Source organism: Triticum urartu, chromosome 2A (assembly GCF_056163025.1).
Source record: "Triticum urartu cultivar PI428250 chromosome 2A, HENAU_Tu73, whole genome shotgun sequence".
Lineage (NCBI taxonomy): Eukaryota > Viridiplantae > Streptophyta > Magnoliopsida > Poales > Poaceae > Triticum > Triticum urartu.
In genome coordinates this window covers 234,538,517-234,682,695 of record NC_141874.1, presented here as the reverse complement: position 1 = coordinate 234,682,695, position 144,179 = coordinate 234,538,517, and the positions used below count along the sequence as shown (strand labels likewise).

At 48.1% G+C, this 144,179-nt stretch overlaps 1 pseudogene; it reads right to left on the bottom strand.

Moving 5' to 3' along the window:
* Positions 1-39,902: 39,902 nt before the first annotated feature.
* LOC147984677 (uncharacterized) lies at positions 39,903-116,934 on the bottom strand (annotated as a pseudogene).
* Between the last annotated feature and the right edge of the window lie 27,245 nt (positions 116,935-144,179).

Sequence of the window (144,179 nt, the reverse complement as noted above, 5' to 3'; positions counted from 1 at the left end):
CCAACTGGGCACCACTACTGATCGTCGGGAAAGGAAACATAGTAACGCTGAGAGTCCTCGTCGAACTCCCACTTCAACTCGTACGCGTCACCTGGAGCGGAATCACCTGGACCTGCATCTGGTATAGTAGTAATCTGTGAGCCACAGGGAATCAGCAATCTCGCATCCTCGCGATCAAGACTATTTAAGCTTATGGGTAAGGCAAGGTAAAATATGAGTGGAGCTGCAGCAAGCGACTAGCAAGTATGGTGGCTAACTTATTCGCAAAGGAGAGCGAGAAGAGGAGGCAAAGCACGAGCGCATAACTAAAGAGGGAAATCCTGCGGTAAACATTACTCCAACACCGTGTCCACTTCCCGGACTCCGCCGAGAAGAGGCCATCACGGCAACACACTCAGTTGATTCATTTTAATTAATTAAGGTTCCAATTATCTACAACCGGACATTAACAAATTCCCGTCTGCCCATAACCGCGGCCACGGCTTTCAAAAGTTCAATCCCTATAGGGGAGTCCCAACTTAGCCCATGACAAGCTCTCACGGTCAACGAAGGAATAGACCTCCTCCCAAGATATTCCGGTCAGACTCGGTATCTCGGTAACTCAAGACACTTCGACAGGTTAAAACAAGACCAGCAACACCGCCCGAATGTGCCGACAAATCCCGATAGGAGCTGCACATATCTCTTTCCCAGGGCACACTCAGATGAGCCAGACGTCGGGTAAGCCAGCCCAGAGTTGCCCCTGGTAGCCTCGGACATCGCTCAGTGGGACCAACACTCAGAGGAGCACTGGCCCGGGGGGGTTAAAATAAGATGACCCTTGAGTCTGCAGAACCCAAGGGAAAGAAAAGGGCTAGGTGGCAAATGGTAAGACCAATGTTGGACATTGCTGGAAAAGCTTTAATCAAGGTGAACTATCAAGGGGTTCCCATTATAACCCAACCGCGTAAGGAACGCAAAATCCGGGAACATAACACCGATATGACGGAAACTAGGGTGGCAAGAGTGGAACAAAACACTAGGTGAGAGGCCGAGCCTTCCACCCTTTACCAAGTATATAGATGCATTAAGATAACATGGCAATATAATGATATCCCAACAAGTAAATAAATGTTCCAACAAGGAACGGCCTCCAATCTTCACCTGCAACTAGCAACGCTATAAGAGGGGCTGAGCAAAGCGGTAACATAGCCAACCAACGGTTTGCTAGGACAATGGTAGGTTAGAGGTTTGACATGGCAATTTAGGAGGCTTGCAATCAAGTGGTAGGCATCGTAGCAATGGCATAGCAAAGAACGAGCAATCTAGCATAGCAAAGATAGTAGTGATTTCGAGGGTATGATCATCTTGCCTGCACAGTTGTCAGAGTTGACTGGATCCTCAAAAGCAAACTCAACGGGCTCCTCGTTAGCGAACTCGTCTCCCGGCTCTACCCAAACAAGACAAACAAGCAACAAGGATACAATCAACCACGTGCAAGCTCAAACAATAAGATGCAATGATGACATGCTATGCGGGATGCAATGCGGGATGCAAAATGCAAGATATGACAGGAAATGCATGAACCTGGCCTCAACTTGGAAAACAAAGTGTGCCACTGGAAAGATGAGATGGAATCGCTTGAAAATGATATAAATATCATTGGAATCGGAGTTACGGTTTAGAAATGGCAAGCGTTTTAAGAATGACACCGGTCTACAATTTACAGCAAGTAGGCATCTAAATGCAATGAAACGAACATGCTACAGCCACCAAACATGACAAAAAAATACATGGTAGGGATGCACACAAGATTCTTAACAGAAGACTAGCACTGAGCCACGGCTAATTCATCCATTATGAGGTTCAAACAAGCATGGCAAAAACGCAAATGCAAAACAGATTCCAGACTTAGTGAAATTAACACTTGTCTGAAATTTCAGATCACGAAGCCCTCTTCGGAGCAGCAAAACAACATGATACATGAATTGATTATGACAAGGAAGAACATGGCATGGAGCTACTCAACAAGCTTAACAAAATACCCAAAGTGACCTGGGGCCAAAAGGGTTCACAAAATATACTAACAAGCCCACGAACATAGCTAAAACGCAATCAGTTTGCAGACTTAGTGAAAACTGAGACATGCTGAAATATAACTCACGAAGGCCTGTAAACGAGCACTACGGTGCAACTCATGGCAAGGCAAGCATACATCCATTAAGAAGGCACAAAATGCTAGCTAGACATGGCAAGAACAATGGCATAGCATGCACGTATCAACTACAATAGCATCGGCAAAATCGCAAACAAGTTGACGATCTTCCCAGATTCACCATGAAGCAAAAGTAGAGCTCGACTGACTCAAGCTAGGCTGCTCCATAATTGCAAACAAAGACAGGGATGGATATAGCATAACAAGATTAACAAAACTCCTTTACTGATCGTCCTAAAAAGAGGCACGGATCACTAGGAAACAACATGAACATATGGCATCATGAACTAAATAATCCCAGACTTAGTGAAAACTACCAAGTCCCTGAAAACAGATTTACTGGGTGCCTCACTTTGCAAGCTTGCACAAGTCACCACACACATCACAAAAATGCATGGGTTGCACCTCTGGAAAGAAGACAAAATCCTTAACAAAACATATGAAGGACTCATAGGCATATCATGCACACAATAATCATAGCAAAAATGACAAAAGTCTAAGATGAACTAGCAGATCTGACAATTAACTCACGAAGCCTCCTTCTAGAAGCATTTAGGGCATCAAGATGAACTCAAATGAAAATGATGCAATGGAATGAAATGATGTACTCATCGAGGCGAACATTTTGATATGCTACACGCCCAAATCGGAGCTAAGGATGCAAAGTTACGGGACCTCGAACAGGAGCATATGGAATAAAAATATCCGGGACTTGGCAAAAAAAACAACCTCTGGATCTGGATCTAGGGTTCGCACGGAAACCGAGGCGCAGCGCTGCACTGTTCACGGGAGGTGGGTCCGAGGTCGCCGGCGTTGGGGTCTCGCCGGAGAGGAGGGAGCTCGCTGGACCGGACGCGGGCGGCGGCCGGGGAGGACGTCGCCAGCGGGGAAGGACGCCGCGGTGGCGCGGCTTGCGGCTCCGGCCACCGGAGTCGAAGGACGGGGCAGCGCGGGACTTGAGGCTCCGGCCACCGGAGTTGCGGGCGGCGGCCGAGGCCAGTAATGGCGCGTGGCGGCGCCGGCGGCCGGCCGTGAGCGAGAGGCGGCGCGGAGCTGGGAGGAGGCGGCGGGGCGACGTGGGCTCGCTGGGGCCCGAATCGGGCTCCGCGGGCCGGCGGCGGTGGGAGGCGACGAGTGCCACGTGTTGGCGCGCGATTGGCACGGGGCGGCGGTGACGATTTCGTCCGCTAGGAGGCGGACATGTCCGGCGGCGGAGGGATGAATTTTTAGGGTTTCGGGGAGAGGGGAGATCCGAAAACGAAGGGGTCTTTAAATAGGCATAGAGGGAGCTAGGAGAGTCCAAATGAGGTGCGGTTTTCGGCCACGCGATCGTGATCGAATGCTCTAGGTGATGGAGCAGAGTTTGGTGGGTTTTGGGCCAAATTGGAGGGGTGTTGGGCTGCAACACACACGAGGCCTTTTCAGTCCCTCGGTTAACCGTTGGAGTACCAAACGAAGTCCAAATGGCACGAAACTTGATAGGCGGTCTACCGATAGTAAACCAAGGCCGCTTGGCAAGTCTCGGTCCAATCCGGAAATGTTTAATCCCCACACACGAAAGAAATCTAGAAATGGCCACCGGAGGAGAACGGAGCGCCGGAATGCAAAACGGACAACGGGGAAAATGCTCGAATGCATGAGACGAACACGTATGCAAATGCAATGCACATCATGACATGATATGAGATGCATGACAACGATAACAACACATGGAGACAAAGACCCGAACCCGAGAAAATAAATATAACTTAACGCCGGAAACGGCAAGAGTTGGAGTACAAATAGGGAAGGTTACATCCGGGGTGTTACAATATTTTAAAGTAAAATAAGCAACATATCATACATAAGCCTTGTTTCATGATACATGATTAGACAACATAGATACACTGCTGTTTGTGACTGCTGACTCTGTTCAATTGGAGGTGCTTAAGTCTGTTCTAAACTCTTTCTCCCTGGCAACTGGATTGCAGATCAACTACCACAAATCATCAATGTACCCAATCAATGTGGATGCCACTAATGCCAATGCTCTTGCTGCACAGTTTGGGTGCCAATTAGGGGTTATGCCATTCACATATTTGGGTTTGCCAGTGGGCACAACTAGGCCCAAAATTGTGGATCTGCTTCCACTAGTTGATTGTATGGAAAGAAGATTAACTGCTAGTTCATGGTTTCTGCCCGAAGGTAGCAGGCTGCAGCTAGTAAACTCTGTTATCTCTTCATTGCCAATCTTTTTCCTTTGTAGTTTATCAATACCACAAGGGATTTTAAAACAGCTGGAAAGAATTCAAAGACAATGCCTCTGGAGAAAATATGGTCAGGAGAAGGGGAATTCTCTGGCTGCTTGGCCTTTGGTCTGTAGGCCCAAACTTAAGGGTGGGCTTGGCATTCTCAACCTGGGTCTACAAAATGAAGCTTTGTTAATGAAATTCCTCAGTAAATTTTATAACAAAGTAGATGTGCCATCGGTTCATTTGATCCGGGATAGTTACTATTATCAGAGAGGTCCTCATGACACTGTTTTGTGTGGCTCCTTTTGATGGAGGGACATCTGTAAACTAATGGATAAATTCAGGGCTATTTCTTCAGTCACTGTTGGAAGAGGGGACTCTTTGCGTTTTTGGTTTGATTCTTGGGAAATAGATAACTCATGCATCCCACTCCAAGATAGATTCCCCAGGATTTTTTCCTTCTGCTTACAAAAGAACTCCTCTGTTATGGATGTGTTGCAGACTGGTGAGTTGCAGAGCATGTTCTCCTTGCCCTTATCTGAATTGGCCTATAGGGAGTTCAATCATCTGTCAAGAATTATGACTGGGATTTCCCTTGATGTTGCTTCTAATGATTCCTGGCAATGGAAATATGGGAAGAAAGCTGGGTTTATAGCAAAGAAATACTATGACTTTGTTCATGAGCCAATTCCTGCCAACCCTCTTCTCAGTTGGATATGGAAATCCTGTTGTACTATGCCAATTAAAATGTTTGCCTGGCTTGTCATTATGGACAGAGTAAACACCAAGGATATGATTCAGCGCAGGAAGTGGAAGATTAATGATGGGCCTGAATGTGTACTTTGTCCCACAGGAGCACTTGAAGACAGGAATCATTTATTTTTCCAGTGCAACTTCAGCACGAGAGTGTGGAACTATCTACAAATTACATGGCTCAACAGTCAAGATATGGTGGAGATTGCGCATCATGCTAGGAGGGATTTCAACAAGCCTTTCTTCTCTGAGGTGGTCTTCCTCACTTGGTGGAATATATGGAAAGTCAGGAATGACAAAGTCTTCAGGTATCTCAGACCTACTTTCAGGTAGTGGAGGAATGGCTTTGTCCAAGACATCTCTCTCTTGGCTCACAGAATCAAGTCAAAACACAGAGATGCTTTGATCAAATGGATTGATTTCCTGCCTCCTTGAGGGGCCCTGGATTTGTAATCTTTTTCTTCTTTTCTAGTTAGATCTTTCTTTCGCTGTCTAGAATAGTTTGTACAGTGTTCTTTTTTCCTTCCTTTCCTACTCAGTTCCTTTTCTTAAGGAACTCTTTGTTGTACTTGCTATTTTAAGTTTTAATAAATTGCTGTGGGGTGTAAGCCCTGCAGTTCTTACGGTCGAAAAAAACATAGATACATTCATTCAAAAATGATGTCCTTCAAACATTGGCCCTCTGCAATGTTGGATCCTTTCAGGACATCATTGAAATACCGCTCCAGTGTGCGGTGCTCTTTGCCAGAGTGCGGTCCCTCGGTTGCAAGCTTGACGGCGTCCATCTTCGCCCAGTGCACCTTGACACGGGCGAAGGCCATCCGCGCACCTTCAATGCAGACCGACCGCTTCACAGCATCAAGCCGAGGGCAGGTGCCGACCAGCCGCTTCACGAGACCGAAGTAGCTACTGGGCATGTGTTCGGCGGTCCAAAGACTGATTATCAAATCCCTCATGGCCAATTCACCCACCCTATGCAGTTCGGTCCATTACTTCAGCTGATCGATGAGGGGCACAGGATGCTCTAGCGCAAGGTACTGCGACTAGAATAGCTTCACTGTTGAGCTCCCCTCTTCGGCCCGGAAGAACTCCGCGGCATCAGCAACACTCCGGGGCAAGTCCGCAAACACTCCTGGAGAACTCTAAATCTGGGTTAGCAAAATGTACCTTTTCCTCACAAATTTGCTTTGCATGTTAAAGGCCTTACCCGCCGCAATTTGCTTTGCCTCTTGGATCTCCTGGACAGCATTTTGGGCTTCAGCCCGGGCTTCTTGTACACTTTGGAGTGCCTTTGCAAGTTTAGAATTTTGCTCCAAACTCTTACGCTCTAAGGACTCGCATTTTCCTATGGCATCCTTGAGCCCTTGCTGGACTTCCTCCACCCGCGATTCATTTCTAAGGCGGGAGGCCCATTCCTCCTCCGCCTCCTTCTTGGCCTTGGTTGGCGCATCAGGGCCTCGACCTCAGACGTGTCAGCTGCAAACATAATTATGAAACTCATTGAGATACCACATCATAGCTGACATCATTTCAGACATGTTTCAGTATTACATACCTTGCTTTTCTTCTAACTTTCTCCTTAGCTCGGGAGCTTCGGCAGCATGGGCAGCTGACGCCTGTTTCATAGCCTGTTTGTTCAAACGATATGCACGCTAACCTCCTGCGTGAGTCATTAGATCCTTTGTTTGGTTTTTCATTCTGAACACTGAACGGAGTCTCACGGGCTACTATTTATACACATGCATTCTTTTTATAGAGCTAAAAAACATTGGAAAGCACATACCTCAAAGCCTCTTAAAAGGCTAGTGTAGGCTTCGCTCAATCCACTTTTCATGGATTGAACCTTTTCAATCACCGTACCAGGGTACGATGTTCTTCCACAATGGTGGCGCTCTGAAGCGCTCTCACCAGAGTGTCCGGCGCCTCCCCATTGACAGAGGTCGCCGGTGTAGTAGGCGTGCCACCTTCTCACAAAGAGGGCCGCTCATCTATTTCCGGAACCGTGTGGGTTTCCGGAGCAACATTTGGTTGGGGGCCAAACTGGACATGGCCCCCGTCTCTAGTCTCCACGGGGGTTGATTCCCCCATGTTCTCGGTAGCTGAGGTGTCACCCTTCGGCACCGTCTTGGCAGCCTCTAGCACCTCTCCTTGTTTTGGAAGGGTCCTTTGGGACGACACCTCAGTGTTGTCCACTGTAGTGGGGGAGGAAACTGGTGGAGGTGAATCGCTCTCCATCATGTTCGGACCCAGCGAATTCCCAAAAGAGGAAGATCGCTGGGGGGGACAAGAATCGAACTGCAGCATGCAATTTAAGCGTGTTATAACTATAAGCCAGAAAAGCCGGACATATATATACCTTTGAGTACTTACGATGCGGCCAGGGGCTTCCTCTAGATCAACTGAGGCTGCCCTTTTCTTCTTCTCCCCCTTAGGGGGGGTTGCTCTCTTCCTCCTCCACTTCCTCAGGGGAAGAGAGGGTTCCCGTGTCCTTGGACGCTATGTCCAAAGCACGCTTACGGCGCAGGCCACTCTTGGCCTCCTTACCCTTCTCCTTGGTTTTCTTTTACGGCGCCTGGTACGGCACCGGGACCAGCATCCTCGTCAACAAGGGAATAGCCGAGTCTTCAGGCAACAGAGTAGGACAGTGAATCCGTTCCGCTTTCTTTTCCAGCCTTGGAAAAGAAAATGGAGAGTTTCGTGTGCTCCTTCGACTCGCAAAGTAAGGTTATCAAAGAACTTATAGGGGTCGCAGCGTGGGTGCTGCCGCAGCCGACGTCTTCGGTTGTCTCCGTCCATGATTTCTGGGTCTTGAAGAGCAACTTCCACATGTCTTCGTGCTTCGTGCCAAAGAACCACTTCAGGGTCTAGGGACTGGTCGGGTTGAACTTCCACATGGGCTCTTGACACGCTTAACAGGGGAGAATCCGGCGGAAGAGCATCACCTGGATCACGCTGGCGAGGCTGGTGTTTTTATCTACCATGCTCTTGATATGCTTCTGCAACATCGTTACCTCGTCAGACGACGCCCAGTCCAGGCACTTGTTGAGCCAGGATGCCAGCCGCATTGTGGGTCAGGACTTGAACTCCGTAGGAGCAGCCCATGTGGAGTCACGGGACTCTGTGACATAGAACCACCCCTGCTGCCATCCCTTCACAGTCTCCACAAAGGTGCCCCGGGGCCAAGTGACGTTGGGCAGTTTGCTCACCGTAGCGCCACCGCAATCCGCGTGTTGGCCGTCCACCACTTTCAGCTTCACATTGAAGACCTTGAGCCATAGGTCGAAGTGGGGAATGCGGAGGAATGCCTCGCATACGATGATAAATGCCGAAATGTTGAGGAAAGAATTTGGGGCTAGATCATGGAAATCTAGCCCGTGGTACAACATGAGGCCGCAGACGGAAGGATGAAGGGGAAACCCCAGTCCGTGAAGAAAATGAGGGATAAGCACTACCCTCTTGTCGGGCTTTGGAGTGGGGATGATCTGCTTTTTGGCTGGAAGCCAGTGGGCGATCTCCTTGGCTAGGTACCCCACTTCCCGGAGTTCCTTGATGTTTTTCTCCATGAGGAGGAAGCCAACCACTTGCCCTGCGCTCCAGATCCGGACATGGTTGGAGTACTTTCTGGGAATGGAGAGGATTGAAGCTTGGGCGATGGATCTTGAGGGCAGATGGGCTGAGGAAGGGGGGCGTGGGGTAAAAGGGGGAATCTTATCTCCTTATAAAGGCAGTGAATATCATGCGTCCCCCACGAGCCTTGAAGCTTGCCTATTTCCAAGGTGTCATGCGAAAAGGCATGGTTGGGTTTCCCAAACTTGTATTGATGTGAATCTCGTAATAAGGGAGCACAATCTCTGCTTTGACCAGACGTGTCATCGGTGGTTGCGTCTTGAAACGCGAAACGGGAGGCCAAAAATGGTTTCAAATAATAAAATGGCTGGATGTAACGTCTCACCAGTGAAATCTTCAGAAGACAGAACTTATATGTATTATGCCCTTGTGATTCAGAGGTATGACTGTTGTACAGAGTCGGATATAGTACTGGCGATCAACTATTTGAAATATTCGGAGGAGGAACCCGCCTTGCAATGCCGAAGACAATCTATGCGCCAGACACATCGTCATTGAAGACTGGTTCAGGTTACTGAGGGAGTCCAGGATTATGGGGTCCTCGGGCGTCCGGGCTATGTGATATGGCCCGGACTAATGGGCCGTGGAGATACAAGATGGAAGACTATCCCCCATGTCTGGATGTGGCTCTCCTTGGCATGGAAGGCAAGCTTGGCGTACGTATATGAAGATTCCTTTTCTGTAAATCGACTTTGTACAAACCCTAGCCCCCTCTAGTGTCTTTATAAACCAAAGGGTTTAGTCCGTAGAGGCAATTACAATCATAATCATATAGGCTAGACATCTAGGGTTTAGCCATTACGATCTCATGGTAGATCAACTCTTGTAACCCCTATACTCATCAAAGTCAATCAAGCGGGAAGTAGGGTATCACCTCCATCAAGAGGGCCCGAACCTGGGTAAACATCGTGACCCCTGTCTCCTGTTACTTTCGATCCTTCGACGCACAGTTCGGGACCCCCTACCCGAGATCTTCCGGTTTTGACTTCGACACCTCCTCCTCCCATCCTTTATATACGAGGGAAGGGGCACCCCATAGACACACAAGTTGATCTTTAGCCGTGTGCGGTGCCCCCCTCCATAGTTTTCCACCTTGGTCACATTGTCATAGTGCTTAGGCAAAGCCTTGCGTCGATAACTTCATCATCACCGTCAACACGCCATCATGCTGACACAACTCACCCTCAGCCTCAACTGTATCAAGAGTATGAGGGACGTCACTGAGCTGAACGTGTGCAGATCGCGGAGGTGCCGTGTGTTCGGTACTTGATCGGTTGGATCGTGAAGACATTCGACCACATCAACTGTGTTACTAAACGCTTCCGCTTTCAGTCTACGAGGGTACATAGACACACTCTCCCCTCTTGTTGCTATGCATCTCCTAGATAGATCTTTCATGATTGTAGGAATTTTTTTGAAATACTGCGTTCCCCAACACTTAATACACTAGATGCATGCTGGATAGCGGTTGATGTGTGGAGTAATAGTAGTAGATGCAGGAAGGAGTTTGTCTACTAATCTTGGACGTGATGCCTACATAATGATCATTGCCTGGATATCGTCATAATTATTTGAAGTTCTACCAATTGCCCAACGGTAATTTGTTTACCCACCATATGCTATTTTCTTCGAGAGAAGCCACTAGTGAAATCTACGGTCCCCGGGTCTATTGTTTATCATATTTGCTTTGAGATCTATTTTTATTTTCTTTTGCTTTCAGATCTATTAATCCAAAAACCCAAAAATACCTTGCTGCATTTTTTTATTTTGTGTTTTCACGAGATGTATTTATCTAAAATCGTATAAACCAATCTATCTTTTACCCGAGAGGGATTGACAACCCCTCTTACGCGTCGGGTTGCAAGTATTTGTTCTTTGTGTGTAGGCACCATTCACATAGTTTTGCTTGGTTCTCCTACTGGTTCGATAACCTTGGTTTCATCACTGAGGGAAATACCTACTGTAGTTGTGCTGTATCATCCCTTCCTCTTCACGGAAATACGCGGAAATGAGCCATCAAGAAAGGAGTTCTGGTGCCATTTCCTAGGAGACATCATCAACATAGATCAGCTTCCTAATCACAAATCTCATCTCCTTGCAGTTTACATTATTTGCCATTTGCCTCTGGTTTTCATCTCCCCCACTTCACAAAAATTTGTCGTTTTATTCGCCCTCTTTTCATTTGTCGTTTTCTCGTCAGAACTATCTTCTGCTTGAACTTGTCACCATAAGTGATTTTGGTACGGCAGAAACAGTTGATGGCCTAACTCCTAAAATTGGACGAGCTGTCAATCTGGATGCTAAAACCTTTTTTGGGTCAAGGTAATGTTATGGGAAAATAACATATCCAAGAATTTTTCAATTGTGTTGGAAATTTGACTCTTGATGACGCTCCCATACTTAAAAGAACTAAATCTTATGCGGAGGCTATTTCGGCACTAGTTCTGAAACTTGAAAATAGATTTATCCGTACCCATCCTACCTTGCAAAGATTGTTTTATGAGCTACCCATTATTAAGAATTTCAAAGCTAAAAAGTTGGCTACCCTTGTTCTTATGAATGAATTTGATTACATAATTCGAGAAGCCAGGGAAATTTTTGTTTTTTATGGTATGAACACTGAAAAATCGGTGATAGATGAGATCCTTTATAATAGAGATTATATGTTGAGACACTTGCCTGGAAATAATCAAATTTTCGATGAGAATCTTAAAAAGGAAATCCCCATTTTAGATATAATTCAACAAGTTTTCTATGATGTTAATCAACACTATTCTTGGATTGTTGCCGGAAATCAAAGGGGTATGTTGATAAGAAACTTGATAATGCTAAAGTTTCTATGGATAAAGTATTTCAAGTTATTTTTGCAAAATCTCCTGACAAAAACACATCTAAGGAAAATAAAACCAAAGATGATAATACTTAGATATATGCATTATGCATAGCTAGGGGCACAAAACAATAACGCTTGTTGGGAGGCAACCCAATGAATAAAATTTATTTTTCTTTTTTCTCTTTCTTGTATTGAGTGTTTTCACAATTATGCTACTGCTATGATTGTGTATTTCATGTTTTAATTAGTGTTTGGGCCAAGCAAAGCCTTTCGGATCATGTTGGGTGATAGTCGATTTGATCTTGTTGAAAAACAAAAACTTTTGTGACCAGTAAAACAATTTTAAAATGCAGAAAAGCTTGATAAAATTCTGAAATTTTTACAAAAGATTGATATACAAATTGCCTACGTTGTCCTATTTTTCAGAATTTTGGGAGCTACATAAGTATTCTAAGTTTACAGGTTGCTACAGACTATTCTGTTTTTGATAGATTTTGTTTTCTTTGTGTTGTGTGCTTATTTTGATGAATCTATGTTTTGTATTGGAGGGTATGAGCCATGGTAAAGTTAGAATACAGTGGATGTAATGCAAAAATAAAATATGAATGGGTTTGAAACAGTAGTTAGAGTAGTGATTTGCTTTGTTATACTAACGAATCTCACGAAGGTTTTGTTGAGTTTTGTGTGATTGAAGTTTACAAGTTTTGGGTGAGATCACGATGGATGAAGGAATAAGGAGTAAGAAGAGCCTAAGATTGGGGGTGACCCATGGCACCCCAAGTTATTATCCAAAGAGGAACAAGCAACTACGCTTGGGGATTCCCCGAGTGGCATCCCCTCTTTCTTCTAACGACCATCAGTATTTTACTTGGAGCTATATTTTTATTCGTCACATAACATGAGTTTAGCTTGGAGCGTCTTGTATCATATGAGTCTTTGCTTGTTTTGATTTTTAGCTTGTCACTAGTATCCTTGCTGGACACACCTATTTGTTAGAATTTCTCTTTGTGCTTCACTCAAATTTTTTGAGTTGTGGAATTGCTCTAGTGCTTCACTTATATCTTTTTAGCATGGTGTGCTTTAATATTTTTGAAGAAATGCTCTCATTCTTCAATCAGATTTATTTGTGATTTAGAAATTTTTTAAGAAATCCTCTCAGGAGGAGAAATTTTTTATGCTCATGTTCTTCACATAAATTTGTTTGAGCTTATCAAAAGCAGCATATGAAATTACCCCCAAAGTGATAGATATTGAAGAGGGATATAATAAAAACTTTCATGAAGATCATTGTAAAAAATAAATTTGATTCTTTCTAATAGTTTTGTGATATGATGATAGTGATATGTGAGTCGTGTTGGTGAGTAATTATGCTTTAGTAAGAATATTACTGTTAAGGTTTGTGATTCCCTATGCAAGCCGAAAGTCAATAGTTATGCAATGAAATTACATCCTACTTCTGGTGCATTATTCGGTGTTACTTATCCCTAATGCTCGCTTATGTGATTTTTCGTTTGATGGTTGGATGCTTCTCAATCTTTTTGTTGGCCTTCACTTGTACTAAGTAGGAATACTACTTGTGCATACAAAATCCTTAAACCCAGTTTTGCCATATGAGTCCACCATACCTAACTATATGTAGTATTCCCATGCCGTTCTAAGCAAACTTGTATGTGCCATCTCTATTTTTCAAAATAAATTCCTTTTTGTGTGCTCGTACCGCTCATGAAATGGTAGGGGGTGGCTGATATTTTTCCATGCTAGATGTGTTATTCTCAAGATGAGTGTTTATTCACTTGTCATTGCATGAGAGTACGACAAAGGTATTAGGGATGCCAGTCCCAAAATGAAAAATGAATTTACTTTATGTTGTCAAATAATAAATTCCTTGGAAAGTGTTGGTATGGACGACACCCGTGGATACGGCTAGCCACGCAATGTGGAAGTATGGTGGAAAAAGGAATATACTTTATTTTCTGTTTGGGAACCGCCTATAATATATCTAGCATGGAAAGTATTGGGAACCATTCGATCATTTTTGTTGACAGGAAAAGCATGCCACCCCAACAAAAATGTATCTCTATTTTTTCGCTTTGAGCTCTGGCACCTCTACAAATCCCTACTTCCCTCTGTGAAGGGCCTTTCTATTTACTTTAGGTAATTTTTATTTTTATTTGACTCTCCATCTTCTCTTATCAAGCACCAATTAAGGGGCACTATGATCGTACCTGAGCATTGGATGAGTCCAAACGCAGCAACACTTTTTGGAGAATTTTTCTAGACCAGAAGATGCCTGTTGGGCCAAAGAAGTACCAGAGGGGCTCCGAGGGGAGCACAACCCACCTGGGCATGCCTGGGGGCCCAGGCACGCCCTGGTGGGTTGTGCCCACCTCGGCCGCCTCCCGCACCGCCTCTTTGCTCTATAAATACCCTGAAAATCCAAAAACCATAGGGGGGCGATGAAACACAATTCCAGCCGCCGCAAGTTCCGGAACCACCGGATCCAATCAAGACACCATCACGGAGGGATTCATCATCCTCATTGGTGCCTCTCCGATGATGCATGAGTACTTCATTGTAGACCTACGGGTCCGCCGTTAGTAGCTAGATGGCTTCCTCTCTCTCTTTTGATTCTCAATACAATGGTCTCTTGGAGATGTATTTGATGTAACTCTTTTTGCAGTGTGTTTGTTGGGATCCGATGAACTTTGAGTTTATGATCAGATCTATTTTATCAATGAAAGTTATTTGAGTTTTGATCTCTTATATGCATGATTACTTATAGCCTCGTATTTCTTCTTTGAATTTTTGGTTTAGTTAGGCCGACTAGATTGATTTTTATTGCCATGGGAAGAGGTGCTTTGTGATGGGTTTGGTCGTGCGGTGTTCTTTCCCAGTGACAGAAGGGGCAGCAAGACATGTATTGATCGTTGCCATTAAGGATAACAAGATGGGGTCTATTCCTACATGAATAGATCTTTTCTACATCATGCCATCGTTCTTATTGCATTACACCATTTCTCCATGAACTTAATACACTAGATGCATGCTGGATAGCAGTCGATGTGTGGAGTAATAGTAGTAGATGCAGGCAGGAGTCGGTCTACTAATCTTGGACGTGATGCCTATATAACTATCATTGCCTGGATATCATAATAATTATTTGAAGTTCTATCAATTTCCTAACAGTAATTTGTTTACCCGTCGTATGCTATTTTTCTCGAGAGAAGCCACTAGTGAAATCTACGGCCCCCGGGTATATTCTTTATCATATTTGCTTTGAGATCTATTTTTATTTGCTTTTGCTTTCATATCTATTATTCCAAAAACCAAAAAATACCTTGCTGAATTTTTTTTGTTATTTATTTTATTTCGCATTTCGGCGAGATCTATTTATCCAAAATCATACAAACCAATCTATCTTTTTCCCGAGAGGGATTGACAACCCCTCTTACGCGTGGGTTTCAAGCATTTGTTCTTTGGGTGCAGGTACCGTTTACATAGTGTTGCTTGGTTCTCCTACTGGTTCGATAACCTTGGTTTCATCACTGAGGGAAATACCAACTGTAGATGTGCTGCATCATCCCTTCATCTTCGGGGAAATACTCACGCGGACACGAGCCATCACCCGACCACCCACCGTAACCGGGAACTCCCCGATATTCTCCTCCCCCTCGCTTCTACCATGACTATTTTGATCATGGACGGCACAAAAATGTCATGCAGGTGCGTCCCTGGCCCGCCCAGGACGACAAGCCCATTTTATGTATTGATTTTTTGTCATAGAAGTGTGAGCCTACCACATCTATGATGATAAGTGGTTTTGTCACAATTATCATCGTAGAAGTGTCATAACCATGATAAAAATGTTTTTGTTTGGGCCAAAATGTCACGGATGTCTCTTTTTTTGTAGTGTGGCTGTTCCACATGTCCAATTTCATCATTCCCCTTCAGGGAAGGCTGTAGCTATAAATAGCCACCCGCTCCAACATTGCCCATTGGCTGCTCCGCTTAAGATTTCTGAGAAGATTGATTGAGCATCCCCTCTCCGAGTGATTTGAGTTTAAGATCCATTGAGAGAAAAATCAAGAGCCCGAACTTAGACAGTGGTTGAGCATCACAGTAGTTCCGAGTGATAGTTCTTATAGCTATTACTCTTGAGAGCTGCACAATCTCTAGACGAATAGGTGTCGGCTAGAGCGTTGAAGAGTTGTTATCTTCACCGAGCAAGATCTTCAGCAACCAAGAGTGATTGTGGTTCGCAAAGATCGATCAAAGGCTTGGAGATCGCCGACAAGTATCTACCACGAGTGAAATCAACTAGAGTCTGACCAGCTCCGAGTTGAAGGAGAATAGGGCGAAGAGAGTTTATCATCTGTGTTAAATCACAACCCCTCCAACCAGACATAGTCCTTTGGCAGAAGGGCGAACCGGTCTACCAATTCTCTTTGTCGCCATCGAGCACCACTGGTTCAATCTACCTTACTACATTACATTCAGTAGTTTATTTTTGTGCTCGGTGATGGTGGTTTATCTAATCTGTTTATGATCTTTGCATATCACTCGTGTCAATCATTTCTGTCGTTCCCATCTGTTATGTTTCGTTGCTTATCCTAATGCATTCTCATCATTTAGTGTAATCTTTTCAGTATCATTCATTTCCATTTGTACTTGTCATATCAGGAGTGTTGTCCCCATGCCATGTTTCATTCACCTCGTCATAGTTATCTCTCGCATGTTTCCCTCATAGTTCATACCTTGTGCTCTCTCATGATTAATGTATATGTTTGCATATTGCATTACGTACCATTTTTATTGTCAAACCTGTGGTAGCCTATGCTCGATCTACTATTGCTCGCTATCTCGATGGAAATGATCCTCAATATTGAGTTTGATTACGTCCTTTTCTATCAAACCTTATTTCCGCTGCTATGTTTGGGTTTGATTCAAAACATTCACAAGAATTTTGAATCTCCCCCTCTGGTCGCTATACTCTTGGTCCTAACAATCATGAATAAATTCAACAATATAACTATCACATAAATCATTCTTTTCATGATCCATGTGCATAAATTTTTATTACTCTCCACTTAAGCAAATTTCTTCTCATCGATAATAGTGGGAGCAAATTCAATGAAATAACTATCATATGATACTTGATTTGTATACTCAATTTGAGCATTAAAATCATGATGAGAAGTTTCATGGATATCATTACTCTTTATAGCATACATATCATCACAATAATCATCGTAGATAACAAGTTTTTATCATAGTCAACTGAAACCTCTTCCAAAATAGTGGATTCATCATTAAATAAAGTTATGACCTCTCCAAATCCACTTACATAATTACTAAAATAAGATTCGACACCCTCCAAAATAGTAGGATCATTAGTACCTAGAGTTGACACTCTTCCAAACCCACTTTCATCCACATAATTATCATAAATAGGAGGCATTCTTTCATCATAATAAATTTTCTCATCAAAACTTGGGGACTAAAAATATCATCTTCATCAAACATAGAATCCCCAAGCTTATGGCTTTGCATATCATTAACAGCATGGATATTCAAACCGTACTAACAACACTGCAATCATGCTCGTCATTCAAAGATTTTATGCCAAACATTTTATTGAATTCTTCTTCTATCAATTGAGCACAATTTTCCTTTCGATCATTTTCACGAAAGACATTAGAAAGATGAATAATAGGTGCCAACCTCAATTCCATTTGTTGGTTTTCTTTTTAAAACCAAACTAGTGATAAAACAAGAAACTAAAATATTCAATTGCAAGATCTAAAGATATACCTTCAAGCACTCAACTCCCCGGCAACGACGCCAGAAAATTCTTCCTACTACTTCTTAAGCTTGCGTTGGTTTTTCCCTTGAAGAGGAAAGGGTGGTGCAGCAAAGTAGAGATAAGTATTTCCCTCAGTTGAGAACAAAGGTATCAATCTAGTAGGAGGAATGCACAAGTCACCAATGGTTGCACCTACACAAACAAACAAATACTTGCACCCAACAGATAAAGGGGTTGTCAATCCCTTCCCGGTTATTTGCAAGGATGAGATCTGATAGTGATAGATATTAAAGATAAGTAATAGTGCTAAATAAGATAAAAGTAAATGAATTGCAACAAGGTATTTTTGTGTTTTTGATTTTATAGATATGAAAATAATATGATAAAAGATAGACCCAAGGGCCATAGTTTTCACTAGAGGCTTCTCTCTTGAAAGAAAGCATACGATGGGTAAACAAATTACTGTTGAGCAATTGATAGAGAAGTGCATAGTTATGACGATATCTAAGGCAATGATCATGTATATATGCATAACATTTGTGACAACTAGAATGACCCCTGCCTTCATCTACTACTATTACTCCACACATCGACCGCGATCCAGCATGCATCTTGTGTATTAAGTTAACAAGAACGGAGTAATACCTTAAGCAAGATGACATGATGCAGAGGGATAGATGCAATCAATATGAACAAACCCTATCTTTTTATCCTTAATGGCGACAATACAAATATGTATCATGTCCCTTTCTGTCATTGGGAATAAGCATCGCAAGATTGAAGCCATTACATAGTACCTCTCCCATTGCAAGAAAAATCAATCTAATTGGCCGAACCAAATCAATAGATCGGATAGAAATACAAAGCTATCTTAATCATGCATAAACGTGTTCAGAGAAGACTCAAATAATATTCATAGATATTCTGATCATAAACCCAGAATTCATCGGATCTCAACGAATGCACTGCAAAATAATATTACATCAAATAGATCTCCAAGAACATCGAGGAGAACAATGTATTGAAGATCAAAGAGAGAGAAGAAGTCATCTAGCTACTAGCTATGGATCTGTAGGTCTATAGTAAACTACTCAAACATCATCGAAAGGGCAACAAGGTTGATGTAGAAGCCCTCCGTGGTCAAATCCTCCTCCAACAAAGTACCATAAAAGGACTCCAGATGGGATCTCACGAAGATAGAAACTTGTGGCGACGGAGAAGTATTTTTTGGTGTGCCCTCTGGTCTATGGGGAATATTTGGGTAATTGTAGAAGAAGAATTAGGGTTAGAGGAGACACGGGCGGCCACAAGCTTGGCCACCCCTAGGGCGCCCCCCTTAGCTTGTCGTTGCCTCGCGGCCCATCTGGCCTCCTCCCGAAGCTTGCAGGGTGTCTTGTGGTCCAAGAAAAATCATCATAAAGTTTCATTCCATTTGGACTCCCTTTAGTATTGATTTTCTATAAAGGCAAAAACAAGGAAAAAATAGCAATCTGCACTTGGCGCTAGGTTAATAGGGTAGTCCAAAAAATGATATAAAATAGTGTAATAATGCATATAAAACATCCTAGATTGGTAATATAATAGCATGGAACAATAAAAAATTGTAGATACATTGGAGACGTATCACCTTCCCCTTTGTTTCATCTGCCCGAAAACTGCCTAAAGCCGGGAAAACGTGTAGCACTACGTTAGGTCACCCCCAGCACAACATATTGCCATGTCATGCATTGCTTTATATTTACTATTCCTTCTCCCTATTCTCTCCAGTAGACACCGAGACCGACACTGGTCCTGAGTTCAACTACACCCCTGACGTCCAACCACTCTCAATAGAGCTTCCAGGCAAGCAAAACCCCCTTGATCATTCCTATATTACCCATTATTTCTCTCTCATGCTTGCATTAGATTTGGCTACTATTGTTCGATAGCTCCTATTATGATGCATAGCCTTCTTTCATAACTTGCTGTTGTTAATTTACCTGATTTCCTATATGCTTAGTATAGGTTGGTTAGTGATCCATCAGTTACCCCTCACCCTTGTCCTTGTTGTCCCGCTTTGTTACCGATGACTCGATCAACGCGATCGATGTGCAGAGACCGATACATCACCACACACACACCCCCTTAGTTGTATGACTTTGCTGAGCTAATATCGAGTGCCGAGGGTGATACCTCCTACCTCACTCCTGATGATAGCTCTGTAGTGTAGTGACTCTATCATGCAACTCCTCAAGCTTGAATCCTTCTAGGGTGATTCCTCGAAGGTCACCATGGCGGTTACATCAAGTGGGAATCCATTGAGGGTGATTCCGTGGATTTCCCCCTTGATGTTATGGACACATGGTTACCTTGACTTTACCTCAAAACCATGTTGAAGTTGGGTCGGCCCCGAAGGGGTACCCGCGAGAGTTACTGAAGTCGGGTTGACCTGGGGGGTACCCCAAGATAATTATGAGGCACGACCGGGCAGGCAGACCGCCCTAGAGATGGATGAGCCTGACATGTGTCGTAAGTCCTTGAGACGGGGCGATGAGATCACTAATCGTCTCCGCGCGCTCCCAAGTCACTAACAGGTTTGCATATGTGATCTGAGTAGGCCTCTGGCCTTTTCGCACTAACCACCACGCGGGAATAATTGTGGGCACTCAGTGTCGTAAGATTCTCCGAAAGCTCTTCGGAGGTCAGCACTTGAGCGGCGCGCACCCGGTTGTATGGTAACTGCATGCACTTGTATAAGGAGGTGGGTCTGGTCCAGGCCGCGTACACAGCGCGCAAGAGTGCAAAGGGCGATGGGCCCAAGACCCCTGAGCACTTAGGATGTAGACCGGCGTGATGGCCTCTCTGTCGAGCCTCGGTAGGACTATGGTGTTTCAATGAGCCGAGGTCGGGGATGACCCAAAAAAGTGTGTCCGGTAAAAATGAATCGAGCGTGTTGGGTAAGTTGGTGCACCCTTGTAGGGAAGTATATCAAATAGTCATGTCCATGGCAACGGATGCTCAGAGTTGTATCCTGATCTATTACAACTAGAACTAGATACTGGAGACACTAAATGGATATCATGGCTCTGGGATCGCTTTCTCGTAGGGAGTCAAGGAAGGATCTCTAGGCGTTACTAAAATATACTTGTTACTTTATAATATACTAATCTTCACTCTTCTACTTCTGCAAGACGCTCGAAGATGCTAGTCTTCGAAAGGCTAGGTCTTCCCCTCTATTCTGGCATTTCCGCAGTCTAGTCCAAAGATATAGCCCTATTCCTTTGATACGGATGCATACTTAGTATAGATCTGATGTAAGTCTTGTGAGTACTTTGGATGAGTATGCATGGTTGATTTGCTACTTCTTTCCCCATCTACCCGTTTGCTGCAATCATATGACAGAGCCCAGGAGCCAGTTGATCCCATCGATGAGTACTACTACCTTGATGGAGCCTACTACTATGTGGAGACCGCCGATGACCAGGAGTAGTTAGGAGGCTCCCAGGCAGGAGGCATGTGCCTTTTTGATCCAGTCATCGATGTTTTGCTAGCCTTTTTAAGGCAGACTTGTTTACTTATGTCTGCACTCAGATATTGTTGCTTCCGCTGACGCTTGTGTATTCGAGCCCACGAGGCCTCTGGCTTGTAATATAAAGTTGTATGACTTTAATTTGTGTTTACAGTTGTGTTTTGATATCTTCGCGTGAGCCTTTGATCTTAATCGTGTGCATTTACGTGTATGATTAGTGCACAATTAAGTTGGGCATCACAATTGTTCCTTAAATAAGCATATATAATTTGTTCATTCATGTTTATCGTGGCTTGATTATGGTGCTATTTGATTCAATTTCTCTATAAGAATTGTATCTGTGGAAATAATACGGGTTGTTGCCATTCCTGGACATGCCAAAATATAGTGTCGCGAGATATCCGCGGCCACCTATGGGACCAGGTGGCCCCTTGCTGGTTCGGCAGGGGACGGCGTGTTGCATAAAGAGCAGACCAGCGTGCGACAGCATGGCAAAGAGCACACAAGCAATTTACCCAGGTTCGGGCCGCCGCGAGGCGTAAGACCCTACTCCTGCTTTGGTGGATTGGTGGTGGAAATGGACGTGGTGGTGCGTGGTACACTTGCCTGCAAGACCTGCCTCAGGCTACGGTGACCACAAGCGTATGGTGGCTTGGGTTTGTCAAGTTTACAAACCTCTAACCCCCTCATACAATTGCCATGGGCCTCCTCTTATATATTAAGGGGTCACCATAGTGGCAATGCAGTCATTACCCACTAATATGATAGCAAACAGTGCTATCATACCTAACTCTGTGGGCTGACAGGGTGCATTCAATGCACCGCTCAGTGTCACATCACTAGTTGCCCAGCAAGGCCTGCCGGGCTTATCTCGCCAGCTCCAGATCTGTTCTCTTGACACGTTGCTGGACGGGTGTCACCTGTGGGTTTCTTCTATAGGAGATGGCTGCCATGTGGCAAATACTGCCACTTAATCACCTTGCGGCTTGACACCACTGATTGACGACGTGGGTCGTACTTGCGTGGTTGGCGGGGTGGTTCAGGCCCCGTAAGCCCCGGCAGGTGCTGCCAGGGAGTCTTGGTTGCTTTCTTCTAGTGGTGGCTTGGCCCCTTGCCGGGCGAGGGAGGCCCTTCTCTTGTCGGTATCCTGTTCCTTTGGCTCGCTCTCAATCTCTCTAAGATGCATGTTGGTTCTTCACGTCTCTTGGCTCTTCGATCTCTGCTTAAGCTGGTGCTCCAATCTTGATCTTGTGCATGTGCATAGTTGGGCAACATACCCGGGGTCTGTTGCACCGACAGAAGCCCCTGGGCCTGCCCTGATCGTGCTGCGGAGCGTTGGCGGGGTAGGGCCTAATAAGTGCACATGCAGGGCTGCTGAAGGGGTTGGCCCCTTTGAAGTTTTCCGTTGCTGCTTCATTCGTCTTGATCTTGGGGGGCGGTTTCCAATTTCCACGCGTGCGGTGCGCGGTGTCGTGGAAAACATGGAACATGGCCCGTGGATTCTTCTCGCCTGCGGCGGCTGCACCTAGGAGGAGAGGGACAAGAAAGGGCATCACGGAGCACTTATCTTTTTTCAATCTTAAATCTACAGGCGATCGCCAAATTTTAATTCAAATAATGTAATCTCTCGAGTCCATCTTTGTATTCTGTAATGCTTGTACTTGCAACTGCATACGAGTGAAAAATATGAATCTTGTTGGGAACTCGTGCATGTGTATGTCCATGCAGAGGCAAAGTGCCTCTTTAACAGAATAAATGAGTTTTCCCTGGCAGGATATCCTGCGGGCACCCTCTTCGTCTGTCGGGGAACAGACAGAGGGGCCAGCCCCCCGCCAACTCTTTTTTCCCAAAGGCCACAGCGACTACCCTGACCGAAGCAGCATTCAAGTCATGGATGGGAGCACCTAAGTTTCAAAGAGGGGGCGAGGTTTTCTTATGCAAAGTTGTAGCTTTACAGAATACTAACGGACAACAGGTGAACTTATCTATTTGGCTTGTCTAGGATCCCCGTGCCGTGCAATCTTCTTCTCCGTTGTTGAAGCCAGGTTCACGACAAGAACCTGCAACACTATGTGGATGAGAATGAATGCAGGATGCAATCCTATCTATATGCATATGCAAATGCTCATGAAAGTGCTTATGCAATGATCTGGGTGTGCTTGTGCATGCATGCAATCTCAGTTGGGCCCCCCTATAGCGCTTCTTTATTTTCTCTTGCACGGGGTCAGCGCCCCGGCTCGTACAAGGGGTTACATGCAACTTCGGCACTACCATGTACAGTGGGTGGATGCCAGGCAGGGCCCGGCAGCCTCTGCGCCTTACGGGTAGAACTTATGGAGATGCTCAATGGTCCATGTGTTTTGTAATGTTGTGCCATCTCCGGTCTCCAGACGGACTGCGCCGGGTCTGGAGACTCGTACTACCCGGTAAGGACCTTCTCACTTCGCTGATAACTTGTGTGTACCCTAGGTGGACTGAACGCGCCTAAGGACAATGTCACCTTCCTCAAGACACCGGGCACGAACCCTAAAGCTGTGATAGCGACGCAGGCCTTGCTGATAGCATGCAACACGCGTAGCGGCCCAGAGACGGTTCTCCTCGAGTAACACAACATCGTCACGCCGGTGCTGATCTTGCGCTACTTCATCGTAGGCAAGCACCCATGGAGACCCATAAATGAGTTCTATGGGGATAACTGCTTCTGCCTCGTAGACCAGGGAGAAGGGAGTCTACTTGGTAGCTCGATTAGGTGTCGTTCTGAGGGACCAGAGAACTACCTGCAGCTCCTCGATCCACCTCCTGGCGTGCTTCTGTAGCGTATTGAAAGTCCTTGTCTTGAGTCCACGAAGCACTTCAGTGTTCGCCCTCTCAGCTTGTCCATTGCTCCGGGGTTGTGCTATAGAGGCAAATGAGATATTGCATCCGAGGGTTTGAACATATTGCATGAAGGCGTGGCTCGTGAATTGGGTGTCGTTATCAGTGTGATCCTTACCGGAACTCCGAAATGACACACCAATTCTTTCAAGAACTTGATAGCTAACTGAGCAGTCACCTTCCTCACGGCAGTCACTTCCGGCCACTTTGTAAACTTGTCGATGGCAACGAACAAGAATTCAAAGCCCCTGATTGCTCGGGGGAAGGGGCCTAGGATATCGAGCCCCCAGACCGAAAATGGCCATGACAGAGGGATTATCTGAAGAGCTTGGGCAGGCAGGTGTGTTTTCTTGGAATGGAACTGACAGGCTTCACATGTCGTGACGATCTCAACCGTGTCTTGGAGGGCTGTGGGCCAATAGAATCCTTGCTGGAATGCTTTCCCAACTAATGCCCTTGATCCAATGTGTGAGCCGCACATTCCTTTGTGAATCTCAGCCAGCAGTTCCTTTCCGCCCTCCCAGCAGACACACTTCAATTTCACACCATTGGGCCTCCTTCTGTACAGAGTGTCATCGACAAACTGATACATACTGGCCCTCCGGGCTACTTTCTCAGCTTCATCTGGGTCGCCTGGGAGTTCTCTGGTTTGGAGGAAGCGGACGATGTGCCTTGCCCAAGTTGGAGCCCGAGGCTCGGCAACGAGCACTAATGGCGCCTCCTCGGCTGCGGGAGCACCAGCCTCATTCGCGGGGTCCATAGGCCCTGCTGGAGGGGGTGGTCCGGCGGGCTGTGAGGAGTTGTTTCCGGCAGGGTCTTCGCCGGGAGCGGGTGGCTTGATCGGGAGAGGCTTACCGTAGTCCAACTTTCTCCTTTTCCGGGCCATTGTGGTTGGTGATACGGAGGGTTGAGAGAGGTGGAGAACTAAAGTTCCTGGTTCCATAGGAAGCTTATGTGCAGCACACTTTAACAGGTGATCAGCTATGTTGTTTTCCGCATGGGGTACATGCTCTGTTTGCGAGCCGTCAAAGCACTCCTCTAACCTCCTTACTTCCTCAACGTATGCTCCCATCAATGGGCTTTGGTAATCCTTGCTGACTTCCTCATCACTAACTGTGAATCTCCTCGAATGTTCAGCTTCTTGATTCCCAATTCTGCCGTAATCCTGAGCCTGGCAAGGAGCCCTTCATACTCAGTTGTATTGTTGGTGGCTTCTTCCTGGGCAAAGTGCATTTGGATGACGTACTCCAGGTGCTCCCCAGAGGGGGCAACAAGAAGCACGCCAACTCCTGCACCTTGTAGGGAAAAAGCAACATCAAAATACATAATCCATTCTTGGGTGATTCCTTACTGGGGAGAGCTGTTTCTGTTGCTTCCTCATCATGGGTTGGCGTCCATTCTGCAATAAACTCTGTTAGCGCCCTGCTTTGAATGGTTGAAGTGCTCTCAAACTTCAAACCAAAACTGGATAACTCCAAAGCCCACTCCACGATTCTGTTAGTAGCCTTAGGGTTTCGGAGTATCCTCTACAATGAAAAATGAGTAACAATCGTGATCTCATGGGCTTGGAAGTAGTGGCATAGTTTCCTTGAGGCCATGACGAGGCCAAAGATCAACTTTTAAACACCAGAGTACCTCGATCTAGCCCCTTGCAATAAGGAGCTGACGAAGTACACTGGGCGCTGCACCACTTTCTTCCTTGCCGCGTCCTTGGGGTTGCACTCGTTGGCGTGCTCACTACTGTTCTGATCCTCTTCTGACTCTGCCGCGGTCTGGTCGCTCTCTGCTTCATCCACTTCTCGCTGTGCTACCAAGGCGACACTGACCACTTGTTTGGTTGCTACCAAGTAAAGCACTAACGGCTCTTGAGGTTTGGGTGCAACCAAGGTATGAACAGATGACAGGTAAGCCTTCAACTCTTGCAAGGCTATATCTGATTTCGGGGTCCACTTCATAGGCCATGCCTTCTTCAAAATTTTAAGGAACGGCAGGGCACGGTCGACAGACTTGGAAATGAATATGCTTAGCGCGGCGATGCATCCCGTCAAGCGCCTCACATCTTTAACTGTCCTTGGCGCTTGGATCTGCTCAATGGCCTTGATCTTGTCGGGGTTAGCTTCGATCCCCTGATGGGACACGAAGAATCCAAGTAGCTTTCCGGAGGGAACACCAAATGCGCACTTCTCCGAGTTAAGCTTCAGGTTGATCTTGCACAAATTAGCAAATGTCTCCTCCAAATCCTGGATAAGGGTGTCCTTATCCTTGGTTTTTACCACAATGTCATCCATATATGCTTCTATATTTCTGTGTAGTTGTGGCTCAAAACTAATCTGGACTGCTCTTGCAAAAGTAGACCCGGCACTCTTCAATCCGAAAGGCATGCGGACAAAATGGTATGTACCACATGGAGTGATGAATGATGTTTTCTCCTCATCTTCTTTGGACATGAAGATTTGGTGATATCCGGAGTATGCATCCAAAAAGGAGAGCAGATCGCACCCTGAAGTAGAATCCACAATCTGATCGATGTGCGGCAAGGGGAATGGGTCCTTTGGGGAAGCCTTATTGAGATATGTGAAATCAATGCAAAGCCTCCATTTCCCATACGCCTTCCGAACTACCATTGGGTTTGCCAACCATGTAGGGTGCAGTACTCCTCTGACTAGATGGTTGCCAGGAAAACACATCGATATTCGCTCGCAGGAAGGCAACAAGCACGCTTTCCTATTTGTCATCAAGGGTGGCATTGATGGTGAAAGTACCATCAACACCAGCCAGCCCTGCCGGGACCTTCTTCACTTGGGGTGCTACAACCTTGGATCTCTTGCTCTTGGAACACTCCGGCACATCGTCAACGGACACTGTGCACTCGGAGGGGGCATGCTTCCCGGACTCCTTGTCAGAGGTCCTACAATCCCTCTTCTTTCCTTTTCTTTCCTTGGCGGGGACCGTTGCTGCTGCAGCCTCTGCTGCGACGGCATCCTGATACATCATGTCCACACAAATAATCGCATCCTTCTCATCTGATGGGATGGTGATGACCCCCAACGGCCCAAGCATCTTCAAGGTGTTGTAAGCATAATGGGATGCTTCCATGAACTTGGCCAAGGCCGGTTGTCCCATAATCCCATTATACGGCAGGGGGAGCTCAACCACATCAAACACAATCTTCTCAGTCCTATAGTTCAGCTCTCCCCCAAACGTCACTGGCAATGTAATTTTTCCCTTGGGACGGCTCCTACGGGGATTGACTCCTTGAAACGTGTCGGTAACCTCTAGCTCTTCCTCTCCTATCTGAAGCTTGTTAATGACTGTTGGGGAAATCAGATTCAACCCGGCCCCGCCATCCACTAACATCTTTGTGACCTTGAGGTTGCGAATTGCTAGGGAAACCAACAGCGGCAAACACCCTATCGCAGTGGTGCGGAACCATTTGAGCGGCTTCCGGTCCCCTAGCGCTGGCTCCACAACATTGACTTCTCGTGCCCATCGCTTGAGCTGGCGATGGGAGGAGTGCAAGGATGCACCCCCATCAATGCATAAGGCATCAGTGACCCTCTGAAATTCCTGCTCGCTGGTTTCCTCTTCATTCCCTCCATCACTCAAATCATCATAGGTTTCCTTCTCTTGGCCCTTGGCTGGTTTTCCTTGGTTCCGAAAGGGTTTGCCGGGACAGTTTGCTTCACTGCCTTGGCCATTCCGCCAGCAACAGTCTGACCTTTCTCCATATCACGCTTATCGTAATCTGCTCTCTGTCTCTTGACAAGCTGCTCAACTTGATAACATACATGGAGGTCGTGGCCCTTGGTCCAGTGGATCTTGCAGTACGGCCCTTCACCTTTCCTGGCTTTCTCTGTGGCAGTGGCTTCCCGGCAGGCAGTGCACGCGGCAACTTCCTTGCTGGGGGCCTTAGCTTGGCCTACTTACCGGTACTAGGCGTGCAAGAACCTTCCATAGTCATCACTGTCTTATCTCTTGGCTTCTTGTTGCGCTTCTTGCCCTTTCTTTGACTGGTTGATTCATCTTCCTCCTCTGAATCAACATTGATGCAATCCTCCTCTCCGGGCAACTTTCTTCCTTCCACCATCCGAGCACACTTATCCACTAGTGTGTACAGCTCCTTCATAGTCTTGGGCAACCGCACATTCATCTTAGAACGAATGCGACGGTTGCGCACATTGGAGTGGAAGGCTGCTATAATAACTGTAGGATGGATGATCAAAATATTCCTGTGGACTTTACTGAATCTTTTTAAATACTTACGGCGAGTTTCTCCTTCTTCCTGTTGGACAAGTTATAGGTCGCTGGGCCTGCCGGGCTCCTGGTGGCCACCGGTGAAGGCACCGATCAACTCTGGCACAGGTCTACCCATGATGAAATGGAGTTCTCCGGCAGGTGCATAAGCCAAGATCTCGCATTGGACTTTAGAGCCAACGGGAAGTAGTTGGCGAAAACCTTCTCGTCTCTTCCCCCGGCCGCCTGAACAGCAATGGTGTAGATGCTCAGGAACTCTGCCGGGTTCAGTCTCCCATCGTACTTCTCGGGTATCTCCGACTTGAACGTGCAGACGGACGACCAACAGACTTGTCGTAGCTCGCGCGTAAAGGCAGGGCAGCTGACCTCGAAAGGTAGGAACCCACCAACACCGAATGCAGGCTCGTCAATGTTGAGGCCGCCGCACCCGTCGGTCTGGCGGGGGTCGTCGAGAGGCCGTCCCATGACGACGCACGTGTCTCCCCGCCACCTATCTTCCGGGGTCCGTCATTGGCTCGGACGTGCTCGAGGGTCAGAAGAGGCCATCGAGACATCGTCGGGATCTGGATCTTGCTGCGCCCGTGCCTGCTTCCGTGGTGGGGACTACACAGTAGGGATAGCCCCCTCCATTCGGTCGGCAGTACGAGCAGTTGTCATCACTTGGGGAGGTCATGGTGGGCCAGCGCGTCGCGAGCCCCCAGCCTCAGCGAAACCTAGCATACTCTAGATGGTGGCACGACATTCATCCATTTGCTCGGCTGCTGGCGGGGACCTTAGTAGCAGCCCGTTGGTGGGAGGAAGGGATGTAAGTGGAGTCACCCTCCCATCCATACCTTGCGGAGCTTGACCATGGAAACGTTGTTGAAGCTATTTTCCTCCGACGCCTTCAGCCCCCATGCCTGCCGCAAGGGGAGTGGCGACGGAGCCACCTGCTCCTGCCACGCCCCCAGCGGCGCTCATGGCCTCACTTGTCCCCGCATCCCCCGCGACATCTGAGGCCACGGGCGGTAGAGCCTTCGAGGTGGATGGCTGGGCCGAAGGGCCGGACTTCTTCTTCTTGGGTGCCATGGTCGATGGCGTCATCGAAGATGAAGATGGCGACAAAGATGACGTGATGCGCGTGCTTTCAGGTTCGCACAAGAGAGCCCCCTACCTAGCGCCAAAGATGTTGCGGGATATCCGCGGCCACCTATGGGACCGAGCAGCCCCATGCTGGTTCGGCGGGGGACGTCACGTTGCACAAAGAGCAAACCAGCGCACGGAAGCACGGTGCAGAGCACACAAGCAATTTACCCAGGTTCGGGCCGCCGCGAGGCATAAGACCCTACTCTTGCTTTGGTGGATTGATGGTGGAAATCAACATGGTGGTGCGTGGTACACTTTCCCGGCAAGACCTGCCTCAGGGCTACGGTGACCACAAGCGTATGGTGGCTTGGGTTTGTCAAGTTTCCAGCCCTCTAACCCCCTCCTATGATTGCCATGGGCCTCCTTTTATAGATTAAGGGGTCACCACAGTGGCAAAATAGTCATTACCCACTGATATGATAGCAAACATTGCTATCACACCTAACTCTGTGGGCTGACAGGGTGCATTAAATGCACCGCTTAGTGTCACATCATTAGTTGCCTGGCAAGGCCTGCCGGGCTTATCTCGCCAGCTCCACATATGTTCTCTTGACACGTCGCTGGACGGGTGTCACCTATGGGTTTCTTCTGTAGAAGATGGCTGCCATGTGGAAAATGCTGTCACTTAATCACCTTGCAGCTTGACACCGCACTGATTGACGATGTGGGTCGTACTTGCATGGTTGGCAGGGTGATTCAGGCCCCGCAAGCCCCGGCAGGCGCTACCGGGGAGTCTTGGTTGCTTGCTTCTGGTGGTGGCCTGGCCCCTTGCCGGGCTCGCGTGCCCGGCGAGGGAGGCCCTTCTCTTGCCAATATCATGTTCCTTTGCCTCGATCTCGATCTCTCTAAGCTGCATGTTGGTTCTTCAAGTCTCTTGGCTCTTCGATCTCTGGCTTAAGCTGGTGCTCCAATCTTGATCTTGTGCATGTGCATAGTTGGGCAACATACCCGGGGTCTGTTGCACCGACATATAGCAACCTCTACCGCGTAGTCAGATGCTTCATATAATTAATGGTACAATATTTGTAAGCGAGATAAAGACTTCTCATGTATTTGCAACTACATCACCAATATAGTATAGCCATGTTTAACTGTTTTCATCCAGTGATAAATATAGAGCTTCACTATGAGACTTCTGATTTTGGAGCCACATTGTACTAGCAAGAGATGTGTGCTTCTGTGCAACAACCCAGAATTGGTCATGACGCATTCTTTTAAAACAATTGATGTATGAGAAGTTATTTTGAATGTCCATCACTTCTTCCCTTGTGTTTTGTGCATGTGTTGCAATGTTGCAATAAAGAGTAGTTTATGCTCCCCTAAACAAAGAGTAGTTTATGCATATGGGATTATATTGATTCCCAGATCTATAGTTTTGGTTCCTCAATATGGGATTATATTTATTCCCAGATCTATTTTATATCATGAGTTGATGATTTATTCCCTAATATATGCGATAATTTGGGATGCACGGCCGGGCAGGCAGAACTCCCTAGAGAGGGATGGGCCTGGCCTGTGCTGTAAGTCCTCGAGACGGGGCGACGAGAACATTGATCGTCTCCGCACGCTCCCAAGTCACTAACGGGTTTGGATATGTGATCTGAGTAGGCCTCTGGCCTTTTCACACTAACCACCACGCAGGAATAATTATGGGCACTCGGCGTTGTACGATTCTTCGAAAGCTCTTCGGGGGTCAGCAATTGAGTGGGGTGCACCCGGTTGTGTGGTAACTGCCTGCGCTTGTATAAGGAGGTGAGTCTACTCCAGGCCGCATACGCAACGCGCGAGAGTGCAAATGGCGATGGGCCCAAGACCCCTGAGCGCTTAGGATGTAACCGGCATGCTGGCCTCTCTGTCAAGCCTAGGTAGGACTATGGTGTGTGATCAGCTGAGGTCGGGCATGACCCAAAAAAGTGTGTCCGGCAAAAGTTAATCGAGCTTGTTGGGTAAGTTGGTTCACCCCTGCAGGGAAGTATATCTATTCAAATAGCCTTGTCCACAGTAACGGACGCTCGGAGTTGTATCCTCATCTATTACAACTAGAACTAGACACTGGAGACAGTAAATGGTTATGATGGCTCCGGGATCGTTTTCTCGTAGCGAGTCGAGGAAGGATCTCTAGGCGTTACTAAAATATACTTGTTACTTTATAATATACTAATCTTCACTCTTCTACTGCTGCAAGATGCTAGTCTTCGATAGGCTAGGCCGTCCCCTCTATTTTGGCATTTCTGCAGTCTAGTCCAAAGATATAGCCCCATTCCTTTGATACAAATGCATACTTAGTATAGATCTGATGCAAGTCTTATGAGTTCTTTGGATGAGTCCTCACGGTTGCTTTGCTACTTCTTTCCCCATCTACCCGTTTGCTGCAATCAGATGACAGAGCCCAAGAGCCAGCTGATCCCACTGATGACTACTACTACCCTAACGGAGCCTACTACTACGTGGAGACCTCCGATGACCAGGAGTAGTTCGGAGGCTCCCAGACAGGAGGCCTATGCCTTTTTGATCCAGTCATCGATGTTTTGCTAGCCTTCTTAAGGCAGACTTGTTTACTTGTGTCTGTACTCAGATATTGTTGCTTCCGCTGACGATTGTGTGTTCGAGCCCTCGAGGCCCCTGACTTGTAATATAAAGCCTTATGACTTTAATTTGTGTTTACAGTTGTGTTGTGATATCTTCGCGTGAGTCTGTGATCTTGATCATGTGCATTTACGTGTATGATTAGTGCACAATTAAGTCGGGGCATCACAATCGTTCCTTAAATAAGCAGATCTAATTTGTGCATTCATGTTTATCGTGGCTTGATTTCGGTGTTATTTGAGTCAATTTCTCTATAAGAATTATATCTATGGAAATAATCAAGGGTGTTGCCATTCCTGGACATGCCAAAATATAGGAACCTCTACCGCATAGTGAGATGCTTCGTATTGTTAATGGTACAATATTTGTAAGCGAGATGAAGATTTCTCATGTATTTGCAACTACATCATCAATATAGTATACCTATGTTTAACTTTTTTCATTCAGTAATAAATTTAGAGCTTCACTATCAGACTTCTGATTTTGGAGCAACATTGTACTATGAAGAGATGTGTGCTTATGTGAAACAACCCAGAATTGGTCATGACGCATTCTTTTAAAACAATTGATGTACGAGAAGTTATTTTGAATATCCATCGCTTCTTCCCATGTGTTTTGTTCATGTGTTGCAATGTTGCAATAAAGAGTAGTTTATGCCCCCCTAAAAAGAGTAGTTTATGCATATGGGATTATATTGATTCCCAGATCTATAGTTTTGGTTCCTCAATATGGGATTACATTTATTCCTAGATCTATTTTAGATCATGAGTTGATGATTTATTCCCTAATATATGCGATAATTTGGGATCAAACCAAATCTCTCCTTCTCCGTTTAAACAAACTATCTGTTTTTCTTAGAAATATCTATTTTGAGTAAACTTATTTTTATCAGTCTTTTCGCCAAGCTATGAATTTTCCGCACCATGCGAGTTGCTCAATGGAGGGACTGGATAGGAAGGGGAGCAGGGTGGTAGAGAGGGGAGCAGGGTGGTGGGGGCGACAACATCAGGTCGGTTGTTGCCGAGCCTTGGTGGAAAATCCTGTCGGCAAGGGGGGTAGTGCGATGATGTGGAACTCACGAGCATATTGAGGAAGGGTGTCTATCTGGGAGGGGTTTTGCTGGGGTGACCGGTAGCGAATGATCCGTGGAGGCCATCGACGGAGGGTTTAGCGCTCCTTTGGTGAGGCACGCTTGGTACAGGATATTTTAGGAGCACAAATATCGATCAGTTTCAAGCCAAAGTTTCTCGAGCCAGCATCACTAAGATAACACACTTGTCGTTCAAACATCAGTAGAGGATTAATTTTGGACAATGAAGGTTGGACAAAATTTGTGTTCCATGCATAAGTTTTCACAATTGTTAATTTGAATTTGCTAATTTGAATCCTTGTCCAAACTGCAAGCGGCATATTAAGAGAAACAAGGATTCCATCTGATACGTCTCCAACGTATCTATAATTTTTTATTGTTCCATGCTATTATATTATCATTCTTTAATGTTTTACATTCACTTTATAGCAACATTATATCATTTTTTAGGACTAACCTATTGACATAGTGCCGAGTGCCAGTTGCTGTTTTTTGCCTGTTTTTATTTCGCAGAATATCAGTACCAAACGAGGTCCAGGTGCCACGAAACTTTTTGGAGATTTTTTTTCTACCCAGAAGCAAGCTTAGGAGCCAAGGAAGTATCTGAGGGGAGGCCCGTGGGGCCCACAACCCACCAGGGCGTGCCAGAGGCCCCTAGCGCGCCCAAGTGGGTGGTGGGGCCCATGGGAGTCCTCTCCGCCACCTCTCAGCTCTATGAATACCCAAATATTCCAAAAACACAATTCCATAGGGGAGTCAACGAAACACAATTCCAGCCATAGCAAGTTCCAGAACCACGAGATCCAATCTAGAGCCCTATTCCGGCCCCCTGTCAGAGGGGAACACGATCACAGAGGGGTTCATCATCCTCATTGGTGCTCCTCTGATGATTTTTGAGTAGTTCATCATAGACTTACAGATCCATGGGCAGTAGCTAGATGTCTTCTTCTCTCTTTTTGATTCTCAATACAATGTTCTCCTCGATGTTCTTGGAGATCTATTTGAGGTAATGACTTTTTGCGGTGTGTTTGTTGGGATCCGATGAATTGCGAGTTTATGATCAGATCTATCTTTGAATATTATTTGAGTCTTCTTTGATCTCTTATATGCATGATTTTTATACCCTCATATTTCTTCTCCAAAACTTGTTTGGCCAACTAGATTGATTTTTTCTCGCAATAGGAAGAGGTGCTTTGTGATGGGTTCGATCTTGCGGTGCTCAATGTTAGTGACGGAAGGAGAAGTGACACGCATGTATCATTGCCATTAAGGATAAGAAGATGGGGTCTATTCCAACATGAATAGATCTTGCCTACATCATGTCATCGTTCTTATTGCATTACTCTGTTTCTCCATGAACTTAATACACTAAATGCATGCTGGATAGCGGTCGATGTGTGTAGTAATAGTAGTAGATGCAGAATCATTTCGGTCTATTAATCTTGGATGTGATTCCTATATACACGATCACTGCCTTGGATATCATCATAATTATTTGCTCTTTTATCAATTTCCCAACAATGATTTGTTCACCCACTGTATGATATTTTCTTGAGAAGCCACTAGTGAAATCTACCCCCGCCGGGTCTATCTTTTATCATATTGTTTTCAGATCTGTTATTCCAAAAACCCAAACTTACATTGCTGAACTTTTTCTTTATTTATTTTATTTTGTGTTTTTGCAAGATCTATTTATCCAATCTACCACGATTTTAGTTATCTCAATTCCTAGGAGGGGTTGACAACCCCTCTTACGCGTTGGGTTGCAAGTATGCTTGGTTCTCCTACTGGATTGGTAACCCTGGTTTCACAGCTGAGGGAAATACTTACCGTTGATGTGATGCATCATCCTCTCCTCTTTAGGGAAATACCAACGCAGATACAAGCAATAAGGAAGAATTTCTGGCGCCATTGCCGGGGAACAATCATCAACATCTATCAAGTACCCAATCACAAATCTCATCTCCTTGCAATTAGTTTATTTTCCATTTGCCTCTCATTTCCATCTCCCCCACTTTTGAAATGTTTTTGCAAAAATCCAAAAATATTTTTCGTTTGCCTTTTTCTTGTTCGATCTTTTGTTCGCTTGTGTTGCCATGTGCCTTCTATTCGCTTGCATATTTGCTTTCTAAAAATCTATAGATATGGATCCTCATCCACTTGCTAATCTTTTTAAAATATCCAATTATGATGAACCAATTTCTAGTGAATTGAGTTCACTAGATTATCATTATGAAGTTTTTCTTGAGATTCATGAATCTAAAAATTGTGATGAAGTGTTAAAAGTAGAAATTTATAAAGTGATTCATGATATATCCTTGAATGAAAAGCATGATTGTAATGATGTTACTGTAAATTCTACTAATGTCAGTTGTCCTAATAATATGCAAAACCCTAAGCTCGGGGATGCTAATTTTGTTATGTCCACTACTTATTGCAATGATCAAGATTGGGTGATAATGATTCTTATGATCTTGAAATTTTATTTGAGCCTTATGATGAATATGTCATTGATAATAATGTTTGCAATAATATTAGTGGGTTTGGAAGAGTGTGAACTTTAGGTAAAAATAATCCCACATATTTGGAGAGTGTTCATCTTATGAAATTTTTTATGAAAGTGGGTTTGGAGAGGTCATGACTTTAGTTGATGTTAATCCCACTATCTTGGAAGATTATAAAACTATGCATGTGGATCTTGAAGAGAAAATTTTATATGGTAGCTATATCGTTGAATTTGATTATGATTCTACATGAAATTATTTTGAGAGAGGAAAATATGGTTGTATAAATTTTCATGTTACAAAATTACCTCTCGTTTTGTTGAGATTGCTATTGTTTCTTTCTTCTTCCTTGCATATGCTAGTTTTTGCTAGCCTTGATAATTTTTTTGCTTATAAAATACGTATGCATAGGAAGTATGTTAGACTTAAATTTGTTTGTCACATTTTTTATGCTCTCTTTGTGTTTCAGTTCTTATCTATCATGTGAGCATCGTTCAAATCTCAAAGCCTATCTTAATGGCTATAAAGAAAGAGCTTGTTGGGAGGCAACACAATGAATAGAATATTTTTTATATTTCTCTGTATTTGTGTGTTCACACAATTATGCTACTGTTATGATTGTATTTTTATGTTTTAATTAGTGTTTGTGCCAAGTAAAGCCTTTAGGACCATGTTTGGTGATAGTTGATTTGATCTTGTTGAAAAATAGAAATTTTTGTGTACAGTTGCAGAATTTTTAAACATCACAGAAGTGACGAAAAATTCTGTTTTTTACACAAGATTGATATACAAATTTCCTACATTGTCCTAATTTTTTAGAATTGTTGGACTTATGTAATTATGGTCAAAGTCCAGATTACAATAGATTGTTATCTTTTTGACAAATTCTGTTTTTGTTGCATTGTGTGCTTATATTGATGAATCTATGGATTGTACCGGGGGGTATAAGCCATGGTAAAGTTACAATACAGTAGGTATAATGCAGCAATAAAATATGAATGGGTTTCCAATAGTACTTAGAGTGGTGATTTCCTTTGTTACACTAACGGACCTCACAAAGGTTTTGTTAATTTTTGTGTGGTTTAAGTTTTCAAGTTTGGGGTGAGATCACGATGGATGAAGGAATAAGGAGTGAAAAGAGCCTAAGATTGGGGATGCCCATGGCACCCCAAGGTAATATTCAAGGAGAACCAAGAAACTAAGCTTGGGGCCTCGGAAGACATCCCCTCTTTCTTCCAACCATCGGTAATTTTACTTGGAGCTATATTTTTATTCGTCACATATCATGAGTTTTGCTTGGAGCGTCTTGTATCATATGAGTCTTTGCTTGTTTTGCCATTTAGTTTGTCGCAATCATTCTTGCTGAACACACCTATTTGAGAAAGACATAATGATGCTATGATTTGTTAGAATTGCTATATGCGCTTCACTTCATTTTTTTTTGAGCTATGGAATTGCTCTAGTGCCTCACTTATATGAGCACGGTGGTGCTTTAATTTTTGAAGAAATACTCACATGCTTCACTTAGATTAATTTGAGAGTTAGTAAATTTTAAAGAAATTCTCTCATGCTTCACTTATATTATTTTGAGAGATGATGAAAAAGATTATGCTCATGTTTTTCACTTAAATTTGTTCGAGAGCTTGTTATTACAACGGTAAAATATGAAATTAGACCCAAAGTGATAGATATATAAGACGGATATAATAAAAACTTTCCTGAAGATCACTGGACAATATAAACTTGATTCCTTGTAATAGTTTTGAGATATGATGATAGTGATATGTGAGTCATGTTGGTGAGTAATTATGCTTTACTAAGAATATTGGTGTTAAGGTTTCACTGGTACGCGTCGGTGCTATACAAACGGTTTTTAACCCCTTTCCACGACGGCATTTGGAACCGTCGCCAAGTGAGTGTGGGCGATAGGGGGGTCCTTTCCACACAACCCAGAAACCATCAGGGATAGGGGGCCTTGGTGCATAAGTTGTCCCTATATAACCGTTTCCGATATCTCAAATATCCCAAATACTTCATCCTTGCTACTCATTTGTGCTCGCATTGCCATCGCAGTCAGAGTTTTGTGGTTTTACCTAAAACCGGGCAGATTCCAGGCACGGGAGTTTTCCAGGAACGTACCAAACTAGCTCTACGTTTACTATGCCTGGCACATCACAAACAGTTCATGAATATAAACTGTGTACGATAGGTATACAATCACACACATTTAGTTGTCCCGCACTGTATGTGATAGTGTCTGACATCACACGCGCTTTGCAAACGACAAATGTGCGCATTGTTACACATGTTTCCTCTCTATGAACTGTGTCAGATTATGATGTATATCGCACACGCTATCCTTTAATAACCGTGTGCGTTGTAATGACCTGCCCACCGTAATTTCTCCCTAATTTAATTGCTGCTATTTAAAATTATACCTAATTTAAACTTGAAAGTAGGCTATAGCTTTATTCATATCCATCAGGTTCAAACAACCAATGCATTATTCGATTCATAGGTACATATGTTTAGGAATTACATAAACACTAAATAAAGAATGATGAACCAGGGTTCTATACTTGTACTATTACAGATGGTAAAGAAAGAGGCGACAGACATTCTGGTTGCTGAACAAGGTGTAGCGGAATGGCCCTATTGTGCTCTCCTGGATGCAGAAGGCACGCACGACTCTAGTCCAACCCCTTGTGATGGCGGCCGCCAATCATGTAGTTTGAGAGGTAATCTTGAGTAAACTTCTTCAAGATCCACTACGAAGGAAAAAAGATTCAGACATTGTCATCTAACACAACTCATTACGGGCAGTAAAAAGAAGGCTACGGGGTTCTTACTTACCATCCTGCAGTTCACTGTTGTCTTGCATAAAGTGTAAAAAAATTGCTCGATTGACATCTTTTGACCCATTTTAATAACAATCTTTATTAGTTTCCTCACTTGATGCTGGTTCATGAATATCTCATTGCCCCATATGCAGAAAGGGTCGAAGTGTGGATCTTTGGCAATGACATATGTACCTAAAAGCACCAAGTAAATATTAGAAGCTAAACAACAATTGCAAAATGATGTAGTACAACACTCCCTCCATCCCATTATATATGATTTTATTATATGTATATCTAGACATCATCAGAACATTAAGGTAACACTCTTCCTTGTTGCTATGTAGCCTGGGATCGCATATTTAGTCATTTAGTACAATGCATATTGCAATGTAGCCTCAGATATATTAAATATGGCCCTAGTTAACCTACTGATAAATGGGTTACAGATATATTCAGTGAAATGTCTGATTCAACGATTAATCCATTATCAGCCCCCAGGTTATATGGTACCAGCTACCGAGATCCTGAACAGTGAGTACATATAAGCAATGCGATGAAACTAACCTCAATGGAAAATAGCATTGTTCTAAATATTGTCCTGTATGAGTACATATAAAGGCATGTTAAGCACAACAGGCTAAACATCAACCAAATATATCCATGGTAGACAACATAATCTACAAACGATAGCTTCAGTGTGCAGGCTTAAGCACGCTAGTTAAGCAAAACAAGAAGTGGAAAGGTGTGTTAACTGCATTCAGCATAACATTTAAAAACAAGCAAATAGTCATTCAAATTGGTATTGTGAAGGTCTAAAGTACACTAGTTATTGTTAAAAAAATGAAAAGGCATGTTAACTACAATATCCTTAACAGCAACCAAATATCGTAATTCATAGTGGTATTGTTGAAACTATTATTGATGAAATTGAACTGCACGGCAAATAGTTGCACATATAGTGATCAAATTGTGAAGAACTGAAATAAACAAGGCATAAGGCCATCTCTAGCCGATCCTTTAAAAGTTAAAGGACTAAAACCCTTAGTGGATATATATATATATACTCCAGCAATTTTTTGCTGTTTCTAGTTGAGCCCCTAAACTTAATGTTGTAAACTTCAATTTGATCAAGTTCAAATAGGTTCAATCGAAATTAGCATGCATTCAAACATAAACATAGATAGTTTTGCATAAACGAACATAAAACATAAATTTAAACTAAGCTAAACTACTTTCAGTCGAAGTAGAGGTCGAGCCAATCCTTCCTAGTCAGGTACAGTGTGCCGCGAGCCGGCTTCAGGCCAGTGCCATCATCGGGGCCATTGGGGAAGACACTCCTCCACTCATCGATGTCGATCTCCTCGTCCTCGCCACCCACCTCGACGCCCTCCGCACCGCCATACTCGCCGCCTTTGACCTCATAATCGGAGGAGAGCGTGATAACCTCGCCACTCTCCGTGCCGGCAAAGATCGTCTGCTCTGCCTCCACGAGCTCCGGGTACTGCCAACGGAGCTCTTGCATGTAGGCCTCGTCGGCGGCCACAGCCTTGAGGCGCTCCCATGCCTCGCAGTCCTCCCGTGCCATAGCTGAGCACACCACCCTAGCTCCGGCGGAACGAGATTCACCAGACGTGTGCCGAAGGAGAAACTAAGCCTAGACACCGTGCTATGGTAGCGGACCTACGAGCGATCGTACTCTATGGCCGCGAGCTCGGCCGTGTGGAAGCTACCGAGCCACCGGCAGGTGTGGGTCTCCCGATCTGTAATCTTGGCCACCCACGTCCCCCACCGTCGCTGCCAGACCATGAGGTAGGACCTTGTCGGCTGCTGGGTAGGAGGGAGGACGGGGAAGTCATCGAACTGGCGTAGGGGCGCGACGGCGGGCAGATCGGGAGACCGGCGACAGCGAATCAATAAACAACCCGCCGATGACGACGGGGAGACCTCGGTGGCCACCTTGCCTGCGTCGGGCGAAGAGGTCGCGATAAAACTCTTTTTCGCCATTGGCTCCTCGAGCTCCCCGGCACATAGGCAGAGGTTTAGGATGGAGGCGGCGGCGACCTACCAATGGTTTCGGGGGTGGTGTGTGTCAGTGTGAGCGGAGGTTTGGGGAGTGTGTGGTGTGTGTGGAGGGGGGCAAGGTGGTGTTTGAGGAAAGACCGCGGCAACTAAAAACTTTACTAGGCGGGAGTAACAAGGCAGGGCTACTGAAAATTTGGATCAAGGGTGAGCAGATTTTTTTGTGATTGCGAGGGATGCAGAGGCAGGAGTAAAATGTCAGGGGCCGGGGCTACTGAAAATTTGAATCAAGGGAATGAAGGAGAGCGGGAGTAACAGACATCGCACACGGTCCGCACATACTAATCGTGTGCTATCAAACATTAAAACATTCCAAACGGTAGATATTTTTGAGATTACGAGGCAGTAGATATTTTCAAGACCGGGAGGCAAGCCTCGTGGATCCCAATCTACTGTGATGATGTGAGGGACTGTAGGGCACGGGTGTGGCACACGGGTAGTCTGACCGAACCATGTTTGTTGCGTACCCAATCGCAGACGGTTTCTACATCCAACTTGTGTGCTGTCTATAAATTTGGCAAAAAGAATAACACAGGAGAGGGTCAGAACACCAACACACTTGCATGTGGACCAAATATATGTATGAAAAGGGTGGTTTAATGTTCGAATACCCAATGCACAACTTTGATGTGGCACCTGTCGCACAAAATCATAGTATTGCTAGTCAGCCCCCCCCTACGAACCCCACTTCGTGTCAGCGCTAAGGGAATCCTAGCTACAAATGCATGCCCCCAAATAGCTAGGTCTAAAATCTCACCCTACCGTAACACAAAACCTATAGGAGTCCATCATATATACATGGTCAAACTTCCCCTTTTGCTTCCCGACAAAGGTGGGCTGTGTGCCGACCCACAAATGCGTGCTTGTGGCGCGAGAAGGGTTAGACCCCATGCGGGTGGCCCTACTATATGTATGAAAAGGGTGTGGTGTGTGATATTTAACTAGCATTCATAACTTTTGATGTGGCACGTGTGCCTCACAAATTAACCGGACTTCCCCGACCCCACGGAGGTTGTAGGTAGCGCGAAGTAGCCCCCCCCCCCCCCACACACACACGTCGGGGGGACGGCATCTCACCAAGACATACTATAATACGGACCAAGAAGAATCCAACTTGGTCGTACAACCTCTCCCCGCTCGTTGTTGGTCAAAGTGATGGACGCCCACACCGAGCAAGGGTTCACGACGCGTAGCATGCACTCAAACTTAATTAGGCTTGGAATGGGTCGACCTAATATACGGTAACTCGAAGCAAAGAAGAAGAATATATACACTCTGGTAACGTTTCTCGTCGTTGGTCGAAATGATGGACGTCCATGTGGGCCCACGAATATATATAGGCTTGCCACCCATAACCAAGCGAGTGAGAGTGTGTCCAAAGACAACCATTATTGCATGCGTGTGTCCCGAACATATTGATGGAGTGCATGCATATGTGTTGAATACCCGACCCAATGCACAACATTGATGTGGTGCATGCGTTGAAAATCGCACATGTCCCCACACAGAGCAAGAGGTCGTTCATGATGTGTCGTGTGCTTCCCCCCCCCTCGATCCAGCGGGATGGATTCATGTGTACAGATGTGCTATTATATGTATGTAATCTCACATCATGATCTATATCAAGACAAAACAAAAAATTAATCCCCTCCTAAGTCAAATTAGTTAACCTCTCTCGCGTTGTCGGTGAAAGTGATGGACCAAGCTGGTCACACCCCCTCGACACGTACTATATATACACCTAGTAACACAGCCCTAAAAGAATTACTCCTCCTTGTTCGTCAAACGCGTACCTCTCTCTCGTTGGGTCAAAGTGATGGACGACGAACTCATGGGCCCAACATAGAAGCGAAGCGTATGTCGCACGCGAGTGATCATCCTATATAGGACTACGTACCACTATCTGCATGCATGTGTCCCAAAGAGATGTTTGTCTGATGTTTGAATACGCAATGCACAATTTTGATGTGGCACCACGTATATAGGAAACCAAAAAGTCCCCACAGAGAGCATGAGGTTCATGACGCATGGCATGTGCTATCACTACAAAAAAATACACTTCCGTGATGATACGTGTTTGTCACAGTAGGTCACGTTTTCTGTCATGCATGTACATCCATGAAAAATTTATGATAGTATCAAGATAGTCATACATGTGTTGTCGTAGAAGTGTTCCATGACATTATCAAACTTATCATCACGGAAGTGTCCACTTCCATGACCATATATCGCATGTCACAGAAGTGCTTTCGTCAAGGGTGACCGACACGTGGCATCCATCGTAACGGAACGCCGTTAAGCTATCGGGTGCCGGTTTGGATCCGATAACCCGTTAACAACCCCGACCAATGGGGATTTTCCACGTGTAAAATCGTCATTGGCTGGAGGAAACACGTGTCGGCTCACCGTTGGGATAGATGTCATCCACTCATTGGACCCAAAGAGCCTATGATACGTCGACATGTGGCACGACCCAACAGAGGCCCATATAGGTTAAAAAGGCTGGCTCAGTCAAAGGCCCGTAGTACTTACTCAGGTACTAGTGGGCCATCCCAATAACAGCCTGCTTAATAAAGGCCCATTTACGGCCCGAAGCCAGATCTGGCCCGTTAATTGTTCGTTGAATATTTGGGCCCATTTACGACCCGAAGCCAGATCTAGCTCGTTAATTGTTCGCCGAATATTTGGGCCCAATTACAGCCCAGTTACTTTCGGCCTGTTAGAGGCCCGATGTAGACATGGGCCCATTTCAGCCCGGTGTGACTTTCAGCCTGGGAATGACCCGTGCTGCCCATGGGCCATATATGGTCCGATGGGACATCGGGCCCACTAATGGCCCATGATAAAGGTGGCAACAGTTAAGCCCAACGTGACTTTGGGCCTATTAAAGGCATGTCGCATAATTCGCCCCTTGATGTCTGTACTAAGCGTTCGGCCTCTTAAAGGCCCATGATATCGGTGGTCCAACTAAGGCCCGAGATATGTTTCGGCCTGGTAACTGCCGGTAATATAGCTGGGCCCCAAAAAGGCCCGGTCTACATTTCAGCCTGCTGAAGGCCCGTCGAAGACTAGTGAAAATTGAGGCCCAATATGCATTTCGTCCTGCTAAAGGCCCATGGTTTCATCTAGGCCGTAACAGGCCAGTACAATATTCAGCCTGTTAATGGCCCAACGCAACCTGGGCCAAACTAAGCACTGGGTCCACAAAAGGCCCAACTACAATATAGGCCAGTGTAAGTTGTGGGCCTCGCGCAAAGTGTGAAGGCCCCAATCATCTGGGCCCAAGAAAGATGCAGGCCGGCCCAATTGTGGCCCGCTAAACACCAGGCCCGTTAGAGGCGAATGTTTCGGCCCGGTCGACTACATCTGATTTTTTTTCAGATAGCGAATGATGGAAGTAACTAGTTGGAATTAAGAACAAACCCACTCTATACAATAAAGAAATTATGGCATAGTAACTAAGAATAAACATACACTATACAATAAAGGATTTATGGTATATTACATCCACTGGGCATCGAAGTTCACCACCAGTGATCATAAAGCGCAACGAAGAAGAAGATTACAAAAATTGCGCACCATTGCAGCGTAACAAAATAATACTAAACCGAGACCACTTCCAAGACAGTTCAAGAAAGGTTAGCCTTGCGCAGGAACTACTGCGCAAGCTGCTGAGCAAGGCTGTGAGACCGGCCTAGCATGTCAGTCATAGCTTCCATGTGTAGTTGTTTAGCGATGAGGTTCTCATTGGTGTTCTCCGCAATCTTTCTTAGAGATAGGACTTCAAGTCGAAGTTGAGTTGCAGAATGCATTTCTGCTAGAAGTTGGGACTGAAGAAGTCGAACAGATTCAGACAACGAATTCTGTGAGCTTATCTGACTGCTAGTCTCAAGTAACTTGAACACTGCATCAAGACAAGACTTTGGGGTTGTCTCGCTATCTTCAAGATGTTTTGCCTTCTTTGCTACAATATATGTTGGGTTTGTCGAACAGCCTACAACAGACTTGTGCATGCCATCAGGCATATCACCCTGAAACACAGCACAGAGATGATAGGTTTTGCACGCGTATAAACAAAGATGATAACTGTGCTGTCAATTCCATCCAATTTCAAATTACAAAATAAAGAGTAAGTTCAAAATATCAATAGCATAATTTGTCATTGTTCATAATGCGGGGAGCTTCACCAGACTACTGGATTACCATGTCAACATAACAAGCATAGATGAAGGGCAAAGAAAATCATTGTATCTATTTTGGTTTATCTGCATGACATGTTGTTCATATCATCAGCCACATCAGTAAGATAAAACAGGAGATGACAAGGTGCAAACGTGGGCTGCTTCACCACACACTGGATTATAGATCCACAAAAACAAGCATACATATAGGGAGTATTGAGTAATGTGCATGGTATGAATAAGGAATTTGGTTTTACAAGTAAAAATAGAACTTACGGTTCTTGCGAACATGCATTTTGGTAGAAACAGCAAACTAAACAGCAGTAAACGATAGGGAGTATGAGAAAATTAAACAGCAGTTGAGGATAAAGGCTTTAGAAGGACTGACTTACGTTAACAGTTAACACCGGATTTATAATGCCCTTCTCCATGTCAAGGGAAGGATAACTCAAGAATTTCAGCACAGAATCTTCTTCATAAGCATTGCCTGTACTCTACATTTTGTAGAGAATAATTATAGATATGATAATACTGGAAGGGATAGAGGATAATGAAGATAAGATGCAGATTGATGCTACATAATGAACTACCAATCCCTGGAAGTACAAGTATTACAGGACAAAATGTATGGACAAGAGCAATGGGCTACACTTCTGCACTGGCATTGTCTGTGTATTCTACTTTTTGGTCAGATTAAATATAGATCTGATCTTTTTTATTAAATGGTGGGCGAGGGAGATAATATGCAGAATGCTACACAATGAACCAATCCGTCTTCCCATAATACAAGAGTGTTTTGAACACTGGTGTACTGTACAAAACGTTCTTATATTATTTGACGGAGGGAGTAGCTGTTAATGTAAGTACAGTGATGGACGACGTTCAGTCCTTACAAGAGGACTGCAGAGCTAAACCTCTTCAAAAGCATTGGGTTGATTCTAAATTTATGTAAGAGTCCATACAGATCTTATAATGTCCACCGAGTGGACGATAACGAGGCTAACATGTGCAGTGATTCTACATAACCAAATAGCTATGGAAGTAAGTATGGTCATACAGGGCAAAAGGTACTCACAAGAGCAATGCAGTGTGCAGTATAGTTGCGAGATTCTGTGGTCCCTTGAGAACGAATGTTCTTCTGCTAACAGTTTTCGTACAAGTGAGACGTTAAGGCAAATGCAGAAACGTAGTTCAAATTGTGATGTGATATCATAGATAGTACCTTACGCCGCAGTCGAGACCAATGTGTAACAAGATTATTCCAGTCATCGTCGGATAAATGTAGCACCGGAGAATTTACAGAAATTTCGTTTAGAGGCTTGCCATCGAAGTGCACTTGCCTCAGGTAGGAATGGTACTTCATCAACGAGTGCTGGAAAAGCCCAACCAACCCTTGCTCGTCTTCACAATCCAGTTTGATCCTCGCCTATTTAAAAGAATGAAATCTTGTGTCTTCTGTTAGCAGAAACATATGCAGTAATGACCATGAATAACATTAGTACATTACTTACGCGTAAGTTGTGGAGGAAGACTAGAAATTGTTCTGTGTCTGCGGTATCATCTTTCCATGGAGAAAAGATGCGCACAAAGTTCCTGACAACAATATAAGCTTTGTCTTCTAAAGTGGTAAGAAATGGAACAGGGGTCCTATTTGCTGCAATTGGGGCTCTCTCTGGTTCGAAAAGCGATTTGGCAACTGGATTTGGTGTGCTCTTTGCTGGAATGGGGGTTTTGCATCATAGAGCTGGTGCTATGTCAACTGGCATAATCATAATGTTTGCGGCAGTTGGGGTCTGCTGAGTTGGGGCATCAGAAATGACCAGTGCATTAGGGCTAGAGTCTGCTAGAGTTGGGGTGAGGGAGTCCTGGATTAGGGGGTCTCCGGATAGCCGGACTATCTCTATTGGCCGGACTGTTAGACTATGAAGATACAAGATTGAAGACCTCGTCTCATGTCTGGATGGGAATCTACTTGGTGTGGAAGGCAAGCTAGGCAATACGGATATGGATACCTCCTCCTTTGTAACTGACCTTGTGTAACCCTAACCCTCTCCGGTGTCTATATAAACTGAAGGGTTTTAGTCCGTAGGACAACAAACATAACATACAATCATACCATAGGCTAGCTTCTAGGGTTTAGCCTCTCTGATATCGTGGTAGATCTACTCTTATACTACCCATATCATCAATATCAATCAAGAAGGACGTAGGGTTTTACCTCCATCAAGAGGGCCCGAACCTGGGTATAACATTGTGTCCCCTGCCTCCTGTTACCGTCCGGCCTAGACGCACAGTTCGGGACCCCCTACCCGAGATCCACCGGTTTTGACACCGACATTGGTGCTTTCATTGAGAGTTCCTCTGTGATGTCGCCGTTGGGCTTGATGGCTCCTACTATCATCGATAGCGATGCGGTCCAGGGTGAGACTTTTCTCCTCGGACAGATCTTCGTATTCGGCGGCTTTGCACTGCGGGCTAATTCGCTTGGCCATCTGGGGCAGATTGAAAGCTACGCCCCTGGCCATCAGGTTAGATTTGGAAGTTTGAACTACATGGCCGACATCCACGAAGACTTGATCTTCAACGGATTCGAGCCACAGCCGGGTGCGCCGCACTGTCACGATGGGTATGACCTAGCTCTGCCGCCGAACAGTACCCCAGAGGCCGCGCCCGCATCAGCTCCGACCCTTAGCTCGGAGCCAACTGCACCAATCAAGGACGGGTGGTTAGACACCGCCTCAGGGGCTGCAATCTCAACGGCAATCGAGCCGAACACCAGCCAAACCCTCTGCGCAGCCCATGACTCCAAGGTGCCGGACTCTTTTTCCGACTCTGAACCTCCCGTGCCCCTGCCAATCGAATCCGATTGGGCGCCGATCATGGAATTCACCGCCGCGGATATCTTTCAGCACTCGCCCTTCGGCGACATTCTGAATTCACTAAGGTCTCTCTCTCTCTGTCAGGAGAGCCCTGGCCGGATTATGGCCAACAGGATTGGGATGCGGACGACGAAGAAATTCGAATCCCACCCACTTCATAGCCACTGTCGATGATTTAACCGACATGCTTGACTTCGACTCCGAAGATATCGACGGTATGGACGACGATGTAGGAGACGAACATGAACCAGCACCTATAGGGCACTGGAAAGCCACCTCGTCATATGACATATACATGGTGGATACACCCAACGAAGGCAGTGGCGACGAGATAGCGGAGGATGACCCCTCCAAGAAGCATCCCAAACGCCGATGTCAGCGGAGCCGCTCTAAGTCCCGCCAAAGAAAAAGTGGTGATAACGGCACAGGAGATAATAACACTTCGAATAGTGCCAAAGACAACAACAATCCCCTCCAGCAAGAATTAGAGCAGGAGGATGAAGGAGCCAGCTCTCCTGAGAGAGCGGCAGACGAAGAGGAGGATGACAATTACATCCCCCCTCCGATGACGAGGCAAGCCTCAAGGACGATGAATTCACCGTACCAGAGGATCCCGTCGAACAAGAGCGCTTCAAGCGCCATCTTATGGCCACGGCAAATAGCCTGAAGAAAAAGCAGCAGCAGCTTCAAGCTGATCAAGATCTGCTAGCTGACAGATGGACTGAAGTCCTCGCGGCCGAGGAATATAAACTCGAGCGCCCCTCCAAGAATTACCCAAAGTGCAGGTTACTACCCCGACTGGAGGAAGAAGCGTATGATACGGCTGATCGGCCACCTCGTGGCCGCGATAGAGAGGCATTCCAGGCAAAAGCTCAGCCTCCACCCCGACGCCATTCAAATAAAAAGGCATGGGGAGATACGCCAGACCTGCGAGACATATTGGAGGACAAAGCAAAGCATGCAAGATCGATCTACGGATCACGACGGCGCACCACTCTGCGAGAAGATAAACGTCACGCCGGATATAGTAAAAGAAAATCCGACCGGGCCGAACACAGCAGGCAAGACAGAGGCGCCACACACCCCTTATGCTTCATAGACGAAGTAATGGAACATCAATTCCCAGAAGGTTTCAAACCTGTAAATATTGAATCATACGACGGCACAACAGATCCCGCAGTATGGATTGAGGATTTCCTCCTCCACATCCACATGGCCCGCGGTGATGACTTACACGCCATCAAATACCTCCCACTAAAGATCAAAGGACCAGCGCGGCATTGGCTTAACAGCTTGCCAGCGGACTCCATTAGTTGTTGGGAAGATCTGGAAGCCGCATTCCTCGACAACTTTCAGGGCACTTATGTGCAACCACCAGACGCCGACGACTTGAGCCACATAATTCAGCAGCCAGAAGAGTCGGCCAGGCAATTCTGGACTCGGTTCCTTACAAAGAAAAATCAAATCATTGACTGCCCGGATGCGGAGGCCTTAGCGGCTTTCAAACACAACATCCGAGACGAGTGGCTAGCCCGGCACCTTGGTCAGGAAAAGCCGAAATCTATGGCAGCTCTCATGACGCTCATAACCCGCTTTTGTGCGGGAGAAGACAGTTGGCTGGCTCGCAGCAATAACATATCAAAGGACCATGGTACCTCAGATACCTAGGACGACAATAGCAGGTCACGTCGCAACAAACATAAGCGCCGCATTAACAGCGAAAATACTGAGGATACGGCAGTCAATGCCAGATTCAAAGGCTCTAAACCCGGTCAGCGGAAAAAGCCATTCAAACAAAGTACGCCGGATCCGTCCAGCTTGGACCGTATACTCGATCGCTCGTGTCAAATACACAGCACCCCAGACAAGCCAACCTATCACACCAACAGGGATTGTTGGGTGTTCAAGCAGGCCGGCAAGTTAATTGCCGAAAACAAGGACAAGGGGCCGCATAGCGATGACGAGGAGGAGCCCCGGCAGCCGCACACTGGAGGACAGAAGAGGTTTCCCCCCAGAAGTGCGGACGGTGAACATGATATACGCAACCCAGATCCCCAAGAGGGAGCGGAAGCATGCACTCAGGGACGTGTATGCGTTGGAGCCAGTCGCCCCAAAGTTCAACCCATGGTCCTCCTGTCCGATCACCTTCGATTGCAAGGACCACCCCACTAGTATCCGTCATGGCGGATTCGCCGCATTGGTCCTAGACCCAATAATTGACGGATATCATCTCACTCGAGTCCTTATGGATGGCGGCAGCAGCCTGAACCTGCTTTATTAGGACACAGTGCGCAAAATGGGTATAGACCCCTCAAGGATCAAACCCACAAAAACGACCTTTAAAGGCATCATTCCAGGTGTAGAGGCCCATTGCACAGGCTCAATTACACTGGAAGTGGTCTTTGGATCCCCAGATAACTTCCGAAGCGAAGAGTTAATCTTTGATATAGTCCCGTTCCGCAGTGGTTATCACGCGCTGCTCGGGCGAACCGCATTTGCTAGATTCAATGCGGTACCACATTATGCATATCTCAAGCTCGAGATGCAAGGACCTCACGGAGTTATTACAGTCAATGGAAACACAGAGCGCTCTCTCCGAATAGAGGAGCACGCCGCAACCCTCGCAGCAGAAGCGCAAAGCAGCCTCTCAAGGCAATCAACCAGTTCGGCGCTCCAAAGCCCGGACACCTAAAAGCGCACTCAGAGCAATCGACAAATAGACCACCTGGCGTGATCTAAGCTCGCGTAGAAATACGGCGGCCACCCCAATCCCAGCCCAACGGCGAAACTCATGCCACGCGTACATAATTACCCATTAAAAATACCATGGGCACAGATGGGGAGGGGGGCACAACTGCGGCACGCCCCAATATGCGGCTTAAACCGCACTAGGGGCTCCTCGTTTGGTTATCTTTTTTTTCAGGGCCTAAATCTCTGGAAACACTGTCCGGCAGCACTATCACCGAACACATGATGCAACAACCAAGGAGGCAGACATCAACATCATACCACGGAATTCACAGGTGGATTACAGTAACGAGAGAAATATTCGATTTAATACCATTCCTCAGCTTGCCCTTGGAAGGGACATAGTCCTACTCTTTGCTTACCGCACTATCTATATCATTCTGCTTTAACGCAATTTTTTGAATAAAGAATGCATGACATTACGACTATTATTGCATTCTTGTCATATATATATATGTGTGTGTGTGTGTGTGTGTTCATTAATGATGCCTTGAAAACATACACTCTGGTACGGCCAATACACGAGGGGCTTACGTACCCCACAATACGGTGTGAAAAGTCCGAACACTTTCACAAGTGCGGCACCCCGAACTTATAGCATTATATGCATCAGCTCCGAATCATGTCTTTGGTCAAATGTTGGGTTTGCCCGGCTCCTATGTTTTGGTACCTTACGTTCCACTCTATCGGCTAAGGTAGCGCTAGGAGAACTACTGCGATTGTGCCCCGGTTCTGTTGGGTTCAGCACCTCAGTAGAGAAAGCTAAAACTGACTGTCATGATAAGGCGAGAGACTGGTCGCTGTTTGGCGAGGTTTTCGAGTCCCTAAAGACTTATGCCTCTTAGAGCGAGGGGTCGGCCCTGTCCGGCTTAAAGGCGTGTATCGCGCCCCAAATTCGGCCTTCCGAATACCAGGGGCTTCGCCGAAATTTAAAATTATAGAATTCTATGGCTAAGTGAGAGTGATAAAGCATTATTAGTCCGGTTGCCTTGTTCGTTGTGTTGAGCACCTCCCTCGAAGGACCCAAACATGGGAACAAGAGTGCTCAGGTTTACCCTGAACACCGCAGCACTCGTGGCATGGGGGCAGAAGCTGAGGACTAGCCATCTCTCAGATTATAAACAGCCAAACAGAAGGTAATATTTTAAATTCAAACAAGCGTTGCATAGCGCATATGAAACAAGTTTTCATAAATACAGGATAAAACGAGCAAGTCTCATTCAAATATTACATCTTTTGAACACTCGTCTGCAATAAGACGGGCACCTGGCAGAACACCCTCGTAGTACATCTCGGGGTGGTGGTGCTCCTTACCCTCCGGCGGCCCCTCCTTGATCTTCTTCATGGCGTCTAGCTTGACCCACTGCAATTTCACACGGGCGAAAGCCCGGCGTGCACCTTCAATGCAGATAGATCGCTTGACAACCTCCAGCCGCGGGTAGGCATCCACAAGCCGCCTCACCAGGCCGAAGAAGCTATTCGGAAGGGCGTCGCCAGGCCACAGCCGGACTATAAAGCTCTTCATGGCCCGATCGGCCGCCTTATGTAGCTCGACCATCTGCTTCAGCTGGTCGCTCATTGGCACCGGGTGTTCGGCCCTAGCATACTGACACCAGAACAACTTCTACGTTGAGCTTCCATCCTCGGCCTGGTAAAATTGTGCGGCATCGGACACACTGCGGGGCAAATCTGCGAATGCTCCTGGAGAGCTCCGGATTCGGGTAAGTAATCGGTAATTTACTTTTACATGCTTGCTTTGCATATAGAAAGCCTTACCTGCCGCTATCTTCTTCATTGCGTCGATCTCCTGGAGGGCCTTTTGGGCATCGACCTTGGCACTTCTTGCGCTCTCGAGGGCCGCGGCAAGCTCAGACTCCCGCGTCTTTGAGTCAAGCTCCAATGCCTCGTGCTTCGCCACAAGAGCCTAGAGCTCTTGCTGCACCTTGCCTACCCGAGCCTCGTGCTTCTCTCGCTCGGCGCGCTCCTTGGCCGCTTTATCTTCGGCCTTGGTTAGTGCTTGCTTCAGGGCCGCCACCTCGGTCGTGGCCCTGGCAAATATACAATGATCCTGTCATTTTGCAATCATATCTTCTTTTATATATATATACATATCTATAGATAGGGTATTACTTACCCTTGTTCTCCTCGAGCTGCCTCTTGGCATGGCCGAGCTCTTTCCTAGACCCCTCGAGGTCCTGCTTCAGTACGGCAACCTCTGCAGTCAGTGCGGCGGACGCCAACAGCGAAGCCTGCATATGCATATTGACATACTTATATTAGACTCCTGCGATATTATTTGATCCTTTGTTCGGCTTTTCTTCGTGAACACCGAACAAAGCATCAGGGGCTATTGTCTATGCGGTAATATTTCTACTACATTTTAAAACACTTACCTCAAAGCCTGTTAGAAGGCTAGCATAGGCTTCAGTCAATCCGCTCTTGGCGGACTGAACCTTCTGGATCACCGCACTCATGATAGTGTGGTGCTCCTCGTCAATGGAAGCGCTGCGAAGCGCTTCCAGCAGATTGTTCGGCGCCTCTGGGTGGACAGAGGTCACCAGCACAGGCGTCTTGCCCCTCTTAGGAGGAGGCCGCCTGCCCGAGCCTAGAAGCGCTGGAGGTTCCGGCGCGGTGTTCGGCTGAGGGCCGAACTCAGAGCTCTCAGGGGCCCCGTCCCCTCGACTCCTGGAGTCCGGAAGGTCGCCTGGAGGCGCCTCCGGGACTGTATCCCCTCGATCCAGTGCCCCTTGAGATAGCACCTTGGCATCGTCGGCAGGATGAGGGGAAGTGGCGGTCGGGATTGGATCGCTATCCATGTTCGACGAGCCCAGGGCGTCGTCCGATGATACATCGATGCTGGTTCGCGGCGGCCTGCATAACCATGTTCGGCGTTAGGGGAAGCAGTGCGAAAAAGGAATGCTACGAGTTACTCTGGTATCCGAGTACTTACGATCTCCCCAGGGGCTTGGCCCTGGGCAACCACTCGTCTTCGTCTTTGTCGGCAGCGGTGGAGCTCTCCGGAAGGAGAGTCCTTCCCTTCTTGGACCATTCGGCCCCCCAGTTAGGGCGGCCTTCCTCTTCTTATCTTCCCCTGCAGGAGGGGGAGCATCTTCTTCTTCTTCATCATCTTCGGGGGAGGAGTGCGCCGCAGAGTCATCGGACGGTGAGTCCGACGACGCTTGGCGTCGGGAACTCTTTTGGGTTCCATTGGCCTTCTTGGTCTTCTGCGGCACCGTATAAGGAGCCCGAGTCAGCATCTTCGCCAGAAGAGCGTCTGCTGGGCCTTCGGGCAAAGGAGCCGGACAATCGATCTGTCCGGCCGTCTCCTGCCAGTCCTATCAAAGGTACGGGAGTTTAGATCCCGCATGGAGTCAACCTATAAAAAATAAGTATCCTGCGAGAGGTAAAGCAGCTTACCGCTTTGGCTTGGCGCTTCGCGCTGAATCCACGATCCTCGGTAATGGGAGGGGGGACCTCGGCGCTTTTGAACAGCACCCTCCAGGCATCTTCGTGAGTTGTGTCGAAAAGCCTGTTTAGAGTTTGGTGCCGCGCTGGGTCGAACTCCCACAAGTTGTTGGCACGGGAGAATCCGGCGGTAGAGCATGACCTGGACCACATTGACAAGTTTGAGCTTCTTGTTCACCATGTTTTGAATACATGTTTGGAGTCCGGTCAGCTCTTCTGAACTACCCCAGGACAGGCCCTTCTCTTTCCAGGAGGTGAGCCGTGTGGGGATGCCAGATCGGAACTCGGGGGCCGCCGCCCATACAGGGTCGCGCGGCTCGGTGATGTAGAACCACCCCGATTGCCACCCCTTTATGGTTTCCACCAAGGAGCCCTCGAGCAATGTTACGTTGGGCATCTTGCCCACCATGGCGCCTCCGCACTCCGCCTGGTGGCCGCCCACCACCTTCGGCTTGACATTGAAGGTCTTCAACCATAAGCCGAAGTGGGGCTTGATGCGGAGGAAGGCCTCGCACACGACGATAAACGCCGAGATGTTGAGGACGAAGTTCGGGGCCAGATCGTGGAAATCCAGGCCGTATTAGAACATGAGACCCCGGACGAATGGATGGAGAGGGAATCCCAGTCCGCGGAGGAAATGGGTGAGGAATACTACCCTCTCATGGGGCCTGGGGGTGGGGATGAGCTGCCCCTCATCTGGGAGCCGGTGCGCGATGTCGTCGGGCAGGTATCCGGCTCTCCTCAGTTTCTTGATGTCTCCCTCCGTGATGGAGGAGACCATCCACCTGCCTCCCGCTCTGGACATGGTTGGAGAAGGTTGAGGTGGGAAGTGTGGACTTGGGCGCTAGAGCTCGAGTGTGCAAAAACGGATGAGCAAAGGAGGAAGAAGGCGTGGATAGGAAGGTGAAGCCTTATCCCTTTATATGGGCGGACGAAGCTAAGCGTCCCCACTTGCCTGGTAAAACTCGCTTATCCCCCAAACGCCGTAATTGATGGCGCGGTTGGGTTACCCACGCCCGTATTGATGAGAATCCCGTAATAAGGGGACACGATCTCTGCTTGACAAGACGTGTCGAAAAACTGCCTCGCGTTATGTGCGGGGCTGGTTAAAGGAAACGGTTCGAATAATCACCAGGCCATGACATAACGTCATGCTGCCAAAACAATCCAGCAAATTAGATCTGTGAAAATATTATTCTCTCTACGGTGGAATGTGGAACTTATTTTGCAGGGTCGGACACAATCCTCGTGTTCAAATAATTCTTTGATGTATTCGGAGAAGGAACCTGCCTTGCAATGCCGAAGACAATACCGCGCGCCGGAGTCATCGTCATTGAAGCCTGGTTCAGGGGCTACTGAGGGAGTCCTGGATTAGGGGGTCTCCGGACAGCCGGACTATCTCTATTGGACGGACTGTTAGACTACGAAGATACAAGATTGAAGACTTCGTCTTGTGTCCGAATGGGACTATGCTTGGCGTGGAAGGCAAGCTAGGCAATACGGATATGGATACCTCCTCCTTTGTAACCGACCATGTGTAACCCTAACCCTCTCCGGTGTCTATATAAACCGAAGGGTTTTAGTCCGTAGGACAACAACCATAACATACAATCATACCATAGGCTAGCTTCTAGGGTTTTGTAACGCCCCGAGACCGATGTGCCAGTTGTCCTCCAGTTATTCGCTGTTGTTGCCATGTCATTGCTTGCATGTCATGCATGTCTTGTCATGTCATCATGTGCATTGCATCATCATGTTTTCAAATCTTGCATTCGTCCGGGTTTCCCCAGTTTCGTTCGTTGTCCGTTTTGAGTCCAGACACACTTGCACGCGCCCGCGGCACATCCGAAATATTATTTTATAAGTGGCCGGAAAATATTCTCAGAATGGGGTGAAAGTTGGCATGCGGTGTTGTTTTGTTGTTAGTAGGTCGCCTGCCAAGTTTCATCGCATTCGGAGTTCGTCTGATAGACCAACCGTTAAACTATAGCCGCATTATAGTCGGGCACACGTCGGACGTTTTCGGTCTCCGAAAAGAGTCGCCGGGCCTCCCTCTCTTCTCTTCTCTCAGCTCGAGACCGTCTACATAGCTCACTACTCACCGCCAGGCCCTACCTAACCTCTCTTGTCAGCCCGCAACCCTCCTCGCGCGCGCCCGAAAGCTGTCCCGGACCCGACTCGGACTGTCGTCACTGTTGGATCCGGATCATCCCCTAACGTCTACAAAACATCTCCGTTTTGTTTATTAGACTTCCTAACCTTTTTTTTCTCGACCATCCGATCTAAATCGGAGGGTCCAGTTAACCCTACCCTAATCCCCTTGCTATATATATATATTCCTAAACCCTATTCCTAGCTTGTCCCTTCCTCCCTTCCCTCGCTCCGCCGCCACTTTGTTTTTCCTCGGGATCCCTCCCGATCCAGCCGAGCTGACCATCTCCCTTGTTTTCAGCAAAGGGCCAACCATATCCTCCCCTTGATCCACTCGAACCAGCCACCGATCCCCTCCTCCTCGATTTTAGCTACCAACCAACCATCGCTCTCTTCTGCCTCCTCTCGTCCCAGATAAGAGGACATTCTCTTGGAGCCCCTCCCGTGCTCTCCTCCCGCAGCTTGCCTCGCCGGAGTTCACCGCCACTGGAGCACCACCACCAGGGACCTCAACCATCAGGCGGCTTCCCCTGGCCCGTTCCCTTCTTCTCCTTCCCTTTCAATCTCTCTATTTTCTCTCATGTTCGTCGCCCTTTGTTCTCTTTCTTCACAGCGCCCGAGGTCATGGCCGATGCCCTTGTGCAGTCTCTACCATCACCATGAACACCTCCCCGTCGTCTGCCTCTCTTCCGGCAGTGCCGCCACGCCTGCACCCCACTTGTCACAAGGGACGGCCCCATCTTTGTGCCACCGCTCCCCTGCAAGTGTAGCCACGCGCCTCCTCTGCGCCAAGACCGCGGCCTCGCCTCGTGCCTTCCCGCTGCTGTCCGACCTCGCCAGCGAGCATCCCGCCTTCAGTTCTGTCGGATCCACCGCCTCCAGGCCCTTCCTGGCCGGATTCCGCTGTCGCGCTGCCGCTACTCGCCCACAGCTCCGCCCAGTCGCCGCCATCTTCTTCCCGGAGGTCCACCGACGCTGCAAGTCTCGCTGCGCCTGCTGCTGTTCCTTTTTCTTCAGAGTCAAGCGAGCAGAACACGCCCGTTGACCGCGCCCATCCCTGCCTCGATCCAGTGGGATCGGCAGGGGCTTTCCATCCAGCGCCCGAGGCCCAGCTGCGCGCCTAGCAGCCAGATCCGGCCTGCCCTGCCTCCTCCACAAACTGGTCCCGGCCCATGGGTCAGGCTACCCCCAGCGCCCCACCTTTCTTTTCCTGCTGCTGGGCCAATTCAGTTCCAGCCCATCATGTTTTTTTCCTGTCCAATGAATTTAGCTTTTTCCCAGAGAGTGCCAGTTTTGCAGAAACACCCTTGAACTTCATGCATATTTAAACTCAATAACCGTACATCATATGTAAAAACTTTGTATATGAAACTTGCTTAGTTTTTCATCTAGTTTAACAATATGCTACTTTCATCTATGTTTAAAATGTTTAAAATGATTTTTGTTTTAATTTGCTTAAATAACTTGCTAAAACGGTTTAAATCATAACTAAATAATTGTAGCTCGGTTTTAAATAAACTTTATATGTAAATGGGGTAGAATTTTGCCTAGTTTAACATGGTGGCCTTACTTTGCATGTTTAACAACTCTAAAATTGTGTTTAGGGCAGAACAGTACCAAACCTAATAAATGCACATGAGGATTTTCCAGAATTGTTGTTTGTTGTTTCCGGCCTCATTTAAACTTGACTAGATAGGTAGTTTTCTTTGCTTCACCATCTTGCCATGTTTAACAACATTTAATATTGTTGGGTACATAAACGAGAGAGAATTAAATAAGTCATGTGGTGTTTTCTCCAATATGCAACTCGGCTGCATATTGAGCTCCACTTAATTTGTAGGATTTTTTGTACACTTTGCCATGTCATGCCATGTATCATTAAACCGTACATGCATCATACTTGGTTGTGCATCATGCCATGGTTATGTGATAGTTGTTTACCATGTTGTTTGCTTCTTTCCGGTGTGCTTCTTCGGTTGGTTCCGATAATATTGCATTTATGAGGATCCGTTGGCTACGCCCGTTTGTCTTCTTCATGGACTCGCTCTTCTTCCTTGCGGGATTTCAGGCAAGATGACCATACCCTCGAAATCACTTCTATCTTTGCTTGCTAGTTGCTCGCTCTTTTGCTATGCCTATGCTGCGATACCTACCACTTGCTTATCATGCCTCCCATATTGTTAAGCCAAACCTCTAACCCACCATGTCCTAGCAAACCGTTGTTTGGCTATGTTACCGCTTTGCTCAGCCCCTCTTATAGTGTTGTTAGTTGCAGGTGAAGATTGGAGCTTGTTCCATGTTTGGATCATGGATATTTTGTTGGGATGTCACAATATCTCTTATTTAATTAATGCATCTATATACTTGGTAAAGGGTGGAAGGCTCGGCCTTATGCCTGGTGTTTTGTTCCACTCTTGCAGCCCTAGTTTCCGTCATATCGGTGTTATGTTCCCGGATTTTGCGTTCCTTACACGGTTGGGTCATAATGGGAACCCCTTAACAGTTCGCCTTGAATAAAACTCCTCCAGCAAGGCCCAACATTGGTTTACCATTTGCCACCTAGCCTTTTTCTTTCCCTTGGGTTCTGTAGACTCAAGGGTCATCTTTATTTAAACCCCCGGGCCACTGCTCCTCCGAGTGTTGGTCCAACCTGTCAGCTGCCGGTGGCCACCAGGGGCAACTCTGGGTTGGCCTACCGGAACCTTGGACAATCCGATGTGCCCTGAGAAAGAGATATATGCAGCTCCTATCGGGATTTGTCGACACATTCGGGTGGCTTTGCTGGCCTTGTTTTACCATTGTCAAGGATGTCTTGTAACCGGGATTCCGAGCCTGATCGGGTCTTCCCGCTAGAAGGAATATCCTTCGTTGACCGTGAGAGCTTGTGATGGGCTAAGTTGGGACACCCCTGCAGGGATTTGAACTTTCAAAGCCATGCCCGCGGTTATGGGCGGATGGGAATTTGTTAATGTCCGGTTGTAGAAAACCTGAAGTTGACCTTAATTAAAATACATCAAATGTGTGTGTTACCGTGCTGGTCTCTTTCCGGCGGTGTCCGGGAAGTGAACACGGTGTTGGAGTTATGCTTGACGTAGGTTGTTTTAGGATCACTTCTTGATCATAGTTGTTCGACCGTGCTTTTGCCTTCTCTTCTTGCTCTCATTTGCGTTGTTAGCCACCAAATATGCTAGTCGCTTGCTGCAGCTCCACCTCATACCTTTTACCCTTCCTATAAGCTTAAATAGTGTTGATCGCGAGGGTGTGAGATTGCTGAGTCCCCGTGACTCACATATACTTCCAAAACTAGCTTGCAGGTGCCGTTGAACCGTGCAGATGACGCAACCAAGCTCAGGAGGAGCTCGATGAAGATCTTGTCCTTTATGTTGTTCCGTTTCCAGTTGATCAGTAGTGGAGCCCAGTCGGGACGATCGGGGATCTGTGTAGCTTTTGGGGTAGTCTTCTTTTATTTTGGTTCCGTAGTCGGACCTTGATTGTATCTGGTTGATGTAATTCTTTATTCATGTAATTGTGTGAATTGGTGATTGTAAGCCAACTATGTATCTTTTTCCCTTATGTATTTCATGGGTTGTGTGAAGATTACCTCACTTGCGACATTGCTTTCAATGCGGTTATGCCTCTAAGTCGTGCTTCGACACGTGGGAGATATAGCCGCATCGAGGGCGTTACAAGTTGGTAATCAGAGCCTTCCCCGGCCTTATGAGCTCCCTGCTTGATCGAATCGCTGGCGTTATTGAGTCTAGAAATGTTTTGAGTCATTTAGGAATTATATATATCGGAGAGTTAGGACTTCTTTTTACTCCTCAGTCCCTTCGTCGCTCTGGTGAGGCATCCTGATGTAGAGTTTTGACTCTTCTCTTCTCAAATTTTCACTAAATTTTTTTAGGATCATGCGGGTATCTTGGAATCGTTCTGATGGTTTTGTGACGAGAACATTATTCTTGGTGCCTCCTAACATTTAGGGGTTGTGGCAGTGTCCCGAGGAGTTGAGCTCCGAGGTGTTGTCGTCACAATTTTATCGTTGCAGTTCTGGAATACCTGAGTTTAGTTTCACCGACATCGAAAATCTCTTTTATGCAGTTGTTGGTGAGATAACCTCGACGCCGCCCAGTACTGTGGCGGGAGTTCAGGAGTATTGCCATAACTCGTATAACGGATGCTTTTCGAAGGTTGAGGTAGACGATTTCCGAAGTTTTCTTGGTTATGTGTTGAAGGATGGATACAGCTGGATGTAGGATTTGCTAGTTTTGGGTGAGATATTATGCTTCCCCTGTATCCCCAACACCCGATTGCATAACCGGAAAATTTCGGGAGTTTATAAGTGGGAATTCAAGTAGCTCTTAGGATATCTTTCCGACAGATGTATGATATGAAATTGGGGTTGGACGTCTAGTGGTCCGCTTATTCCCGGTTGGTTTTACAGTGGTCTCCTTGTGTCTTAGAGAGTCCTTGGCTATGCCGACTCGGGGACGCTTCGTATGTCATGTGCACTGCCTTTTACATGATGGTGTTGTACGATCAAGCCCATGTAGGCCCCACCACAAAAACTTCGGACGAAATCTTTATCATATGTTTGTTCTGGCTTATTTTGCTAACCAATCCTTTGTTTTGTTTTGAGATGTGGTATTCGAGTTTCTTCGAAGTCAAATGTTGATTCCATACCTTCCCCAAATGGTGTTCTCATGTTCCCATGTGAATACTAATCCTTCTTGATCATCGAGATTGTCATGGCAATCCTTTTCAACCGGTGTGTCTCTCTTCAAGTGGATCCGTTCATTTTCAACATTTGCAAGATTCAATCTCATCTTTGTCAATGGTGTTTGTTTCATCCATCCCAAATTGTCTTTGTTTTCCCGCCCACCCACCCCTTTTTCTTCAAGGACTAAGATTTTGTAATCCAGTATCATCTTATTGATGAGAAGCCTCTCCATTCTTTTTTCATCAATGTTCTTATCCGGCTATTCTAATGAAGATTCTAATGGAGCTTCATGTTCGTCATTCTTCATTCTTTTCTTCTCCGATGGATTCAATTCAAGATTTCGGTGTTAAATCATATTTGAGGGAGTCCTGGATTAGGGGGTGTTCGGGTAGCCAGACTATACCTTCAGCCGGACTCCAGGACTATGAAGATACAAGATTGAAGACTTCGTCCCCTGTCCGGATGGGACTTTCCTTGGCGTGGAAGGCAAGCTTGGCGATGCGGATATTCAAGATCTCCTACCATTGTAACCGACTCTGTGTAACCCTAACCCTATCCGGTGTCTATATAAACCAGAGGGTTCTAGTCCGTAGGACAACTTCATCATACAACAATCATACCATAGGCTAGCTTCTAGGGTTTAGCCTCCTTGATCTCATGGTAGATCTACTCTTGTACTACCCATATCATCAATATTAATCAAGCAGGAGTAGGGTTTTACCTCCATCGAGAGGGCCCGAACCTGGGTAAAAACATCGTGTCCCTTGTCTCCTGTTACCATCCGCCTAGACGCACAGTTCGGGACCCCCTACCTGAGATCAGCCGGTTTTGACACCGACATTGGTGCTTTCATTGAGAGTTCCTCTGTGTCGTCACTTTTAGGCCCGATGGCTCCTCTGATCATCAACAACGATGCGGTCCAGGGTGAGACTTTTCTCCCCGGACAGATCTTCGTCTTCGGCGGCTTCGCACTGCGGGCCAATTCGCTTGGCCACCTGGAGCAGATCGAAAGCTACGCCCCTGGCCATCAGGTCAGGTTTGGAAGCTTAAACTACACGGCAGACACCCACGGGGATTCGATCTTCGACGGATTCAAGCCACAGCTGAGCGCGCCGCACTGTGTCGAGAGGCATGATCTAACTCTACCGCCGAACAGTGCCCGGGAGGCCGCACAAGCACCGGTTCCGACCCTTTATTCGGAGCCTATTGCACCAATCGAGGATGAGCGGTTGGACGTCACCTCAGGGGCTATGATCTCAAAGGCGATCGAGCCGAACGTCAGCCCTGCGTTCCGCATGGCCCGTGACTCCAAGGAGCTGGATTCCTCTCCGAACTCCGAACCCCCCAATTGGGCGCCGATAATGGAGTTCACCGCCGCGGACATCTTTCAGCACTCGCCTTTTGGCGACATCCTGAATTCTCTAAAGTCTCTCTCTTTATCAGGAGAGCCCTGGCCGGACTACGGTCAGCGAGGATAGGATACGGACGATGAAGAAATTCAAAGCCCACCCACCACCCACTTGGTAGCCACTGTCGACAATGTAAACGACGTGCTCAACTTCGACTCCACACACATCGACAACATGGACGACGATGCAGGAGATACAGATGAGCCAATGCCCATAGGGCATTGGATAGCCACCCCATCTCACGATGTGTACATGGTGGATACCCCTAAAGGAAACGACAACGAGGAAAAAGGGGATGGAAGGGGGGACCGATCCCTCGAAAAGCAATCAAAGCGTCGGCGTAAACGCCGACCCAAGCCCCGCCTCGATCAAGACCCAGCCATAGAGCAGGATGAGCCGGTAGACGACGGGCAGGACTTAGAGCAACCGTCCAAACAGGGCAACACGGATAGAGAAACCGAACATCCCTCCCCCGGCGAGAACGGCACTCCGGACGACCTTACGCCAGATAAACCCACAAAGCAGAAGAATCTCCACAAGAGGCTCGTTGCAACAGCACACAGCCTGAAAAAGCTGAAGCGGAAGCTAAAAACGGCGGAAGATGCACTCGGGATCCGATGGAGCAAAGTAATCAATACCGCAGATAAAATACGGCGACAGCCGCCGCACTACAAGCTATCTGAAGAGAAAGCTACTGCCTGAATTCGACGAAGAGGCCCTAGAGCCCTCGCATTCAAAAAATAAGAAAGCCACATGGTCGGATAGACGACCCCATGGCCAGCATAAAGCGGCAAGCGGCGCCGCACTTAAATCGGCATGCGACCCACTTAAGGATTCGCATCAGGGCCCAGTCAGGTCCATTTACGGGCCAAGAAAGCAAGCTCTCGTAAGCATTGCAATAAAGCCATCATCAGAATCTGGCACACCCAAATACAGGGGCGCCGCACACCCCCTATGTTTCACCAATGAGGTCCAGGACTATGAATTTCCAGAGGGATTCAAACTCGTAAACATAGAGGCATATGATGGAACAACAGACCCTGGAGTCTGGATCGAGGATTATATCCTCCACATACATATGGCTAGAGGAGATGACTTCCACGCCATAAAATACTTACCCCTTAAGCTTAAAGGGCCAGCCCGGCATTGGCTTAAAAGCCTTCCTGGAAACACAATCGGAAGTTGGGAAGAACTCGAGGACGCTTTCCGAGCAAATTTTCAAGGGACCTATGTCCGCCCTCCGGATGCAGACGATCTTAGTCACATAACTCAACAGCCCGGAGAATCAGCTCGGCAATTCTGGAATAGATTCCTCACTAAAAAGAATCATATAGTCGACTGTCCGGACGCCGAAGCCTTAGCAGCTTTCAGGCATAACGTCCGAGACGAATGGCTCGCCAGACACCTTGGCCAAGAAAAGACAAGAACAATGGCCGCACTAACAAGCCTCATGACCCGCTTTTGTGCAGGAGAGGACAGCTGGTTGGCAAGATGCAGGCCGAGTGACCCAAGTACATCCGAAACTAGGGATGGAAATGGAAAACCGCGACGCAACAAGGACCGTCGCCGGACTAAGGAAAAAAGTCCGAAGAGCACGGCAGTCAACGCCGGATTCAAAAGCTCACGACAGAATCAGACAAAGCCACCCCTCCAGGATAACAGGGATGATCCATCCAACTTAAACAAAATCCTGGACAGGATATGTCAAATACACAGTACCCCCGGTAAGCCTGCTAACCATACCCATAGAGATTGTTGGGTTTTCAAACAATCCGGCAGACTCAACACCAAACACAAGGGGCTCGACACACCAAGAGAAGACGAGGATGAACCCCAAAAGTAGAGCACCAGGAAACAAAAGAACTTCCCACAAGAAGTAAAAACAGTAAACTTACTTCACCTAACAAAACCTGCGGTGCCCATAAAGGTACGCACCATACGACCTATCCCAAAGGGGTCCCGCCATTGGTTGTCAAAACCAATCATCTTCGATCAGCTGGATTATTCTAGAAGTATCAGGAACGCAGGCTGGACTGCCTTGGTACTCGATCCAATAATTGGCGGACTCCAGTTTTCAAATGTCCTTATGGACGGCAGCAGTGGACTAAACCTGATATATCAGGACACAATCCGCCACATGGGGATAGACCCAGCAAGAATCCGCCGCAGCAAAACCGCCTTTCAAGGGGTCACGCCTGGTTCGGACACCCATTGCATGGGTTTTCTCAGGCTCGAAGTTATATTCGGCTCTACCGATAACTTCCGCCGCGAAAATCTGACCTTCCACATCGTCCCATTCTCCAGTCGCTATCAAGCACTACTGGGACGTGAAGCTTTCGCCCTCTTTAACGCAATACCGCATTATGCATCTCTAACGCTTAAGATGCCTGGTCCACGAGGCATCATCTCTTTGAAGGGGAAGCATTGATGTGCCCCTCCCCCAAGCGCAGGACTGTGCGGCCGCTTTGACAGCCCCACAGTAAAATGGCTTCACGGGCCAAAAATTTCGGAATAGGTCATTAAAGACCACGAACGCGGATAGACGAGTTCGGTACAAAATCATCATTGATGCAGGCTTAGTGGCCATATACCCCCGCACTAGGGGCTCAGTTCTATATATTTTACTTTATACTTTGCTTATTTTAAACTTTTGTTCAGCACGACCCATTTTCATCTCAGTTCCTCTCTTTCGCAGATGAACGTCGTGCGGCGCCCGTCCAGGATACGGCACAACGGAGACACAGGCGCAGACGTGCAGTAGGGACTTGTCCTAAGGATTCTTTTTAGATTAAGACCCTGCGTAAACCTTTTTTACTGTCTCTTGTTGCTACATATCCCCTGGTTTTCTCTGATGTAACCAAGGAGGAGGCTAGCGTCTTGGCATGTGGCCACGTCAGAATTTTTGCGTGTACCTGGACACTAGGGGCTTTTTAATAAAGAGTGTTGTTTTGCCCGCACTCATAAAGACCGAACACCTTAGGAAGTGTTCCGCGTCGCGGGTTTTGGCATTATATGCATCAGCTCCGAATCATGTCTTTGGTCAAATGTTGGGTTGCCCGGCTCCTAAGTTCGGCTACCTTATGTTCCGCTCTATCGGCTAAGGTAGCACCAGGAGAACTACTACGATTCTGCCCCGGTTAGGCCGGGCGAGCGCCTCAGTAGAGAAAGCCGAAAACTGACTGTCATGATGTAGCGTGAGACTGGTCAGCCACCCGATGACCTATCGGAATCTATAGGATTCCTCCGTTTTAACGAAGGGCCGTTACCCGGCCAGGCACATACGCGCCCTGAACTCGGGCGAGCGCAGTCGCCACCAAGGGGCTACCTAAATAGTCCCACAGTCAAGCTCCTATGGCTAAGTGAAAGTGTTAAAGCATTATAGTCTGGTTGCCTGGCCCGCTGCGCTATCACCTCCTTTGTAGGACCAAGACGTTGGGTTAAGTGTGAAAATGCGTCTTCTGCGAGCACCCCCGCACTATGTGCGTGGGGGCTGAAGCCAATGACTGCCATCTTTCAGATCTTATATATATATATATCTTAAAACGGCCGCACAGGAGGTGTTCCCAATACTTGAAGGCACAAGTATAAAAGGCCACTACAATTTATCAAAATATTGCTTTATAATTACATATGCTATCATAACATAGCATCCTTCGAGCACTGCGTCTCTATTACACGAGCGCCTTCAAGGACTTCCTGAAAATAGTGCTCGGAGGGTACTCGTCTTTTGTCCGAATCTCGGGACGCAACAACGGTGGTCTCCATCTCTGCCCAGTATGTCTTGACACGGGCAAGAGCCATCCGTGCGCCCTCTATGCATGCTAACCTCTTCATCGCATTGATACGCGGCACCGCGTCAAAGAATTGCTGCACCAAGCTGAAATAACTCTTCGGCTCCGATCTCCCAGGCCACAGATGACCCATGACGTACTTCATGGCGAGTTCGGACAATCTATTCAGTTCGGCCCATTGAGCTAGGCGATCGTCCACTGCTAGTGGACGCTCTGGATTGTGGAACTGTGACCAGAAAAGCTTTTCCACTTCGCGATCTTTTAGATCTCGAAAGTGTTCGGTCGCATCAGCAGCACTTCCTGCCAAATCCAGATAGGTGTCCTCCACACTCCACATCTGGTCCAATGAAGCAAACTTCGGATCACAAAACTTCCTTCGCAGCATAAAGGGCTTTCCAGCCGCAATCTGTTCGGCCTGACGCAGCTCCTCCTTCGCAGCTCTTATCGCAGAGCAAGCGTCCTTGGCATCGGCAACGGCCTTCTCTAAGTCCGTCTGTCTCGCCCAGTCTTCTTTCTCAAGAAGTTTGCAACGGTCTGCAGCGCTCTTTACCATCTCTTCTTTGCTTCGGCAGTGAGCAGCCTGTTCGGCTCTCAGCTCTTCAAGGGCCTTCTCGGCAGCCGCATCGCTTTTTCTGGCTTGCTCCTTAGCTCGGGCAAGTTCTGCCCTAAGATTCTCCACGGTGGTCGTACCATCTGCGTCAAGCACACACATTGTAAGACACTGGCATGAAGCTCCTCTTACCTGATGCCGCCCGAAGAATTACATACCTTGACCCTCATCAAGCCGCTTGTTGACAAGTGCGATGTCGGCATCTGCCACGTCCAGTTGCCGCTTTAGTTCAGCCACATCACCAGTTCGGCTTGATTCCGGACACCTCGCCACCTACATTCAAAGGCGACATCTTAGACCTGGGATTATGATCCTCTGTGTGCCGTCATTTCTTGACAACGCGTAGAGTCTCAGGGGCTACTATCTACACAGGGCGCATCATACTTATGCGCAACTGACCAAAGCTTACAATATCTAACGTACCTCAAAACCCGTCAGTAAACTTTTGACGGCCTCATGCAATCCGTTTTCTGTGGATGAAATCCTTTCAATCACCGTGCCCATCAATGCACGGTGCTCCTCTGAGATAGAAGCTTGCCCCAGCAGAATCTTTAGCTCCTCCGACCGAGCACCAGACGGTGCCGCACTTGTCCTATGGCCTCTTTCGAAGGCCAGACATGGAGAACCTTGGGGGGACACATAGCTATCTTCCGCCCCTACCGGATTCAGAGAAACCTCCGCGACGACACCTCAGGGTCGCCCGCCTCGCTAGGTGGTACGACAGGGGGAGGCGTCCCGCTCTCCATCATCTCCGGAAGAAGATCCCCCGAAGACGAGCTTTGCTGAGAAGGGCTGAGGTCCGAGCTACAAGGTAAAATTTAGGTTAATCTTCTCAGATATAAATCAAGGATTTCTCTCATCCCTCAAAAGGAAAACCTCTCTCTACTTACGGCTCGCTGGAGGGCTGATCCCTTTGAGGGTGTAGTTCGGCCGAGGAACTCCCCGGCGTCGGACCCTCTAACGAGGATTTTCTCCCCCGCTTCGAGGCCATGGTCTCCGGGTCGTCAGAGGCGGCCCTCTTCTTCCCCTTAGGAGAGGAATTGTCGGTTCCTCCCTTCGGAGCAGCCTCCTTCGAGGAGGCCATAGTTCCCTTGTCCTCCCACTTACTTCCCTCCAAAGGCATTATCTTCAACATCCTGACAAGCACGGGATCCGGCCTGGTTTCGGGAAGGGGAGCCGGACACCTGATCAGCTTTGCCTTCGCTATCCACTCCTGTTTAAAAGGACAGCTCTTTTAAGGGGCAAGTTTATGACGATTATATGGATAGTAAGTCTGGGCATAAGGTTACTTACTTGGGTATCTGGGCGATTGCGGCTTAGGCCTGCGTCCTCGGTCCAATCCGGACACATTGCTTGTTATCCGAAGAACATTTTATACATCTCCACGGGCGTTGGGCCCATAAAATGCTAGAGAGCTCGTGGTCCCTCCGAATTAAACTCCCACAGACAAAGGGAGCGACGTTTGCCGGGCAGTGTTCGGTGAATCAGCATGACCTGCGTCACCTTGACCAGGTTGAGGTCTCTTTCTAAGAGATCCCTGATGCGCCCCTGTAACAGGGGCACGTCTTTGGATAACCCCCAATTTAATCCTTTGTTGACCCATGACGCTAGCCGTGATGGGGGACCCGAGCGAAAGGCAGGAGGCGCCACCCACTTGGCGCTCCTGGGAGCGGTGATATAGAACCACTCTCGTTGCCACAAGCCGAGCTCCTCTTGAAAGGAGCCCTCGGGCCATGGAGCATCAGCATTCTTACTTATGACAGCGCCTCCGCACTCTGCATGCCATCCCTCGATCATCTTCGGCTCCACTCCAAAAGTCTTGAGCCATAATCCGAAGTGAGGAGTAACACGGAGGAACGCTTCGCACACAACGATGAATGAGGAAATGTGGAGGATGGACTCCGGAGCTAAGTCATGAAATTCCATCCCGTAATAAAATAGCAGCCCCCTCACGAAGGGATCCATCGGAAAGCCTAACCCCGAAGGAAGTGAGACATGAACACTACGCTCTCACCGGCATGGGGACTGGGAATAGCCTGCCTTTGAGCAGGCAACCTATGCGAAATTTCGGCGGTCAAGAACTTAGCCTCTCTCAACTTTAGCACGTCCTCCTCCGTGACGGAGGAGGGAATCCATCGGCCTTGAAGGTCGGAACCGTACATTGTCGAAGGTCCGAAGGGCCTGGAATCTAGAGCCTAGGGTGTTGGAACTCGAGGCGATGGGCGAACTTATTTTGAGATTGGGGAAAAGGAGTAAGGCCCTGGTCTCTTTATAAGAGGTTGAATACCAAGAGCCCTCCCCGTAACCGTTTGGGACTCGCCTTTAATCGAGGAAACATGCTAACAGGCATGATTGGGTTACCCACGTCCATATTGATGAGAATCCCGTAAAAGGGGGGACACAATCTCTGCTTTGACAAGACATGCCAAGGAAACCGCCTCGCTAAACGTGCTGAGGTGGAAAAGTAAAAACGATTCGAGTAAAGGACTTGGCCGTAGTGTGATGTCTCGCTGCGGAATACGTCAGCAGATTAGATTTGTGTTGATATTATTCTCTCTATGGCAATATGTGGAAACTTATTTTGCAGAGCCGGACACTATCCTTGGTGTTTAAAATCTTCTTGAAGGACTTGGAGGAGGAACCCGCCTTGCAATGCCGAAGACAATCTGCGTGCCAGACTCGTCGTCATTGAAGCCTGGTTCAGGGGCTACTGAGGGAGTCCTGGATTAGGGGGTGTTCGGGTAGCCGGACTATACCTTCAGCCGGACTCCAGGACTATGAAGATACAAGATTGAAGACTTCGTCCCGTGTCCGGATGGGACTTTCCTTGGCGTGGAAGGCAAGCTTGGCGATGCGGATATTCAAGATCTCCTACCATTGTAACCGACTCTGTGTAACCCTAACCCTATCCGGTGTCTATATAAACTGGAGGGTTCTAGTCTGTAGGACAACTTCATCATACAACAATCATACCATAGGCTACCTTCTAGGGTTTAGCCTCCTTGATCTCGTGGTAGATATACTCTTGTACTACCCATATCATCAATATTAATCAAGCAGGAGTAGGGTTTTACCTCCATCGAGAGGGCCTGAACCTGGGTAAAAACATCGTGTCCCTTGTCTCCTATTACCATCCGCCTAGACGCACAGTTCGGGACCCCCTACCCGAGATCCACCGGTTTTGACACCGACAATATTCTTTTCCGTATTTCAAATGCCTTCTCATGCCGGTGCACCTTATATTCAGTCATTCCATGCTCGTTATTCTATTGTTCCGGAGTGCTCAAGATATCTCGAAGATTCGTGTTTCCACTCTGCTTTCGTAATCCTTTCAAGCTCTTTCGAGGTTGTTATCTCATTCAAGACATTTAATTCAACCGGTGCAACCTCTATTTTAAATCATTTCAATGGTGTTTCTTTTGAGTGGGCCCTAACACACATGTATTTTCCTAGGATCTTACCTAACTCTTCTATTTTCCCGGAGCCTCCATCAAATTCTTTTCAAAGTTTGATGTAAGAATGAATTGTCATCAGTCAAATGTCTTCTCCAAGATCTGTGAAATTCTTTTCATTGTTGGCTCAACCTTTCCAATTTTTCATTCCGGAGTGCCTCAACAATTCATGGTGGTGTTTCTCATCATCATTCTCTGCATTTGAGGATCGAAGAAGAGTTTTTCCTCCATATCTTGGTCCATTCTCTTCAAGATTCATGATTCTAGTTCAAGGCCATCCTCTCATAATTATTTCGATTATGGGAAATCTTTTCATCCATCCGGAGCAATTCAGGAGTCTTTTCAGTTTGTTTCACCCAAAGGCCATTATCTCAGATTTATTCATTCTCAGCTTTCAGCTTTCATTCTCGAAATCTTATCGGTGCATCGATGAAATATCCTCTAATCAGCTCGTGTTCTCTTCGTTCTCTGGTATCTAAATTTTGTTAAGTATTTCCATTTGTTTTCTAATTTTTCCCGGTGTCTCTTTATCTTTTCTTCAATCGTTTTCAATTCTTACGGTGGTTCGTTCAAGATCTCTCTTCCTTGGTTATCATATCAATTCTTTCGTTCTTTCAAATTCTACCGGTGGTTCGTTGAAGGTTTTCCCAAATTTATGCTATATCTCTCTTAATCTTTTCTATGAGAATAAGTAATATGCCAAATCCGTTGGTTGTCATCAATTTAATTGGTGAAGGATAAGCATAATCTAATTCTTATTCTTGTTCATCCAAGTGATTAATTCCCTATTCCGGAGGTTCATCAAATTCTCGATTCAAGTTGTCCATCTTTCTTTCTGGAGCTCAAAGTTATTTCAATTATTTCATCGTGAAGATCCATATAAATCATTACAAGGGTTCGCCTTGTGTTTTCAACCTCTCTCTCCTTCCGTTTGATCATTCTTTGTTTACCAGAGTTCTTCATGAAGGTTCTACATGATGGGTCATCAAGGATTTAATTCTTTCTCGAAGTGGTTCATCGAGATTCTCTTCATAGGAGCTCAAGCATTCTTCATCTGGCAATCCGGAGTGCAATTCTTTCTACCATATCATCGGAGGTGGTATTACGTCATTCTTGATAATTTGAGTTCATGCTTCATGTTTCACATGTTGTTAAGAATGAGGTATTTTAAATCCATCAACCTCTTTGTTGGAGTCATCTTGTGTCATGTTTCACCTAAAGCCTACCCTAAGGATTGTTGCTATCTATGATGCTCATAAGTGACCCAAGTTCTTCTTTCATCCTCCCGGTGAAATAGCTTTCTCGTCTCCTTGTTGATATCAATCCAATCAAATCTTTTTCGTGAGTGGCAAGTTGTCACCTCATAATTTTGAGATGTCCTCTATAAGTCCATATCAAGCTAATCCTTTTCGTTGTTGATAATCCAGCAACTCCGTTCTAGCATTTGTTGTAAGCGTGCTGTCTCAAGATCTTGTTTCCCTTTGTTCATTCCATTCCATTCTTACTTTTGTTCCAGAGGCATTGTGATGTTGCTCTCTTCAGCCCATCTTCTTGTTTTGTTAGGATCGTGTTCTTTTCTTGGTTTATCCATTTAACCGGAGTGTTGTGACCTCTGCTCAAGTTCTTTCCATCTTATCAAGTTTCATATCAGTTTCCAACCGGAGTGCTGTCCGAATTCGTTCTTCCTTGTTACTCTTCCCTACCGGAGTGCTTTCAACTCTGTTCTTCTTTGTTTCATTCTTTCTTTCAATTTGTTCAACCTCTCAAGGTTCATGGTTTCACTCATTTGTCAAAGGAGCAACTTAGTTTTACCTCTTCTCTTTCTCTTCCGTTTTTCCCTCCGGTGCCATTCTAGATCTCGGGATGAGATCCTCTCGTAGTGGTGGAGTGTTGTAACGCCCCGAGACCGATGTGCCAGTTGTCCTCCAGTTATTCGCTGTTGTTGCCATGTCATTGCTTGCGTGTCATGCATGTCTTGTCATGTCATCATGTGCATTGCATCATCATGTTTTCAAATCTTACATTCGTCCGGGTTTCCCCAGTTTCGTCTATTGTCCGTTCTGAGTCCAGACACACTTGCACGCGCCCGCGGCACATCCGAAATATTATTTTATAAGTGGCCAGAAAATATTCTCGTAATGGGGTGAAAGTTGGCATGCGGTGTTGTTTTGTTGTTAGTAGGTCGCTTGCCAAGTTTCATCGCATTCGGAGTTCGTCTGATAGACCAACCGTTAAACTATAGCCGCATTATAGTCGGGCACACGTCGGACGTTTTCGGTCTCCGAAAATAGTCGCCGGGCCTCCCTCTCTGCTCTTCTCTCAGCTCGAGACCGTCTACATAGCTCACTACTCACCGCCAGGCCCTACCTAACCTCTCTTGTCAGCCCGCCACCCTCCTCGCGCGCGCCCGAAAGCTGTCCCGGACCCGACTCGGACTGTCGTCACCGTTGGATCCGGATCATCCCCTAACATCTACAAAACATCTCCGTTTTGTTTATTAGACTTCCTAACCTTTTTTTTCTCGACCGCCCGATCTAAATCGGAGGTTCCAGTTAACCCTACCCTAATCCCCTTGCTATATATATATATATATATATATTCCTAAACCCTATTCCTAGCTTGTCCCTTCCTCCCTTCCCTCGCGCCGCCGCCACTTTGTTTTTCCTCGGGATCCCTCCCGATCCAGCCGAGCTGACCATCTCCCTTGTTTTCAGCAAAGGGCCAACCATATCCTCCCCTTGATCCACTCGAACCAGCCACCGATCCCCTCCTCCTCGATTTTAGCTACCAACCAACCATCGCTCTCTTCTGCCTCCTCTCGTCCCAGAGAAGAGGACATTCTCTTGGAGCCCCTCCCGTGCTCTCCTCCCGCAACTCGCCTCGCCGGAGTTCACCGCCACCGGAGCACCACCACCAGGGAACTCAACCATCAGGCGGCTTCCCCTGGCCCGTTCCCTTCTTCTCCTTCCCTTTCAATCTCTCTATTTTCTCTCATGTTCGTCGCCCTTTGTTCTCTTTCTTCACAGCGCCCGAGGTCATGGCCGATGCCCTTGTGCAGTCTCTACCATCACCATGAACACCTCCCCGTCGTCTGCCTCTCTTCCGGCAGTGCCGCCGCGCCTGCACCCCACTTGTCACAAGGGACGGCCCCATCTTTGCGCCACTGCTCGCCTGCAAGTGCAGCCACGCGCCTCCTCTGCGCCAAGACCGCGGCCTCGCCTCGCATCTTCCCGATGCTGTCCGACCTCGCCAGCGAGCATCCCGCCTTGAGTTCCGTCGGATCCGCCGCCTCCAGGCCCTTCCTGGCCGGATTCCGCTGTCGCGCTACCGCTACTCGCCCACAGCTCCGCCCAGTCGCCGCCATCTTCTTCCCGGAGGTCCACCGACGCTGCAAGGCTCGCTGCGCCTGCTGTTGTTCCTTTTTCTTCAGAGTCGAGCGTGCAGAACACGCCTGTTGACCGCGCCCGTCCCTGCCTCAATCCAGTGGGATCGGTAGGGGCGATCCATCCAGTGCCCGAGTGCGCCGGCCTGCCAGCGCCCGAGGCCCAGCTGCGCGCCTAGCAGCCAGATCCGGCCTGCCCTGCTCCTCCACAAACTGGGCCCGGCCCATGGGTCAGGCTACCCCCAGCGCCCCACCTTTCTTATCCTGCTGCTGGGCCAATTCAGTTCTAGCCCATCATGTTTTTTTCCTGTCCAGTGAATTTAGCTTTTTCCCAGAGAGTGCCAGTTTTGCAGAAACACCCTTGAACTTCATGCATATTTAAACTCAACAACCATACATCATATGTAAAAACTTTGTATATGAAACTTGCTTAGTTTTTAATCTAGTTTAATAATATGCAACTTTCATCTATGTTTAAAATGTTTAAAATGCTGTTTGTTTTAATTTTCTTAAATAACTTGCTAAAACGGTTTAAATCATAACTAAATAACTGTAGCTCGGTTTTAAATAAACTTTATATGTAAATGGGGTAGGATTTTGTCTAGTTTAACATGGTGGCCTTACTTTGCATGTTTAACAACTCTAAAATTGTGTTTAGGGCAGAATAGTACCAAACCTAATAAATGCACATGAGGATTTTCTAGAATTGTTGTTTGTTGTTTCCGGCCTCATTTAAACTTGACTAGATAGGTAGTTTTCTTTGCTTCACCATCTTGCCATGTTTAACAAAATTTAATATTGTTGGGTACATAAACGAGAGAGAATTAAATAAGTCATGTGGTGTTTTCTCCAATATGCAACTCGGTTGCATATTGAGCTCCACTTAATTTGTAGGATTGTTTGTGCACTTTGCCATGCCATGCCATGTATCGTTAAACCGGACATGCATCATACTTGGTTGTGGATCATGCCATGGTTATGTGATAGTTGTTTACCATGTTGTTTGCTTCTTTCCGGTGTGTTTCTTCGGTTGGTTCCGATAACGTTGCGTTTGTGAGGATCCGTTGGCTACGCCCGTTTGTCTTCTTCATGGACTCGCTCTTCTTCCTTGCGAGATTTCAGGCAAGATGACCATACCCTCGAAATCACTTCTATCTTTGCTTGCTAGTTGCTCACTCTTTTGCTATGCCTATGCTGCGATACCTACCACTTGCTTATCATGCCTCCCATATTGTTAAGCCAAACCTCTAACCCACCATGTCCTAGCAAACCGTTGTTTGGCTATGTTACCGCTTTGCTCAGCCCCTCTTATAGCGTTGTTAGTTGCAGGTGAAGATTGGAGCTTGTTCCATGTTTGGAACATGGATATTTTGTTGGGATATCACAATATCTCTTATTTAATTAATGCATCTATATACTTGGTAAAGGGTGGAAGGCTCGGCCTTATGTCTGGTGTTTTGTTCCACTCTTGCCGCCCTAGTTTCCGTCATATCGGTGTTATGTTCCCGGATTTTGCGTTCCTTATGCGGTTGGGTCATAATGGGAACCCCTTGACAGTTCGCCTTGAATAAAACTCCTCCAGCAAGGCCCGACATTGGTTTTACCATTCGCCAACTAGCCTTTTTCTTTCCCTTGGGTTCTGCAGACTCAAGGGTCATCTTTATTTAAACCCCCAGGACAGTGCTCCTCTTAGTGTTGGTCCAACCTGTCAGCTGCCGGTGGCCACCAGGGGCAACTCTGAGTTGGCCTACCGGAACCTTGGACAATCCGGTGTGCCCTGAGAAAGAGATATGTGCAGCTCCTATCGGGATTTATCGACACATTCGGGTGGCTTTGCTGGTCTTGTTTTACCATTGTCGAGGATGTGTTGTAACCGGGATTCCGAGCCTGATCGGGTCTTCCCGCTAGAAGGAATATCCTTCGTTGACCGTGAGAGCTTGTGATGGGCTAAGTTGGGACACCCCTGCAGGGATTTGAACTTTCGAAAGCCGTGCCCGCGGTTATGGGCAGATGGGAATTTGTTAATGTTCGGTTGTAGAAAACCTGAAGTTGACCTTAATTAAAATACATCAACCGTGTGTGTTACCGTGATGGTCTCTTTTCGGCGGTGTCCGGGAAGTGAACACGGTGTTGGAGTTATGCTTGACGTAGGTTGTTTTAGGATCACTTCTTGATCATAGTTGTTCGACCGTGCTTTTGCCTTCTCTTCTCGCTCTCATTTGCGTTGTTAGCCACCAAATATGCTAGTCGCTTGCTGCAGCTCCACCTCATACCTTTTACCCTTCCTGTAAGCTTAAATAGTCTTGATCGCAAGGGTGTGAGATTGCTGAGTCCCCGTGACTCACAGATACTTCCAAAACCAGCTTGCAGGTGCCGTTGAACCGTGCAGATGACGCAACCAAGCTCAGGAGGAGCTCGATGAAGATCTTGTCCTTTATGTTGTTCCGTTTCCAGTTGATCAGTAGTGGAGCCCAGTCGGGACGATCGGGGATCTATGTAGCTTTTGGGGTAGTCTTCGTTTATTTTGGTTCCATAGTCGGACGTTGGTTGTATCTGGTTGATGTAATGCTTTATTCATGTAATTGTGTGAAGTGGCGATTGTAAGCCAACTATGTATCTTTTTCCCTTATGTATTTCATGGGTTGTGTGAAGATTACCTCACTTGCGACATTGCTTTAAATGCGGTTATGCCTCTAAGTCGTGCTTCGACACGTGGGAGATATAGCCGCATCGAGGGCGTTACAGGTTTAGCCTCTCTAATCTCGTGGTAGATCTACTCTTGTACTACCCATATCATCAATATCAATCAAGCAGGACGTAGGGTTTTACCTCCATCAAGAGGGCCCGAACCTGGGTAAAACATTGTGTCCCCTGCCTCCTATTACCGTCCGGCCTAGACGCACAGTTCGGGACCCCCTACCCGAGATCCGCCGGTTTTGACACCGACATGGGGTGTTTTGTGGGTCAGGTGATATTGCAACTACACTTAATGGGCTATTTGATTTATCAGGTGCCACTACCTTTTCCAAATACTTTGCTTGTGCTCCTCCACGATCAGCAATCACCGTCTTCCTTTTGAATGTCTAATACACAAGAGCAGCATTTGAATGGATAAATATGGTATGATGACAGATGGAATATGTACTGAAAATGGATAGGCAGGCCGTATTCACATACACGATTTGTAAACTAAGCAAATGGCAGTTCAACAAAATAGAAGCAATGCAAAGCATCAATTGCAAGATATGTGCGACAAATATAACCTTGGAAAGTTAGAGCAAGCACCTTGATAGGTGAATAAGATAGGGCATCTTCATCTGACTCCTCCACTAGGGAGCTACATTGACTTAGGTCTCCCTCTAGCTCATAATCACTGTTAGGATCATATTCTGAGCATGAATCTATAGGTGGAGAGCGTTTGCATTGCATTGCATCCAGACTTGATTTCAGTCCCTTAATGCCAATTTTGACAACCATGGCATTGTTCTGCTTTATTCTTTTCATGCGTTCAAGCTCATAATCATTATGATGCTGTTCAGAATCTGAGATTCATGAAAACATAAAAAGTAGTCAGATTATATATGGAATGCATTGCGGATTCAACTCGAAGAGTGTCTCACTATAAACCCCTGCATATGCAAAGTTCACTCCCCAACCGTGCTTACCAGACCACACACAGAAATACAAACCCCTTATGTCTCTATAACAGGCAGACACACATTTCAAAACTGAAGTAGGAAAATTAGAATTATATGAAATTCGTATTTGAAAAAATAAATTAAGGAATTTTGAGTGGCATAATGTTTAGCTTCAAGGGTGGAGTGTTGGTAGTGCGACACAAAGCAAGTAGGTAGATTGTATTCCATGTAAAAGATCGAAGCCTTTGTAAAAGCTGGAAATGGCACTTTCTTTCTATACAATGTAGTGTTCGTTGTCCACACATGATGGAAGAGATCACATAGAGAAATACTATTCACTCATGTCTACGGTTGCAGTATTTAGAAATTGGGTGGTCCACCCTAAAAGAATATTGACAACAAATATGACAAGGCAAGCATAGATGTAGTGAATCAATCATTTACTTGTGAGCTCACTAGGACAAGTATGCAGAATTGTAACTGCAGTAAGAGACCGTACAAAATTTGAATCAAGAAGTTTGTCTAGCACTTATTGTTTGCAACTAATCGACGTGAATAATTGGATATTATATCGAGTGAGTAAGAAAGGCAAGTAAAATTTTCAAAAAACCTGGCTTGCAGTAGTAATCTGGGTCAATGTCACTACGGCCAACAATCCAAAATGACTAGTGTCTGATCCTAGGGCCGGAAATTTGAAAACCCTGTGAACTTTACAGGTACTAAAGATTACCGAAATACATCTGAACCATTAAGTGTAGGTAGCACTAAGCACACAACAAACCCTAATGACAGTCATGTGTAATGAGTAATGAATCGATTAGAAAATGGGTGATGAGGAGTGGCCACTAAGTGTTGAGGACTTATCTCAGGATAAATCGGGTTGGCTTAGTGGGTGCTGCACGCCTGAGCCCTGAACGGACTAGGAAGGTAGGCACGGCGGCGTGCCCGGGCAGCGGTGAAGCTGCTGGGCGAGCGGCTCCTGACCTCCTGTAGTCCGGCGTATCCTCCTAGAGTCATGTTGTCCGGGGACGGCAAGTCGCCGGCGAGGCAGGCGGCTGGGGTCGAGTAGATATCGGAAGCGCACAGCAGAACAAAGGGGAATCGGGGCCTAGGACGACCCAAAATCCCAGGGTGGGCCGGCCCACCGTGGGCACCCTGTAGATATACACACCCGAGCAGTGAACATGCATTTTCAAAACTAATTTTGGAACATTTACCTGACCAATTAAATGAATCTATTTTAATAATATCATATTCGTATTTGAACAACTAAGCTTGTTTAGCTTGATGGGTCGAGCAGTGCTATTATGATACGAAGCACGCATTTTGATCGTATAGTGATCATAAAAGGGGGGAACCGGAGAAATGATATCTAGCAGCCATTGTTTGCTTCGAACTAAGAACTAAATTCTAAGAGCTGAAAAGAAAGTAGAGTAACCAAGTTAAGATCTATTTTCTGGTTGAGATCAAAAAGTTGAGGAGATATGAAGTACCACCTCTCTTGCGGCGCCGTGTAGGCATCGGGGGTGCGATGGCTATTGGTGGCGTTGAAGCAGATCTGCGACGGTAGACGGGTGCATCGGGGGATAAGTCCCATTGCGGTGGAAGAGAAGGTCGTGTGAGCGGCCCCGGCAAAGAGGACGACGACGCCGATGAAGCGAGAGGACGTGATGCAAGGCTCTTGGTCCGTCGCCGTGGATGAGAAACGTCCATCTCTAGCAGTGGACGACGCGGTCTTGGTAGGCGCTCTGGCATGGTGGAGGACGGTGGCGATGGATGTGTTGGAGGACAGCAGCGATGGATGTGGTGGAGGATGGCGGCCATGGATGGGGTAGCGGACGGAGACTGGTGTGGGGATGGTGTTCTAGCGCGGACAGTGTATGAATGAGAAAATGGAGGGAGAGATATGGGGAACCATGTTTTTGGGACGCGCCTGTCTGAAATATGGGAAAGTTACGAATTTAGCCCCCGTTTAAAATTTGGATGTCTCGCCGGTTGGGGATACGGCGGTAATCTCGCATCTTGCCAATATTTGCCCAGAGCGGTTTCGGGCGAGGAGAGGGTGGTTGGCACCCATGGTGTATGAACGGGGCTGACAGGTAGGGCGGTTGTGTCATGTCTGAGCGAAGTCACAAACCTGCCCCTATTGAAAATATTTACCTACATCGATTTCGGCCGAGTCGAGTTTGTTTTGCCGCCCATCGTGTATGAATGGGGAAATGGAGGGAGAAACAGAGGTCATTCGGACAAGCTTGAATCAAATGTGTTTTGCCACCCATGTTTGGCACCCACCGTGTCGGAATGGGCTCAGAGGCGATCGTGTCATGTCTTATTGAAGTTACTATCCTACCCCTATTTAGAGCAGTGGAAATCGGGCCGATGGATTGTCTGTGTAATGGGTAGACAGTAATTTCCATCTCCCGAACACTTGGCTTCGGGCAGCCGGCGTGGGAGTGGACATTTTGCTGCTTCTTTCGAATTTTGGGACAATAAGCATCCACGTTTACCCTGGCAACTAAATTCGAATCCATTTTCTTTTCATATACAAATCTTTATAAATCATTCTATGTGTTTTTATATATCTTCAAAAGGATGACAAAGATGTATTCCACTGTCATATATGAATATGGTTTACAAATGCCGATACTCAAATCAGAAGCTAGAATCCAGTTTAAGGTGAATTCGAATATTTGGAACACTTCATGTCCAACTCAAATGTCACACGCAGCATAATGTGTACTCCCATTTAGATATGTACACAAGCGATGTATCAAGATTCAAATACCGAGTGAATCAACCAAGAATGTACAGAACTAACAGACATATAAACACTTATAGAGTATATGGATCAATAATATCAACTAACATACATAAGCCAGGCCGCTGTACTTTTCTTTGCTACAACAGCATCCTTTTTTTAGCCAAGCTACTACAGCATCTTGTCCCTTTCCGATGCGTGCCACTTATGGTCCATCTATACTACTATTATTGATGAATGCACATTCAGCCCGATTGGTTACTCTCAAAATGAAATGTCTCCGAGTCTTACCAATTAATACAGACTTGTGCTCAAATAAACTTACAAACCAAAAAAACAAAAAACAATTATTACATCATCTCTAAAACAAATGGTTTGATTGATTACATGAAGAAACAACACAAAGGTTATTCAACGATGGAAAGAACATTTCACCTATGATTTACCAAGTGGGAATTTAATTTCCTTTTTTCCTTCAGGACCTTAACAATGTGGTCAGTCTCAGCTTGCTTCATTTTGAAATCCACCAAATATTTAATGGTTGTCTTGAGTACGGCTACTGATTGTGTTGTTTGCTTCCTCAACATGTCAACTTCATCTCTAAGTGCAAAAGCAGAATCTCTTTCTACCACTAGTTTAGCCTCTAGAGCATCAGCAGTTGGCAATTCATAATGCATGATTGGGCCGGTGCCACTGCTGTGGGATGATACAACGTCCATGGGGACCTCGCTCTTTGATCTTGGGCTAACCTGTTTTGCCATTAAAGTTCTGATTGGATTCAAAAAAGTTGTAGTTAGCAAAACATCTCAACTGGAAGTTATAACAGCAAACCAGTTAAACAAACAAGGAATTAAAGAGTTTCAATTCGATGCTGAAAAGTAGTTCTTAACATCATTGTAACCCGTTGTTGCAGCAGCAAAGCAGTTAAACAAACAAGTAGCTATTTAAGTTCAGGCAAACAGGTAATTCTTAACAGTAAGTATCAAACACATAGATAGGTGCAGTCTATAATAGGATTAACAGGCCGTGGCATTATGTAATCACTAGCAAACTAAATTAAGCCAAGCAACGTAATTGAACAATTTTGCAATAAGTGGCTAACCAAAATTCCAAGAAGCAGGTAACTGAACTTATGCTAGTTCTTTGTACAGGCACACTTCAACTTATTTTTCACTTACGAGGTAGTACGAAGGAGTCCATGGCATCAATTGCTTGGATATGCAGTCCCAATACTTCTTTCTGCCCACACTGCATTGGTAAGTCGAATGGTTAATCTGGTAAGATGGTGCGTCCTTGATATGTTATATGAGGACGTGTAGTCAAACTAGTTGTAGCCACACACATCACACTAGATTTTATTGTATATTTCATGCGATTACTTTTGGCATATCAAGATCTAAGAAATCTACAATAGGATGAAAAGACTGGCATCCTTCACATTATTGGCGAACTCAGTTCATATAAACAAGCAATTCAACCATTCTGTGGGTAAATCAAAAGCGCCACTGGAATATTTTTCACTACCCCTATCATACACGCAAAAAGGGGCGATGCCACTATAGGGCTGGTATGGGCGGCCGCCTCGGGTGGCTCGAAACTGTGCACCTAGTTTGAGTCGTCTAGGTTGGCCCAGGCTAGTTTTGTTCATCCCAATGCACAAGCAGGCAATGTAAAAAATGAAGAAAAATGTTTCAATTTGGATAGGCCAATAACATAAGTGCAAGGCGGGCCCTATAGCAGGCTCACGGCCCAAACGAGCGCCTCCCATATCGATCGACAGCATGAAAAATCCCAATTCATCCGCTCCAGCCTCTAGTCTGGTTCGCTCCTAACCTAGCCGCCGCTGGACAGACTGACACAACACTTCCTCGCGCCCTCGTTGGAGGGCGGTCGCCGGGCTTCAAGCAAACGGAAGGCCAAGAAGATGAAGATCCAACCCTAGGTGTAGCCTGCATGGGAGGCAGCGGCAGCAGCACGGGCATGGCATCGAGCTTGCGCAAACGGACAGTCGCAGCTTGCAAGAGTAGCATGCGCGACGAGCAGGTACATCACATCCCTGATTATATCTAATTCAACTCTTCAATTTCTGGCCAATAGTTAAACCTGACGGTGTTGTAAAACTGCTTGTATGTAGGGAATCTATGAGAAAATAAAACCAATTTCTACTTATTTTATAACTCCCCCAATCAATACTGAACTGACTAAATCTGATGTATCTAATCAAGTTTCCGGTGCAAACATCCAAGCTCATGTTATTCTTGAGCCTAAAGTGTCTAATGAACAGACTGCTAATGAAGGATTTGATGCAAACATTTTACATGCTCATGGTGATGAACATATAGTGTCTAATGAGGCATCTAACGCAAGCATTTTGCAAGCTCCCATTGAAGGATTTAGTGTCATCTGCTATGTTGAGAGAGACATAGAGATTTGCACGCATTGATGACAAGCAAATTATATTGCATTTTCATGGCTTGAGGAAACGTCGAGTCCATCTACCAGAAAGTCCCCATATCATGACAACGTAGCATAAATACTTTAGTAATCTATTGTTTGAAACTATTGGCATACTTGTGCAGGATAGATATATTGATATGCAGTTTGCGCAATGGTTATAGGTGCAATTACACTGTCGGATTTCGGGTTCCGGCAGACCCTTGAGGTTCGAACACTGGGGTGCGAGCGGAGCTTTCGTCTCCTACCTACCTGCACCCCTCCGCCTTGCTAGGATCTAAACTTAGGAAAGAACAACACAAGAGACACAGGGTTTATACTGGTTCGGGCCACCGTTGTGGTGTAATACCCTACTCCAGTGTGTGGTGTGGTGGATTGCCTCTTGGGCTGATGATGATGAACAATACAAGGAAGAACAGCCTCGCGAAGGTCTGTTCTTGGCTGGGGCGATGAACTGCTGGGAGGAGCTCAGTCACCCTTCTCTCTCTCTCTCTCTCTCTCTCTCTCTCTCCGTCCGTCCTCTCCCTTCTGTCTAGCGGGTGGCTGGTCCTATTTATAGGGGCCCTGGTCCTCTTCCCAAATATCGAGCGGGAAGGGAGCCAACAATGGCGGGCTAATTTGAAGGGGGACAGCTAGTACTAGCTATCCTGACAAAAGTAGTCTTCGCCTGCGCAAAGCTCTGGTGATGACGCCGTCTTGGGCTCCACGGTGACCTCCGTCTCATATTCCTCCTGGTCTTGGTCTCGTTGCACCGAAATGGCAACCTTTGCCTGATGCCTCGGTACTCCACGGCTGCGCTTGCCCCCTTTGCACCAAAGAGGAAAGGAGGACACTGCACGGGCTGGCACCCGCCTGGCGCCCTCGGTCGTCATGGCTTGCGTCACGGGCACCTCGTGAGGTACCCCGTGTTGATCTCTCTGCCTCCTCGTGAGCTAGCCTGACGAGGCCGTGCCTGAGGAAGCTCCGTGTCGTCCGCCCCGCGAGGCTTGGCCCCTCGCGAGGGTCTTGGGTTTGTGTTGGTGAAGATGGGCCGCGCTGGGCCCCCTATTGAGCCACGCCGCAGGCCGCAGGCAGGCAAGTCTGGGGACCCCCGTTCCCAGAACGTCGACAGTAGCCCCCGGGCCCAAGGCGCGCCCGGACTTGGCCGTGCAGGGAGGCGGAAGGGCAAGAGCGAAGCGCCGCGGGCCCTAACAGTCTGCGGCCTTGGGCGCCGCGTGGTGGTTGATTGGACGTGGGCGCCTCCACTTCCCCATGGCGCCTTGGCAACTGCACGGATTGGACAAGTCCCTGCATGCAAAGTGGGTCATGATAACCTGCGATCGTGGAGGTAGGCGGTTGGCCTCCGCCGGCCATAAGTATGGAACAGCGCGCGCCCTTCCAATCCATCCCTCCTTGCTTCTCCTTCTTCCCGATCCTTGCTCCGTCTTGCTGCGATGGCTCCGATCCGCTGGTTCTCGACGACAGAGAAGGGAAAGGCTCCCCGAGAGGAACCAGACCCACTCCCGCCGAAGAAATGGCTCGCCCCCCGTGGCTCGGACGAGGGGGCCCTTCAGGTGGTGTCGAGGCCTTTGTGCGAGCGGGCACCGCCGGGGTTCCCGCTTCCATTGTACGCCCACGTCGAGGGCCCTGAAGGAGCTGATGCTGACCACCACAGGCGGCGCCGCCATCGGCGCCGGCGGGTCACGAAGGTGTGGGTCGTCCCCCCTGGGGTCCACACCGAGGGCTCCTCCCGAGAGTTCGTGCTTCACGTCGCCATTCCTCTTCAGTCTTGGATCCGCCTTCCTCCCTTCTTCGCCTCCATCATCCCGCAGGGGGAGCCCCTGGAGCTCTGGCTGCAGCACGCCGGCTGCAGCACCCTCGCGACCGAGGCAGAGGTCGCGGTCGTTGCCCCGGGCGAGGTCTACATGACTCGGGGCTGGAGAGAGATCGCCCGGGTTTGCAGGGTAAGGGGCATCTTCGCGGTCCACTTGGATTACGACGGTGCTTCGGTGATGCTCTTCAAGGTCTTCGATGCGAGCGGGCACTGGCTGGAGTGCTGCCCCGTGGAAGGTGGCCAGGACCCTGCCGCGACAAGGACTGGGCCCACCAACCGCTCCATTGGCGGCTCCTCAGGTGGTGGAGGCGTCGGAGTTTCCAGCGACTCCGGCGAGCTCTTCGCGACTCCGAAGATGAGCGACGATAGCTACGAGCCCCCGAGCCGGCGCCGCTCCTGGAGCAGGGCGGGCTCGTCAGGCTGCCGTCGACCCTGATCTGGATGGGGTTGGCGTCGGTGCTTGACGGCCCACTGTTGATGATGGCGTCTTTTGCTGGGACGCGCGTAGTTTGTGTCCCTTTAGGATCTGTTCCCTGCGAGGAATCAAAAACGCGTCCCGTGGTGGCTTGTAAGATGCCTGTGATCCTGTTTTGTTAATATAACCCCTGTCGTAGAATTGTGCGAGTTGCTCATTCAGTCTTAGCTCAGTCCTCCCTTTCGAACCTCACGAGGGCTTGGTGCTCTGCGCCGACAGGTCCCAGTCCCAAGGTGGCTTCAGCCGTCGCTGGTATGCCAGGTCGCGATGCCGTGGTCAAGGCCAGGAGGTGAGCGACCCGGAGTCTGGTAAGAGCCCCTGAGTCGCGATGCTTAGGAGGTCCCCTTTGGCGCCCAAGCAGCTGTCGTTTAGTGAGAAAGGAGAGTGGCGTCGCTAACACGGGATGGCATTAGGTGCGGAGATGGTGCCACGGTAGCTGGCGCTTCTGGGTGATGACTTATCTCGAGGATCAAGGGCCACTCTCTGGTGTGTCGCCGGGTCCGTGCTTCGGCAGGCGCGAGGTTGCTCGGCGAGGTCCTCGCGTGTCTCTCCCCTCTCGCCTTTGTTCCCCTTTCTGCTCTACGTCCTCGGGTCCCGGCCCTCGAGCGGGTCTCAGCCGTCGCTGGTATGCCAGGTCGTGATGGCGTGGTCAAGGCCAGAGGGTGAGGGCTGGAGAGCCGGTAGGAACCCTGAGTCGCGATGCTCAGGCACCCCCCTTTAACGTGCAAGCGGTTCGCGCGGACGAGGGCAAAAGAGACACCGCAAGGGCCTTGCCTGACGCAGCTCCTTCAGGAGGTCCTGCAGGTCCACCATAGAAAAAACAAGGGGTTGCCATGACAATTAATAGTCAGCCGTTGGTTGCTTCCGAGGGGTAGTGAGGCACTGAAGGCTTGACGAGGTGACGCTGTGCGGGGCTGCCGCGGCCAGAGCTCAGCCATCCAGGTTTGTCGGAGTTGCAGGGACGGACCCATGCGCAAGCGTCATGCCGTTTGGGAGCAGCTCCGTTAGTTGGCGTCAGCTGAGCAGGCAACTAGGTAAAACACATTAGCTGCGAAGGAGTGGATTCGTTCAAATAGATGCTGGGAATGCGGACATCACTGGGTCAGGCCCGAGCGACTTGGGGATCATGCAGCCTGAGGGGCGCCCCCAACAAGGTAAGCTAACAACATGGAATAAAAAAGGGATACACGCCGCAGGGACGGACCCACACGGCCTGGGAATAATGCAGCCCTGGGGGGCGCTCCCAGCTGGAAGTAAAACTAGAAAGGTGTTACCCGATGATGTTGTGGATGAAGGAGCGTTGATGTAGCAGGCTCGGTGGGCTGCGGGAGCCGATCCTCACGAGTCCCTAGGCCCAGGGGCCTCGGGAGGCTCCGGAGGCGCTGGCGGCTCCTCGCGGGCCATCTCCATCCCTGCCAGGGCAGCGGAACGCCTGGCCTCTTTTGCCTCTGTGATGCCCCTCATGAGGCGCTGGTACGTGTTAGCCGTGCTCGGCAGGCCGTAAGGCATGCGAATGTAGCTGTGGGGTGGGTCTCCGCAGCGCCCCGCTCACGAGGGCCAGAGGCGCTCCAGAGAGGCGACTCGGTTGAGCCCTGGTATGTCGATGTAGACGCACAGCCCACCATCATCGCATGGATGGGGAGCCACTGTTGGTAGGCGACGGCCGCCTTACATAACTCTTGACTCCTGTAGCTCCTGAATGACCTTGCTGATGAACTCCTGAGGGTCTGGATCTCCTTGCCTTGCTCCTTCTTGAGGGAAACGTGCTTCGAAACATGCCTCCATGTGGTGCCCAAGCACCTCCCTCGTGACCCTAGCTAGGTCGGTGGCCCTCCAGGGGAGAGCCCCCGAGCCCTGCCTGAGGAGGGCGCTGGGCGCGCTTTCCTATGCGGTGGAAGGAGGTTCCCCCTGGGCAGGCGCGGGCCCAGAGGGGCCTGCCTCCTGAGTGGTCGGGCCGAATGATGTCTTCTTCTTCTTAGGGGCGGTCTCGGGAGGCCTCCTGCTTGCACGATCCGGGTCTTCCAGTGACGCGGCCTGAAAGGCTCGTTCCAAGGAACACACTGCGTCCTTCTCTTCACAGGGTACCGTGATGACTCCGCCACTTCCTGGCATCTTGAGGACGTTGTAGCCATGGTGAGTTACGGCCATGAACTTGGCCAGCGCTGGGTACCCAAGGATGGCATTGTACGGTAGGCGAATGTGAGCGACGTCGAAGTCAATGAGCTCGGTGTGGTAGTTGTCGCGTGCCCCGAAGGTGACAGGGAGGCGGACCTGCCCAATCGGGACCGTGGAGCCGTCGATGATATCAGAGAAAGGCTTGGTTGGCTGAAACTGGTTGTAGGGCACTTGGAGGTTGTTGAATGTTTCCACGGACAGGACGTTGAGCCCTGCCCCGCCATCGATGAGGGTCTTGGTGACCACCACATTGCTGATGATTGGGGAACAAAGCATCAGGAGGACTCTGGCTGTAGCCGCACACTTGAGCTGATCTGCCGAGCTGAACGTGATGCCGCACGCCGACCACCTGAGAGGGCGCGTGGCTTCGAGGCTGGGGAGGACTGCGTTCACTTCGCGGGCGAACTGCTTGAAGATGCGCTGAGAGGCTGGGGCTTGTGCCCCGCCCAAGATGCAGGCGATCGCGCGCGGCTCCTGGAAGCCCCCAGCCCCCTCGTCCTGGTGGCAGTCTTCGTTTCTTCTTGGTTGCGGCGGCAGCGGTGGGAGGCCTGCGTTGCCTTGCGGGCGATCCTCGCGAGGATGATCCCTCCAGTCCCCCTCGCGAGGCTGATCCCTCCAACCTCCCTCGCGAGGCGGGTCTTGCCAGCGATCCTCACGAGGTTGGTCGCGCCACCCTTGGCATGGGCCACGGTCTTCCCAGCGTCCTGCGTTCCTTCCTCCTCCTCGGCCGTAACCCCGGTCACTGCGGTCAGGGCGACGGCCGATCCTTCCTTCTCGCACGGCTCGGAGCTCTTGACATTCGTTGGTGTTGTGGGTGTGGAGGTCGTGGTACACAGTACCGGCCGCCCTTGGAAGGTTCGGGCTGATCTCTGCCTCGCTTGGTGTCTGGTTCTGCCGCGAGCACGATAGTCCCCTTGCGCTTCACATCCTTGGTCTTGGGCTTCTTCTCTTCTGGGTCTGCGGCAGGCAGCTCGAGGAGGGAGAGACGACCTTCCTCGGCCCTGGCGCACTTGGTTGCCAGGTTGAACAGCTCCAAGGAGGTGCACAGGTCTTCATGCATCGCCAGCTCCTCCTTCATCTTGACGTCGCGCACGCCATCGGAGAAGGCCGAGATGATGGCCTCCTCGGTCACCTTGGGAATCTTGAGGCGCGCGTTGTTGAAGCGCTGGATGTACTTATGTAGGGTCTCCCGGGCTGTTGCTTGATGCGGCGCATGTCGCTTACGGCGGGTGGCCGGTCGCGAGTGCCTTGGAAGTTGGCGATGAAGCGGGTGCGCATCTCGTCACAAGAGGAGATTGTGCCTGGAGCCAGGTTCAAGAGCCAGGTGCGGGCCCCGTCCTTGAGTGCCATGGGGAACCAGTTCGCCATGACCTTCTCGTCTCTGTTGGCAGCTTCGATGCCTAGCTCGTAGAGCTGGAGGAACTCCGCAGGGTCAGCCATGCCGTCATAGCAAGGAGGCAAGTCTGGCTTGAACTTGCCGGGCCACGCGACGCTGCGTAGCTCGGCGGTGAAGGCGCGGCAGCCTGCTGTGGCCACGGGAGGCCTTGGATGACGGGGAGCTTGGTCTTGCATGTCCCCACGCGCTGCAGCTGGGTGCAGCACGGGGTCTTGATGCGCGGGAGCAGGAGCATGGTCGCGACATGCTGGAGCAGGGAGCGCCCGGGCAGCTTCTTGCGGGCGAGGGACTTCTTGACTGCTCTGCTCTTGCTGCGCTGGCGCCTGCCGGAGCGGGTTCCGCCCAGGGGCCACGCTCCTTGGATACATGGCGCCTTCCTGAGGAGGAGGCGGTCATGGCGCCGCCGGAGCTTCATTGCCCGCGCGGGGCGGGGTGCGGTGCAGCGGAACGGACGTCGCAGGAGAGCCCCCTGCGGCACGGACGAGCTCGGCGACGCGGTCGAGCCATTCTTCATAGACGTCGTCGACGGGGCGGTAGCGCAGGAGCTCGTTCACCGTGATGAGTGCAGCTCGAGCCTCCATGGGCGCGCGGAGCGCGCGGGACGAAGAACCAGCTGGGGTGAGCGAGGGAGTTGCGGTGCGGCCGTCTTGCCGCACGGACGGATGTTGGGACGATGCTTGCCGCTCGTCCCCCGCCGAGCCGGTGGCGGCGTTGACGGCAAGTGACGGGGAACGGTGAGGGAGCCCGCCGACAGGGGCCGTCTGGGCGACGTGGGAAGCGAGCGCGGCCCGGCGCTCGGCGCGGGCCCGACGAGCGTCAGACATGGGCGTGATGGTCGGAGGAGAATGGGGTGGTGGAAGAAAAATCCCAGCGCACCCCTACCTGGCGCGCCAAATGTCGGATTTTGGGTTCCGGCAGACCCTTGAGGTTCGAACACTGGGGTGCGCGCGGAGCTTTCGTCTCCTACCTACCTGCACTCCTGCGCCCTGCTAGGATCTAAACTCAGGAAAGAACAACACAAGAGACACAGGGTTTATATTGGTTCGGGCCACCGTTGTGGTGTAATACCCTACTCCAGTGTGTGGTGTGGTGGATTGCCTCTTGGGCTGATGATGATGAACAATACAAGGAAGAACAGCCTCGCGAGGGTCTGTTCTTGGCTGGGGCGATGAACTTCTGGGAGGAGCTCAGTCGCCCTTCTCTCTCTCTCTCTCTATCTCTATCTCTCTCTCTCTCTCTTTCTCCGTCCGTCCTCTCCCTTCTGTCTAGCGGGTGGCTGGTCCTATTTATAGGGGCCCTGGTCCTCTTCCCAAATATCGAGCGGGAAGGGGGCCAACAATGGCGGGCTAATTTGAAGGGGGACAGCTAGTACTAGCTATCCTGACAAAAGTAGTCTTCGCCTGCGCAAAGCTCTGGTGATGACGCCGTCTTGGGCTCCACGGTCACCTCCGTCTCATATTCCTCCTGGTCTTGGTCTCGTTGCACCGAAATGGCAACCTTTGCCTGATGCCTCGGTACTCCACGGCTGCACTTGCCCCCTTTGCACCAAAGAGGAAAGGAGGACACTGCACGGGCTGGCACCCGCCTGGCGCCCTCGGTCGTCATGGCTTGCGTCACGGGCACCTCGTGAGGTACCCCTCCTTGATCTCTCCGCCTCCTCGTGAGCCAGCCTGATGAGGCCGTGCCTGAGGAAGCTCCGCGTCGTCCGCCCCGCGAGGCTTGGCCCCTTGCGAGGGTCTTGGGTTTGTGTTGGTGAAGATGGGCCGCGCTGGGCCCCCTTTTGAGCCACGCCGCAGGCCACGGGCAGGCAAGTCTGGGGACCCCCGTTCCCAGTACACCGACATACACTTCGATATTTTCAGCCAGAGAACGAATAATTCAAGCAGGTACATACCATGTTTGTAGTCCTTGTACACCATGTTGCATTTTGTGTTTTTTGGTGCTTGCATAATTTAGTGTTTATAATCTGAACTACTTTGTATCATTAGTTGGTTTTCAAAGTGCATGTAGCTTTACATTTCTCAAGTTATGTTGATTTCCGGAGTGCAAGGGCCTTCGTATTTTTTTAAGTTTAATGTTCGCCCCTGGTAACTTGAATTCGTGGATCCACCACTGCACACAAATCATACACGAATGCCAGTACGAATTAAATGAAATGCAGGGACTTACGCTAGCTCTTTGTACAGGCTCACTACAGCTCTGCTTGCGCTTGGGATGTTCCATGTACAAGTCCATGTTACCACTTGCTTGGATGTGCAGGCCTTGTGCTCCCTGCATCCCACTCTGCATTTTTGACACGGCAAATGGCTGATCAAATAAGAGGAATCGACTTTGCTGTTGTACCGGAGGACAGATACTTACAAGGTTATACGGGTGTGCAGGATGTGTACCAGATCCCGTAGCGCCATCATGCTTCGCTAAAAATGGATTTGCTTGTTTCAGATGATATCTCTAGAAGAAATAAGAGTTAAAGTCAAAGTTGGATAGGCGTGTAAGCTAAGAGAGCAGTGAAAGTATATACAAACATCGTCGGAATAGTGCACAAGGGAGTGATGTGTGGATACCTAGTTCGGGCCGGCGTTTGGGCATGCTCGCCTAGCTAGAGTGCGGGTCACTTCAGAGCCGTTGAGGGTGATGCGCTGGCGTTGGCCGGCCGCGCACGGATGCAGATCTTGAGTGGCAGCGGAGTGCTATGATGGGATGGACGACACTGTTGGTGAAGCCCCAGCGGCCTCGGGGGGCAGAGACGCGACGATGTGCTTGGTGAAGTAGCCCCGGTGAGTTGGGAGACGGCGTCGGTGAAGCGCACCTGATGCGGTGGAAGTCGGTGTCTGTGAGGCACGTCGATTGCGGCGGCCGACGTTGTCGGTGGACCACCCGGTGCGGTGGACGAGGGCGTAGATGAGGTAGCTCCGGTGTGGTGGTGAAGCGCGACCATCGTCTCCGTTGTCGTCGTCCGGCACAGAGGTGGGGAAAGAGACGAGACGAGGGGCGATTCGAACTTTGCTTGGGTTGGCAGCAAATTAGGGATTTGAGCAATCTGGGCACGGAAGGGGGCGGTGGAGAAGGGAGATTTTGCAGGGCTGGAATTGGGCCGCCAGATATTTCAATCCGAAACGTGGAAGGGCGAACTTATTTTGTCATCGTCCTTTTTTTAGGTGGTGGGTAGCTGGGTGCGATGCGTCCGTCTGACACACGCGACCACCACAACACGACCCTGGTGCGCCTACATTTGAGAAAGCAAACGAATCTTCTTTCATTTGCAAATGAATCTATATGTATTACCATGCCCATGTTTTCCCTGCAATAATTAGTAATTCGAAACGAGATACTATAAATTAATTAATGAGGAGTTATTTGAAAAAAAAATCGAAACGGTATCCACGCTAACGTGGATTAGAGTGTTTGTCACATAAATAGTTATTTGAATTAGAGTGTGTGTCACATAGCGATCTCCAATTCTAATGTGGATTTTGCATTTCACAGTATCCATGCTACTTTTTTAATACAAATTCATATGTATATGATGAACACCATGGTAGTGAGAAAACTTTTGGATGGATTCAAACATATGACCTACAAAATAGCACAACAAATCGAGTCAATATCAACTTTTCGAAACCTAGTATGGCACGAATTCGAAATAATTACCCATATGCATGGTCCTCAGTTCAAATATTACAATGTACACCGAATTGAAACATCGATATTAAGTCTCGTACTATCTACATTCAAATGTTGTTTCTAGCTCCCCCCCCCCCCCCCCCGCACACACGCTACATACTTCAAGTATCGGTCAATCTTCCTCTCCTAACCACCTTAGGAAGCTATCGGTTTCCAACACACATCCATTCTTTCTCTCCATGTTTCGATCTCTAACTCTCTCAACTACACAACCCCCTTTTTCCACTTCGTTACGAAATGTATTTACCTCACACACCCGCCATTGCACCCCATGCCGAGCTCTCTCTCTCTCCCTCTCCCTCTCACCCTCTCGTGCTAAATACGTGCATTCCCTATCTAGCCCCCCAAACTCTCGTGCGCACGCACGCACGTTGTCTATCTAGGTCACTCCCTCGAGACTGTCTCACTCTTTCTTCCGCACGGCGGGCCACACTCTCTCAATCTCGCTCTCTTTATCTGAGTCTACCTTGTTTTCTTTCACACACAAATGATATATCTCCCTGTTCAGGCCTCGATCGACACACTCTATACTCTCTCACACAGATTGTCTATCTAGGTCAGTCCATTGAAGCCGCCCCCACTCTTTCGACCTCATGGCGGGCCATTCTCTCTCTCTCTCTCTTTGTATGTCTCGATTGACCACGCTCTTTCTCGGACCAAAACGATATATCACCATGTTTGAACCCAATTCGACTTATTCACATTGTATACTCTCTCATGCACATTGTCTATCTAGGTCACTCTTTCCAACCCATCTCACTCTTTCGATCGCACGACGACCCTATGTGATCGATTGACCTTGCTTCCTCCCACGCAAAAAATATATCTACACGCCTGTGACTGGATCATCTCTCAAGCTCTATCTTACAGCCCTCACCCTTGCCAAAAGCATAATCAGACAATATCTCTCCGGAGCATATATATATATTTGTTCCATGAATGTCGGACCACACTCACTTTCTCTCTCTATCTACATGTCTCTCGATTGACCTCACTTTCTCACGCCGTATCTTCCACACATTGAAGCTACCTCTCCATCCCTCGCAAAGCCAAAGCTATTTACATTGCGAGGGGAACTCCAACCTTGGATCAATTTGTGTAGGCATTTATTCCGGTCGTTTTAGATTATATTTTCATAGCATTCGGCCCACAACTACTCGAAACACCGTTGCAACCCCTGCAACTCCCCTAGTTGATTTCCCTCTGGCTCGGTCATCACTCTCTCGCACGTCCTTTCTCGCCTTCAACGTCGCACCATGGTATTATTGCAAAAAACTTGGTTGCTCTCTTTAATTATTATAAATAAGCTACAAAACTACACACCGATAGTCCACTTGGAATGGAACAAATTTGGACCCACAAATTGAAGTGCTACAAATTACACACCGAGGGGCCCACATGTCATGAAACAAATTTGGACCCATATACAAATTAAAAAATAAAGGACGAGGATCGAACATGCGACCAGGGCCTTCAAGCCGCACGTCAATAGGCAACATACGTAGAACAACAATGTTTGTTGTACCGCCCTTTGTTCACATAATGTTTTTATATTACCACAGCCTATTTAGTTGATAGCATGTAATATTATTTTTAGTACTATTTGCCTTCACTTACTGGTGGGTTCCATGTGTGCTCTCTCTCTTTCTCCTCCCTGCGTTTAGACGCACGGGCAAACATGAAGAACTCGTGGGCGATGTTGCCCTTGACCATATTTGGACGCATTCATAAGTTATGCAACCAGTTTCACGTGCTAGCAGTACTAGTCAGTGTGTACATGCAATGCACGTTAATTTGGGAGTATATTAAGTGCATGCGGATATTAAGTTGGATATTATTTGCGTGTTATTATGTGATTAGCACTATTTTTGGCATGAAATTAACTACAAGCTAAACGTGTTGAGCGCTCGACATTGAAGCAGTCTAGGTCGTTGGATGACAAGGAATACATGTGGCTTGATGACGTTTTATATTTAATTTGATACGACTCTAGAAGAACATTCAATCGATCAAACCATAGATTTCGTTCAGTCTGACTCCAACTTTAAATTATACGATGATCGATCTAAAATAAACGGAAATGATAAACGTTCGGATTTTAAGCATGGCAATCCGAACGTTTTTCATGGCAAATTTGGATTATGTGGCGGCGGCGGGGGCGTCTTGCGGTGGGAAGCGGCTCCTCTGGCGTGCTCTGTGTGTCGTCAGGCCACTGACCGAAGGCGATGGCGGTGTCTTGCGCCGTTGTTGGCGTACTCCTGGACGGTTGCCCTAGCTTCAGGGAAGCCCACAATGTTCTGGACTTCGGTCTCCAGGAGCGAGTCAACTGGCGGGAGGAGGCAACTGGCGTTGGTGCAAGGAAGCGGTCGACGGCGGCCATCCATGCCGTTGAGGGGGGCACTGGCACCCGCGCGGGGACATGCACTATCAACGGCGCGGCGGAGACATTGATGTGCACGGGCACCGGCACCGGCACGCACGTCAGTGCATGCACAGACGCATGCGCTGGCAGGTGCACGGGCACTGGCACGGGCGTGCGCATCAGTGCAGGCGTAGGCGCTGGCAGGTGCACGGGGCGCGTGAAAGTCGGCGGGGACCTCATGGAACCCCGTGGCATCAAGCTCGGCGACAATGTGTGGCTCCCAGCCCATCAATGCCACGGGGATGGGCGCTGGCGCAGTCGGGGCGACGGGAGCCGAAACAGGAGCGGGGACAGGCACGGCGTCTTCCCGCAAGGCCAGTTCAAGCTCGTCCCAAAGTTCCTTATGTTCTTGAGACTCCGGCTAGGTGTCCTACTCAAGAAACTGGAAGACTAAGGGCAGACCATCATGATGCGGCATGGCGTACGTTTAGGTCAGGCTAGTTGGAGGTAGACGACAGGAGAATCGGAGAGGAAGAGAGAAGATTTTAGCGATACCGGGTAGTGCGGGGTTGATTTTAAACTGCGGGCGGCGACATTAAAAGTGGGAGCAGTTGGCACGAAGGTGGGCGGCGAAGCCTGGTCAAAGGGCTCGCCTCTCGGTGAGCCTGCACAGCGGTCTGCTCGCACGCATCCCTGTCAGTCGGCGCAGCGGTCTGCTTGCACGCCTCCCATCGACTCACATGCTTGCTCGGACGGCACCTGCCAATGAGAAGCAGGACTCGTGGCGGCACGTAAACGCCCATGATTTCAATAGTGAAAGCGTTCACCTTAACATGACAGGTCTTTGTTCCAAAATACCTTGGCTCTTCATTTGTGCAACTTGTCATAAGCAGCTTGTCTCAAATTGAAGAAAAAATTACGAAGTAATATTTGTGCCATATCACGTGACCATGCTCAGTTTCAAGCATTTATGGTCATTTTTGGATTTTCTGAAATTTAAGATTCAGGATTCGAAACAATATGATAACCTGCATCATGCAATAAATTTTCAAGCCATACATCTGTCATGTTGTATTTCTTAAGAAATGATTTGGTGAAACATTTTGCTTAGTTAGACTTCAGACAAGTTATATATGCAGAGCAAAAGGATAATCCCTCCGCACCAGTGCATTGCCTGATATATTAACTCAAGTACTAGGCATGAACAAACGGGCTCAATTCTGTGCTCATCCTAGTGTAGTAGTAGTAGTACTAGGCAATGCAGTTGACGGGTGACCTTGGCGAGCGGCGACCGAGGGAATTGAACCGTGCTAGGCACGGTAGGTAACGTTGTCTAATTACTTTTTTTGAACACAACATTGTCTAGTTACTAAAGCATCCCTCCGTTGTTCATCGGTAGTCATTATGGACTGGGGACATGAGGGGAATTTCCTAGGGCTGGAATTTTGGCCACGAGATATTTCGACTCGAAACGCGGAGGCTTGACTGGTTGGGGTTGCCTAATGTGCGTACCACGCACACCACCAGAAGGACACGAGCCCGGTTTTTTATTTTTTATTTTTTTTAGGATCAACACGAGCCAAGGTCTGGCTGGTATGCCATTGGGTCCTACCATTCCAGAATATGAAAGGAACCTTTTAAGTTGCCGAACAAATCTATGTGTATTACAATGCCCATATTTTCCTTGCAAATACTAATCTCAATGTGGTAATTGATTTATGACGAGTTGTTGAATTAGAGTGAGTTTGTGATATAGTGATCTCAATGTGGATTTCACATTCCATGGTATCTCTACTATGTTTTTCAATGCAAATTCAAATTTAAAAGATGAACAAAATGGAGGTGAGAAAACTTTGTATGTATCAAGCATATGACCCCCCCACACACACACAAAGACACCCACACACGAACACAAAAACAATCCAATAAGTATAGTGCATCTTTTTTTCCAAACCATGCATGTATGACACGAATTCAAAAATACTCCTTCTGTTCCTAAATATTAGTCTTTTAGAGATTTCAACAAGCGACTACATACTGAGAAAAATGAGTGAATCTACACTCTAAAATATGTCTATATACATCCGTATGTGCCAGTCCACTTGAAATCTCTAAAAAGACTAATATTTAGGAACGAAGGGAGTAAAATGTAAGACATGCATGGTCCTCAATTCAATATTTAAAACGAACATGAAAATGAAACATGAATATTAAGTCTAGTACTACATTACATGTAAATGTTGTGTTTAATTAGGCGGAGCTATGGTTGGCGGGGGTCACCACCTCGACCTTAGATAAAATTGTGAAGCTCTATTTAGGGTTGTTTAGAATATATTTGTCCCCACCCACCCAACCACCGATTGGTTGTGCACCCCCCACCCCTCCTCCCCGGGATAATATCATGTGCCCCCATACCTTAGATGCTATATGCCAATACGAGTTGCTTGGAGCTTGTAGATCTGAGATATAACACCTCACATGATGTCTTAATATTTTTACAGGAAACCTTCATGAGTTTGATAATTGCACACAATTTGTACAAAAACTACTCAGATGCCCTTGGATCCCATATCCAACAACCTCGAAGCTCGTATCACTGTAGCATCTAAGATGAAGGAGGACATCATATTCTCCTGTATGTAAGAATATCATGTGCTACCACACCTTAGATGCTTTGGTGATACAAGCTCTTTGGAGCCGTTGGATTTGTGACCCAATGCCTCCTCGGTGGTTCGAATGGTTTTTTTGTAGAAAAGCCCCCAAAGAGTTCGGCCACTTCTTACAAGCACAAAGACTGCTCAGATGCCATTGGATCTCAGATCAAACAACCTCGAAGCTCGTATCACCGTAGCATCCAAGCTGCGAGAGCACCTTATGTTTTCTCGCACGGGAGAATATGAGGTGCTCCCGCACCATAGATTCTATGGTTATATGAGTTCACGGAGATCTAACAGCCCACAGTAGGAGGTTTGAATGTTTTGCAATATACGACAGAGAGTTTGGGAATTGCGCAGAAAGTACAAGTACTACACATGTGCCATCTGATCACTGATCATATGACCTAGATGCTCATATCACCGTAGCGGGTAATTAAGCTACGAGGAGCACCTAATGTGAGCAATGGGGAGCCGTTGGATCCAAGATGCAGTAGCACACATGAGGCCTGGATGTTTTATTTGCAAAAAAAACCTTTGGAGAGTTTGGAAATTGCGCATAATTACAAAGACTACTCCCAAGCCATTGGATCTCACTTCCAACGGTGTACAAACTCATATCACGATAGCATCTAAGCTGCGGGGTGGATGTGATATTCTATGCCGCTGTCATTTTTATTCGTAAACTTGCAAAATACGTGTAACTTGTGCCGTTACTTGTCTAATCGTTCAAAGTGTTTGTTCAAAAAAACCATCCTACACTGAAATATCGGAACAACACACGGGGGTCCCACTTGTCATTAATCAAATTTGGACCTAAAACTAACAAATCTGAAAGACGAGATTCGAACTGGCAACCTGGACTACAAAGCGTAAGTCGATAGCCTGAAACAACAACGGTTGTTGGCTTTGTCCCATAACTTGATTTTATATAGTATTACGTTGAGTAGAGTAGAGGGAGTGCCTTGTCTACACGTGCATGAACATTGACTCACTTACTGGTGGGTCCCAGGTCTACGATCTCTCTCTTCTCTCCATAGTCTAACCTTTGCACGGGCACACACGAAGAGCGGCGCTAGCTTGCCGTGGTGTTATTACAACTAAAAAAGCTTGGAAAATAGAAGAATCGCCTAGAACAAGAGACGTTGTGGCTGGTCGAGACAGAGCTAACCACACCTATCCTCCATACCATGTTAGCATGATGAAGCTGTGTGACTAATGGGGTGTTTTCGACCAACTGGCTGGCTCCCGAGGTCGAACCATAGGTACTACGTCTGATATAGTAAATTTTTACACGCACATTTTTCCTCCGTGCCGAGACATGGCACACCCTACCACGCGGTTTCGGGGTCCTCCCGCGTGGTGCACGCATATATTTTTCCTGATGTGGGACGCCCTACCGCGCATTTTCGCAAAAGCAAGTAAATAAATGAGTCATCAAATCACGAAAGACCACTTTTCCCGCCGAGTACATCAGTGAAGCACGGTGGCTAGCTAGTTGGGCTAGTTCGACCGATTAGCTAGGCCGCCGCCACATTTGTTTGTCACCCCTTTTTTATCTACTTGCCAGCAGGTAAATTTAAACATCCACCGCGGCGTTGCTCTGGTGTTTGAGTGCGGCAAGATTTTTAATTTTTTTGATTGACGGGAGCAAGTGCGGCAGGATTTTTAATTTTTTCATTGAGGAGAGCAGGCGCGGGAGCAATTAGTCACGATGACTCCGCCTGTAAAACCCACTGCTCCCTGATGTGAGAAGTCGTCGACTGGTGTTTTACCATGCTGAAAACCAAAAGATTCCCCGCTCCTCGGCTGGCTCCCTCCGCCTTCCCGTAGATTGCATTGCCTTTCAGCCGTTCGCCCCCTACATCACCAACGTCGTGCGCCTCGAGAAGCAGAAGGACTTCGGTGGTGTTTAGGCACCCTCTGCATGGGCATGTCCATGTCTCGGTGCAACATGACCGTTGGATCAAACTCAGATGGTGCAGATCAGTCACTGTAGCACAAAGCATGTGGGTGTGTTTGGTTGCATTCTCATCTCAATATAGTGTGTAAGTCACCTTACGAAAACCAAATAATCCCAAAACACTTAGGCACGGTACATTAACTCCCTTCCCGTTTCTTGTTTTGTGACATATCAACCAATAAGAGACGTGGGTCGTGCATGCTTTCAATGACTTGAGACTAATAAACATGACATGCAGTGGTTAATTCATTGCATGCAATGCTATTAGTTAGCAAAAAGATACTAAGTTTTCTCGTTTTCCTCTCCGCCTTGGTCGAAGTGCACAACGTAAGATGACTTACACACCTAGACGGAGTAGTTGTTTCCTCTTCGTGTATTTGTGTTAACCTACTAGTGTGGACTCATGCACCCTTCATGCACTCTGCCAAACACCCAAAAGTGGGTCGAGAAGGGAACTTTTGCTCCCATCCCGTGCACCCTTCATACACCCTGCCTAACACTATTCGTGCTTCATATGGTTCATGTTTCATGGAGTACTGTAGCACCGTACTCTCCGTGCGTTGTAGACCTAGTTCTGTTAACATTGATCTCACCATTCATTCTTGACCAGACAGTCGAGAAAGCGGTACTATTTTACTACATTAATGTTCATATAGTTGACATGCACACAACATCATTTGTTGTCATCATACCTTACTACACTAGCAACAAGATTATGTAGTACTGACGTATGAACCACTGCACATGCCTAGTAGTAGGAGCACTGTGTATGTTCAAGTGGCAGCCGTGTTTCGCACTCCTCTATCGTAAGAGTGGAAACGCTTGCTGTAATCATTTTTTTTCTTCAGAAAAATAGTGGACACATTCTACCATGCGGATCCTCCTCCAGCCATGCACTAAATTACTCACTTTTGCCGACGTGTGGGACAGCCAGCATCGGGGTCCACCAGCCATGCACTAAATTAATCCGTAGTAGAGTGACGGTAGACTACCCCGATCGAAGCACCGCAGTAATGCCCAATGAGCCGTCAAATCACAAAACCCCCTCCTTTCTAGCAGTAAGTTAGACGGACGAAGCAACCATCATTTCACTCTTCTCTCTCAGCTTCCTATCTACCCAACCCTCGCTTCTCCCTCATTTTGTTCCTCATTTCTTCAAAAAAAAACCAACCTGCTTCTGCCATTGTTCTTCTCTCCCAAAGAAGGAAACGTGAGCCAATCAATGGTGTTGATTCTGGCCAAGGCCCGGTCTTGCAACCCCGAGACTGATCCTATAACTCCCTCTCTTTTCTTCTTTTCGGTTTGTGATTATGGTTTCTTTTCTTTTATTTCTATTTGACAGTTTCTGGATGGACGCTGGAGCACCGGCCGAAGTGATGTCTATGGTTCTGACCAAAATTGTCGAGGCTCATGGTACGAAGAAGCGCAAGCACCCCGCCGAGACTACCGCAGACAAGCTCAAAGCCATCACCCTGTCCAAGCCCCCCTCTCCGGGATCCCTCATTAAGCAAGTCCAGGTAATATCTCTTCTTGACGATCTTTTTCTCAATCTTGATCGTGTTTTTTCAACTACCACGCAGTACTAGTACTAGTAGTACAACTTTCTGGGTGATCTTGCATGTGATTTTTGTGTGCCAAATGACGGTTCTAAATTCCTCTTTTGACCAAAACATGCGAGAGGTTGACACTAATTTCTTATAGATTACTTTCAACTACTCCCTCTGTCCCAAATTTCTTGTCTTAGATATGTCTAGATACGGATGTATCTAAAATGTGACTTGATACATCTGTATCTAGACAAATCTAAGACAAAAAATTTGGGACGGAGGGAGTACTTTATGAACATCAATGCTACCTTTGAAGAGGGTATATTTGCCTAAGTAACTTGTGTTATGGATATTGCAAGTAATCCCTCTGCTCTCATGCCTTTGAAGACATGTTCTAGTGTCTTTGTTCACTCATTTCTGTGCGTATATGTAGTCATATATGGAGTATAATATCGAAAATCATCTTATATTTCTGAACGGAGGTAGTAATAAAATATGGTTTCTGTTTGAATTAGAACTAGGTCCGCGGTGGAGATGAAGTTCTCAAAGTCATGCCGTGTGAACTAGAAGACCTGAGGATGAGTTCTACTGCTAAACTATCCAGCTGATGTGTCCTTGTCTCCACGTGTCCTGAACTAGTGTTTTCCTGTAGCATTGTTGTCAGGCGTGTTCTCGAGGCTGTACTTGACCACAACAATTTCCTGGTTGTGCCTTCGATTACGAAGGGTGTGGTTCTTGTAAAGCTTCCCAACAAATCTGATGCGGCCTGTCTTCATGATCATGTTTATGAGTGGAAAGACCACTCTATTAGGTTCTCCAAGGTGGACAAGATAGTGATGGTGCATGTAGACATCTCTCACGAAGTCCATGGCCTAGTCAGTTATGCAGGGTTCGTCCCGTAGGTCGGTAGCAAGAAATAGTCTGCAGAGTTTAATTAGTGCAACTTTTCTTGTCTGTAGTAAGTACTATTGTTCGGTACTTGATTTGTGTTTGTGAACCATGTATTGTTTATTAGTACTGCCGCTTTTGGTGTGTGGTCAGTCCTGAGAACGGTCTATGTTAATGTCTGTCCACTCAATTCAGTCTGTATATTTTGAAGTATCCAGATCATCTTTTTTGTGAGGATGGTTTATCAATTATGGTTGCACTCCAATATTTGTATGCATTGCAGGGTTTATCGCACCCACCAGGATTTCCAGTCCCATGGATGTTTGGTCCATACAATTTGTCACGACCTTTGGAGTGTCCTGCTTGTGGAAGTAGGCGGGGCCCCTGCATGCCACCCATATTTGGACGATCAATCTTCTGTTTAGTACTTCAACATAGTGATTTCATGGTAAGGATTCACTGGTGTCACATCAAGTAAATCTTATTGATTTACTGTCCAAATCTTATTGATTTAATGTCATGTTTTCTTTCTTTTCCTGCAATTTTATGATGCAGGTTTTTCCATGTGACATTCATCACAGAATAAACCGTTTGGTTTGCTCTACGATGGCTATTTTTGCAGGTTTCACTTCTTATGTCGTGTCAGTAACGAAGGCACTGTCCATCACTTATATTACTGGAAAAAATTGGAGCAGTCTATTGTCTGAGTACAAGCTGAATCCCTATGATGAACTGCAGTTTGGTTTAACAAAAACGCCACAATTAGTCCTTCTCACGTTTAAAAGAAATGATGAAAAAAACTGGATCATGGTCACGAAGCCTAGTCAAGTTAGAAAGCTGATCATAGCAGACCAGACATGATTGCCGCTGTCTCGCACATCGGTACCACCTTCAGCACCGGATCGAGCACCGGCAGTTGCTCTAGCACTGACAGCGGCAGCAGCTCAGTCTGGTCCAGCTGAGGATTGGGCACTGACCGCATGAGCGGATCAGGCTGATCTACCGGAGGATCGGGCATCGACACCAGCACCTGCTCCGACACCGGCTCTACAAGGAGCACCATCTCCGGTAGCAGCAGCAGCTTCGGCACCTGCAACAACACTTGCACTTGCATCTGCTCCGGCCCATGCAGCGGCAACTGAACAAGCAGTTGCACCGGCAACAGACTGGGCTGCAGTTCGCACTTCATATACGAAAGTCCTTACAAAAATAGACATGTCCACCTTCTTGGTAAGCATTGGCCGCCCAAGTGTTTCATTCTTTTTTATTTCCATGTTGTTTCGCATGATTCACTGTGTTGATCTAACTGTTTGGGTATGTCTTCTTGTTTGCAAATAGAGAATTCCTAGAGCAACGAGGGAGTCATTCAACAATCTGGGCAACAGCGGCCAAGTTTCTCTTACTATGCGCAGCCTTGGTGTGAATGAACCTGCTCAATATACCGTAAGTATAAAATATGGTCACATGATGATTGATGCTAAAGTATGGTAAAGGTTCAAATCTAAATCATATCTTGCGGTAGGGGATGATGTAAAAATCGAACTTTCTCGGCAAGGAGAGCTGGTCCAAATCAACTTTGAAATTCTTCAGTACTGCCAAACTGATCTATCCGCCGAGAGATTTTGATGTAATACTCTGGCATGGTGAAACAAGTGTCATGTGTGTATAAGTAATATGACAGTATCATTGATAGAATTGCAACTCTGATTGCTGGTTACGAACTGTCGTTTGATTTCATTCCAACAGCTTCTGTGATTTATTCAATTTTGTTTATTCGCCTTGCGACAGCATCTAAAACCAGCGCCGTACCGACCGCTTGCAATATGAAAAGCGCTGAGGTAGAACACATGGGCCCCAAAACATGCAGGCCCACCGGCCTATGTCCCAACGTGCAAAACCGTGAGCCTGTCTGAGTATTTCTCAGCTGAACCCCCATAATGCCCGTGCGTTGCACGTAACATCAAGATGCATTTGTATGCGTATTTTATCTTGTGAGAGAAAAGGATGAACGAGGGAAGGCATTATTTGCAAATGCGGAGAGGTGTGTGGGTACCTTTTTGCAAAATTGCCATAGTTTCTTTCCTATCCGTCAGATATAAATCGGACGGCCTATATTGCAGGATGACAGGCACACCATCATCACCAACTCGTCTATACCATGTTAAAAAAACTATGTTTTTATAATTATATATGTTATATATATTCCCCTTGATTTTTCTTATGTATAAAGTTGTGATATAAAAGATCTTTATATTACTTTACAGAGGGAATATCTCTCTGTCAAAAATATATTTATGTGTAATAACTAGTTACTCCTGTCTTTCTACTTCCTTGCCCTGATATGTGGGGCATCCGGCAACGGGGTCCACATGCCATATGCACCAAATTAGAGTGCACAACTACACGGTAGACACACCCCGGTCGTAGCGCCACATTAATGCCCAATGAGCCGTCAAATCACAAAAAAGACCACCTTTCCAACTTTAGCAGTAAGCTGGACGGACGAAGCGGCATTATTTCACTCGGCCTGAATCCCTTCTCCCTCGTCTGCTTGTTCAGAGAAAACCCCTGCTCGGCGATTGCATAGGGTTTTTTCATGGAGAACCCGGTACGAATTCTTCATCCTTCCCCGATAAATCCAAGTCCCTTGGTCGCAGGTACTCCTAGGATGGCAGCCTCCGCCGTTGATGCATTTTTCTTCCTACTGAATCTAGTGTGTTTCATTTGCATTGCCCAAAGTGCGAGGACCCTACAGGTTTCTGCGCCCTCGGCGAGATGCCACACTTGTTCCTTCTCATCCCAACACAGGATTTTAAAATGCGCACAGTATGTTCCTACAATCCTCTTTTCTATCCGGGAGGGTGGGGTTTTTTGAACATGATGTCGACTAATTTGGAAATTTGGATTGCTATATTTGGATAAAAGGTACTAGTACCATGGTCAACACTTACGTGAAGGAGGAAAGTATTTCTAGATTTGTATATAGGGAGTACATTGTGTTCTCATATTATTTTTCCTACAGTGCATTCCTTGCTCTGCCAGAACACATGTACTCAAGATGCTCGGCCTTGCCATAACTGAATACACCAGTTTAATGGTAATAGTGAAGACTAGCCATGGATATAAGTTTCTAGTTGGGTTCATGAACCAAGAAGGTCGCTGCTTTTTTTATGGCCGAACTTGGATAAACTTTCTCAAGTGTTACGGACTGAAAGTTGGCGCACGAATGTTGATGGAAATAGCAGAACATGGTCTCATCTTCGCTGCAATCTTCCACCCCGATGTCATTCCAATTTTTCATCTATGTTAGTTTTGTATCTGGTTCTTGCTAGTTGCCTCAATTACTTCTTAATCTACCTATTCTGTCTAACTGATCACAATTTAACTTTAGAAGTAGCAACGAATCTCTCACGAAGATGCTACTTCTAACTAATATTTTCTTATAATTGGTGGCATGTATAGGTTTTTCAGAGTTAAGCAGGCTGCTCGTTTGTTATTCTGTAACAACTCGTCTGTTACTGATGGCACTAAAGTTGACTGGGACGACATCCACAAGTTCCTACAGTTTATTGATCGTCTTGAGGTCCTTGTGGGGCGTTTCAATGGTGGAAGAGCACGTGGGATATGTGTGCCACTGCTGCACTTGTTGAACAGGTCCAACTGTGTCGAGAAACGTATGGTACGAGCTATTTTCTGTTATATATGTTGTTCATAAACTATTGCTTATACACAGTTTTATAGCTGTGATCTTCTTGAAATAGAAACTGCCCAGTTCTATTGTTCCTATACAGATGCCTGACCATGGTCGGGTCAGACTTGCGCTCGGTCACAACATGATGTTTATGACGACCTACTCCATTCCCCTTGGAGGTGAAAAGATACTTATTCATGGGTGGTCTCAATAATGAAGGCCCGTCCATCTTGGAGAATTGGTCAGAAGATTATGTTCCTGCTTTTCCATTGATCTAAAGCGACTATCCTGTTTATTGACCACATTGCGAGATGAAGCCGCTTTCAGAAGGTTGTGGATGTGGGGGGTGGCGCCTGGGCCTTGTCCTGGGGCTTGGCAGCCTCACCCTTGGTTAACTATATGCAAAGTAGCACTGTTCGAGGCGTGCCTTGTACGGTTGAACCTGTATAAGTACTCGTAATGCTTTCAGCTATGGTTGTTAAGTGCCCCTACTGGTTTAAGTTAAGGTTTTTAAGTACTCATGTTGCTTTTACAGTATGTCGTGTTTCTCCAGTCCTCTCTTCCTCCAGCCGCCAAAACCAAACCAGCGCCGGCGGGGCGGCCTGCTTCCTTCTCCCACGGCTGGCTGTGCCTCAGTGCATGCATCACCACCCCAACGTCTCCTAAATCGTTAACACTGACGTCCGAGGCCTCGTCGTCGTCCTCCACACGCTTTGGTGCGCTCCCCGCAGCGCCACCCTCTCGCGTTGTCAACATGGTCAACAAACAACAGGAATCAACAAAAGTACATGGAGAGGATGACATTAGGGCCCACCATGTCAGTGTATGGAAAAATAAAATGCTTCCTCCTAGTGTTTTCCTGACATCTGGGACCCACGACATTGTGAGTGTATATAGTCAATAGACAAGAGAACAACACAAGATCGGCTGACACCTAGGACGTAGCAGCTCGAGCAGTCTTTTTTTGTTATTGTTGAGATGGAGTAGGGTTTGAACTGGGCTGTGGCCTGCCTAGCCCAGGTTTATATTTTATGTTCACCATGTGACCAGCCCAGCTATTTTTTCTTTGTGAAAATGAGCCCAGTTTATTTTTTCTGAAGAATACCCAATCCAGGCCTACTTATTTTTCTATGCCCTGATGGGTTGCAACTCTTTCAAGACGCGTGCAAATCTTGAAAGTAATATGAAATGGGTTGTAAATATAAAAACACATGACAAATTGGCAGTTCCTTTATAATTTCTGAATTTTTCCACATTTTTGGATTCCTATTTCAATAGGCATTAAACTAATTTAAATATATCTTTAAAGTACTTTAAATCTGGCTCGACATTTAGGTATTAAAAATAGTTTGGAACCCACAGAAATATGCGAAATTGGCCCTGGCCAACCAAAAAAATGGACTGCAATAAATTGCATAAGAAGTCGCAATGAGCTATATATAAATTATTAAAAAAGAGGGAATGGTCTGACTTATGGGCCTATTAAGTTGATGTGTATGCAAGATTTTTTTTAGTTATTATATACGTCAACAAACGATTCTAGCAGACGTAATCGTTGGATGTCAATCCAATGACCATCGTGTTTCTTCAATCTTTGATCTTCTTGCTCCAGCCGCCAAATCCAGCGCCGGCGGGACCGCCTGCTCCCGCCTCCCGTGCAGGCCTCACCGCCCCCTACTACTCCCACCACTGGCTAGGGCATCCCTCTACTCACCCACACCCCCTTTTATTCTGCGGCGATGGCAGCCTCACACCGCAGCCGAACCAGTGAACCCTCGTACACCTCTCTGCATGGGCATCCACTGCCACGTCTTCCCCGGCTCCGTGTCATCCCCTTCCTAGGCCTCGCCGTCATCCACCGCCCTGGTGCTCTCGGCGCAGCCTGGTCAACGTGGTCAACGACCGACATGCATCTGAACTGGACTGTATGTGGAGAGGCTGACAGCTGGGTCCACAGCAGCCGCAAGGAAGTGCCTCCTTATTACGCGGAAAATAATTATTCCTCCACCTGACATCTGGGACCCACCGAAAGGGCCTCTGTATTTCGCGAAAAAACGTTACCGCCGCTAATAGCTTGGACCCACCAGCTATATCTTCGCACGCAAGGGGTGCCTCCTTATTACGCACAAAAATTTAATACTCTCCCTGCTAGTTGGGACCCAGTATAGTGGCAGGCTGACTTGTGAGCCTACTAAGTTGACGGGGATGGAGGGCTTTGTCAACTTAGTCAATATGCATGATTCTAGCTCCACTGACCGTACGATGTCCATCCAATGGCCGTAGTGCTTCTTCAACCTCTGGTCTTCTTGCTCCAGCCTCCCAAACCAGTGCCGGTCGTGCCTCATGCTCCTGCCTCCCATGGCCGGCTGCGATGCGGCGGAGGCCTCACCGCCCCTACTACTCCCACTGCTGGCCAGGCCATCCCTCTACTCACCCACACCCCCTGTTATTTTGCGGCAATGACAGCCTCACGCCGCAGCGAACCTGTGAACCCTCATACTCCTCTACGAGTGGGCATCCACTGTCGCGTCTTCCCCGGCTCTGCGTCGTCCCCTTCCTAGGCCTCGCCTTCGTCCACCGCCCTGGTGCTCTCGGCGCGGCATGGTCAACGTGGTCAAGGAACGGCTTCCATCGAACGTGGACTGTACGTGGAGAGGCTGACAGCTGGGTCCACGGCCGCAGCAAGGAAGTGCCTCCTTATTACGCACAAAATAATTATTCCTCCACCTGATAGCGGGGACCCATCGGACGGGCCCCCGTATTTCACGAAAAAATGTTTACTCCTGACTACTGGGACCCACCAGCTACATCTTCGCACGCAAGGAAGTGCGTCTGGGCAAAAACAAAAAAAATGATTCGCCCCTCGACTGCTGGGACCCACCAGCTACATCTTCGCACGTAAGGAAGTGCCTGACAGTCGGGACCCACCTGGTCGAAGCATACATAGCGTTGTCATTCTGGTCGCGAACGTGTACGTACATACTAGTCGATGTAGAGGCGTGCACGTGTCATAGTAGAGGCGCGCACGTAGCATGTACACATACGTACAGTGACCAGGGTGCAAGACAGTAAATACGGCCACGTACGTACATACGGGCGGGGTCTCGAACGCCTACTCGCGCGTACATACGGCCAGGGCTCGTGTACATGGCTGGGTCGGAACAGAGATACATATTCGTCGTCGTGTTCATGGGGAGCCAACCGGCTGGGTCAGAACGGAATGCGTCGTCGTGTTCATCGGGAGGGCTTGGACGGAACAGCCGATGGAAACGAGGCCTGGCGTACCGCAGAACGGAGGAAACGGCCTTGTGTTCGACCGGCCACGTTCAAAACAGGATCATGTTCATCGGGAGGGATCTGGCGTACAGCAAAACGGAGGAAACGGACCTCCTACGGTCGAAACGGGGGTCCTATTGATCGGGAGGGGTGTGGTGTACCGCAAAACGGAGGAAACAGACTTGTGTTGGAGCGCTACGGTCGAAACGGGGGTCCTGTTCATCGGGAGGGGTGTGGCGTATCGCAAAACGGGACTCCACAGGATACTGTTCATATCCACCGTCAACCCCCTCCAGCCTCCACGGGCTACTGTTCATCCACCGTCGACCTCCTCCAGCCTCCACATGCGACTGTTCATCCGCGGGCTCCTATTCATCCAGCCTCCACCGCGCACTACTCCACCGGCTACTGTTCAACCAGTCCCCTCCATGGGCTCCTGTTCAACCACCCCTCGACGGGCTACTGTTCATCCAGCCCTCCACCGTCTAATGTTCATCCTGCCCTCCACGGGGTGGTCCTGTTCATGCTGCCCTCCACGGGGTCCTGTTCATCCAGCCCCAACTGGCTCGATCGATCGGGGTCTTGTTCATCCAGAGGAAACACCACGGGGTCCTGTTCATCCACCCCCACCGGGAACTATTCATCCAACACCCCCCCCCCCCCCCCGCGATGCTCACCGTTCATCCAGAGGAAGCATCGATTGGCTTCAGTTAGCAGCAGTAGCGAAGGAATCTCTCGATCGGGTTCAGTTAACAACCATTGATCGATCGCTCGGGTTCAGTAACGCATAGCCTGCAGTGCAATCGCTCGGGTTCAATTAGAGCCTAACGCCTCGCACCCACACGCGTGCGTGTACGAGAGAAACGCGCATCGCTCGGCCCCGACCACCCGCCGTAACCGGGAACACCCCGATATTTTCCTCGCCCTCGCTTCTACCACGGGTTTTTCCGTCATGGACGGCCCAAAGAATGTCATGCAGCTGCATCTCCGGCCTGCCCAGGACAAAAAGCCAATTTTCTGTCATGATTTTTTGTCATAGAAGTAGGACCCCACCACATCTATGATGATACCGTGTTTTGTCATAATTATTGTCATAGAAGTGTCATAAGTATGACAGAAAAAAAATTCGTTCGGCCCAAAATGTCACGGATGTGTCTTTTTTTGCAGTGTATATGTACGCCCCCATTCAACGCGTGGTATATATGTACTTCTACTTTATAGCACAACCCAAAAAAAGAATCATTCCTTGATGATCAAATTAACCTCTCTATTATTGGGTCAAAGTGATGGAGGACAACCTCGCATGCCCACGGATGGAAGCGCCACACGCGAGTGAGTTCCAATATATAGGGAAACCACCGCCTGCATGGTATTCCGTGATGTTTGAATACCAATATAATATGCAACTTTGATGTGGAACCTGCCTCTGGAACCAAAAAGTCCCCACATGGAGCGCGGTTATGATGCACATATATGTAGAGTATTCATGTTGCCCCTCTTTGACATGTACATACTGCTATACCGTGCATATACATAACACAAACAAAAAAAGAACCATCCTTGTTGGTCAAATTAGCATCTCTCTCTCGCTGTACGTTCAACTAGTCGACGACGACCTCATGGGCCCACGGAGAGAGGCACACGCGAGTGATGTCATAGGACAAAACTACCGCATGCATGTGCCCGGGTGTTATGTGATGTTTGAATACCTAATGCACAATGTTGACGTGGCACATGCTTCGCAAACCGGAAACACACTACACCACGATTCGTGTAGCCTCCTCACTTCAAGCCAGCGGGAGTGTGTATGCACGTGCTCGAACTTTGATATGGAATCCCACCGTGATCCACACCACACACATGCCAAGATGAATCCACATTTTGGTCAAATTAATGCCTCTCATTGTCGGTGGAAACGAAAAATCTTTGCGGGCTAACGAATCGGCACATCGTTGATAACGCACGAGGGGGATTGTCCGAGAGGACCACCAAACGCATGCATGTGGCCCGAACATTATGTACGAAAGGGTTGTGTAATGCTTTAAATAACCAATTCACGACTTTGATGTGGCATATATGACTCAAAAAATGATCAATAATCCCACACGGAGGTTCACGACTTGTAGTGTACTGCCGAACCCCTCCCCCCCACCCCCACATAGACAGACACACACATCACGCACCACCATAGCCACTCTGTGAACATGTGACGAAAGGCGGAGTGTCATGTTAATTTTTTAAACAAAAACAGACATCATTCGACCGTTTTTATGCATTGATTGATTTCCTAGGGATTTAATATGCAAAAATCAAATTTGAGCTACATGTGCACCAAAATGGGTTGCAAAAATCATATGCGTCCCTGGGTGTATGTTTCCCTGTGCAAGATATTTCAAAATATTGAGAATATATATTGGTAAATTCAGTAAATCCAAAACTTAGTTGAAATTCATGGAACTTATCGTGCTGTCATATATGGACACCAGTAGACTGTGATATTGTATTTTTTTCATCAACGAGACCCGTTTTGATATAATCTTCTTACAAATCGGAGATTATTAAAAACTGGCAACCAATATCTCATATGGATTATTTATTTGGACCGTGTGGGTTAGACTGTGCCATGCTTCAGTTAAGCAGTAAAGCGGCAGAAAATAAACCAAAAAATAAACGTGTTGGCACATGCCCCGTGTGTCGTGCGAGCAGGCGTGAGTTGGCGGGAGGCATGCGAGCAGTCCACCGTGCAGGCATACCGGGAGGCGTGCGTGCAGGTGTGCATATTGACAGGAGGCGTGCGAGTAGCTGTGTGAAATGATGGTAGGAATGGCAGAAGTCCACCGCGCAGGTTCACCGGGAGACGAGACAACTTTTGACCGCAGCTTGCCTCGCTCCCACTGGTCTGTATTAATTACACGCCCGAGCTGCCGGCCATAATAGGTGGCCGCACCCTTGGTCCATAGTGGTCACCAACGTCTGCACTCTAGAATGTACGAGGATGCAGCCGAAGCAGACCATCGGAGGGAGTGGCGACGCCGGGGCAGGTGAAGCACCCGTCCAACGCGTGAAGCTGGACACAGAGGTTGCAATTGCTGCCAACGAGGTCTCACGCGGGCAGCATCACGACCTTGACTATTTGGGCGCCATCGTCCCCCCCCCAGCTGGAGCCGGAGGTCAACGACAACTCCGGCAATGACTGCGACGGAAACCCAGTTAGTCATCTATATAGCCATTTGTGCGGCAAACATATCATGTGTGTTCTCTGGTTAACCCCCCCCCCCCCCCCCCGCCCCTCTATATTTTTTCTGGAATACAAATCCTATGGTTATGTTCTCCCAGTCCATGAAATCAGAGTAATTAAGATCTGTTAGATGCACGTAGTGTATTGATTGTTTGAATGTTATCCGTATAGAGTTAGTGATTAATTGTTTGTTCTGTACAAATGACTTTTTCTAATAATCCAACTAGGGTTAGCTTGCGTGCTAATAATTCATGGCTAGATCTTGAGAATTGATTTTGAATGTCCTACATATATGTTTGTGCCTTTTTTCTTCCTGATCTTGAGAATTGATTTTGAATGTCCTACATGTTATTGTCGGGGAACGTAGCATGCAATTTCAAAAAAATTCCTACGATCACGCAAAATCTATCTAGGAGATGCATAGCAACGAGAGGGGGAGAGTGTGTCCAGGTACCCTCATAGACCGAAAGCGGAAGCGTTAGTTTAAGGCGATTGATGTAGTCGAACGTCTTTCTCGACTCAACCGATCAAGTACCAAACGTACGGCACCTCCGAGTTCAGCACACGTTTAGCTCGATGACATCCCTCGAACTCTTGATCCAGCAAAGTGTCGAGGGTGACTTACGTCAGCACGATGGCATGGTGAAGGTGATGGTGAAGTGATCCGCACAGGGCTTTGCCTAAGCACTATGACAATATGATCGGAGGAGTAAATAGTGGAAGGGGGCACCGCACACGGCTAAGAACAATTGATGTCCTTAGAGGTGCCCCTTCCCCTGTATATAAAGGAGGAGAGGGGAGGATGTCGACCTAGGCGCGCCCCCAAGTGGGGGAGTCCTACTAGGACTCCAAGTCCAATTCGGACCCCCTTCCTTTTACGGGAGAGGGAAAGGGGGAAGGAGAAGGAGAAGGAGAAGGAAAGGGGGCGCTTCCCCTTCCCCACTCCAATTCGGACCCCTTCAATGTGGGGGCCAGCCCCTTGTGGGCTGGTGTGCCTCCCTCCCAAGGCACATGTAGCCCATTACTTCCCCCGGGGGGTTCCGGTAATCCCCCCGTACTCCGATAAGTACCTGAAACACTCTGGAACCATTCCGGTGTCCGAATACCATCGTCCAATGTATCAATCTTTACCTCTCGACCATTTAGAGACTCCTTGTCATGTCGGTGATCTCATCTGGGACTCCGAACAATCTCCGGTCACCAAAACACATAACTCATAATACAAATCGTCATCGAACGTTAAGCGTGCGGACCCTATGGGTTCGAGAACTATGTAGACATGACCGAGACACATCTCCGGTCAATAACCAACAGCGGAATCTGGATGGTCATATTGGTTCCTACATATTCTATGAAGATCTTTATTGGTCAAACCGCAATGACAACATACGCCATTCCCTTTGTCATCGGTGTGTTACTTGACCGAGGTTCGATCGTTGGTATCTTCATACCTAGTTCAATCTTGTTACCGGCAAGTCTCTTTGCTCGTTCCGTAATGCATCATCCCGTAACTAACTCATTAGTCACATTGCTTGCAAGGCTTATCATGATGTGCATTACCGAGAGGGCCCAGAGATACATCTCCGATACTCGGAGTGAAAAATCCTAATCTCATTTTATGCCAACCCAACAAACACCTTCGGAGATACCTGTAGAGCATATTTATAATCACCCAGTTATGTTGTGACATTGATAGCACACAAGGTATTCCTCTGGTATTTGGGAGTTGCATAATCTCATAGTCAAAGGAATATGTATAAGTCATGAAGAAAGAAATAGGAATAAAACTTAACGATCATTATGCTAAGCTAATGGATGGGTCTTGTCCATCACATCATTCTCCTAATGATGTGATCCCATTCATCAAATGACAACACATGTCTATGGTCAGGCAACTTAACCATCTTTGATTAACGAGCTAGTAAGGTAGAGGCACACTAGGGACACATTGTTTTGTCTATGTATTCACACATATATCAAGTTTCCGGTTAATACAATTCTAGCATGAATAATAAACATTTATCATGACATAAGGAAATATAAATAAAAACTTTATTATTGCCTCTAGGGCATATTTTCTTCAGTCTCCCACTTGCACTGGAGTCAATAATCTAGATTACATTGTAATGATTCTAACACCCATGGAGTCTTGGTGCTGATCATTTTTGCTCATGGAAGAGGCTTAGTCAACGGGTCTGTAACATTCAGATCTATACTCTATGTCTCCCTCCTTGACTTGATCATGGATGGAGTTGAAGCGTCTCTTGATGTGTTTGGTTCTCTTGTGAAATCTGGATTCCTTTGCCAAGGCAATTGTTCCAGTATTTTAACAAAAGCTTTTCATTTGACCCGATGCACTAGGTATTACACCTAGATCAGATATGAACTCCTTCATCTAGACTCTTCCATTTGCTGCTTCCGAAGTAGCTATGTACTCCGATTCACACGTAGATCTCGCAATGACGCTTTGCTTGGAAATGCACCAACTGACAGCTCCACCATTCAATATAAATATGTATCCGGTTTGCGACTTAGAGTCATCTGGATCAGTGTCAAAGCTAGCATCAATGTAACCATTTACGACGAGCTCTTTGTCACCTCCATAAACAAGAAACATATCCATAGTCCTTTTCAAGTATTTCAGGATGTTCTTGACCGTTGTCCAGTGATCCACTCCTGGATTACTTTGGTACCTCCCTGCTAAACTTATAGCAAGGCACACATCAGGTCTGGTACACAGCATTGCATACATGATAGAACCTATGGCTGAGGCATAGGGAATGACTTTTATTTTCTCTCTATCTTCTGCAGTGGTCGGGCATTGAGTCTGACTCAACTTCACACCTTGTAACACAGGCAAGAACCCTTTCTTTGACTTATCCATTTTGAACTTCTTCAAAACATTATCAAGGTATGTGCTTTGTGAATGTCCAATTAAGCGTCTTGATCTATCTCTATAGATCTTGATGCCCAATATATAATCAGCTTCACCGAGGTCTTTCATTGAAAAATTCTTATTCAAGTATCCTTTTATGCTATCCAGAAATTATATATCATTTCCAATCAACAATATGTCATCCGCATATAATATTAGAAATGCTACAGAGCTCCCACTCACTTTCTTGTAAATACAGGCTTGTCCGAAAGTCTGTATAAAACCATATGCTTTGATCACACTATCAAAGCATATATTCCAACTCCAAGATGCTTGCACCCAGTCCATAAATGGATCGTCGGAGCTTACACACTTTGTTAGCACCTTTAGGATCGACAAAACCTTCTGGTTGCATCATATACAACTCTTCTTTAAGAAACCCATTAAGGAATGCAGTTTTGACGTCCATTTGCCTGATTTCATAATCATAAAATGCGGTAATTACTAACATGATTCGGACAGACTTAAGCATCGCTACGGGTGAGAAGGTCTCATCGTAGTCAACTCCTTGAACTTGTCGAAAACCTTGCGCAACAAGTCGAGCTTTGTAGATAGTAACATTACCATCAGCGTCAGTCTTCTTCTTGAAGATCCATTTATTGTCTATGGCTTGCCGATCATCAGGCAAGTCAACCAAAGTCCACACTTTGTTCTCATACATGGATCCCATCTCAGATTTCATGGCCTGAAGCAATTTCGCAGAATCTGGGCTCATCATCGCTTCCTCATAGTTCGTAGGTTCGTCATGGTCTAGTAACATGACTTCCAGAACAGGATTACCATACCACTCAGGTGCAGAACGTACTATGGTTGACCTACGAGGTTCGGTAGTAACTTGATCTGAAGTTTCATGATCATCATCATTAGCTTCCTCACTAATTGGTGTAGGCATCACAGGAACAGTTTTCTATGATGAACTACTTTCCAATTCAAGAGAAGGTACAATTACCTCATCAAGTTCTACTTTCCTCCCACTCACTTATTTTGAGAGAAACTCCTTCTCTAGAAAGGTTCCACTCTCCACAACAAATATCTTGCCTTCAGATCTACGATAGAAGGTGTACCCAACAGTTTCTTTTGGGTGTCCTATGAAGATGCACTTCTCCGATTTGGGTACGAGCTTATCAAGCTGAAGCTTTTTCACATAAGCATCACAACCCCAAACTTTAAGAAACGACAGCTTCGGTTTCTTGCCAAACCACAGTTCATACGGTGTCGTCTCAACGGATTTAGATGGTGCCCTATTTAACATGAATGCAGCTGTCTCTAATGCATAACCCCAAAACAATAGTTGTAAATCGGTAAGAGACATCATAGATCGCACCATATCTAATAAAGTACAGTTACGATGTTCGGACACACCATTACACTGTGGTGTTCCAGGTGGCGTGAGTTGCGAAACTATTCCACATTGTTTTAAATGAAGACCAAACTCGTAACTCAAATATTTGCCTCCGCAATCCGATTGTAGAAACTTTATTTTCTTTTTACGATAATTTTCCACTTCACTTTGTAATTCTTTGAACTTTTCAAATGTTTCAGACTTGTGTTTCATTAAGTAGATATACCCATATATGCTCAAATAATCTATGAAGTTCAAAAATAATGATAGCCATCGCGAGCCTCAGCACTCATCGGTCTGCATACATCGGTATGTATTATTTCCAATAAGTCAATTGCTCGCTCCATTGTTCCGGAGAACGGAGTCTTAGTCATCTTGCCCATGAGGCATGGTTCGCAAGCATCAAATGATTCATAATCAAGTGATTCAAAAAGTCCATCTGCATGGAGTTTCTTCATGAGCTTTACACCAAATGATTCATAACAATTATTCATGTCTAACACTAAACCCGAAGGTAGATGTAGAGGTAGCGTGCCGGTGATCACATCGGCCTTGGAACCATTTCCGACGCACATCGTCACCTCGTCCTTAGACAATCTTCGTTTAATCTGTAGCCCCTGTTTTGAGTTGCAAATATTAGCAACAGAACCAGTATCAAATACCAAGGCGCTACTACGAGCATTAGTAAGGTACACATCAATAACATGTATATCAAATATAACTTTGTTCACTTTGCCATCCTTCTTATCCGCCAAATACTTGGGGCGGTTCCGCTTCCAGTGACCAGTACCTTTGTAGTAGAAGCACTCAGTTTCAGGCTTAGGTCTAGACTTGGGCTTCTTCCCGGGAGTAGCAACTTGCTTGCCATTCTTCTTGAAGTTCCCCTTCTTTCATTTGCCCTTTTTCTTGAAACTAGTGGTCTTGTTAACCATCAACACTTGATGCTCCTTCTTGATTTCTACCTCTGCAGCTTTGAGCATTGCGAAGAGCTCGCGAATAGTCTTTTCCATCCCTTGCATATTACAGTTCATCACGAAGCCTTTGTAGCTTGGTGGCAGTGATTGAAGAACTCTGTCAATAACACTATCATCCGGAAGATTAACTCCCAATTGAGTCAAGTGGTTATGGTACCCAGACATTCTGAGTATGTGTTCACTAACAGAACTGTTCTCTTCCATCTTGCAGCTATAGAACATGTTGGAGACTTCATATCTCTCAACTCAGGCATTTGCTTGAAATATTAACTTCAATTCCTGGAACATCTCATATGGTCCATGATGTTCAAAACATCTTTGAAGTCCTGATTCTAAGCCGTAAAGCATGGCACACCAAACTATCGAGTAGTCATCAGATCGGGCCTTCCAGACGTTCACATCGTCAGCAGTTGCTCCTCCAGCAGGCCTTGCACCTAGAGGTGCATCAAGAACGTAATTCTTCTGTGTAGGAATGAGGATAATCCTCAAGTTATGGACCTAGTCCGTGTAGTTGCTACCATCATCTTTCAACTTAGCTTTCTCTAGGAACGCATTAAAATTCAAGGGAATGGTAGCACGGGCCATTCATCTACAACATAGATATGCAAAAAATATCAGGACTAAGTTCATGATAAATTTAAGTTCAATTAATCATATTATTTAAGAACTCCCACTTATATAGACATCCCTCGAGTTATCTAAATGATCACGTGATCCATATAAACTAAACCATGTCCGATCATCACGTGAGATGGAGTAGTTTTCAATGGTGAACATCTCTATGTTGATCATATGTAGTATATGATTCACGTTCGACCTTTCGGTCTTAGTGTTCTGAGGCCATGTCTGTACATGCTAGGCTCGTCAAGTTTAACCTGAGTATTCCGCACGTGCAAAACTATCTTGTGATGTCTACTATGCAACTTTATTCTTGTAGACACGTGTTGGGCCTCCGAGCGCAGAATTTTGTAGGACAGTAGCAATTTTCCCTCAAGTGGATGACCTAGGGTTTATCAATTCGTGAGAGGTGTAGGATGAAGATGCTCTCTCTCAAATGACCCTACAACTAAATACAAGAAATCTCTTGTGTCGCCAACACACCTAATACAATGGCAAATTGTATAGGTGCACTAGTTCGGTGAAGAGATGGTGATAAAAGTGTAATATGGATGGTAGAAATATATTTTTCTGATCTGAATAAATAAAAACAGAAAGGTAGCAAATAGTAAACGGGCACAAAAACGGTATTGCAATGCTTGAAAATGAGGCCTAGGGTTCGTACTTTCTCTAGTGCAGTCTCTCAACAGTGATAGTATAATTGGATCATATAACAGTCCCTCAACGTGCAATGAAGAATCACTCCAAAGTTCCTATCTAGCGGAGAACATAAGACAAAATTGTTTGTAGGGTAAGAAACCACCTCAAAGCTATTCTTTCCAATCAATCTATCCTAGAGTTCGTACTAAAATAGCACGAAGCTATTCTTTCCAATCGATCTAACCAAGAGTTCGTACTAAAATAACACTAAAGCAAATTCAGATCCATAATGTTCAATCCAACACAAAGAACATCAAATAGTTCCCCAAGATTTATACTGGAGAAACAAAGACAAGAATGTGCATCAACCCCTATGCATAGATTACCCCAATGTCACCTCGGGAATCCGCGAGTTGAGTGCCAAAACATATATCAAGTAAATCAGTACGATACCCCATTGTCACCACGAGTATTCAATTGCAAGACATATATCAAGTGTTCTCAAATCCATAAAAGTATTCAATCTGATAACCACGAAATCTCCAAGGGAAAAACTCAATTCATCACAACAAGATAGAGAGGGGAAAACACCATATGATCCGACTATATTAACAAAGCTCGCGATACATCAAGATCGTAACATCTCAACAACACGAGAGAGAGAGAGAGAGAGAGATTAAACACATAGCTACTGGTACAAACCCTCAGCCCCGAGGGTGGACTACTCCCTCCTCATTGTGGTGGCCGCCGGGATGATGAAGATGGCCACCGGAGATGATTCCCCCCTCCGGCAAGGTGCCGGAACGGGTGTAGATTGGTTTTCGGTGGCTATAGAGCCTTGCGGCGGCAGAACTTCTGATCTAGGTTAACCCCCAGGGTTTCTGGAATTTTTGGAAATTTATAGGGTAAAGAGGGGTGCGGGAGGCCACTGATACGTCTCCAACATATCTATAATTTTTTATTGTTCCATGCTATTATATTATCAATCTTGGATGTTTTATATGCATTTATATTCTATTTTATATGATTTTTGGGACTAACCTATTAACCTAGAGCCCAGTGCCAGTATAGTTTTGTTCCTTGTTTTTGAGTATCACAGAAAAGGAATACCAAACAGAGTCCAATTGATGTGCCATTTTTTGATGATTTTTTATGGACCAAAAGAAGCCCCCGGAGTACAAGAGTTGGGACAAAAGAGTCCCGAGCCATCCACGAGGGTGGGGGCGCGCCCTACCCCCTGGGCGCGTCCCCCTACCTCGTGGACGACTCGAGACCCCCCTGACGTAAGAACTATGCCAAAAATTCCTATAAATATAGAAACCTCCAGAAAATAACCTAGATCAGGAGTTCCGTCGCTGCAAGCCTTCGTAGCCACCGAAAACCAATCTAGACCCGTTCCGGCACCCTGCCGGAGGGGGGAATCCATCACCGGTGGCCATCTTCATCATCTCGACGCTCTCCATGACAAGGAGGGAGTAGTTCACCCTCAGAGCTGAGGGTATGTAGGAGTAGCTATGTGTTTCATCTCTCTCTCTCTCTGTCGGAGTTCTGGGAACGGGGTCCCCACACTTGCCTACCTGCGGCCTGCGGCGTGGCTCAAAGGGGGGCCCAGCACGGCCCATCTTCATCAACACAGACCCAAGACCCTCGCGGGGCGGATGACATGGAGCTTCCTCAGGCACGGCCTCATCAGGCTGTCTCACAAGGAGGCGGAGAGATCAAGGCGGGGTACCTCACGAGGTGCCCGTGACGCAAGCCATGACGACCAAGGGCGCCAGGCGGGCGCCAGCCCGCGCAGTGTCCTCCTTTCCTCTTTGGTGCAAAGGGAGCAAGCGCAGGCGAGAGCATCAAGCAAAGGCACCCGTTTCGGTGCAACAAGACCAAGACCAGCCCAGCGGCAGGGAGGAAGTCATTGTGGAGCCCAAGCCAGCGTCACCACCAGAGCCTTTGGCAGGCGAGGACCAACTTTAGTCAGGATAAGTGTACCAGATGTTCCCCTTCAAAATGGCCAATTGTTGGCGCCCTTCCCGCTCAATATTTGGGAAGAGGCCCAGGCCCTTTGCCTATAAATAGGACTAGCCACCCCCAGGGTAGAGAGGATCGGCCAATCCAGAAACAAGCTGGGATCGGATTGATAGCATCACACACAGAGAGAGAGAGAGAGAAGGGTGACTGAACTCCTCCTAGCAGTTCATCGCCCCAGCCAAGAACAGACCCTCGCGAGGCTGTTCTTCCTTGTACTGCTCATCATCATCAGCCCAAGAGCCAATCCACCACACCACAAACTAGAGTAGGGTATTACACCACAATGGTGGCCCAAACTAGTATAAACCCTGTGTCTCTTGTGCTGTTCTTTCCATAGCTTAGATCTTAGCGTGGCGGTGGGGTGCAGGTAGGTAGAAGGCGAAACCTCCGCGCACACCCCAGTGTTCGAACCTCAAGGGTCTGCCGGAACCCGAAATCCGACATTTGGCGCGCCAGGTAGGGGTGCGCCGGGATTCGTCTTCCACCGCCCCGTTCTCCTCCGACCATCGCGTCCATATCTGACGCTCGTCGGGCTCGCGCCGAGCGCCGAGCCGCTCTCGCTTCCCGCGTCGCCCAGACGGATCCTATTAGCGGGCGTCCTCGCCGTTCCCCGTCATCTGCCTTCAACGCCGCCACTGGCCCGGCAGTAAACGAGCAGCAAGCATCGTCTCAGCATCCGTCCGTGTGGCAAGACGTCTGCACCGCTACTCCCTCGCTCACCCCAGCTGGTTCTTCGTCCCACGCGCTCCGCGCACCCATGGAGCCTTGAGCTGCGCTCATTGCGGCAAACGAGCTCCTGTGTTACCGTCCCGTCGATGATGTCTACGAAGAATGGCTCGACCGCGTCGCCGAGCTCGTCCACGCCGCAGGGGGCTCTCCTGCGCCGTCCGTTCCGCTGCACCGCACCCTGCCCTGCGCGGGCGACGAAGCTCCGGGGGCGCCCCAGCCGCCTCCTCCTCAAGAAGGCGCCCAGGCTCCAAGGCACGTGGCCCCTGGGCGGAACCCGCTCCGTCAGGTGCCAGCCTGACAAGAGCAGAGCTGCCAAGAAGTCCCTCGCCCGCAAGAAGCTGCCTGGGCGCTCCCTCCTCAAGCATGTCGCGACCGTGCTCCTGTTCCCGCACGTCAAGACCCCACGCTGCTCCCAGCTGCAGCGTATGGGGACCTGCAAGACCAAGCTCTCCGTCACCCAAGGCCTCCTGTGGCCACAGCAGGCTGCCGTGCCTTCACCACCGAGCTACGCAGTGTCACGTGGCCCGGCAAGTTCAAGCCAGACCTGCCTCCTCGTTACGACGGCACGGCCGACCCTGCGGAGTTCCTCCAGCTCTATGAGCTGGGCATCGAAGCTGCCAACGAAGACGAGAAGGTCATGGCGAACTGGTTTCCCATGGCGCTCAAGGATGGGGCCCGCACCTGGCTCCTGAACCTAGCTCCCGGCACGATCTCCTCCTGGGACAAGATGCGCACCCGCTTCATCGCCAACTTCCAAGGTACTCGCGACCGGCCACCCGCCGTGAGCGACATGCGCCGCATCAAGCAACAACCCGGAGAGACCCTGCAGAAGTACATCCAGCGCTTCAACAACGCACGCCTCAAGATTCCCAAGGTGACCGAGGAGGCCATCATCTCAGCCTTCTCCGACGGCATGCGCGACGTCAATATGAAGGAGGAGCTGGCGATGCATGAAGACTTGTGCACTTCCTTGGAGCTATTCATCTTGGCGACCAAGTGCGCCAGGGCTGAGGAAGGGCGTCTCTCCCTCCTCGAGCTGCCTGCCGCAGACCTAGAAGAGAAGAATCCCAAGGCCAAGGATGTGAAGCGCAAGGGGCTGCCGTGCTCGCGGCAGAACCAGACACCAACCGGGGCAGAGATCAGCCCGAATCTTCCAAGGGCAGTCGGTACTGTGTGTACCACGACCTCCACACCCACAACACCAACGAATGTCAAGAGCTCCGAGCCGTGCGAGAAGGAAGGATCGACCGTCATCCCGACCGCGGTGACCGGGGCTACGGTCGAGGAGGAGGAAGGAACGCAGGACGCTGGGAAGACCGCTGCCCGCGCCAAGGGTGGCGCGATCGACCTCGCAAGGATCGCTGGCAAGACCCGCCTTGCGAGGGAGACTGGAGGGATCAGCCTCGCGAGGATCGCCCGCAAGGCAACGCAGGCCTCCCTCCGCTGCCACCGCAGCCAAGGAGAAACGAGGACCGCCATCAGGACGAGGGGGCTGGGGGCTTCCAGGAGCCGCGCGCGATCGCCTGCATCCTGGGCGGGGCTCAAGCCCCAGCCTCTCAGCGCATCTTCAAGCAGTTCGCCCGCGAAGTGAATGCAGTCCTCCCCAAGCTCGAAGCCACGCGCCCTCTCAGGTGGTCGGCGTGCGCCATCACGTTCAGCTTAGTGGATCAGCTCAAGTGTGCGGCCACGGCCGGAGTCCTCCCGATGCTTTTTTCCCCAATCATCAGCAACGTGCTGGTCACCAGGACCCTCATCGATGGCGGTGCAGGGCTCAACGTCCTGTCCGTGGAAACATTCAACAATCTCCAAGTGCCCTACAACCAGCTTCAGCCAACCAAGCCTTTCTCCGGAGTCACCGACGGCTCCACGGTCCCGGTTGGGCAAGTCCGCCTCCCTGTCACCTTCGAGGCACGCAACAACTACAGCACCGAGCTCATCGACTTCGACGTCGCTCACATTCGCCTGTCGTACAATGCCATCCTTGGGTACCCAGCGCTGGCCAAGTTCATGGTCGTAACTCACCACGGCTACAACGTCCTCAAGATGCCAGGAAGTGGCAGAGTCATCACGGTGCCCTGTGAAGAGAAGGACGCGGTGTGATCCCTGGAACGAGCCTTTCAGGCCGCGTCACTGGAAGACCCGGATCGCGGAAGGAGGAGGCTTCCCGAGGCCACCCCCAAGAAGAAGAAGACATCGTCCGGCCCATCTCGTAAGGAGGCAGGCCCCTCAGGGCCCGCGCTTGCCCAGGGGAAACCTCTTTCAATCGCATAGGAAAGCGCGCCCGGCGCCCTCCTCAGGCAGGGCTCGGGGGCTCTCTCCTGGAGGGCCACTGACCTGGCTAAGGTCACGAGGGAGCCGCTTGGGCACCACATGGAGGCATGTTTCGAAGCACGTTTCCCTCAAGAAGGAGTAAGACAAGGAGGGCCAGACCCTCAGGAGTTCGTCAGCAAGGCCATTCAGGAGCTACGGGAGTCAAGAGTCATGAGAGGTGGCCGCCGCCTACCAGCTGTGGCTCCCCATCCAGGCGAGGATGGTGGGCTGCGCGTCTACATCGACATACCAGGCCTCAATCGAGTCGCCTCTCTGGAGCGCCTCTGGCCCTCGCGAGTGGGGCGCTGCGAAGGTCCACCCCACAGCTATGTTCGCATGCCTTACGGCTTGCCGAGCGCGGCTGCCGCGTACCAGCGCCTCATGAGGGGCATCATGGAGGCTCAAGAGGCCAGGCGTTCCGCAGCCCTGGCGTAGATGGAGATGGTCCGCGAGGAGCCACCGAGTCTGCTTGGGGGTGGCCTCGGGAAGCCTGGGGGCTCGTGAGGATTGACTTCCGCAGCCCACCGAGTCTGCTACACCAATGCTGCTTCGTCCTCAACATCATCAGGTGACATCTTTCAAGTTTCATTTCCGGCTGGGAGCGCCCCCCAGGGCTGCATTATTCCCAGGCCGCGTGGGTCCGTCCCTGCGGCATGTATCCCTTTTATTTCATGTTGTTAGCTTACTTTGTTGGGGGCGCCCCTCGGGCTGCATCATCCCCAAGTCGCTCGGGCCAGACCCAGCGGCACGTATCCCTTTTGCGTTTATTTCCGGCTATGCGTTCGACGCACCATGCTTGATTATTTGATGCCGGTCCACGGCACCTCTTCTTCTCCATGCCGACCACTTGCACGTTAAAGGGTGGGTACCTGAGCATCGCGACTCAGGGCTCTTACTGGCTCTCCAGCCCTCACCCTCTGGCCTTGTCCACGGCATCGCGACCTGGCATACCAGCGACGGCTGAGACCAGCTCGAGGGCCGGGACCCGAGGACGTAGAGTGCCGGCATCTAACCAAATTTGCAGGAACACATCACAAGATAAGGCCCAGTGCCAGGCGCAACCCGCCTAGAGGTAGGGCCTCGTGAGTCCCGCGCTGGCTCACGGGTGCCCAAATACACCTCGCCAGGCCCTGCCGTGCCAGCCACGTGTCAGGGCGGGGCTGTACACGCCCCGGGGGCTCCTCCCAGAGGGGAGCCCCCTCCCACGTACCGGTGGAAGCACCATGCTCCGTGCTGGCTGACGACACTGCCGAGGAGCGGCTATGCCCGTACACATACGGAAGCGCTATGCTCTGCGCTGGTGATATACAACTGAGGGTGGCCCCCGGGCCGCATTAACCTCAGGGAGCCCAGAGCTCAGTGTCTAGCCTCATCGTAACGCCTCCCCTCGGGAGTGCCGCACGAGGGGGCTAGGCACGGGGGCTGCGCCTGGGTCACGCCCAGACGCACACCACCAAGCCAGCCCCCCCCCCCCGGGCCTGGTTCGTCGCGTGTCTCTCCCCGAGCGGAGCCAAGGTACGAAGGCCGTTTGAGCGTCAAGGGGGACTCCTGAGCATCGTGACTCAGGAGCCTAACTGGTCACGTAGCCCCTCACTCCTTAGTTCCGAAAGGCTAACGACGGTTGAGGTATGCGCGGGGCCGGGCTCTGCAGACGTAGAACGGTTGATCCACCCACATCTCACCTCCCTACTTGTTGTTCGTGCGCCAAGGGGGACTCCTGAGCATCGCGACTCAGGAGCCTAACTTGTCACGTAGCCCCTCACTCCTTGGTCCTATCCTAGTTTCCGGTCGGGGCTAACGGCGGCTGAGGTATGCGCGGGGCCGGGCTCTGCCGGTGTAGAACATAAGCAAGTAGGAAGGAAAAGCACAAATTTCAAGGAATTCAAAAGCAAATATTACAGTCCACATTGTTATCTCAATGCCAAACGCAAATTTAAACGCCTCCCCGAGGCATGATACATGTGCAGGAATTGAAGGCAGGACAAGAGCCACAACGGAGTCACTTGTTGGCGGCGGAGCAGCGCGGAGTGGGTTCGCCTCATGGAGCAGCAGGGTCGGCAACGCCTCGCTTCGGCTTGGTGTTGAAGGCCCGGAACTTCCCCAACAGAGCCTCCGTGCGACCCTTCATGGCCTCGGCAGCGGCAGCGGCACGCTCGCCGCTTGCTGGCTCCAACAGGCTGTCAAGGTCGATGCTGGGATCGTGAAGGTAGATGTGGGTGAGGACCCGCGTCAGCGCTGCAGAAGATAGGACACGCGCCTCGGCCTCGGCCGTGGGGCCAAGGCCAAGGGCGACATCTTCAAGAGCGCGAACCAGGAAGGGAAGCAGCTTGGCGGGGCCGTCCTCGGCACCAGCTAGCGGGCTCTCCAGGCCACTGTCGTAAAGCGTCCTCAGCGAGGAGCGAGCCTTCGCCTCCATCTCCGCAAAGGCCACGCGGTCCTCGGCAAGAACCTGGGCCTTGTCATCCAGCTCGACCTTCCTCGCCCCCAACTCCTGCTCCAGCGTGCCTAGGCGGTCACGGCGCTTCCTGAGCTTGGCCTCACTGTCCTTGACGGCAGCCTCGCGAGCCTTCACGCCTTCTTCCTGCTCTTGGCGAAGGCGGGCCTCTTTCGAGAGCTGGTCCCGCAGGCCTTGCAGCTCGTCCTCCAGCACCTTGCAGCGACCACGGACGTCAACCACCTCCCCCAGGGCTGCATCACGAGCAGCCTTCGCCTCAAGGAATGACCTGCCTCTCCTCATCGCAAGCCGCCGAGGCCTGGACCAGCGCCGCCCGAATCGAAGCATCGGAGCGAATCCATCCTGAAGCCAGCTCCAAGCGCCCGGCCACCAAGCGAGGGTCGGCGCCAAGAAGATCCTGCCGCAGCCGGTCCAGCTCAGCAGCAGCACGATCCAGAACGGGAGGAGGAGTCGGAGAGACAGCAGTCGGTGGAGTAGGAGGAGAAGGCGGCAGCGCGACCACAGCATCCTGAGGCGGAGCCTGCTGCGCCCCAACGGTTGTGGTGGCGGCGGCAGGCAAAGGCACCTCGGGAGTCGCTTGGGCCATGGGGGCTGAGCTCGCCCCAGCCGGCTCAGCCAGGCCTCGCGAGGACGACCAGGCAGGAGAGGCCCGTGCGTCGCGGTCACCTTCCTTCACGGGCAGAGGCGCTGCCCTGGATGGAACCTCAGGAGCTCCCTTCGGCTTCTTTGCTGCGGGCGCCAGCCTATCCAAGAGATGCGGACGTCAAGCCTCAGCAGCTGAACAAGAAATAAAGACAAGAATCAAGCGCTTACGGGTCGTCGCCAGTGAGCTCAGGCAGCCTCCGGCCAAGTTTGAAGCCTGAAAGCTGGCTGGAAGGGTCAACCTTGGGAAGCTCGGGAGCGGAAGGCGCGTCTGCGGTCCTCCTCGGGGCCGAGGCAGACTCGTGGGAGATCAGCCCGGTCCTGTCCTTCTTCGTGATCGGGGGCAAGCTCCCGCCGCCCTGCTCGTCATCATCCTCGTCGTCATCACTCGGAGAGAGGCGGAGAACGCGGGACCTGCGCCGGGGGAGGGGAGCCCTCGACTCTCCGTCAGTCGCCTCGGAGTCAGGCCCTTCTTCCCGCTCCCCTCCTTCCTCCTCTTCGCTGGAGTCATCGAAGGACACGTCCACCGGTTCCTCGGGAGCCTCCATGGGCACGGGCCCGTCCCCGTTGAAGACGGGCATGGACTCCACTATCTGCTCCCAGTCATCGCGGAGGAACAAGGGCGTAGGAGCGCCCTCCAACCTAGCCACATCGCCCCCGACCAGAGATTGGAGGACCGCAGCCAGATCTTCGTCGGCCAATACCACGGGGCTCGGATGGAGCCTCCACATCGGAAGTGAGTACTGCCGAAGCGGAGCCAGCTGGTGCTCCAGGAATTCCCTCAGCAGCGACGCGCCGGTCAGCTTCGCCGCCGCCATGTTGGCCGGCCTCAGATCCGCGTCCATCTTCTCCAACACCAGCTTCGCGCGGGGGTCCGCGAGCTCCACTCGACCCCAATCGCTGGAGCTCGTGGGTTGCTCCATGGGAAAGATTAGCCGAGGGTGGATGCGCCCAGCATCTGCCAAGACCCACTTGCTCCTGAAGCCCTCAATCCTTTTCCCGGGGTTCGAAATGGCAATGGCGCCACCGTACGCGACGAAGCTCGCGCACGCGGAAGCAGGACCACGAGAGGTCCGGAGGTAGAAGTAGTGGCGCAGCAAGGCCACTGAGGGCTGCACCCCTACGTGAGCCTCGTAGTAATAGGCGAAGATTGCCAGGAGAAGGACGGAGTTGGGGTGGAGATGCAGAGCCTGTAGCTTATAATGACGGAGGACAGAGAAGAAGAACTCGGAGAAGGGAGGCACCAGGCCAGCAGCAATGGCGCTTACAAAGAGCGGATAGAAGGTGCTCCCTTGGCCCTCAGGGATGGCGGAGCTGGCCTTGAACACCTTCGCCCCGTCGATGCCCTGCGCCGCCGCCATCCGGCGCAACCGGGCGAGGCTCGCCTCCGACACATTTGGCAAATCCAGGGTAGACGAGTACCAAGCTCCGGCCGGGGACTGACAAGGCGCCATGGCTTCCTAGGTCACGCGGTCGGAGTAGATCTGGAAATTTTGGAGCAAGGAAGGAGAGGCGCAGGAAAGGGGATCTAAGCAGCAACCGGAGAAAGCAAAAAAAAGCAAAGCCTAGGCAGATGCCGCTCCTTTATCAACGCGCGCGGTTGCTGAGGCGCTCACGTCCAATCAACCGCCACACGGCGCCCAAGGCCACAGGCTCTTAGGGCCCGCGGCGCTTCGCTCTTGCCCTTTCGCCTCCCTGCACGGCCAAGTCCGGGTGCGCCTTGGGCCCGGGGGCTACTGTCGGTGTTCTGGGAACGGGGGTCCCCAGACTTGCCTGCCTGCGGCCTGCGGCGTGGCTCAAAGGGGGGCCCAGCACGGCCCATCTTCATCAACACAGACCCAAGACCCTCGTGAGGGGCCAAGCCTTGCGGGGCGGACGACACGGAGCTTCCTCAGGCACGGCCTCATCAGGCTGGCTCGCGAGGAGGCGGAGAGATCAAGGCGGGGTACCTCACGAGGTGCCCGTGACGCAAGCCATGACGACGAAGGGCGCCAGGCGGGCGCCAGCCCGCGCAGTGTCCTCCTTTCCTCTTTGGTGCAAAGGGAGCAAGCGCAGGCGAGAGCATCAAGCAAAGGCACCCATTTCGGTGCAACGAGACCAAGACCAGTCCAGCGGCAGGGAGGAAGTCATTGTGGAGCCCAAGCCAGCGTCACCACCAGAGCCTTTGGCAGGCAAGGACCAACTTTAGTCAGGATAAGTGTACCAGATGTTCCCCTTCAAAATGGCCAATTGTTGGCGCCCTTCCCGCCCAATATTTGGGAAGAGGCCCAGGGCCTTTGCCTATAAATAGGACTAGCCACCCCCAGGGTAGAGAGGATCGGCGAATCCAGAAACAAGCTGGGATCGGATTGAGTAGCATCACACACAGAGAGAGAGAGAGAGAAGGGTGACTGAACTCCTCCTAGCAGTTCATCTCCCCAGCCAAGAACAGACCCTTGCGAGGCTGTTCTTCCTTGTACTGCTCATCATCATTAGCCCAAGAGGCAATCCACCACACCACAAACTAGAGTAGGGTATTACACCACAATGGTGGCCCGAACTAGTATAAACCCCGTGTCTCTTGTGTTGTTCTTTCCATAGCTTAGATCTTAGCGTGGCGGTGGGGTGCAGGTAGGTAGAAGGCGAAACCTTTGCGCACACCCCAGTGTTCGAACCTCAAGGGTCTGCCGGAACCCGAAATCCGACACTCTCTCTCTCTCTCGTGTTCTTGATTCGGTATGATCCTGATGTTTCGCGAGCTTTGCTATTATAGTTGGATCTAATGATGTTTCTCCCCCTCTACTCTCTTGTAATGGATTGAGTTTTCCCTTTGAAGTTATCTTATCGGATTGAGTCTTTAAGGATTTGAGAACACTTGATGTATGTCTTGCATGTGCTTATCTGTGGTGACAATGGGATATTCACGTGATCCACTTGATGTATGTTTTGGTGATCAACTTGCGAGTTCCGTAACCTTGTGAACTTATGCATAGGGCTTGGCACACGTTTTCGTCTTGACTCTCCGGTAGAAACTTTGGGGCACTCTTTGAAGTTCTTTGTGTTGGTTGAATAGATGAATTTGAGATTGTGTGATGCATATCGTATAATCATACCCACGGATACTTGAGATGAAATTGGAGTATCTAGGTGACATTAGGGTTTTGGTTGATTTGTGTCTTAAGGTGTTATTCTAGTACTACAAAAAAATACACTTCCGTGATGATACGTGCTTGTCACAGTAGGTCGCGTTTTCTGTCATGCATGTACGTCCATGACAAATTTATGACAGAATCAAGATAGTCATACATGTGCTGTCGTAGAAGTGTTCCATGACATTACCAAAATTATCATCACGGAAGTGTCCACTTCCATGACGATAAATCGCGCATCACAGAAGTGCTTTCGTCAAGGGTGATCGACACGTGGCATCCACCGTAACGGAACGCTGTTAAGCTATCGGGTCCGGTTTTGGATCCGATAACCCGTTAACAGCCCCGACCAATGGGGATTTTCCACGTGTAAAATCATCATTGGCTGGAGGAAACACGTGTCGGCTCACCGTTAGGACAGATGTCATCCACTCATTAGACCCAAAGCGCCTATGATACATTGACACGTGGCATGGCCCAACAGAGGCCCATTCCTATGAAAAGGCCGACCCGTTTGACTTGGTCAAAAGGTGGCGGGCTGGCCCACGGCAAGCCTGTTAACGGCTAGTTCGCGTATAGCCCATTTACAGCCCGCTAACCCAGGGCCCATTTACGGCCTAGCCGAATTAGGCCCAGTAGCGTCATCTGGGTCGTCCAATATAATTCCAGTCTGTTTTAACTTCCGGCCCATGTATGGCCCATGACGTCTTTCGGCCCGTATGAGGCCCTTATTACTCTCGGCCCATTAACGGCCCATGGTAAAACTAGCCCGTAATGAACAGTGTATCACTTTATACCCATTAACGGCACGTGGTGAAACTGGCCCGTAATGAACAGTGTATCACTTTATACCCATTAATGGCCCATATTCCGTTGGGCCGTTTCCAGCCCATGTTATCTTTCGGCCTTCTCGGGGCCCATTTATTCTTGGGCTCATTTCCACATTCGTTTACTTACGGCCCGTTACTGTCATTTTCTGCTTGTGGGACAAATTCAGCCCGTGGTTACAGTCGGCCCGTTTGTGGCCCGTTAATATGTTGGGCCGTTTTCATAGTGTCATAAAAATACGGCCGATTAACGACGACTCGTTATGGTCGGCCCATGAACGGACGCTTTCAACTCTAGCCCATTTACGGCCATAATGTGGTCTGTTATTGGCCCATGTTTGGCCAACCGATCATAAGCCCGTAGAAGGCCCATTGATGATACGGCCCATAGAAGGCCCATTGTGTCTACGGCTCGTATAAGGCCCATTGTTTCTACGCCACGTAGAAGGCCCATTGTTTCTACGGCCCTTAGAAGGCCCATTGTTTCTACGGCCCGTAGGAGGCCCATGTTAACTACAGCCGATGGGCATCAAAGTTCACCACCAGTGAAAATATAGGGAACACCCTACAGTATACAAAAATGGCTTGCTGTTTTCTTCAGCCGGGGCTTGCTATTTTCTTCAGCCGGTGGCTGCACGTTAAGAACAAATTTTGTATCGCGCCAAAACAAATTACAACTATAAAACAAAAGGAAGGTTGGCATAAAAGTTAACAGTCCCCAGGAAGATCTTCGTATTCGGCGGCTTCGTACTACGGGCCAACTCGCTTGGCCATCTGGAGCAGATTGATAGCTACGCCCCTGGCCATCAGGTCAGGTTTGGAAGCTTGAACTATACTGCCGACATCCGCGGAGACTTGATCTTCGACGGATTCGAACCCATGTCAGGTGCGCCGCACAGTCACGACGAGCAAGACTTAGCTCTACCGTCGGACGGTGTTCGGGAGATCACACATGTGGCTACTCCGGCCCTCAAACCGGAGCAGATCGTGCCGTCCGAGGAAGGGTGGATGGACCCCGCCACGGAGGCCGCACACCCAGCGGTGATAGAGCCGAATACTAACTTCACCTCCTGTGAGACCTGTGTTGCCGGACCCTTGGATTCATCCCCGGCCACAGGCTCCGAGCCACCCGCGTCCATGCCTATCGAATCTGATTGGGCACCGATCATGGAGTTCACCTCTGCGGATATCTTTCAGCACTCGCCCTTGGGAGACGTGCTAAATTCATTAAGGTCTCTCTCCTTGTCAGGAGGCCCTTGGCCGAACTGTGTCCGGCTCGAGCGGGAAGCGGATGACGAAGAAATTCGTCCCCCACCCACCACCCACTTAATAGCCACTGTCGACGACTTAACCGACATGCTGGATTTCATCTCCGAAGACATCGACGGTATGGATGACGATGCAGGAGAAGAACAGGAACCACCGCCCACAGGGCGCTGGGCAGCCACCTCATCATATGAAATATACATGGTGGACATCCCCAAAGAAAGCGATGGCAATAAGGCAACGGAGGATAATCCCCTCGAGAAGCAACCTAAGCACCGGCATCATCGGCGCCACTCTAAGCCCCGCCATAGCAAAAGCAGTGATACCGGCACAAGAGACAATAACGCTGCGGACAGTGCCGAAGATAATCCCATTCAGCCAGGCTTCGAACGGGAGGATGGGCAAGCTAGCCCTAAGGAATAGGCGGCAGACGGAGAATCAGAGGATGACAATTACATGCCTCTCTTCGATGACGAGGTGAGCCTCGGCAACGAAGAATTTATCGTGCCTGAGGATCCCATCGAGCAGGAGCGCTTCAAGCGCCGGCTTAAAGCCACAGCAAAAAGCCTAAAGAAAAATCAACAGCATCTTCAAGCCGATCAAGATCTGCTAGCGGATAGATAGACCGAAGTACTGGAAGCCGAGGAATACGAACTCGAGCGCCCAACCAAAAGTTACCCAAAGCGCAGGTTGCTACCCCAACTTGAGGATGAAGCATTAAAGCCAACACTACCAGCGTATGATGCGGCTGACCGGCCACCTCGTGGCTGAGAAAAAGCGGCATATCAGCCCGAAGTCCATCCCGCGCCCCGTCGCCAGTCAAACAAAAACACCAAGGCCCAGGGCAACACGCAGGACCTCCGAGACGTATTGGAAAACAAAGCAGGACGTACAAGATCAATCTACGGATCACGGGGGCGCGCCCCAACGAGTGACGACGACCGTCACGCTGGATATACTAAAAGCAAATCCGGCTGGGCCGAATACAACAGACAAGACTCGTATGAACTGCGTCGTGATATAGCCCGGCAGAGAGGCGCTGCACACCCGCTATGCTTCACGGATGAAGTAATGGATCACGAATTCCCAGAAGGTTTTAAACCCGTGAATATTGAATCATATGATGGCACAACAGACCCCCGGTATGGATCGAAGATTTCCTCCTCCACATCCACATGGCCCGCGGTGACGATCTACACACCATCAAGTACCTCCCACTAAAACTCAAAGGACCTGCTCGGCATTGGCTCAATAGCCTGCCGGCAAACTCCATTGGCAGTTGGGAGAACTTGGAAGACGCAACTTCCAGGGCACTTATGTGCGACCACCGGATGCCGATGACTTAAGTCACATAACCCAACAGCCAGGGGAATCAGCCAGGAAATTCTGGACACGGTTCCTGACTAAAAAGAACCAAATCGTTGACTGTCCAGATGCCGAGGCTTTAGCGGCATTTAAGCATAACATCCGCGACGAGTGGCTCGCCCGACACCTCGACCAAGAAAAGACGAGGTCCATGGCAGCCCTCACGACACTCATGACCCGCTTTTGTGCGGGCGAGGATAGATGGCTGGCTCACAGCAACAACACTCTAAGAAACCCTGGCAATTCAGATGCCAAAGATAGCAACGGCAGGCCACGTCGCAACAGACACAAGTGCCGCAACAACAGCGACAACGCCGAAGACACGGCAGTCAATGCCGGATTCAGTGGCTCTAAATCCGGTCAACGGAAAAGGCCGTTCAAAAGAAGCAATCCGGGCCCGTCCAGCTTGGACCGCATACTCGATCGTTCGTGTCAAATTCACGGCACCCCTGATAAACCAGCCAACCACACCAACAGAGAATGCTGGATGTTGAAACAGGCCCGCAAGTTAAATGCCGAAAACAAGGAAAAGGGGCTGCATAGCGACAACGAGAACGAGCCCCGGCCACCGAACACAGGAGGACAGAAGAAATTCCCTCCCCAAGTGAAAACGGTAAACATGATATACGCAACCCATATTCCCAAGCAGGAACGGAAGCGTGCACTGAGGGACGTCTATGCGATGGAGCCAGTCGCCCCAAAGTTCAACCCATGGTCTTCTTGTCCGATCACCTTCGGTCGCAGGGACCACCCCACCAGTATCCGTCATGGCGGTTCTGCCACATTGGTCCTTGACCCCATCATTGACGGATTTCACCTCACTCGAGTCCTTATGGACGGTGGCAGCAGCCTGAACCTGCTCTATCGGGATATAGTGTGTAAAATGGACATAGAACCCCTCGAGGATCAAACCCACCAAAACCACCTTTAAAGGTGTCATCCCACGTGTAGAGGCCTGTTGCGCAGGCTCAATAAAACTGGAAGTAGTCTTCGGATCTCCGAACAACTTCCGAAGCGAGGAGTTAATCTTCGATATCGTCCCCTTCCGCAGTGGCTATCATGCACTGCTCAGATGAACCGCATTTGCCAGATTCAATGCGGTACCGCATTATGCATACCTCAAGCTCAAAATGCCAGGACCTCGTAGGGTTATAACAGTCAATGGAAACACAGAACGCTCGCTCCACACAGAGGAGCACACTACGGCCCTCACAGCAGAAGCGCAAAGCAGCCTTATGAGGCAAACCGCCAATTTGGTGAAAAAGACCCCGGACACCTTCAAGCGAGTCCGGAGTACCCTGCAAAAGGATCGCCAGGCACGTTTAGAGCTCACCTAGCAATTCGGCCTCCGTCCTAGTCCGAGTCAAGCGGCGAAATTTGCGCCGCGCGTACATAATTACACACTCAAGATACCATGGGCATATGAGGAGGCAGGGACCATAATGTGGCTCAACTGCTTCAGGACCCGTATACCTTTAACATTTTCTTCCTTTCAGGCCCCTATTCTATGAAGGCCCTCTCCGGTCGTCTGATTATCGGACCCATCACGGGAAAGAAACACCAAGGAAGCAAGAAGCTTTGACGTACAAGGGAATCCTCAGGTGGTCTCTGATAACGATCGATATACCTGTTTTGCATACCCACACGTAGCTTGACCTTGGATAGGAGATGTCAAATAGTCCTATTTTTTACTTATTGCACTACATGTATGCATACGCTTTGACGTATCATTTAAATAACAATATATAGCATCAGCTCATTATTGCATTCCTTTATCTCTTTTTTTCCCTATCTGCTTACTTATGACAAGTTGCACCCGTACATTCTGATACGACCAGTGCGCCAGGGGCTTCAGTTTACCCCATAACACGGCATGAAAAGTCCGAAAACTTTCGACAGTGCGGCACACCGAACTTATAGCATTATATGCATCAACTCCGAATCATGTCTTGGGTCAATAGTTGGGTTTTCTCGGCTCCCGTGTTTTGGTACCTTACGTTCCACTATATCGGCTAAGGTAGCACTGGGAGAACTACTATGACTGTGTCCTGGTTTGTCCGGACGAGCACCTCAGTAGAGAAAGCCAAAAACTGACTGTCATGATGCGGCGAGAGCTGGTCGCTGTTCGAGAGTTCTCAAATCCTTAAAGATGGTTTCTGCTTCGGGCGAGGAGTCGGCCTTGTCTGATTTAGGCGTGCATAGCGCCCCAAGTTCGGCCTTCCGAATACTAGGGGCTTCGCCAAAATTTAAAATTGTAGAGTTCTATGGCTAAGTGAGAGTGATAGAGCCTTATAGTCCGATTGCCTGGTTTGTTGTGTTGAACGCCTCCTTCAAAGGACCCAAAACTAGGATAAAGAGTGATCAGATTTATCCTGAACACCTCAGTACTAGTTACATGGGGGCAGAAGCCGACGACTGGCCAACTCTCAAACTTTATAAACGGCCGCATAGAAGGTAATATTTTAAATTAACAAGCGTAACATAGCGCACATGAACTCGTTAAATATTATAGGATCAATGAGTACATTCATTCAAATATTACATCCTTAGCACATTCATCTGCCACAAGGCGAGCACCCTTCAGGACACTGTCATAATACTTTTCGGGGTGGCGATGCTCCTTGCCCTTCGGTGGCCGCTCCTTCACCAGCTTTTCGGCGTCCATCTTCGCCCAGTGCACTTTCGCCCGGGCAAAAGCCCTGCGCGCACCCTCAATGCAGGCGGACCGCTTTATACCTTCAAGGCAGGGGCAGGTGTTTACAAGCCGCCTTACCAGGCCGAAATAGCTGCCGGGCAGGGGCTCGCCAAGCCACATCCGGACTATGAGGCCCTTCATGGCCAGTTCAACCACCTTGTGAAGTTCGACCAGCTGCTTCAACTGGTCGCTCAAGGGCATTGGATTTTCGGTCCCAGTATACTGAGACCAGAACAAATTCTCTGTCGATCTCCCTTCCTCGGCCCGGTAGAACTCCACGGCATCTAACACACTGCGGGGTAGATCTGCGAACGCTCCTGGAGAGCTCCGAATTCGGGTAAGTAAAAGGAAAGTTTCCTTCACATGCTTGCTTTGCATAAAGAATGCCTTACCCGCCGCTATCTTCCTGACCGCCTCAATTTCCTGGAGGGCCTTTTGGGCTTCGGCCTTGGCATGTTGTGCGTTCTCAAGGGCCTTTGCAAGCTCGGATCCTTGCGTCTTAGAGTCATGCTCCAAGAACTTATACTTCTTGACAAACTCCTGGAGCTCTTGCTGAACCTCGTCGACTCGGGCCTCTTGCTTCTCGCACTCGGCGCGCTCCTTGGCTGCTTTGCCTTCGGCCTCGGACAGCGCCTTCTTCAGGGTCGCCACCTTGGTCGTGGCCCCTAGCAAGATTCATGACGATCCTGTGATCTAACAACCAGTTTCCTTTTTCTTTATCAATAAACAGACGAGGTATCACTTACCTTTGTTCTCCTCGAGCTGCCTCTTGGTAAGGCCAAGCTCTTCCTCGGACCGCTCAAGGTCCCGCTTTAGTGCGGAGACCTCCGCCCTGTGAGCGGCAGCGGCCAGCAGTGAAGCCTTCTTATTCACATAGACATATTCTGATTAGACTCTTGTGATTATTATTTGATCCTCTGTTCGGCCTTTCTTCCGAACACCAAACAGAGCATCAGGGGCTACTGTCTATGCTGTAACATTTTCTCACAATTTGATTACTTACCTCAAAGCCTGTTAGGAGGCTGGCACAAGCTTCAGTCAGTCCGCTTTTTGCGGACTGAATCTTCTTGACCATCGCACTCATGATAGTGTGGTGCTCTTTGTCAATCGAAGCGCCGCAAAGCACTTCCAGCAAATTGTCGAATGACCCTGGATGGATAGAGGCCATCGGCACAGACTTGCTGCCCCCGGCATTAGAGCCCAAGGGAGTCTTGCCCCTCATGCTCCCAGCGTCGGTAATGTTGCCTTGGGGTGCTTCCGGAACTGTCTCCCCTTGGTTCGGTACCCTTTGAGACAGCACCTCGACATCGTCCATAGGGCGGGGGAGGAGGCGGTCGGGAGTGAATCACTATTCATCTCCGACGGGCCCAAAGACTCATCCAAAGAGGATATGTCGATATGAGCTTTGGAGGGGCTGCATGATCATGTTCGACATGATAAGAAGTAATAGAATAAAACATACCAAGAACTATTACGGTATCCGTATACTTACGATTTCGCCAGGGGCTTGTCCCTGGGTAACCACTCCTCTTTGCTAAAAGCGGCCGCCGTGGAGCAGTCCGGAAGGAGAGTCCTTCCCTTCTTGGACCCTTCGGCTTCCCCTGACGGGGCGGCCTTCCTTTTCTTGTCTCCCCCGGCTAGGGGGGAGAACTTTCCTCTTCCTCCTCCTCTTTTTCGTGGGAGGAGGGCGCCTCGGTGTTATCGGACGATGATTCCGATACAACCTTGCGCCGGAGAACTTTACTGGTCCCCGTGGCCTTCTTCTTGGCCTTCTTCTCCGGTGCCTCATAGGGCGCCGGAACCAGCATCTCTGTTAAGAGAGCACTTGCTGGATCTTTCGGCAGTGGGGCGAGACAATCAATCCGCTCCACTGTCGTGACCCATTCCTGTTAAATGGCGTGGAGGCTTAGATCCACCACATTATTATACTGAGGAAAGAAACATCTTATGAGATATAAGGAGCTTACCGGATTGGCAGGGCGCTTTGCGCTGAGTCCGCGATCCTCGGTAAGCGAAGGAGGTACCTCGGTGGACTTGAACAGCACCCTCCAGATGTCCTGGTGTGTCGTGTCGAAAAGCTCTCGCAGCGTCTGGTGCTTAGCCGGGTCAAACTCCCACATATTGAATGCACGTCTTTGACACGGGAGGATCCGGCGGAAGAGCATGACCTGGACCATGTTGACAAGCTTGATTTTCTTGCTTATCATGTTTTTAACACAGTTCTGGAGTCCGGTCAGCTCCACCGATGAACCCCAGGATAGGCCCTTCTATTTCCAGGAGGTGAGCCGCGTGGGGATGCCGGATCGAAATTCGGGGGCTGCCACCCAGTTGGTGTCGTGCGGTTCGGTGATGTAGAACCACCCCGATTGCCACCCCTTCACTATCTCCACATAGGAGCCTTCGAGCCAGGTGATGTTGGGCATTTTTCCCACCATGGCGCCTCCGCACTCCGCTTGCTGGCCGACAACCACCTTTGGTTTAATGTTGAAGGTTTTCAACCACAGGCCGAAGTGGGGCTTGATGCGGAGGAATGCCTCGCACACGACGATGAACGCCGAGATGTTGAGGATGAAATTTGGGGCCATATCGTGGAAGTCCAAACTGTAGTAGAACATGAGCCCACGAACAAATGGGTGGAGGGGAAATCCCAGCCCCCGGACGAAATGGGTAAGGAATACAACCCTTTCGTAGGGTTCGGGGGTAGGGACTATCTGCCCCTCGTCTAGGAGCCGGTGTGCGATGTCTGCGGCCAGGTATCCGGCTTCCCAGAGCTTCGTAATGTTCTCCTCCGTAACGGAGGAGACCATTGATACGTCTCCAACGTATCTATAATTTTTGATTGCTCCATGCTATAGTATCTACTTTTTTGGACATTATTGGGCTTTATTATCCACTTTTATATTATTTTTGGGACTAACCTACTAACCGGAGGCCCCGCCTAGAATTGCTGTTTTTTGCCTATTTTAGGGTTTCGAAGAAAAGGAATATCAAACGGAGTCCAAACGGAATGAAAGCTTCAGGAACGTGATTTTCTCACCGAACATGATCCAGAGGACTTGGACCCTATGCCAAGAAACAAAAGAGGAGGCCACGAGGTAGGGGGTGTGCCTCCCCCCAGGCGCGCCCTCCACCCTCGTGGGCCCCCTGTTGCTCCACCGATGTACTCCTTCCTCATATATATATACCTACGTACCCCCAAACGATCAGAGATGGAGCCAAAACCCTAATTACACCGCCGCAACTTTCTGTATCCACGAGATCCCATCTTGGGGCCTGTTCCGGAGCTCCACCGGAGGGGGCATCGATCACGGAGGGCTTCTACATCATCACCATAGCCCCTCCGATGAAACGTGAGTAGTTCCCCTCAGACCTACGGGTCCATAGTTATTAGCTAAATGGCTTCTTCTCTCTTTTTGGATCTCAATACAATGTTCTCCCCCTCTCTTGTGGAGACCTATTCGATGTAATCTTCTTTTTGCGGTGTGTTTGTTGAGACTGATGAATTGTGGGTTTACGATCAAGTCTATCTATGAACAATACTTGAATCTTCTCTGAATTCTTTTATGTATGATTGGTTATCTTTGCAAGTCTCTTTGAATTATCAGTTTGGTTTGGCCTACTAGATTGATCTTTCTTGCAATGGGAGAGGTGCTTAGCTTTGGGTTCAATCTTGCGGTGTCCTTTCCCAGTGACAGTAGGGGCAGTAAGGCACATATTGTATTGTTGCCATCGAGGATAACAAGATGGGGTTTCATCATATTGCATGAGTTTATCCCTCTACATCATGTCATCTTGCTTAAGGCGTTACTCTGTTTTCATGAACTTAATACTCTAGATGCATGTTGGATAGTGGTCGATGAGTGGAGTAATAGTAGTAGATGCAGGCAGGAGTCGGTCTACTTGTCTCGGACGTGATGCCTATATACATGATCATGCCTAGATATTCTCATAACTATGCTTAATTCTGTCAATTGCTCAACAGTAATTCGTTCACCCACCGTAGAATACTTATGCTCTTGAGAGAAGCCACTAGTGAAACCTATGGCCCCCGGGTCTATCTTCATCATATTAATCTTCCAATACTTAGTTATTTCCATTGCTTTTTACTTTGCTTTTATTTCACTTTGCATCTTTATCATAAAAATACCATAAATATTATCTTATCATATCTACCAGATCTCACTCTCGTAAGTGGCCATGTAGGGATTGACAACCCCTTATCGCGTTGGTTGCAAGGATTTATTTGTTCTGTGCAGGTATAAGGGACTCGCGTGTAGCCTCCTACTGGATTGATACCTTGGTTCTCAAAAACTGAGGGAAATACTTACGCTACTTTGCTGCATCATCCATTCCTCTTCGGGGAAAAACCAACGCAGTGCTCAAGAGGTAGCAAGAAGGATTTCTGGCGCCGTTGCCGGGGAGTCTATGCAAAAGTCAATATACCAAGTACCCATCACAATCCCGATCTCCCGCATTACATTATTTGCCATTTGCCTCTTGTTTTCCTCTCCCCCACTTCACCCTTGCTGTTTTATTCGCCCTCTCTCTCTCTATCCTCCCTCTCTTTTCCCGTTTGCCTTTTTTTCTCGCTTGCTTTTTGTTTGGTTGTGTGTTGGATTGCTTGCTTGTCACGATGGCTCAAGATAACACTAAATTGTGTGACTTTACCAATACCAACAACAATGATTTTATTAGCACTCCGATTGCTCCTCTTACCGATGCTAAATCTTGTGAAATTAATAGTGCTTTGCTGAATCTTGTCATGAAAGACCCGTTTTCCGGCCTTCCTAGTGAAGATGTCGCTACCCATCTAAATAGCTTCATTGATTTGTGTGATATGCAAAAGAAGAACGATGTGGATAACGAAATTGTTAAATTGAAGCTATTTCCTTTTTTGCTTAGAGATCATGCTAAAGCTTGGTTCTCGTCTTTGCCTAAAAATAGTATTGGTTCATGGAATAAGTGCAAAGATGCTTTTATCTCTAAGTATTTTCCTCCCGCTAAGATCATCTCCCTTAGAAACGATATTATGAATTTTAAGCAACTTGATCATGAACATGTTGCACAAGCTTGGGAGAGGATGAAATTAATGATACATAATTGCCCTACTGATGGTTTGAATTTGTGGATGATTATACAAATTTTTTATGCCGGATTGAATTTCGCTTCTAGAAATCTTTTAGATTCAGCCGCGGGAGGCACTTTTATGGAAATCACTTTAGGAGAAGCTACTAAACTCCTAGATAATATTATGGTTAATTATTCTCAATGGCATACTGAAAGATCTACTAATAAAAAGGTGCATGCGGTAGAAGAAATTAATGTTTTGAGTGGAAAGATGGATGAACTTAGGAAATTATTTGCTAGTAAAAGTGTTTCTTCTGTTCCTAATGATATGCCCTTGTCTACTTTTATTGAGAATAATAATGAATCTATGGATGTGAATTTTGTTGGTAGGAACAATTTTGGTAACAACGCGTATAGGGAAATTTTAATCTTAGGCCTTATCCTAGTAATCCCTCTAATAATTATGGTAATTCCTACAACAATTCTTATGGAAATTATAATAAGATTCCCTCTGATTTTGAATCTAATATTAAAGAATTTATTACTTCGCAAAAGAATTTCAGTGCTTTGATTGAAGAAAAATTGCTTAAGATTGATGAGTTGGCTAGGAACGCTGATAGAATTTCTCTTGATGTTGATTCTTTGAAACTTAGATCTATTCCACCTAAGCATGATATCAATGAGCCTCTCAAAGCCATGAGAATTTCCATTGATGAGTGCTAAGAAAGAACCGCTAGGATGCGTGCTAAGAAAGATGCCTTTATAACAGCGTGTTCTTCTAGTTCCTATGAAAATAAAGATGAAGATCTAAAAGTTATTGATGTGTCCCCTATTAAATCTTTGTTTTGCAATACGAATCTTAATAATGATGAGACAGACTACGATCCACCTTTACCTAGAAGGCGTTCCAAGAATTCGGAGTTTTTAGATCTTGATGCTAAAATTGATGAAAGTGGGATTGAAGAAATTAAAACCCTAGATGTTGCTAAACCCACTATTTTGGATTTCAAGGTATTTAATTATGAAAATTTCTATTTGATTAATTGTATTTCCTTGTTGCAATCCGTGCTAAATTCTCCTCATGCTTATAGTCAAAATAAAGCGTTTACTAAACATATCGTTGATGCCTTGACGCAATCTTATGAAGAAAAACTTGAATTGGAAGTTTCTATCCCTAGAAAACTTTATGATGAGTGGGAACCAACTACTAAAATTAAAATTAAAGATCATGAGTTTTATGCTTTATGTGATTTGGGTGCTAGTGTTTCCACGATTCCAAAGACTTTGTGTGATTTGTTAGGTTTCTGTGATTTTGATGATTGCTCTCTAAATTTGCACCTTGCAGATTCCACTATTAAGAAACCTATGGGAAGAATTAATGATGTTATTATTGTTGCAAATAGAATTATGTTCCCGTAGATTTTATTGTTCTTGACATAGATTGCAATCCTTCATGTCCTATTATTCTTGGTAATCCTTTCCTTAGAACGATTGGTGCAATTATTGATATGAAGGAAGGAAATATTAGATTCCAATTTACATTAGGGAAAGGCATGGAACAGTTTCCTATAAAGAAAATTAAATTACCTTATGAATCTATTGTGAGAGCCACTTATGGATTGCCTACCAAAGATGGCAATACCTAGATCTATCCTTGCTTTTTATGCCTAGCTAGGGGCGTTAAACGATAGCGCTTGTTGGGAGGCAACCCAATTTTATTTTTATTCCTTGCTTTTTGCTCCTGTTTAGTAATAAATAATTTTTCTAGGCTCTGTATAGGTTGTGTTTTTGTGTTTAATTAGTGTTTGTGGCAAGTAGAACCGTTGGGAAGACTTGGGGAAAGTCTTGATATCTTGCTGTTAAAAACAGAAACTTTAGCGCTCACGAGAACTGCTGCCATTTTTATTTGGAAAGTGCTATTTAGATAAATTCCTCACGTTCAGAAATTTATTTTAGAATTCTTCGGGTTCCAGATCTTGCGCTAGCTACAGATTACTACAGACTATTCTGTTTTTGATAGATTCTATTTTTCGTGTATTGTTTGCTTATTTTGATGAATCTATGGCTAGTAAAATAGTTTATAAACCATAGACAAGTTAGAATACAGTAGGTTTAACACCAATATAAATAAATAATGAGTTCATTACAGTACCTTGAAGTGGTCTTTTGTTTTATTTCGCTAACGGAGCTCATGAGATTTTCTACTTTAAGTTTTGTGTTGTGAAGTTTTCAAGTTTTGGGTAAAGATTTGATGGATTATGGAACAAGGAGTGGCAAGAGCCAAAGCTTGGGGATGCCCATGCCACCCCCAAGATAATCTAAGGACACCTAAAAGCCAAAGCTTGGGGATGCCTCGGAAGGCATCCCCTCTTTTCGTCTACTTCTATCGGTAACTTTACTTGGAGCTATATTTTTATTCACCACATGATATGTGTTTTGCTTGGAGCGGCTTGTATGATTTGAGTCTTTGCCTTTTAGTTTACCACAACCATCCTTTCTGTACACACCTTTTGAGAGAGCCATACATGATTTGGAATTTGTTAGAATACTCTATGTGCTTCGCTTATATCATTTGAGTTATATAGTTTTGCTCTAGTACTCCACTTATATATTTTAGAGCACGGTGGTGGATTGTTTTTATAGAAACTATTGATCTCTCATGCTTCACTTAGATTATTTTGAGAGTCTTAAATAGCATGGTAATTTTCTTAAATAATCGTAATATGCTTGGTATTCAAGAATAGTAAAAACTTTCTTATGAGTGTGTTGAATACTATGAGAAGTTTGATGCTTGATAATTGTTTTGAGATATGAAGATGGTGATATTAAAGTTGTGCTAGTTGAGTAGTTGTGAATTTGAGAAATACTTGTGTTAAAGTTTGTGATTCCTGTAGCATGCACGTATGGTGAACCGTCATGTGATGAAGTCGAAGCATGATTTGTTTATTGATTGTCTTCCTTATGAGTGGCGGTCGGGGACGAGCGATGGTCTTTTCCTACCAATCTATCCCCCTAGGAGCATGCGCGTAACACTTTGCTTTGATAACTTGTAGATTTTTGCAATAAGTATATGAGTTCTTTATGACTAATGTTGAGTCCATGGATTATACGCACTCTCACCCTTCCACCATTGCTAGCCTCTCTAATACCGCGCACCTTTCGCCGTTATCATACACCCACCATATACCTTCCTCAAAACAGCCACCATACCTACCTATTATGGCATTTCCATAGCCATTCCGAGATATATTGCCATGCAACTTTCCACCGTTCCATTCATTATGACAGGTTCCATCATTGTCATACTGCTTAGCATGATCATGTAGTTGACATCGTATTTGTGGCAAAGCCACCGTTCATAATTCTTTCATACATGTCACTCATGAGTCATTGCATATCCCGGTACACTGCCGGAGGCATTCATATAGAGTCATATTTTGTTCTAAATATCGAGTTGTAATTGTTGAGTTGTAAGAAAATAAAAGTGTGATGATCATCATTATTAGAGCATTGTCCCAGTGAGGAAAGGATGATGGAGACTATGATTCCCCCACAAGTCGGGATGAGACTCTGGACGAAAGAAAAAAAGGGGGGAGAAAGAAAAGAGGCCATAAAAAAGGCCCAAATGAAAAAAATGAATGAGAGAAAAAGAGAGAAGGGGCAATGCTACTATCCTTTTACCACACTTGTTCTTCAAAGTAGCACCATGATCTTCATAGTAGAGAGTCTCTCATTTCGTTACTTTCATATACTAGTGGGATTTTTTCATTATAGAACTTGGCTTGTATATTCCAATGATGGGATTCCTTAGATTGCCCTAGGTCTTCGTGAACAAGCGAGTTGGATGCACACCCACTTAGTTTCTTTTGTTGAGCTTTCATATACCTATAGCTCAAGTGCATCTGTTGCATGGCAATCCCTACTCACTCACATTGATATCTATTGATGGGCATCTCCATAGCCCGTTGATACGCCTAGTTGATGTGAGACTATCTTCTCCCTTTTTGTCTTCTCCACAACCACCATTCTATTCCACCTATAGTGTTATATCCATGGCTCACGCT